Source organism: Cynocephalus volans, chromosome 5 (assembly GCF_027409185.1).
Source record: "Cynocephalus volans isolate mCynVol1 chromosome 5, mCynVol1.pri, whole genome shotgun sequence".
NCBI classification, from domain to species: Eukaryota; Metazoa; Chordata; class Mammalia; order Dermoptera; family Cynocephalidae; genus Cynocephalus; species Cynocephalus volans.
The window spans coordinates 157,164,985-157,309,163 of record NC_084464.1 but is presented as its reverse complement, the minus strand read 5'-3'; the positions used below and the strand labels follow the sequence as shown (position 1 = coordinate 157,309,163).

At 43.5% G+C, this 144,179-nt stretch overlaps 1 protein-coding gene and 1 pseudogene across 1 annotated transcript; both read right to left on the bottom strand.

Moving 5' to 3' along the window:
- Positions 1 to 40,031: 40,031 nt before the first annotated feature.
- On the bottom strand, positions 40,032 to 127,753 carry FNDC1 (fibronectin type III domain containing 1). The gene is made up of 23 exons (XM_063097452.1): positions 127,529 to 127,753; positions 105,592 to 105,786; positions 103,202 to 103,288; positions 102,706 to 102,774; positions 89,597 to 89,803; positions 84,648 to 84,746; positions 83,110 to 83,227; positions 81,161 to 81,348; positions 80,264 to 80,371; positions 77,285 to 77,473; positions 72,909 to 75,497; positions 70,568 to 70,668; positions 68,516 to 68,627; positions 67,173 to 67,649; positions 61,501 to 61,569; positions 60,339 to 60,482; positions 58,105 to 58,335; positions 53,749 to 53,857; positions 49,103 to 49,182; positions 45,191 to 45,220; positions 44,270 to 44,431; positions 42,821 to 42,943; positions 40,032 to 40,697 (listed from the first exon to the last, which is right to left on the bottom strand). The coding sequence occupies exons 1-23, from the start codon at positions 127,635 to 127,637 to the stop codon at positions 40,582 to 40,584; spliced, it is 5,712 nt and encodes a 1,903-aa protein (XP_062953522.1). The 5' UTR covers positions 127,638 to 127,753; the 3' UTR covers positions 40,032 to 40,581.
- LOC134379420 (U2 spliceosomal RNA) lies at positions 80,601 to 80,731 on the bottom strand (annotated as a pseudogene).
- Positions 127,754 to 144,179: the final 16,426 nt, after the last annotated feature.

Here is a 144,179-nt window from a genome sequence, read left to right as displayed (position 1 = left end):
TTAAATAATTTAGCTCACTTAATTGAACAAAGCTGTTGGATACCACTAGGTAGAACTATACTCTGAGATTGCTTATAACTAATCCTTCTCCCTAACTGAAAAACCAGTTTATAATTCTCATTGCTACCAACTTGGTACTCATTTCTTTGAATACTCCAAAGATGGCTTGAAGTGGTTGGCAGGATAAATCCATAAATCCGCATCCAGTAAAATGAGCCCTAGTGGAAATCTCACTAGAAAGTCATCTTTAGGGTGAAACAAAAACAAATTGAGATTTTGAGTGCTTTAAAAAATACTCTTGATAGCAAGAAGTACCCAATTTGGGATAAGTTCTCTATAGCGAGCAATGCTATAGAAAAGACCCTAAACATTCTAAAATTAGAACTAAAAAGAATAAGCAATTTGATTTAGAGACATGAAGTGAAAGCTTTACTGGTGCGGTTCACAGCTTTTCAACACAGAATACATTTCAGGAAATCACTACCTGCCCCCACCCTAATACCACGACATATTCTTAATAACCACTGAGTCAGAAACAGGGCAATGTCAAAGAGCAACATTTTGAATTAATTGATGTTTTATTCATCCAATAGCATCTACATTCATTTTGAAGATATTATATGGGGTATTTATTGCCTCTGTGGATTTATGGACTCCTGGCTCTGTACCCACTGAGGAGCCATTGCCCGGTGTTTGGGAACAACTTGTCTGCCATCTGCAATGTTAGTGATGCCACAGATCAAGTCTGGGAGGAAGGGACATCTTTGAGATGTCCCTATTGTTTCTGTAGTCATTGGCCAGCTCTCTTGGATCAGATCTCAAGAGAAAAGGACTCCTAGAAATACAGACTTTCATCTTTGTTGGATTATCTTGGTTGACATTGACCGATAGTCCTAAAAAATATCCTTATAAATCAAAGATAGCAAGGAATCATATTCTCCTAGGCTGTTAATAACTAACAACTAGGTTTCTAGACCAAATATAAATGGAAATTACATTTCTAGAAGAAATTCACTTATTCCAAATCTGAGCTGTTCCAAAGCATTGGTCTGCCATCAATATTTTTGCCTGTGAATTGCTCTTATGAAATGGGCTTTGTCAATTATTTAAATGTTCTTTAAAAGTTAAAACATTTGCTTTTCTTTTATCTCAGTGTCTCATATTTCAATATGAATATTTCACATCAAGCATCATTATTCAAATGCCTACACATACATATTTATGCAGAAGTAACAGCACACTTTTTGGTTGGTTTGTTTCATGTTACTTAATGAGCTGATTAAAAATGGCCAGCGTTTGCCATCAGCTGCCCTAGGCATAATGGACAGATGAGAGATTGGCAGCAGGAACCTTCCCAGAGTCCAGCGCCGGAGCCAGGATTACCTGTCTCCATCTGACAGTAAAGCCACGTGAACTGCTGGGCCACTTGTGGCCACCTCTCTGACATCAAGGAGGTCTCAAAGACGGCACTGGACCATTTCCCCAGTGTAGCCTTGTGACCATAGCAGGGTGAGACTGGCTCAGCCGCTGCATTGGGGAGGTGGGGCTCTCCGTGGGTGGTAAATGCCCCTTGTAGACGTGGTCTTTCCTTCAGGAATCGACCACATCAGGGCAGTTGGGAGCACAATGATGAAGGTCTCTTGGGGAGAAAAAATACGTTTGTCTCTTTTTATTCATAGTTTGAGAGGGTAGGGAAGAAGTTGTAGCTGGCTCAAGAGAGAGAGATCTAGAATGGAAGGAGCTCAGAGCTGAATCAAATAGGAGAGGACATTTGCCGCCCACCTGTGGCCACCAAGAGCAGCGCCACCTCTGACGGAAGAGGATGCATGGGACCTGTTGGGTGACAGTGCAGTTGAAAAAGGTCTGAGCACCCCTGAGTTCTGCTGGAGAGGGACGACAAGGTGGCACTGGAGTGTGCCCCAACACGGGGCAGAGCAGACGGGACAGGGCACCCGTGGTCAGGAGCCCCAGGGCCGCACGGAGCAGAGGAGTCCCCTCTGTCCGTGCAGCACACCCCTGCACGAGGTCGCTGTGCCTGATGGAGACGTGCCCAGAAGGCCGAATCAGCAGGTTGCTGCACTCAGTCTCTGGGACTCAAAGGCCGGGGAAGCTGGACACAGCTGGATTGTCCCTAAAGAGCTGCGAGCTGCCTCTCCCCACCCATTGCTGCAGCTGCTTTCAGAGGAGACTGAGTCCCATAGGGTTGGAAGGGAGCAAAAAGCCACTGTCTCTAGATTATTCCTGTGAGTGTGACCCTCTTCTACCAGGCCATGAAAACCTGGGATGCTCTGTGTGGCATCACAGATACATGCTTGTGCCCCGCTGGTGGTGTCACCTCCTCCGTCCCGTTTCTCCAGGGAGCATCAGGGCAGGAAGCAACTCAACTGGTAAGAGGGTAGAACTCTGCCACTGTCACTTCTGTGTTGAAATATTTTGTGGTGTGTCACGTTTCTTGTAGCTCTGGTCAGGGGCCCCAATGCTGTGGGGACGCCCCTCTGAGACAGGAGCTCCCTGACATCCTCACTAGCCCCCACCCCTCTGCAGCTCGGTGGCACTCACAGGGACAGGACTACAGAGCCTCATGCACACGCTGGGAAGCGCCCTGAGTTCAGCACAGCAGAGGGGGCTCCTGTGCTCAAGCCCACGGGGACAAGAGCGGGTGCAGGAAACCGGGCTGTGAACAGCAGTGCCTGAGGTTCGGGAAGTTTGGGGGAGCTGGGCCTTTGTGCTCATTCATTGACAGGGGAGCCGGGCCTTTGTGCTCATTCATTGATAGGGGAGCCGGGCCTTTGTGCTCATTCATTGACAGGGGAGCCGGGCCTTTGTGCTCATTCATTGATAGAGGAGCCGGGCCTTTGTGCTCATTCATTGATAGCTGCATTATCTGTCCATTCTTCTGCTCACTCCACAGCATTTCAGGGCATCAGGAAACCATGAAGCTGTCTAGTCAACCCCCTGATTTCACAGATTGGGAAATCGTGGCCTGGAGAGGTTGATCGATTTAGAGGGGGTCACACAACTATTTAGTGGCAAAGCTGGGATTAAAATCTGTGTCTCATGTGTAGCTGCAGGGATCTTCCCAGTCTATCCTGTGCTCTAAGCCACTATTCTTCTAAACTAGGTCAGTCTCCAGGGGACCAGCTTCCCATCGCCCCAACAACCACAAGAGGCTCACAGGGCAGAACGTGCACGTGCTTGCACGTGTGGGACTCACCTTTACCCCATTCACAGAATGTACAGAATTCAGCCTCTGTGCCCCCCACACCACCCACTCCCTGCTCCATCTCTGCTTGTTCCTCATCATTCCTCCAATTCTGGGACCACTTACCATGACCTAATGCTCAGCTGACTGTGTTCACAATGCAGGGAACATAGCCTCGCACAGCTCCACATAGACGCACATGCAGCACAAGTGTGCACACAGCTGACTCCAGGCAGGGACAGTCTCCGTTGGTGAACCTTGGATCTACTCCGCCCTTGCAGCCAAGGATTCGCCTGGCACATCAGTGACGAATGTCCTCGCTCCTCCTGCGCTCAGTGCCACCTTCCAGGCCCAGCCTCCCCAGCAGCTGCGGGGCCCTGGGGACCCAAGAAATCAATGAAAAGAGGGTCTGCAGACCGGGGCCCCAGCACATCTGTATACAGAATGAGGAAAATCTACCTCCAGTGGATGGATGACAAAAACATCATGTCTATGCGTATGGACGAGTGAGAAAATGGCTGCCCAGCAGCTCCATGCCAGGAATGAGGGCTGGCAGGTGTGGGTGGACGGCAGCCATGGGCGCCCCTTGCCCAGACACTCTAGTGCCAGGAACAGTCTGTTCAAGAGCCTGCAAACCCGCCAGTAACAAGTCCTCTCCTTCCTCCCCACAATGTGGGGCAAGAGAATACAAGCGAGATTAATCAGTAAAGGCAAAACTCAGTGAAAGCAAGAGGGATACCACGGGGGTGATTTAAAAGATAGCCCAATTTTTCCAAATCAGGGACATGGTTTCCAACACTTTTACGTAAGTTTTCCTTTAATCTCATGCTTACTATGCCAAAGCACCAGGAATCAGCACATCTCAGGCGCACCCCACCTGCTGACAGGAAAACAGGGGGCGATCAGTTTTCTCTTTTCAGAGATGACCCTAGGAATGTGGCTTTATAAATATTTTGAGGCTCCCTGCAGTCCCAGGGTTGCTGCTCTTTCCCACTGTAAAACCACTGGGTGAAGTCGTTTTCTTCTCTAGTCTCTGCCCGGGCAGGAGGTTGCTTCTGCTCACAAAACCATCTGTAATCTCTTCTGCAGAGGGGTCCCTTCTCTCTGATTTGGGGCCTTCTTTCCTTCAGTACTGTCCCCACCCTTCTGTTGTATCGCAGGCATCTTTGCCTTTCCTGGACCAATGTCCTCTGGTGCTTAAACTTCCCTGGCAGTCAGCCGAGTTGCAGCCTCCTGCATTTGGACACGAGCTCTGGGCTTTTTCCCCATCCATGTCACAGTCAGCCAGCAGCTAGCCAGACAGTCTAGCAAACAGGGCAGTGGAAATTCAGCTGACGAGTGGAGGGTTTCCAATGTAAATTTCCTTTTCTCACCACAATTTTATAGAACTTTGCAAAGATGCACATCAGCACTTTTGCAAGTCAGACTGTATTCTGAGAAGAATCAAGCCTGTCAAAGTTCTAAACTTTGATGTTGTTATTTTTAATGGTTTGATCAATGACCAAGCACATTATGTCCCTGTAACCCTATCTGATGCCATAAGAAGAGGGTTGGAATAGCAGGGTTTTAGAAAAGTCTGTTTGCCACATCAGCCAGAGTTTTATGTGACTCTTAGTACATTTTCTCTCGTGTTCTCAGATATTGACCTTTTTGACATATCCTGACATCTCATTACTTTTAGTATATTGGAACACATTTAAATTCTGGCTATATAAGCCAATATTTCCATAAACCCTCTTTCTGTGCCCTGTTAATAAGCGAATCTCCGACAGAGGACTGGTTTGCTTAGCTGGCTTCACTCCCACGCGATAGGACTGAAGTGAGAGAATGCTGTTAATGAAGTGATAGCCCTAGCTAAAAGTGCAAGAAGTTCTAGCAAATTCCAAAAATATTTTATAGGCTCTTGATCTCATTAGGCACTCTTTTGGAAAGGAAACTCACGGTGCAGTTTCTTATCTTCCTTGTACTTCTCAGACTAAAACTCAGAGCTGTCATGGGGGCAAATTGGTTTCGTGGCTTGACCTTAACCCTCCAAAGTGAATCAAACAACAGTGAATGTCTACAACACACTTCAGATTCAACATCTGGAATTCCCTTCAATTATAGCATTTTCTCAGTTACGTGCCAAAAGAAAACCTTGACAAGAGGAATTATTTTGATTCAGAGGTATGACTGGACTTAATAAATTTGAGTTTTTGGAGGGCAAAACTGATGTGTAATTATCTTTTTACCTGGACACCTCAAAAACTAGTTTTTGTCACTGAATAGAACCTAACACCAAGGACAAGCTCCCCAGGCCTGAGAGGCCACAGCAGTGCCTACCCCTGGCCTGGTCCTACCTGCACCTGCTAGGGGGACACTGCCTGCCCTGCCCCATCTGCCAGGACACCGCCTTCTCACCTTTCAAGACCCCCGTGTTAAGAGAAGTCCTCCCTGAGCCCCTTCTATCCCCAGCCCCTCCCCCACCACAGTAGCACTGACCATCCTTTCTATTGAATCCCCCGCATTTGTAAATCCTGATATTGTCACACGCTTTGTTGTACTTTATTATACTTACAGGTTTATGTGTGGATTCCACTTTCCCAACCAGAGTTTCCCAATGTCTGCACTCTTGACATTTGGGCCAGATAATTTTTGCTGTGGGGGTGCCACTAGGCCCCCTCCCCCAGTAGTGACGGCCCAAACTGTCGTTTGACATTGCCACACATCCCCTGGGAAGTAGCACTGCCCAGTTGAGAACCTAAGTGTGCTAGACTCAAAGGTCATGAGGGCTATGGCAGTATTTTATTTCTCTTTAAATTCTTAGCACCTACTAAGTAATTATTTGTTGAGTTTTGAGAACAAAGTAATTAATGCTAATATGGTATTAATACTCAAAAAATGTTAACTATAATAATGTAAACTTATTACTGCTTTCTGGAACTATTGCCCAATCTCAGCAGCAGGTAGTGATGATAACACTGACTTTAAAACTTTGTGGTGGGGATCAAACATGTAGCATAGGTGCCTAGCAGCTGTGGTGTACAGTATGTGTTGACTTTGAGCTTGGGCTGACCTTGGAGAGGGGTCACGATCTTTGAAACCCTGGCAAAAGCTCTGGACCCCTGCCCACAGGTCTGTCCCAAACCTGGTAACCATGGCTTCTGTACTCTTCTTAGGTACTGACTTTAGTTATTAGAGCTTGCTTTAGACTTCTGCCTGCAGGCCTGGCCTGGGTCTCAGTCTCTCCTACCTTTTACTCATCCTGACTCCTAGAAAGGATGGGCTCCTTACCTGTTGTAAACCTCAACCACTATCTGTTTCTTCTTGACTCAGTCACACCTGCTGAGTTAGTCCATGTCCCAGAGCAACTTCTCTGGGCCCTATAATTAGGTTATTTGCAAACTGTACGGAACCTATAAGATCTCATTCATTCACTTTGGCCTTGTGTATATCACACTAAAGCGAGCCAGTTGAAAGAAACCAGCTCTGTTCAACAATTGAGTTTGGGGCTGGGTACCATGTAAAATAACCAGCCTGACTGATATTTTTACTATCTGACTGCTTTGGCATTATGTGACCATTGCTCATGACAGAATTCAGTAAGTAATAAATAATCGCAAGTAGTGACTTTATTGACCATTGTTGTATTATAAAAGTGTTATCACTATGGGAACTCCTCAGTAACTGCAGTCTCCTTTGAGACCCAGGGTAATGTAAGAAAGACAACAAATCTGGCTCGCAGCTTGGGCAATGTCAGTCTTCTCATGGCTTATGTTGCCCCCGTTGAGCTGGAAGTGTGACAAAGCGATCCCTACTCAGAGCAGTAAACTTTGACAAAAGTTTATGTAGTTTATATCTTTCTCCACACAGCAAATTCCACTCTTAATTCTCTTTCTTTCTTCTGCCCAATCATCATAACAGCATACACCCCATAAGAAGGAATGTACACTGAGCAGAAATCAGAAAAGCTAATCTATAAATGGGACTTTCACCCCCATGCCATTTCCCAAGTGTGGCTGCTCATTTGTTCTTTTCCTTGACTTTTTAGTCATTCATTTTCCTCTCCACCCACCCATTCATCCATTTGTTCAACCAACAGATGTTTATTTAATTCTGTGATGTGCCAGGCACTTTGCTAAGACCTGACATTCGGTGGTGAGTGAGAATGTCACAGTCCCTGCTTTCGCAGAGTTTTGGTTAAGCTGGGAAGACAGATGATAACCAACAAATAACTGTGCAAATAAACGGACAATCGGCACTGCACCCAGTGCTCCAAAGTCAGGGAAGGCTTCCCCGAGGAAGCAGTGCTTAAGCTAAAGTCTGGAGGACAAGTAGGAGTCTACTAGGCAAGAGGTCGGAATAGCAGAGGCCACTTAAAAAACACACTCATCACTAGGAGTCCACTTCAGACATTCTAACTCAGAAGGTTTGAGGTGGGCCCAGGAAGGTGTGTTTCCCAAAAGCATGCATGAGAACTGCCTTCGACTGTATGAGCCTGGGAGGAGGGAAGGCCCACGGCCACTGCATGGCTCAGTCCTCTGAGAAGGTGAAACAAGGTTCTGGAGAGCTGCAAACGCATCACTGGGGAGGAAGCAGACGAAAATGCAAGTTGGAATGTGTCTCATATATCCTCCAGCTTCAAAACTCCTCTTCCTAGGCTGGGAATCCAACAACTCTGATTCTCTTTCACCTTTCCTCTTTTAAAGAAAATTCCCATTAAAAAACTAAATTAAAAAATTCTAAAGCTCATTGCCTGTAGTTCAGGTTAAAGTTGGTGATGCTGATTTCCAGTCCTGTTGGATGTTGGCCAAACTTATTTATCCTAATGGTCTTTTTGCCACTTACTAGTGCCTGGGTGAGACCCTGGATCCCATTGATCCAGTTTCTTCAGAACCCTTGAACTTGGAAAACTCATTGTGAAAATTTATCCCAGAAGGGATGTTCCAGAGTTTCATGCAGTTGTTTAGGAGTGAACAATCAGAAAGCAGATTGTATTCAACGATTTAATTTCCCCTTTTTCCTTTTGTGACTCCAACTTCAAATCCAGCAGGACTGAATCCATAAATGGTCTGAAGTTAGTAACCTTTGAGGGCCTGCAGCACTCCCCAGTCATGTCGAGGCCCACACAGCTCTAGATCCCAGAATGCAAGAACCAAACTGATGGGCACCTGTTCTGCTAGCATCTGAGCACAAAGATTCTGCTTCTCATTGATAAAAACTGTATCATCTTTACATACGCCAGACTTAAGTAAGTGTTGGCCAAGCAGTAAGTTTCAGAGGCCCTGACGCTGAACTCGATGACTTAATGAAGTGCAGGATCCAGTGAGTCCATTTCATGGCATTATAATCATCTCGGCTCTTAAAGTGTTTTTGAACTGGTGTCAAGAAGAAAATGTCAAAATACTAAAAACAGACTGCAGTTAAAAATCTGGCTTCCAAGTCCATTAGTGGTTTATTCATCCCTCTCATTTTATACACACAGTGGTGACTTCACAGTATCACATGGCAATGTGAGCAAAGTAATGTGAAGACAGTCAGGCGGGCTGCACAACGATGGCAAACACAGGACCCTGTGAGCAAGTGGGGGAGCGAGCAGCCCTAAATGGGCAAAGGACCGTCCGCTTCATCTGCTCGAACTTTCCCCCAACATTAATGGTTTCCAGAGTTTATTTGTATCAGTGCCCACACAGTGCACTGAAGCAGAACTGGCTGATTTACATTCATTAACATGTGTAGAGGAAAAGAAAACCCAAAGAATCTCGTTTAGGGGGTTTCCAGATTTGTGCCTCAAATTGCAGGTGTTCCAGGGGCTTCCATAACATTGGGGTAGCAGTGAGGGGAAGATTGATAGATATCAGGGGTCAGAGCCCAGACTCCAAGCCTCGACTTCAAGCGGAACCATTGCATTTTTATCCATTATTTATATGAGCATGCTGAATCCAGGTCATTTTGAAAAAAGAAAAATGCTTTAAAAATGTTATTTGCACTCTCCACCCCATCACGAAGCTCAAGTGTACAGAAGGGTTGAGAACTGCCCAAGATCACATAATTACTTAGTGTTGAAATACAGTGGGATCGTGTTCTTCTGAGTCTCAATACAGTCTGAAGATTTGTCGAAATTTCAGATTTCAAAACTCTCTGATTAATCTCTCAAATGCTTCTTTGCAGTAGTGTATAAACTCATGCTGTGAGGCCAATGGAAAACATTTGGTAAAGATTCATGCTGTTTTAATTCATGTCTCAACCCAAAAATCTTTGTCATTACCAAGCTACTTTATTTTCTTAAGCACAAAACCTACAGGCACAGACCCCAAAGAAATTCTATAATTTGGAGGGAAAAAAAAAAAAAAGAAAGAAAGAAAAGAAAAGAAATTCTACCATTTGAAATTCTTCTGAGCATTTTAGTAATTTGTTCTAGAGATGGATAACCAGCTTAGTTAGCATGCCAGTACTGAGCAATTGGTAGTGACTGAGAGAGATCCTGAGGCCACCACTGGCCACAGAGATAATGCAACAACGATTAGCAATGTCTGCCATGGGCTGGGAGGAGAATGTGGCATGCTTGTTTGACTTTGTCATCCCTGGCCTCTACTAAGAACTATGCTTTGGCTTACAGGTGATCTTGGAATTGGCCCGTTTTTCCGATTAGACTGTCGGTTTTCAAATTCAGGGACCATGACCAAAATGCCTAACAAATTGCTACATATAAATGTAGGTACTAATAAATATTAATAAAGGTAATGGAATTGAGCTGAGTTGAACTGAATCAAAAAGAATCAAATTGAATCGAACGGTTTTTCTCCAAAGGAACATCAAAGCAAATACTCCACAGAGAACGTACATCTACTTAGAGGCCAATAATGTTTTCAGTATACTTTAAAATAACAACATATTTTAGTTTTATTTGAGAATATTTCTCAGCTAATTAATTTAAATTGGCACACTGTTTCCAAAAACAAACAAACAAAGTTACTGGTAGGGTATCAAAGCATAGGGTCTTGGAACAAAATTAAATCTAAACAAAATTCAATGAATTTTGTGATGGTGCTGTCCTTGGCTGCTGCTATCCACAGTCATGAAAAGTGGGAATATAGTTAATAGGAAAATTGATTCTTGAACATTTCTAAACTAATGATTAGAATGAGGAATGAATCAGATTGCAGAAAGGAACCAGATCCACAGAGATTTGCAGGCATCGCAAGGACTGGATGTTCTGTCTCCACGAGGTTATTTTTGAGTAAACTTCCCATACAGCCTTGCTCTCAGCTCTCAGCCAACAGACATAATGAGCTTGCTGGCTTACTGTTATTTAAAGAAGTGCTATGTTTTTGCTTTGCTGTTCTCCAGCATAGGTTTCAAGAGCAGAATATCTCTAGAAAGAAATATTATTTGTACATAGTGGATATGAATCTCAGTCCCCTATGTAAACAAAAATATAATTTACTTTGATTTTAAGCCCCGCTGCCCCCTGTCCTCTAATGGACAGAATCTCAATTCGTTAGATTCCTGCTCCCCTGTCTCAGGGATGGCGGCTAAGTTCTATGGGTTGTAATTGTTCCAAGCCAACGTGATTGTGGGAGGGGGACAGGCGACACGTTAGCCTCAATGTGGTCTGTCCAGGCAGGCGTCTGCTGCGATCTCCATCTTCCCATCATGTCTGTGGCTGTCAATTCATGTAAGTCCCTGTCTACTTGACCCCTTTCAGGCCCAGGGGCTCAGTTATAATTTCTCTACCTCACCCTGGGCACAGAAATTATTGTGCTCAGAGGGTTTGGGAACCCTGGTGAGGCTTGTGCTGCCTGTATGGACTTACTGGTCCCTCCCCAGGGTCACCACGTAGATTCCCCCTGACCAGATTCTTCCAGTCTACTCCAGGCTCTGCTGCCTTGCCAGAGGCAGGGTGCAGGGCCACTCTAGCCAGGGGTAGGAGGAAGAAGAGGACCAGCCATACTCTTTGCAAAGATCCTGTCATCCTATGTTTTGTTGACGCCTAACCCTCTGATTCCCTCCTCTAGAGACTCTAGAAACACAAAACCAGAAGAGAATAGTAGGCTCCACTATGAACAGTGTGATCCTGGGAGCTGAGATCTGTGTCAGGCATGTAGCTGGGAGATAAATTATTACCTGCATAAAGGAATGGATATCTGCTTCTCACACCACCGTACCCCTCCAAACAGTGAGCACAGCAGCACTAGCCACTACAGTGAGGGGAGAGGGGGAGGAAGGAAATCTTGGGGTGGGGTGGGGTAAAGGGCATAGGTTGATGTTTCCAAAATATTATCCAACCACATGTACTTTGAGCAGAATTTATAAGAAATCCAAAGACAAATCTCCACCATTTCAGATCTACACTTGTAAAATAAATTAGGCCTTGCCTAGAAAACACTTCCCTGTTGGCTAGGATTTATAGCTAGTTGAAGTGGGCACTAGTCTTCCATGTATTAAATACTGGAAATTGGGTGAAAAGGCCTTTGCTCCTGACCAGCTGTGGGAGGCCCTGGACCTCAGATTCCTCTTTTGTAAATAAGAGGGCAGGACTCCTCCGTCTCCTTGGTCACTGGATGACCACTTCGAGCTCCAGGCACTGGGCTGGGCACGGAGATACTGGCTCTCGATCCAGTGAGGGCACCAGACATTAAAAACATCTAAGTCCAAAATGTGCTGAGCGTGATGAAGGCATTCAGAGGAATACGAAGGAGCCACGGTTCCTTCCAGCTCCTACGTTCTGTGACTTTGTAGTGGTTTCCATTGTTTCCCATCCTGGTGTCTCCACCTTCTGATGGGGGCTCTTTTTAGGGAGCAGTGGGCACTACTACAGGCAGGAAGGGAGGCCGGGGCCTGGAGTCCTGCCTGGATTCCACCAAAGGCACATCTCATGAGTCATCTTGTCCTGTCCTTTTCCTCGAAGCCTTACAAGGAAGATGCAAGTCTGTCGTATTTAAAACATTTTCTTGGGCAAGAATGCAGATTTCTTGGAAGTACTTTAGTCATTCAGTTCTTCCTCTGCTCTGATCTAAACCGTCCCAGCCGCATCAGAACTGTCTGCTGCTGCTGTTTCCTCTCGGGATGGAGAACACCTGGCCGGTGGCCTGTTAGCACCACGCCCCCTGAGGTTCTCGGCCTGTCCCTCTGCCCCCCCTCGGCCTTCTCTTCTGCAGAGAGAGAGATACACACATTTCTGTGAAAGCAGCTTCACAGGTGTTCTTACTTCTTCTGTTAGACAGACACTTTGTCCCCTGAATTTTTTCAAAGTCTCCTCCAAAGGGACCAGAACGGAGCTAGACCAACTCTGTTGGAAAGGGCCTCTCCAAAAAAAGGTATTAACTTTTAACTATCTTTTTTTTTTTTTTTTTCTAAAAGATGATCAGTAAGGGGATCTCAACCCTTGGCTTGGTGTTGTCAGCCCCACGCTCAGACAGTGAGCGAACTGGCCATCCCTATATAGGATCTGAACCCGTGGCCTTGGTGTTATCAGCACCACACTCTCCCGAGGGAGCCACGGGCCGGCCCCTTAACTATCTTTTTTGACCATTTTCTTTTCCAACTTTGGGCAACAAGTATTTCTTGATCTTATGAGATCTCAAATAACATTTATGCTGTTGGATTATCATGCATTTATTCATAAGGAGCCTCCTGAACATTAGCATTTCATATTCAGGACTTCAAAATAACAGGAAAAAGCAACAATAATCATAATACTATCAACCATTATGGTATTTTATTGGCTTGGGGAGCAAAAGTCTCTCTTGCCAGAGACTAATTACCTCTCTGAGGTAATTAGTGCATAAGTAAATCACCATTTGTTTCATTTGATTAGCAAACTAACCAAAATTTGGCCTCCAGAAATTTACCCAAATCAGCTAAGGCAACAAAAGCAAAAGGCCTTTGTTCAGCAAAGATTTCATTATGAAACACAACACTTAGGCTTTCTAGAAGGAGATTCTGGATAAAACAGTCTCTTTTTCGTAGTCTGTTTTTTAATAAGATTATATTTAAAGCTTGGACATTTCTGCAGTCTCACATTTGTGCTTTTCTAATACTATATAATTTTTCTAAGAATAGTTTTAAATTTTTTTAATTCTTATTTTTATTGTAATAGAGTTGATTGTACATATCTGTGGGGTACAGAGTTCAATATCAATACCTGTGTGCAATATGTGATGCTCAAATCAGGATAATTAATGTTTCAACAATATACAATGTCGTCATTTTTCGTGGCCTTTTAATAGTCCCTGCCTCCCCACCCACCCCCACCTCTGGTAACCTCAGTTCTCCTTTGAAAGTTCAATGTATTACTGTTATTGTTGTCTTTCATTCTTTCTCTTTTTATTTATATGTTTACTTTTTAGCTCCCACTTTCGAGTGAGGGCATACAGTATTTTTCTTTCTGTGCCTGGCTTATTTTACTTAACATGATTTTCTCTAAGTTCATACATGTTGCTGCAAATGGCAGAATTTCATTCTTTTTCATGGTGGCAGAGTAGTATTCCATTGTGTATATATACCACATTTTCCTTATCCAGTCACCTGCTGATGAGCACTTAGGTTGGTTCCAACTCTTGGCTCTTGTAAACACACCTGCGATAAACGTGGGAGTGCAGGTGTCCCTTCGACATGATGGTTTCCATTCCTTGGGATATACACCCAGCAGTGGGATTGCTGGATAGTAAGGCAATTCTATCTGTAGTTGTTTGAGGAATCCCCATACTGTTTTCCATCTAAGAATATTAATACTGGACAAATATAAAATTAGTAGAGATATTTGAAGATTTCTCAAGTCAACACAAAAGTTATAAACAGAGGAATTAAAATCGAGGAGAAAGGAATAGGTGGCCATACAAATGTCACTCTACAAACAGACAAACAAAATGTATAAATTTAGAGACCCATATGACTCAGAAACAGAGCAATATCAAATTCAAGGAGCTCAGTTTAAAAGCCAAATGTCATTAAAGAGAACATCCATCATCATCCGATATCTCCTGAAGGACATTAAAGAAGATATAAATACATGGTCTTAGACTCTGGAATCACTTACTAAAACCCTCTGCCCGCCCACCCCATCCCTCCCTCCGCCCTCAGCAGCCCTGACACCACTTCCTGAGCTCACTCAACAGGGCTCCTAACTTTTGATCCTCCATCCCCTCCCCCTGCTGCTCAGCACTTACTCTGCAAACCTACGTAACCTTTCTCTTACAGAATCCTCTGCAGGGGAATCAAGAGATGGGTAAGTCTATGAATTCTCCTATCATTCATGTTTTTCCTAAGTGCATTAGTCAGGATTCCTTCAGGTTCAAGTTTCAGAAACCCAGCTCCAACTGACTTCTGTACAAACACACAGCTGCTGACTTACTTACGTAACTGTGAGTCACAGAGTGCATTCTCTCAGGCGCAGCTGGTCCCAGGTATGCAAATCACATCTCCAGGAACCCTTTCTGTTCATATATTGGTTCTGTTTTCTTTTGTGTTCACTGGATATCTTCCAGCTGGTAGTGAGATGACCAGCAGGAGCGTTAGACTCAAGTCATATCAGCCTCGTAGCCCAGGTGGAGGGAGAGCAGCTCCGTACACAACGCTGCAGGAAGCATCCTGGGGTAGATGCTCAGAGCCCACCCAAACTGCACATACCCTGACCCTGAAAGGACAGTGTGGACCCTCGTTCCTCGGCTCTTCTCACATATCCATTCCTGGAGCTGGAGTCCGGGGCCAGTCTGCCCAAATCAGATGGACAGTGGGTGAGTCCTGATGGTTCTCTTTTGGGGAAAATGGAGGAACATTTATCTGAGCAGGGCAAAATGGAGGCTGCACAAGCCAAAATAAGAGATGGCAGTCAGGTGGGCTCATTTACTGTGGGACCAGAGAACCTCCAAAGCACAGGAGAAACACCACAGAGACTGAGCCCTGGCTCCTGCTACACATGCACTGTGAGTTGGTAGCTCTGCTTGCTGTGGTCACCAGAGCCCAAGGGGACCAAGGACACATCATAATCCTCACCCCACAATCCCCAAAGCAGGAAAAGGGAGTGCTGAGTGCCCCCTACTGGCAAAGAAGTGCTCCTGCCTGGAGATGGTGCACATCACTTCTGCTGGAAGGACAGGCAGTTAAAACCCTGCCATGTGCTTGGAAAGAAGAGAGCCGAGATATTCGGGAACAGTCCCAGTGGTAACCATTGTCCACTCATTAATACAGACAGTAATGTCCATCACAGGAAGAGCTCTGGCCACCATGGACACCTTTCTGCAAAAGTCCCATGGGCCAGTCACATCCTATTGACAGATTCAGGTCAACTTTTAGAGCTGTAGACCCAACTCAAAGGGAGTAAAAATATCTCAGTGGCCAAGACCTTCCTATTTCCCTTCTTTTCTTGTCTTTTTCTACTTGCAGCCTCCCATGTCTCTAAGAAGATTTTCAATGCTTTTTTATATCTGAATTTTCTCCTCACTCCAAAGAAGAAAAGATCCTTTGAATTAGATGAGGTTTAAGATTTTCTTTGCAATGCCCACATCTGGAAGGGTCCGTGTGCCACCTAGAGTTACAGCTGACTGAGCCTTGGCATCTGCTCAGCAGAGAAGACAAGAGCAGCCAGTGTTCTGAAACATTTGAGTAACTTGGTGTGTTGAAGCAGCAAAATACTTGGTAAAGATTAACAGATTTCCAGTCAAGATGGTGGAATAGACGGTCCCCAGAGTCACTCTGTCCCACATATCAACCAAATTACAACTATAAAAACGCAACAACAGCCAAGCTGGGGCCACTAGAGTTCAGGGGAAGAGGAGGAGAGACCTATGGAGTTCATGAAGGTGGGAGAAGCCACGATGAGTGAAAGAAAGAACTGCTCCAACTGTTTTGAGCCCTGGCTGCTTCCAGGCTGGAGCTGGTGAGCACACAGCAGGAGCTGGCAAAAGCCACTTCTGTGCTCTTTGGATGGAGTTGCTTGGAGATGGCAGGGGAGAAGAGGGCCTTGGTGGCCCCCAAGCCAGCAAGACTACTAACAGGGTTCCCTTGGAGCCACATAGGAACAAAAAGCCACAGCAACTGAAAAAAGGAGCCACTCAGAGGCCAGTGAGTTATTGCAAGGGACCAGAGCCTGGCCTGCCCCATGGGAAGTGTTTGGAGTATGGCTGGTGGGGGAGACAGGCCCAGTAGGGGAAAACGGGGGCACAGCAAAGACAGCTAATTTGCCCCCCAATCAGAGCAGGATCACTCAGAGGAGACTGGTCGGGAATGCAGAACTGCATAGGGTGCAGTTTGATGAAAAGACTCAGGCCCAGACCAGAGTTTCTACACAACCCAGGTGCACTGGATCTCACTAGACCTGGAAGTACTTATAAAGTCAAACATCAAAACCTGAGCTGCACAAAAAAGCCTTCGCCAGGGAATCAGCAGCAAAGGAATAATTTAGCTCATCCACAGAGCTCAAGTGCTGGTCCCCACTGGAAGTTCCCCCATTTTAGAAGTAAGCAAAGGACAACAAATTAGTTCCAGCACAGAGTTTAAGTGGAGGAACAGCAAATAACCCAGCACAGAACTGAAAGAAAAAACAAAGTACTCACAAGCAGAGACAAAGTTTGATTTAACTAGTGTGGTGGATTGAATTATGTCTCCCCCAAACTCCCTGATGCTTGAATTGTGTTCCCTCAAGTCTTATGTATTAGAAGCTTAGCCCCCACTGTGACTGTTAAGAGGGTGAGAAATCCTATTATGATAACTGAGAGGAGGAGCCTTGAAGAGGTGATTGGATTGTAGGACCATGTAGTAGTGAATGGATTAATAATGGTGGTCAGAGGTGTGGTTCTGAGGGCTTTAAAAGAAGAGTAGAGTCTGCCTTTAGCTCTCTCTCTGCTCTCTCTGCTTCCACCATCTTGCAATGTGAGACCCCTGAGTCACTGTCACCACCACCAGAGGGACTTTGAATTTCCCAGCCTCAGAAACTGTAAGCAGTAAATTTCATTTTTCTTTATAAATTACCCAGTTCCAAGTATTTTGTTATAAGCAATAAAAATGGACTAATACAACTAGTAAAGGTCTCATTCCACCAAAGAACACCTATAACACCTTGAAGGACCTGAAGTTCTCTGGGCTATCAAGCCATAAAGGGGGCAGGGCCAGGGTTTCAGCCATGCCCCCTGACACCCACAACCAGTTCCGAGGGTGGGGGCCAAGGGCCTCAGCCACACACCCCCAACAGGTGCAACCAGCCCAGTGACGACCACTGAGCTGCCACGGGAAGTGTCCCAGGCTCTCCTGAGCTGGGGTGGTAGGGGGCCAAGGGCTTTGGCCACACCCCCCAACACACACAACCAACCCTGTGACAACTACCCAGCCACAGCAAGAAGGGGCCTGGGTTCCTGAACTGGGTGGTGGGGGGTGAGGGCTTTTGCCACAGCCCCTTGACATCTGCACCCAGCCTGGCAATGGCCAAACCACTGCTGGAAGCCCCCCAGTCTCCCTGGTGGGAATGAGGGGGTGCCACAGGCCTCAATCCCACCTCTCCTTCTTCCTCCCCCTTTCATCCCATTTCCTTCCCCTTTCCCCTCTCCCCCTCCCTCCCAACTGCTCTGCAACATCATAGAACGTAAAAATAAAATAATAATGATAATAAAAAATTAAACCAAAAAAGGTTTAACAGTTCAATTATATTTCAATTTCAGCACCAGGTTTTGATTATTTCAAATGTGAGGAAATTAATATGAAGCAGAGACTCATTTCTCAAATATCCTTTTTTTAAATAGGTCTTTCCACATTCTTGCTTAGTGTGCTTCCTGTACAATGTTGCATGCATAATTGTAGCAGCTCAGTCCACATGTTCTTCTAACAGTTTTTACAAACATGCCTAAGCGGGCATCATTACATATCAGTGCCCAAAAAATTACCCAAGTGTTCAGGCCTCACTGTGTTTACAATGCTGAAAAAAGTTATATAAGCCGTATTCATTCAGGAAGGGTTTTCCTCCAAAAGACACTGTACAACTAACTTGATTTTCCTATAGAAACAGACATATATGGCTCTTCATAATCTCTATCTTATATGAATATGCAAGCTTTTTAATTCCATCAAGAGGCCAGAAATTTAGGAAATCATTTTATGACAGTCAAAAAATTCAGGTGGTTTTCTCGAAGGAGATTGTATCAGTAAGTTTTCATAAGAAATTTGGACAAGTTTTAGAGGATCTTGATGGCTTTTGGGGGGGCATTGAATCTAGAGGTGCTTGTTTTGCATTGGTTATCATAGCAGAAACCAGGAAAGATGAACTCTAAGTGTGAATCTTTCACAAGCTGAGGGCTGCTCATATTGGCCCAGATCAGAATCTACCAAAAATCAATGAGGTTAGAGTTTCAGACTAAATTAAGGTTTTTATTATTTCCCAGTTGCAAAAATGTAATTTGGGGCTTTTTTTTTTTTTTTTTTTTTTTTGCAAGGAAAAGAGTCTTCTTGGCTCCAGCTGAAGAGACTATTAGTCAATGATCTATAGATGGATCGTTGAGGTAGGAATCAAGTTTCCATTAATATGTGGGTGGCATTCAAAATTGAGGAAATGAGGCTGGACAAATGCATTTGGGGTTTTAATCAAACCCAAAGCATATGGGCAAAGGTTCTGTGTGATTAATGAGCCCATAACCATGTCAGGGTTTCAACCACAATGACGTGGGGAAATGATGTAGGAAACAACATGCATATGTCCATGTGTGGCTGGCTCTCAGGGACTAGAGAAGGAAGGGCAGGATGTTCATCAGATAAAAATTGTTGCAGTTTATTGAATGTTTAATACACGCAAGTCACCCTCCTAAGCACGTTCAGTGGATTATCTTGTCCAGCCCTCAAGATGGTCTTATGGGTAATTATCACAATTTCACTACTTCCTTCTGTATAACTTTGGGAAAGTTACTTAACCTCTTCTGCTTCAGTTCTTGTAAAGTGGGGATAATAACAGAACTGACTTCAGAAGATAGTGCATGCAAATGGCTAGAACCGAGTCTGGCATTCATCCATTCAACTATGTTCTAGGCACTCAGTGTCCCGTTGTCCCAGATTCCTGCCATCACAGAGTTCCCATTCCAAGAGGCAGAGACTGCCTACTGTTAACAATAACAATAAACAGAGTTAACAACAGACAGAGCAAGCCAAATGCATAATATGTTACAAGGTGGTTGGTGCTGTAGGAAAAAGAAAAAGTAGAACAGGGTAAGGGATATATAAAGTACCAGGGCGCGGTTAGAGGTGGAGATTGAAATTTTAAATGGAGTGATAAGATGAGGCCCCATTGAAAAAGGACATTTGAGTAAGCACTTGAAGGAACGGAGAGAGTAACTTTGCAGATATCTGAAAGAAGAATGGTCCAGAAAAAGGCAGCAGCCAGTGCGAGGCAGGACTGACCTGCCCAAGGACCCATGCTTTAAAGGCCCCCACATATCACAAACCCACATACCCAATAAATTCATTGACACACACATGGGCATATGGGCCACTGGGACTTTGGTGCTCAGAGCCGGCACAGCGCTCCCCATAGCCCTAAACATAGAACTGACACTGTTCAGGTCCCAGGGAAATGCCTCTCCATAGCTCTTCCCTGTGTGAAACACCCTCACCTGTCCAATGCCAAAGGATGGACACAGAGACAAGAGGTACAGCAAATCGAGACTTTAATAATGGCTTTGCAAGGTCCAGGTGTCCGTGAATGGGACAGGCATGCCTGAAACAGTGACATCGAGCAATTTATTCCCTAGTGTACAAGTCCCTCCCCACAGTTCCTCACTGACTGAGTACTATAGGAGGCGTAATCTTCCTGAACAATGACTAAGATTTATTACCCCCTTGCAAGGAATTCCTTTGTCTAGGGCTCAGAACAAGCTTGCAAAAAAGGCCCACTAAAGTCCTATGAAGGGAGAAACACCTGGGATTGAAGAAAACAAAAGGGGCTAGTAACTAATTACCATCTCAAGGAGAGCCTTATCTGTTCAGTGACCCTCCAGGAATGGGCTGAAACAGTCAGACAACTTTCAGGATGGGCCTTTTACATACCTCTCCATAAAACACCCTCGGATAAGTCATTTCTGAAAATGAAACTTAGATTATTTTCTTACATCCCCTATATCCTGGAAATGCGAGGCAACTGTGCTCCAGGGCCCAAAGGCTGGTGGTTGTGCTTTGGCCAATATCAGAGTGCAGAAGGGGTTGAGCATCAGGGCACTTAGTAAGAGAAAAGACAAATTGATTAACTTACTAAATGCTCCGCATGAATGCTGTAGACTCTTGCATAATGAACTTTTTCTTTCCTCCTGTGGTGTCAAATATCTTCCTTCTCTCCTTATACTTCTTGATCTGGAGGTTCACACAAACTAGTGCAGTATTTGCAATAGTTACATGTGGAAATTGAAGAACATTTTGCAATAGTCAGCAATTCACCTGACTCTTAATTGGCATATATATATAGGTGTAAATAAAACATACATGAAAAGCACTGTACCAGTTCTTTCCACTGGCAACTAAATAGACTTTGAATTTTAAGTTGTAAAATAGTTGAATTTTTATGAAAATATTTAATATGCTTGAACTAAAATCCCAAATGAAAATTTGTGGCTTTACTTAAATAATATTTATTTTAAATTATGATATTAATAATCATATTTTATATTTTGCCCTAGATTTTAATAAATAATTCTGAACAAAGGAAAAGTAACTCTTTTAAAAATGTTTTAAAAAACTTTCAATTTTCAATGATTTACATTTAATTTATATTTTGATGAACGTCCCTTCAAATTTTGTATACTTTGACTATAATTACGTTTTAATTTTTAATGTTTATATTAGTACTGTCAACAGAACACAAATTATATAAAAATTGTTATAACAATATTTTTGAAATGAGGACAAGAAAAATAAATATTATGGAATAAACGTAAAATAATTTGTGAGTGTGTTTACTCATCCAAACATCTCCATCAACAAAACACTAAGACGTCACAATAATTACAACATACAGTCATCTTTGATATTTTCCATTTGTCATATAAAAAACTATAGCTTTGTATGTATTTTTTATTTACACATGCCTATATTTACCTTTATCTGATTCACTTTCCCACATTGTTTTTAATTATGAGGGTCTGTCTGGCAAGGTAGAAGGAGAGAGGAGACTTTGTTTCAAGTTGGTTATCTTGATCTGTGACTTCCAGCTTGGCGTGCAGTGTCCCCTGGGTCCCACACGCGCTTGGGGAGGGCCCGACCACCAGCCATGCCAAGGCTGTCCCTGGCGGGCTTCGTGGGTGGCACCTGCCCACCGAGGTCACAGCACAGGGCGCAGGCCGCGCTCCATGCAGGTCTGTCCTTGCCGGTGCCACCACCTGATGCCTGTCCCCTCGATGGGGACCTCTCTGGCATCTCCTCATCAGGGACGAGGGCTCTGAAGACACTTTTCTGCACGGGGACTCAGCACATTTCCATGGCTACCTCTCTGCTTCCCCCCAGCCCCTGGCCCCATAGAATATCAGTAGCCTGTAGTGACAGGTCCCCCGGCATCGAGACGGTTCCCACGTCTGCGCTGATGCACCTGATCCCCGCGGGTGCCCTTGCACGGGGAAGATAGAGCAGAAGGCCAACGAGGCTGGCCAACGAGGCTGGACCACGTGTCCACTTCGGCCTGCGACCCTCGGGGACACCTGACATGGCCAGCTCAACCTTCATGAGGCCGTGAGGTCCTGCAACGCTGACAGGATCTCCATCTCTGCGTAAAGCGGGAAGCCACTGGGCAAGGAAGGGACAGCATGTGACTTCTGTCATGAAAGGATGGCTCTGGGTGTCTGACGAGAAGAGAATGCAGGGAACAGGAGTAGAAGCAGTGAATGGGTCAGGAGGTCCCACAGCATCCAGGGAGGTATGAGAGCGGCTTGGACTGGGGCACACGGAGGTGGCCAGATGGGATCAGCTTCTGGATGTATTTTGAAGATGGACCCAGGTGGATTGGCGTGTGAGAATCAGGAGTCAAGGGTGACTCCACCGCACGTAGTAACTTATCAATAAATGTCAGCTATTACTGTCAATGTCCTAATTTTATGGATGGAGGGAGGGAGGCTCAGAGACAGTTCACAGCGGACAAACAATGACGCCAAGTTTCCAGCCCAGTAAGTCGGATCTCACGGTCCACCTAGCAGAGGCACAGCTCCTCTGCTATTGTGCTGGTTCACAGATCATAAAATAATGTTTCATAAGTATTTCCAAATAATGCCTTGCAAATAAAACATTACAACATTTGGAGGTTCCACAACTGTCTTTATTTCTTCCAGACCTCTGCATGGAATTTCAGCACACACTAAAAGGTGCTGCAGCCTCAAGGTTTTTCATGCTGTAGATACTCATAGAACAACTTTCTATATGCCGGTATCTACATATCTCATGTTTCCAGGATTCATCCATTTATTCTGACGGTGTGGTTCTTACTTGCTGGCCCATTTAAATCAGTCCAGCCGAGAGTATAGACATCTTTCCTTGGGGCATGTTAACAAGTAAGGAAGTGATAAGAGAGGAGTTGCCTTGGCCATGCGTCAACTTAACAGCCAAATGACAAGTCGAAGTCCTGCTTAAAGGGTCAGATATCTAGTCTATTACCCTCAGAAGAAGTCAATAAAATCCATAGATTCCATATCAGGATAAATTAGGGCTCCAAATAAATCCTAATCCTCAGGACCCATAAATGCTGTCTTACATGGCAAAAAGGACTTCCCAGATATGATTAAGTTAAGGATCTTGAGGTGGAGTGATTTTCCTGGACTATCTGAGTGGGCCCAAAGAAGCCAAAATGATTTTTATGAGAAAAATGTGAGGGGAGTCAGAGTCAGAGGAAACGGCAGAAGATCGGGAGAGGATTGGAAGTGATTTGTTTGAAGATGGAGGAAGGGGCCACAAGCCGAGAATATATGTAGCATTAGAAGCTGAAGAAGGCAAGAAAAGATTTTTTCCAAAGACCCTCCAGAAGAAGCCTACCCTTCCAATTCCTTGACCTTAGCCCAGGGAAACTGATTTCAAACTTCCGACCTCCAGAACTGTAAGAGAACAAATTCATGTTGTTGTCAGTCATTAAGTCTGTGGAAATTTGTTACAGCATCCACAGGAAAACAATATGCATAGAATGAAACCATATTTCAAAAATCTTATATAACCTAAATATGTACATTTTCCAAGCACATATAAATTAGAGATTTTCAAACTATCTTTTTTGCCATTCTCTTCATTTGCTTTTATCTCACGCAGAAGAATAATGTTGATGAATTCTGTATTTTGGGCAGAACCATGTTCATAACTATAGGCAGTTGAGACCTATATTACTTAAGGTACAGCGTAAGTTGCTATACCCAAAAGACCTGAAAATATAACAGTTTAAACAAGGCAGATTTTTTTTCCCCTTTCTCATATAGCAGTCCAAAGGCAGCAACAAGAGCTGTTACGGCCCTTCTCCCAGCTCTACACTGGCTTCCACTGCAGAGTCCAAAGCCGCTTTGAATTCACCATCATGCCTGAATCCCAGCTAAAGGGAAGGTGAAAGTTCCAAGGAGAGTAAATGCCCCTTCTTTTTAAGGTCATGACTTTTTGCGGCACTCAACATTTCTGTTCCTATCCTTTTGGCCATTACTTAGTGACATGGCCAAAGGGAAGCATGTGTCTAGCTAAAACTTGGGAGTGTTGTCATTAGAGGAAGTAGGGAGGATAAATGCTGTGAGAGCCGCCTCCACCCCTGCCACGGATCCTGTGTGTGGCAAGGTAGTCAGAGGCCTGGGCTCTGAGGTCAGTCCTCCAGGGTTCCAATCCTCAAACTCTCCTTCACCACCTGTCATTCTGTAATTACTGGTTTCAAGTTTTTTAAACTAACGAGAGTGAGAACACCTACCCCAAGGTTGCTGTGAGGATTAAGTGAGGTAGCACTTAGAACAGCCCTAGGCACAAGGTGAATCCCGCAAATGCACTCACTGCTATTATTAAAATCACTCCTTATATTAAAATCCTTTTTTTTAACATTTTAATAAATCATGTATTATTGATTCCTTTATTAAAATCAGTTTCTGTATTAAAATTATTAAAACCAGGGGACACTCATGAGAGTGAAAGTGGGTGCTTTTAATGATTATGCTGGGATAACAAATATAAGCCAGGACTCTCCCAGGCAACCTAGGGACATATGGTCATCCTAATTACATTGCACTTAGATTAATAGAAAACTATCACCATTACGTCTACTTCCTGGGTACCAAAAGAATTAAGAGGAGGAGGGAAAGAGGCAATGATACTAAACTTATTTTTTTTTAATTGTGTTCCAAATACCAATTCTACCTCTTTAGAAATTCTTTACTAGCTGGTTTCTGGAGATATCTTCCACTATTAAGTTCTTATAATCAAATTGTTTCTCAGCGGTTTCACTTTCTAGAGATTAGAGACCATCTATAAGTTTGACTAATTTTTTTTTTCAGCGAAGTTGATATGACTCCCGTCAAAATAAACAAACAAAAAAGCAGACATCAATATAACTGCATTTTTTTAAGGAGCTCAGACATGACCATTACATTGAAAGATCCTAACTCATGGGACAGAATCACAACGTAACTCCTTTTTTAAAACCCCTTTCCCTTGACATTTATTTAATCGAGCTGGTTCTTTCTGTGTCCTTGGATTAAAAACTGCAACAGACTTCAGGACATCCCTGTTTACTCTTAGGTAACAGGAAAGCCTATGGTTACTCCTAGGAAAAGAAGCCTTAATTATTAATGATTTAGAGTTGAGGCCTTTCCCCTTACCCAAGTCAGATCTTCTGAAGCTTGCAGCCTAGAAATAGGATCGTCTTTTCTCTGTTTTACCTTACTTTTACTCCTACTCTCCCCAACCTCCTTGCTAACTTTATTAACTCTGATACCCTGCAAGGTTGAATCATAGGGACAAAGAAGGTTGGGAGGAGGAAGGGAGAATGCAAGAAAATCCTCACTTGGCTGCTGATAACACAGTGACCTAGGATCAGAGCTCTCTGGATCTGGCATTGTTTTTTAGATGACTCTTCTTGTGGACATTTCTTTGTATGTTGAGTAGTTTGGGATTGTATCCTGAACATTGTAATGATTATGTTGTGTACATGCTCATTCTTATGTCCTTTCATAATCTTCTGAAGAATGTTGATATTTGAAGAGTAAGTCAGTTAACCTAGTTAGGTTTAGACAGCAAGTTCTGTCTCTCCTTCTGCAGGCAATGGTTCTAATCTTATGCTAGTTTTCAAAGCCTTTGCTAGGTTACTCTGTGTCTGCTCATCTGTGCACCTCTCAGTTAGTCTCAGACTTGGATAGTGGTTAAATCTTAGCTCAGCTCTCAAAGCCTTTGCTACTCTGCTTTGGTTCTGTCTTGTGCATTTACAGCTTGGAGGTGAGCCTGGAGCTTGTACAGACTTATACAGAGAAATAAGGAATTTCCTTTTCCAGATCTCTCTTCTACAGGATTTCTCACACATTCTCCAGACTGTCAGGCCCATATAGTATACTATAATTACACTTCTAAAAGAAATTTTTGGAATTTAAACCAATTGCTTCTAAATAATCCATGAATCAAAGAGGAAATCAAAGGAAAATTTTTAAATACTGTAAATTAAATGAAAATGGAAACACAACATAGAAAAAATTTGTGAGACACAGCTAAAGCAGTGGTTAGAGGTAAATTTATAGCATTAAAATGTTTATATTAAAAAGAAAAAAATTCTCAAGTCAATGATTTAAGCTTTCACCTTAAGCTGTTAGAACAAGAAGAATAAATTAAATCTGAAGCAATAAGAAGAATAAAATAATAAAGATAACAGCAGAAATCAATGGAGTTGAAAACATAAAAACAATATAGAAAGTGAAAACAAAAGCTGGTGCTTTGAAGAGGTCAGCCAAATTGGAAAACATCTGGACAGATTAACCAAAATAAAGAAAAGGCAAATATTCAATATCATACTGGAAGTCCTGGCCAGACTGATAGGCAAGAAGATATAAAGCACATATGAAGTTGTCTCTATTCACAGATGCCATCATTGTCTATGTAGAAAGTCTCAAGATGTTAACAACAACAACAAAGAGTTGCCTAAAACTAAAAACTAAATTTAGCGAGGTTGAGGACACAAGGTAAACATACAAAATGAATTATAATTTTACATACTAGCAATAAACTGTTGGAAATCAAATAAATTTTAAAGTACCATTTACAGTAGCACCAAAAAAACATGAAATGCTTAGGCATAAGTCCAACAAAATATATGCAGAATTTGTATCCTGAAAACTAAAAATGATGAAAGAAATTGAACAAAACCTAAATAAATCAAAAGATATACCATACTCATGGATTGGAAGACTCTATTGTTAAGATATAAAATCTTCCCAAACCCATCTATAGATTCAATGCAATGCCAATAAAAATCCCACAAGAATTTTTTTTGTAGAAATTGACAAGCTGATTCTAGCATTTATATAAAAAGGCAAAGGAACTTGAATAGATAAAATAATTTCTGCAAAAGAAGAAAAAATCTAGATAACTTACATTCCCTGATTTCAAGACTTATTATAAAGAAAACCAACAAACAAAAAAGACAGTGTGGTATTGGCATAAAGGTAAACCAGTTGACAATGCAACAGAACAAAGAGTCCATAAATAGACCCACACTTAAATGGTCAATTGATTTTCAAAAAAGGCAGAAAACCAATTTAGTTGAGAAAGACTAGTGTTTTCAACACATAGTCCTAGAACAATTCTATACAAATATGCAGAAAAAAGTAACCTCAACTTATACCTCACATCTTACAAAAAATTAACTCAAAATGGATTATAGACCTAAGTGTAAGAGCCAAAATTATAGAACTTCTAGAAAAAAATAGGAGAAAATGTTTGTAATTTTAGAAATATTTCACCAAAATCACAATCCATAAAAGAAAAAAATTGATAAATTGGGCATTAGCAAAATTTAAAACTTCTGTTATACAAAGGTCACTGTTGAGAGAATTAAAAAGATAAGTCACCAACTAGGAGAAAACGTGTTCTAACAATATGCCTGACAAAAAACTTGTTTCCAGATCATATTAAACACTTTTACAACTCAAAAACAAGGAGACAAAAAGCCCAGGTAAAATAAATGGGCAAAACTTTTTAAAAGACACTTCATCAAAGTTGATATCCGGATAGCAAATAAGCACATGAAAAGGTGGTCGACATCATTAGTCATTTGGGGAATGCAATTAAATCCACAGTGAGATGTCATACGCGCCTGTTAGAATGGCTAAAATTTTAAAACAAACTGACAATTCAGATGCTGGCAAAGATGCAGAGAAATTGAAACTCTCAAAAGTTACTGCTAAGAATGAAAATTTTTTAAAAAAAAATTTAAAGAAGAATGAAAATTTTAGTATAGCCACTTTGAGAAACAGTTCAACAGTTTTTTACAAAGTTAAACATACATACACTTACCATATGAAATTCCAGTCCTGGGTACTTACCAAGAGAAATACAAACTTATGTTCACACAATATCTTGTATGTAAATGTTTATAGCAGCTTTATTCATAATTACCCCAAACTGGATAGTACCTTAATATCCTTCACCTGGTGAATGCATGATCAAACTATGGCGGTGGCGTATTTATATATAACGGAATAGTACTCAGGAATTAAAAGGAATAAACTGATGTATGCAACAACACGTAGGAATCTCAAATGCATTATTCTTCCTCAGAATGAAGGCAGACTAAAAAGTCTGTATAATTACTTTTGTATTATATTCTGCAAGAGCTGAAATTATAGAGACAGGAAATAGGTCAGTGGTTGACAGGGTTGGAGGTCAGGGAAGAGGGATGTTTTGGGGTGATGAAACTATTCTCTATTTTAATTTTAGTGGTGGTTACATAACTGTATGCATTTTCAAAATTCATATAAGTATGAACTAAAATGAGTTAATTCTACTGTACGTGAATTATCAAAAAGTAAATAAAAACAAATAAGAAAGGAATCGGCACTTAGAAGGTCCCTGACACTTAGTAAGTACTTATTAAAACTGGCTATTACTGATGGATGGATGGATGCACTAATAATATTTACCTTGTATTTGAACTGCAAACCAGGATACAGCTTCTTTTCCAACTCAATTATTACAAATTAACTCAGAAATATCCTGATTACAGATAAAGCCCTGAATTAGTCTAGACTGGTCAACAAATGTTGTACTTCTCAGACCACCATTTGTTTCTCATTAACTAGAGCATTCCCAATGGATAAACAGCATTTTCCGACTTAGCATCAAAAGAAAAATGAGCTATGGTCACCAAATAAATATTTCCTATAAAACAAAGCCACCCAAAAATGTCAATGGAATTTAGGAAGTCTCAAAGCAGCTGCGCTTCACATGGAAATAGAGCAATTGATGTAAACAAATAAATAAAAAGATCCAACATTTCGGTATAATTTTCCCAATCTTATAAAACAGACCAACTTTCCAAGTGCTGTTTTAGGGTAGACTGTAGACTGAGGTGGGCATGGACTGTATGTATTTATCATTCATTCAGACTCCCTGGCATGCGCTGCATGTTCAGTGTGTGTTGATTAAAGAAAGGATGGATAATGCTGAACAACAAAGAAAGCCTGTCATTGCTTCTTAAAGTTCTTTCACATTGAAAGCATAAGTTTGGCTCCATCCATTCTTCCAACATTACCCTAATTTTGACCTTGGAGCCCACAAGGACCTGCGCCCGAGTGAGCAGGCAGTGCTGCAGCAACGCACCCGGGGGAGCCCCACAACACACACCTTGACTCGCGGACGAACCTCACACTTTTATTACAGCAGGACTAGCTGCCATATAAAACTCTCAGCATCCATCTTTGAATTCCCCCACCAAATTCCCCTAATTTTTCATCCTAAAACAAATCCATAAATATCCAAACCTTCCAAGGAGGTGGTAGTGAGGTGGGGGTCATTAGGGTTTCGTTAGGGTGGTGGACCGAGTGCCAGCCACGCTTGTCCAGGGCCAGGCAGGGTGGCGTGGAGAGAGTGTGCGTGGCCTCCACACGAGCAGGGCAGGGGAGGCACGCAGGGCTCCTGCAAATCCAGGTCACAGGAGGCAGCTGTGGAGCCCACTGGGCAGGAGCAACCCCCAGTCAGCCTAGGCTGGGGAGGAGTGCATGGATGTCTTTTCCCCTTAATTTGATTAAACTTTTCAAGGGCAACAAACACACAGCTAGATGGATCTGAGTATATAACAGAGGCTGGACAAATCCATGATAATTTGAATTGAACTGAATGAGAACTTCGTTCTGAAGGAAACCAAAATTTGACGAATGAAACCAAAACCTGGACCCATTCATTCAAGAGATCATTTCTCCTCGATTTTGACCACATATCACGGGCCTTTGAAGGTAGGTTAGTTCCTGCCAGGAATCAGAGCTGACATTTGCAATGAGTAAGACAGCAGAGTGCGGAGATGGCAAATAGGTTTGAACTTGACTGCTGGCGCTATTTGACTGAGAGAACTGCCGAGAGGTCAGTGTTGAGGTGACGTTCTGGTCAAATGCGGATTCTGTGGGGAAAATGCCTTGGCTGATTAGTGGTGTCTGTCACAGGTCAGGGAAAGAGGAGCAGTGGCCCATGTGCTTTGTGTGTGCCATCCCTGCAGTGGGAAGAGCGGAACCTGAAGATGTCACCCCAGGACTACAGTTAGTTATGTGACTTCAGCAAAGTATTCCAGCTTCCTGGGCCTCAGTTTCCTTAACTATAAAGGATTGACTAAACAAAATGCCCTTTAAAAGGCTCTACCATCTCCAGGAAGAGAAGGGAGTTTGGAAGTCCCTTTCTTTTCAAATGATCTCTCTAAAAATTGTTCTTAACTCATTTTTGCTCATGGTATCATAACGCGCTGAAAGTGGGGGTGAAACAAAAGTGACCATGGAACCATCACTATCACTTCCCAGATGTGGTGGACACTTTCATCCTGTCCCTCCAGGTCTGCTCCATTCCTTTCTCTGCCCTGCTCCCTGCTGCAGGGGCTGACCTGTGTCAGCCTCTTCAACCAGCTCCCTTGTCTCCTGGCTTCTGGGTGGGTTTGGCCAGTGGGGACACTGGAAGGAAACAGGAGGAAAGGGGGAGAAGGGGAGAAGGGAGCAGCAAGGCAGGAGAGCGGGGAAGTCCAGCTTCCTTCCTGCAGGGCTGCCGCAGGCTGGCGCAGTCCCTCCAGTGAGATCTTCAGTTCTCTAGACCTGGCCTTCGCTCTAAGACATTCCTTCTAGATTCTGCCTAGATTCTCACTCCTTCCTCTGGCTTTTTAGCTCCAGGGTAGTAACAGCTCACTGATGCAGTACTCACAGGGTGCCCAGCCACACCTACATAAATAGGCCATTTATTAAATCTCCTTGAATTATGCTAATGTGAATGCAGCATCTGTTTATTGACGGGATGCTGCTGCACCATCACAGTGCCTTATACAAAGTTAGTAAATAATAAATGTTTGCTTAATTAGTGAGATTATTATACAAGGTCCGCATTTGTTTAGGTTGTTGTATCATCTTGCTGACATCTGACTAAAGCTGCGGAAAGTACAGGCAGAGAAGAATTGGGGAGCAGAAACCAAGGTTTCTGAATGACAGCCAACATCCCAGGGCCAAACAGAAGGATGTGGCTCTAGGGACCTGTTCAGCTCTTCCAGTGTCTCTCTTGCTCTCTAAACCTCTCTCGGTACCACTGGTGAAATCTTGGTGAACATTACTCAGTCTTGTTCTCTCTCGCTCGCTCTCTCAGTCTCTTTTCCTGTCCTCTGACTGGAATGACCCAAAGGTTCCATCTGGAGCGTCCCTACAGTCACAATGTAGTTCCAGCATCATTCTTGTCCCATGAGCCGTGTGCAGGGTAGCTCACTTTAACTGCTTCACAAAGTTGCTTTTCTTAGAAAGGAGCAGTAGATGGAAGTGTGACATTCAGGGGCTGTGAGGAGTCCTGGCCTGTCCGGGACAAGTGGACTGTGAAGACCTGCACCCCAGGCTAGGAGAGCCAGCAGGCAAGCGGTCAGCGTAGGGAACTGTCTAGGAGCCTTTTCCTGCCGCCCTTCCCTAGCCTGAGGCACAGCTTCCAGATCCTCACACTGCTCGTGTCCTGTGGCTTCTGGAAGACTAGGGGGAGAAGAAGACTTCTTGGGGTCACTATGGCTCAGAACCATTTACATGGTTTTTCCCCAACTGCTCGATTTTTCTCCCCAACTGCAAGTTCCCTTGCTTTCCGGCAGAAAGCATAATAGCCTTGAGTCACCAAACTCTTATATTCAGGTTCCACTTTACAGTGGCAAGTAACGTTCCTTGGGTATCTGGTCTCCAATTTCTAAATGGAAAAATCACAAAAAAGAAAAACATTGTCACAGAACTGTAAATAAAGTAACAGAAGACTACTGTCAGATGCTGGGGGACTTTCTCCATGCCAGTGGGACTTCCTTGAGAACATGACCTCTGTCCTCTGAAGCAGAGTGAACTGGACCAGCAGACTGAACAAAGTGGCACACCCAGAAGAAATGAGCCGGGGAAGGGAGCAGCAAGCGTGCATTCAGTGGTTCATGTATCATTCATTCTCTCATCCAAGAGTTGTTTATTGAGCACTTATTCTGGGCCAGCTCTCTGTTAGATGCTACAGATAGGACAGTAAACAAAGTGACAGACATGACCTCAGTCTTTATAATGCTTGTAATTCGATGGGCAGTAGATATCGGTATGGAAATGTTCTTAAAATGATGGACTTCAATTAATTTCTCTGTTTTCTAAAAGTTGCTAGCAGGTTCCAGTCATTGGATGGAAGATCTCAGCTCATCTTGAGGTAGATACCCTTAGTTCTGGGAAAATCAACATTTCAGTCATTTTAGTCTCAGAAACATAATATAAAATCCCAGTCACTGCTCGGGAGGAGAGCCTTGCTGTCCATCCCCTCTTCCCTACTGACGTCTGGAGTTTGAAGGTGGCTGACTAGTTGGGGGCATGAGCATGGATTGGAGTCACTCCTTGGGGGAGACAGGATCAAGACCCCCTCCTTTAAATTACCCAAGTTATTGCAACACAATGGAACAAGTGGGCTAGTCATACTGATTTCAAAGGTCAGGATATACCATTTCTTTTATTATTGTTTTTAAATTTATTTATTATTGCTTTTATTTATTTATTTATTTATTTATTTATTTATTTATTTATTTATTTATTTGTCTTTTTGTGACCGGCCGCACTGCGCTCAGCCAGTGAGCGCACCGGCCATCCTTACATAGGATCCAAACCCGCGGCGGGAGCACTGCTGCGCTCCCAGCGCCTCACTCTCCCGAGTGCGCCACGGAGTTGGCCCTTATTATTGCTTTTAAAAATCAAGTCTGAGATCCCACATGGAAACCTGTAACTCTCAGTCGTCCTTGGTGATCCTTCCCATGTCCTGCCTCTCTTCTCTCCAGCCACATGGCTGGTGTCCAAGGTCTCTCCAGGAACCAGCCTCAGAGGGAGCTCTTTGCATCTTCAGTGCCCACTTGGCCACGACACCACCGTCTGTTCTATCTGCTGGCTGGCTGTCAGCACCTGACATCTGCCACCCTCATTGTGTGTCTTCCGGCTGCTCCCACTCCAATGCAGTCTCCATGAGGGCAGGGAGCATGTGTGACCCCATCATCCTACTGCCACGGTAGCCCAAAGCAAGCCTGGCTCATGTTTGGGTTTCTGTAGATGTTCCTGAGTGGATTAGAGAAGGAGCAAATTGTCACCGACTCTTTGCTCACTGCCAGGCCTTCTTGGCCCCCTGCAGGCAGACACCCTCCTGGTGCCATACAGGGGGTGGGGGGAGTAGGAGGGAGGTCAGGGTGAGCGGGAGGCTCCCGTGTGCCCAGGTCCAGCTCATCAGCTCAACAGTCAGCTTCACCCTGCCCTGTCCCCGGAGAGACAGGAAGGAGGGGTCTGCAGGGCCCTGCTCCACACAGAGACCCAGACTCACGTCCACTCCACAGTCTTGGGGGAAATGTCCATCATCCATTGCTCTTTGCACATCTTTCCTCAACCCCACAAGAGCCCCTAAAGCACTTGCCTGCCACCCACCCCACCCTCGCGTAAACAAAGTAACGGACATGGCCCCTGCCTTCGTGATTCCTGCAGTTTAGTGGGCAGTGGAAACTGATCTGGAAAGGTTCCAAAAATGATGGACTCCAATTAGCTTTTCTGCTTTTTAAAAGTTGGTAGCAGGTCGCTGTCACTGGAGGGATCTCAACTGATCTTGAGGTAGATGCCTTTTGTCCTGTGAAAAATCATCCATGTGAGTCATTTCATTCTCACAAATATAGGGCAAAATCCCAGTCCATGTGTTTAGGATTTTGAAAGAAAAATCAGAAGGGAAAGATGTCTTCAGGTACCATCTGCTTTCACCCCAAAAACACCAGATCTCCTTAAACAAGGAATGAAAAGATCCAGCTACCATTGGGAGCTGGGAAGGAAAAATCCAGGCAAGAGAATGGTTCCAAGACAAGCTGGTGAACACTGTCGAGTGCTGCCAAAAGACTGAAACAGAAAAAGCCTGACCAGTCTCCACAGGATTTAGCCACCAGGAATGACTGGGACCTGGGGGAAGTGAGTGTGTGAGGGGACCTGGAGGCCACGGTGTCATGGGCTGAGACATTGACAGGATGTGGTAGAGGACAGGGAGGTAAATCAGGTGAGGATTTCAGGAACTCAGCTCATAGCAAAGGACAGTGTGGCAGGAGCAGCTGCAGGGGACATGGGTGACAGACAGACTCAAGAAGTCTGAGTGCTGGGAGGGCATCCGTAAAGAGGGAGATGCTGAAGGTGCAGGAGATCAAGGCGCCTGGGACTCAGGACCACGGAGCACTTGTCTTAGCCAAGGGGACCGCTCCCGTGAGAAGGTGCAGGAATGGGCACAGATGCAGCCACCTCCACAGGGGACCGACCGTTTGGTGGCTCTGTTTTGCTTTGTGAAGAGAGGTCGTCTCCTGAAGTTGAGAGGGGAATGAAACTTGGTCTTCTTAATTCGCTTCTGTCTGAGACATACATGCACCCATTTGGCAATATTTATTGTGGTCCAGGCTCTGGACCAGACAGGGGCAGGGTAGGGGGACATAGGGGGGCAGATGGTGGCCGGGCTGTCCACGTGAGTGTGGGTGTTGGAGGCTGTTCACCCCAAATAGATCATGCAGGGCCTGGGAGGCTGTGGGAAGGATTTAAGATTTTACCCTGAGGAAGCCGGGCACGTCAGAGATACCAGCAAAGTTTATCTCCGAGTTATTCCAAAACTCTCCACCTGCCCCACTGTGAGCTCTCAGGGCCCGCTGCAGGCCAGTGCTTTTAAGGATTTTCCACCCCTGGCTAATCTGTTGTATCCTCTTCAGGAAGGCTATTCTAATATTGATTATTCATTTCATAGTTGGTCTAACAGAAAGCTACAGAAAGACTTGGTGTATTTGATATTTGAATATCTTATTTCTGTTCAATTCAAAAATAAGAATTTTCCTTGGGAGCATGTCAGACAATAAAAGGAATGCACTCATTTTTTCTTTGAAAACATAGGTTTGATAGAGTCAATCTAGCACATAATTTTATCATAAAACAGGGAATGTTTCTCAATCTTCTTTTAGTTTAAGAATAAAAGCTACTCTAACAGTAGCTAGAAAGACTGGAGCATAGAAAACAGAGGCCTTTTAATGAAGAAGCACAAAGCTCTCAATGTATCCTAAGTGAAGTCATTTTTAAATAATCAGTCACCTAATTAGATAACTCATTTTTAAATCACTTCTTTTTCTCATTTGTTTGCATATTTGCCCCAAAGATGTCATGATCTCCAGGTGACACCCCCACATGGGAGCAGCCAGCTGGACCAAGGTGGAGGCACCTGACCCAAAGATGTTCAGTCAGAGTCTTGGGGTCTGGATCCTGGAGACTGGGACAGTAGGCTGGAAGAAGCTGAGCCACAAGGTCTTGCCAATAGAGCAGCTGCATATGGTTGGGGACACTGCACAGTTGTACACAGCAGCCCTGTGTCCAGACAAGGTCCACGCATGCCCAAAAATGCCAGTCAAGGGAGGAGAATGGAACAATGCATGGAGAAAAGGAGAGAGGGACATGGGGGGTCAGGCATGGGCAGCCTGAGACCCAGCAGCCCCTCTCACATGGCACTGCCTGTCCTGCGGTCACTTGTGCTGACCTTGCACGTGAACCCTTCCCTCAGCCACCATTCACAGCAGCTGTGCTCTGTGTGTTCATACAGTTTTACTGAGCTCAGCCTAATCTGAGAATTGAGGCATGGGAATAGCTGGGAAGATATTTTACTTTTTAAACTCGCTTCTTAACTGCAATTGCAAAATAGTTACATACTATGCAGATGATTTAAAGGCATCCACAACATGGCCATAGGCTGATTCTACCAGCTGGATCATTTGGTAACTATGCGTAATGACCAGGAACAGCTGTCCACACTGAGAGAGGCAAACCCGTTCTAACCTCTTTCCTCCTTATGTTCTCGAATTCCCCACCCTGCCGAGCTGACCAAGATTTGCAGCTCAAATAGGTCAAAGGAGAAAAAAATAACTCAAAACTCATCTGGTAAAAGCTGGAAATTATGTTTTAACCGAATGGTTATATTAAACGTGCATGAAGCCCTCTAAAGAGCATTATGCTTCCTGAGACCACAGAATGATCAAAGAGCCTGCCAAATGGGAAACTTGGCAACCCCGGACCCAACCACGAAATGCAGAGCTCAGGTTTTAGCCCTGGGAGATGATGGTCTGAAATAAATATAATTTAAGTAAAGGAAAAGGGAACACACATGTGTTAAGTAGTATGTGCTGGTTTTTAAATTATGACTTTGCTTTTGCTTAAACCTTTAAACCTCAAGAAACTCTAATCTATGGGTACACACAGTTTTTTAAAGGACCTGATAGTAAATATTTAAGGCCTTATGAACCACATGGTCCCTGTTGAGTATTTTTCCTGTTAATCTGTTTGTTTGCTTAGTTTACAACCCTTTAAATAGGTAGAAACGATCCGAGCTCACGGCCATAAAAACAGGCTGAGGGTCTCCAGCTACAAAGTTTAGACATTTCCAGTAATATTTAAAGTTTTTCAGGAATGGACATCTCACTATTTTCCAGAAGAGCTTATTCAATAGTTGTACTCTTTTAAAATTCTTCATCATATTGAACCAAATTTTCTTTTCCTGTAATTTCCACTTGTACCTACTTCTGACCCCTAAAGTTGGCAAACTCTCTTCTTCTCCACAGGTTTTTTATTTTTTATTTTTTTATATATTTTTTAATATTTTATTTTATTTTATTTTGTCAATATACAATGTGGTTGATTATTGTGGCCAATTACCGAAACCTCCCTCCCACCTCCCTCTCCCCGCTCCTTCCCAACAATGTCCTTTCTGTTTGCTTGTCGTATGGATTTCAAGGAATTGTAATTGTTATGTCTTCTCCTCCCCACCCCCAGTTTTTTTGTTTATTTATTTATTTATTTTTAGCTCCCACCAATAAGTGAGAGCATGTGGTATTTCTCTTTCTGTGCCTGACTCGTTTCACTTAATATAATTCTCTCAAGGTCCATGCATGTTGTTGCAAATGGCAGTATTTCATTCGTTTTTATAGCTGAGTAGTATTCCATTGTGTAGATATACCACATTTTCTGTATCCACTCATCTGATGATGGACATTTGGGCTGGTTCCAATTCTTAGCTATTGTAAAGAGTGCTGCGATAAACATTGGGGAACAGGTATACCTTCGACTTGATGATTTCCATTCCTCTGGGTATATTCCCAGCAGTGGGATAGCTGGGTCGTATGGTAGATCTATCTGCAATTGTTTGAGGAACCTCCATACCATTTTCCATAGAGGCTGCACCATTTTGCAGGCCCACCAACAATGTATGAGAGTTCCTTTTCCTCCGCAACCTCACCACATTTATTGTTCAGAGTCTTTTGGATATTAGCCATCCTAACTGGGGTGAGATGGTATCTCATTGTGGTTTTGATTTGCATTTCCCGAATGCTGAGTGATGTTGAGCATTTTTTCATATGTCTGTTGGCCATTTGTATATCTTCCTTAGAGAAATGCCTATTTATCTCTTTTGCCCATTTTTTAATTGGGTTGTTTGTTTTCTTCTTGTAAAGTTGTTTGAGTTCCTTGTATATTCTGGATATTAATCCTTTGTCAGATGTATATTTTGCAAATATTTTCTCCCACTCTGTTGGTTGTCTTTTAACTCTGTTAATTGTTTCTTTTGCTGTGCAGAAGCTCTTCAGTTTGATATAATCCCATTTGTTTATTTTTCCTTTGGTTGCCTGTGCTTTTGGGATCATATTTATGAAGTCTGTGTCCAGTCCTATTTCCTGAAGTGTTTCTCCTATGTTTTCTTTAAGAAGTTTTATTGTTTTAGGGTATATATTTAATTCTTTAAACCATTTCTAGTTGACTTTACTGTATGGTGAAAGGTATGGGTCTAGTTTCATTCTCCTGCATATTGATATCCAGTTCTCCCAGCACCATTTGCTGAAGAGTCAGTCTCTTCCCCAGTGTATAGGCTTGGTGCCTTTGTCAAAGATCAGATGGGTATAGGTGTGTGGGTTGATCTCTGGATTCTCTATTCTATTCCATTGATCATTGTATCTGTTTTTATGCCAGTACCATACTGTTTTGGTTATTATAGCTTTGTAGTATAGTTTAAAGTCAGGTAGTGTTATGCCTCCAGCTTTATTTATTTATTTTTTTTGCTCAGCATTTCTTTGGCTATGCATGGTCTTTTGTTATTCCATATAAATGTCTGGATAGTTCTTTCCATTTCTGAGAAAAATGTCATTGGAATTTCCACTTGTACCTACTTCTGACCCCTAGAGTTGGCAAACTCGCTTCTTCTCCATGGGTTTTTTAAATACGTGGTTTTCCCTTTTCAGGTAAACATTCCCATCAAGTCCATCCTAACATGATATGAAATGGTTTTCAGGCTCTTCACTACCTTGAATGCACCTTCCTGGCATCTCCCTTCCAATGGCCTTCCTAAAATGTAGCTTCCAGAATTTACAGTTCTATACATTTGACCATAGACTCATTTGAAATATTACATACCCTCATTTGGGCAAGATATTGATAATAATACTACCTATGCTTAGATTCAGTTGTTTATTTTTGTGTTAGCAGCACTATCACCTGGGGGTTGTGGTAACTTCCATCTGAAATTGCAAACATTTATTTTTAATAAATTCAGGTTTCTATAATCAAATACAGCCTAAAGACTTCAGGCAGGGCTCAAAAATCTTTGCATGAATGAATGCTGGTGAAGTCTTTATATTTCTGTGAAGTGAGCATGAAATCCTTTGAGGGGCAGGAAACACACCCTTTAGTATGAGTGTATGAAAAGTGTAAATTGCAAAGGAGAGGTTGCCTGGGTTTCTGCACTGAGCCCTAATACCTATCTCTTCCAAAGGTGGCCCCATAACCAGGACAGGCTTATAGGACAGACTATACAGCTCATGCCTTGTGTGCTCTGAGTTTTTACACCCAAGGAAGCATTTTCAGGAAATAAGGGCTCTGCTGGAGCTCTCCTCCATGGGGGCCTCGCTCCGGCATCCTTCTCTGCTCTCCACCAGCAGGCTAGTGCATGCTGAAGACCAGACAGAAATTTGGTGGGAGCAGAGACAAAGGAAGGAAGTCATGTGCTTATTAGAAAATTCCATTGTATTTAAAGATCTGACCTTTGGCTCAGCATTCTGAAGCACATTCGAATGTTGATCAGCGTGGAAAACAACATCTCCTTCTTGAATCCCCCTTTCATGTACAATTGACCCCAAAGCTACTTAAAGACTCCTACCCTATTGTGCAAACTAAAATGTGGGTGACACACGATCTGTCTCCCTAAGGAGTCCTAGTACTTTCTAGGCTGTCAGAAGACTTGCATTTTCTTTACTGTTGTTTACTGTAGAAAGGGGTTTGTGGAATTTGAGGAAAATATCAGACATTCCAGCTCCATCACACAGACCCTGCAAAGTTACTTGTTTCCTTGTAAGTTTTACCTTCAAACCTACCAGGTGCATTGGGTTTCACCCCAGCACAGTGCTGGCACTGAAAGGAATCACCTCCAGGAGGCTGGACTGTGTTCAGCAGCGACGTGGCTTACACAGGGTGCAGCCTGAGTGCTTGTCTCTAGCTCATTTCTACCCCTTCTCTTACACTGGCATCTTTATAAAGAGGATAAACTCATCACTCCACAGAGCTGCCTGAGGGACATGAAGGAGCCAAGGAGGTGGAAAGGACACCACATTTACAAATAATTAGAATGAAGTGTCTTTAAATAAACCCTCTCGCACTATAGTCAAGAGAGGCTTCTATTTCAAAGGGTAGATATTGAGATAGAAAGAAAAGAGGATTTTTTAAAAACAGAAATTTTAAGTCATTTGGGACCTAACATCTGAATTCATCTGGAAACATACTGGAGATGCCCCCCTAGAGGCAACAAATACATCGTCCACTTGGGTATGGAAAGGTTGTCTCCTTAGGTGGAAAGCACTCAGTTTGCAGTGATGAATGGTGTGGCAAGTTCACAGACAGCATCTCAGCCTCCCCATCTTTTCCAGAGTCCAGCAGCATCCAAAGGAAGGGTGCACACCTTGCCACTGTTGCTGTGTTATGCAGAGAACAGATCTCCTGATACTTCTAAAAGATACTAATACACAGCAATTTTGGCTAAAAAATCCCACACACATTTATCTAGTGAACAAGTACAAATTTAGCAATTTTAATCAATATTCTTTCAGACAAGTGTGGATATGTATATGCATATATACATATATATATATAATCAAAATTGGGAATTTACAAATAAGATTTGATACATTTAGTCTAGTAGTGAGTAAGTCCATGGAATAAATCTCAAGTAGAATATATTTCCTGTGGTGGTGTTTTTAGTAATTCAGTTCTATTGCATACAAAGAGATCTGAAGCTTAAATCAACTAGTTTTGGAGGAGTCGAGAATGAGAAAAATAGAAAGCATGTAGTATTTCATGAAGCAAGCACAGCATGCCTATGCTGTACCCCAGAGATACTGAAGTGTCCAAATTTTGTGCCTAAAAAATCTGGAAATCACACTGAGTCAGCTGTGCTTCCTGATGTCTCTGGGACACGGTATTACAAACAGAAAGTGCGGAGAAGTGAACAACAAGACTGAATCCTGCTCCTAGTCCAGGCCATGAAGTGGGGCTGAGTTCCAGACTGAAGATGACCAAGATGTCCAGTGTCCATCCCATGACCTTCCTGACACCCAGGGCACTGGGGCTCGGGCCACCATCCTTCTGCTCACAGGCCCCATTGTGGGTGAGTCAACGGGGCCACCAGGGTGCACTGGCAGCAGTAGCGTCCTGTGGTTACCACTTTCCTGGAATGGTGACCCCACACTCATACCAGCCCACGTAGTAGTAGGGGGTTCCAAAGCCAATGTGGCCAAAGCTGACGGGCTCCTGGCGGTACTGGCGATAGTAGCCTGGAGGGGCAGAAGGGAGGAGAAGGGAGAAGATGCATCAAAGGCCCCTCGACCAGCAGGAAAACATCCTCATCCTTACAAGCGCCTTTCAGAAGAAGGTGTCTGGGAACAAGTGTCACTTCCAAACTGAACAATTTGTGTGGGGTCATAACAGCCTATGAGGTTTAGCCCAAGCATGATCTATGCGGATAATCCAGTCCCCACAGGTGTGTGGCTCAGGTAGGGAAAAGCAACCATTAGTGCCCTCTCTCTTTCTCTCTGCAAAAGAAGACAATCTTAGCCCATTGCTAGTGTGCACTCACCACAGGGCAAGCCAAGACTCCCACCTGGTCCTCACAGGCCTCAGCACCTCCGACTTGCCAGGACCTCAACCCGCCAAGGTTGAATTCTTAGAATCTGTGGTAGACTTTCCGATCTTTCAAGGAAATCTCCCAAAGGAAAGAATCCTGTAGCATTTCTGACGATTTCTCCCTTGAGTAGAAGGGATGCTCCAACCTCCTCAAAATTTTTATGGAAACTCAACACCTACTCTCACACTTCTGGCCCTGTTTTCTCTTGCCAAATAAATGGTTACCTGCCCTCTACCAGAAAGTGAACTGATTAACCAGCACCTCTGTTCAGAGCCAACATCATGACCACAGCCACAGAAACACAGTGGAATACTGATAATACATGTGATGGTAACCCTGGAGCACTACAAGATCCTGAAAAACTAAGAAATGTGCTATATTTTGTATACATTTTGTGATGGTTAATTTTATGTGTCAACTGAGCTAACATAGATATTTGATCCAACATTACCCTAGATGTTTCTGTGAAAGAATTTTTCAGATGAGATTAACATTTAAATCACCAGACTGAGTAAAGCAGATGACCCTTCATAATGTGGTTCTCTTCCAATCAGTTGGAAGACCTGAACCGAAAAAGACAGACAACCCCTGAACAGGAGGGAATTCCGCCTCCAAATGGCCTTTGGACTTGAACTGCATCATCAGCTCTCCCCTGGGCCTCCAGCCTGACAGAGAACCCTGAAGATTTTGGACTGGCCAGTCTCCACAATCATGTGAGCCAATTCCATAAAATATATAAATCTCCAGATAGATAGGTAGACAGAAAGCTAGACCAACACACAGATAGATCCTATTGGTTCTGTTTCTCTGGATAAAAGAATCTTGACTAGTACAAGAGTACTTCAAAAAGTTCATAAAAAAAAAACAGAAATAAAAGATGTATGAATCTTTTCACAAACTTTTTGAAGTACTCTCACACACTTATTTCTTATTTTACTGTTTTCTGGTATTTTGATTTTTTAATTCTTTGAAAATAGATAATTCATTTACCAGCCTACAGTATTTTTTTTCCCAAGTTAAAAAATTTGGTAGATGAGAACAGTTCGTGTCCTGAAAATGCATGATCACTGAGAGTTGAGTGCATCACAAAAAAGGTGCTGGGCTTTCCTCAGTTGTTCTGTTTCTTTGTTTGGAGGGTGAGGGAGTCAGTAACACATTACGAGTTGTTCACCTTGGAGATTCGTGTACCTGTCCTCCTCTCACAATGCCATAGTCAGGTAGTTGACACACCATCTCCTGAGGGTTTACGTGTTTATCGTTGCCTTCTCTGTACTTTCATTCATGCCATTCACCACCTGGAAGGCCCTCCAGTCTTTGCAAGCTCAGCCCCTACTCTGCCTCTTCTGAAAGCCTTCCCCAGTGGCCTCAAGTGGACTGCCTCCTTTGAGTTCATAGTGACTATAATGTGCACTATAATCACTGACAAGAGGAGATTCATATGGCATGACTCTTGTCATTATCTGTACTTTAAGGTGTTCAGTGTTAGCTTTTCACATATGTATTTTCTCTTCCCAGTTATGGAGCATGTTCCTGAGGGCAGGGACAAGGACTATATTCCTTCACATCCCCACTTCCTCAAGGCTCACCCACAAGCCCAGCACATGGTAGGAGTATTCTTTTCGTTATTTGATTCCATATTTTTATGATCCAAAGTATTCCCAATATCTATCTTCAAATGGTAAATCAAAGGTGGAGCTACAGTAAATTTCCTCTTTTTATTAACCCTCCTCTCCCACCCCCCAGGGTAAAGTATCAGGCATTAGTTCATATTACCTTGAATGGTAGGGAGGGCTTCTACATAGGATTGAGGCCCTGTTTTTCCATCAAGGTGTGAATCCACAAATTGGCAATGGTCTTCACCTCTTCCCCAGCTGTCTCCAATGCTGTAGAATGTATCTTCACAAAGAAATATAATGGGTCAGTGAGTAGTCAAAGAATGCCACAGCTGGTCCAGGAGTTTGCACAAGCTTTGGACACCATTTGAATTGAGCACATTACTTAATCTGTGTGTGCCATACTTTCCACATCCGAAAAATGGTAATAACGGTTTCAACCTCATAAGCACTGTAACGATTCAGCAAGAACATGTATGCTAAATACTTAACAAATGTTCAGTAAGTGGGAACTACTAACATTATAGGCAGTTTCTGCTATAAATGATAGACCTTTTTATGTATTAGTTTTGAAAAGAGGGAATGAAGAAAATGATGATCACCAGAGAATATATCACGAAATAATTACGAAAGGCAGGGAGATCTGTATAAATAGAGGAACTATTTTCACACATAACTAGGAGGGTGCTTATCTGTGGACTAAGATACTGTCCATGGTCCTGAACCACATCTGCACAGTAGGACAAAATTGTGTCTCCCAATCCTGGGATTCTGGAGATGGCTGTGCAACCTCTCCTAGGAATTCTAAAGCAGGGGAGGGAAAGAGTGATGGTGAAAGAGAAAGGAAAGAGCAGAGAGAGATAAATAGACGGTGGTTGTTGGGTGAGGCATAGACACAGAAATTGCTGAGGGCAGGGAGGGGAGACTTTGTTTTGACACTGTCTTTAAACGATCAAGAAAAAAACAAAACAATAATAAATTTTGACCAGTGACAAAATATAGACCAGCTGAAAAAAGTTTTTTAAAAAGGATATACTAAAAAATTGAAAGTTGAGCAAGTTTTGAAATAAAAAACAGTGTAGCTGGGTAAGTTGAAGCCAGATGGATAGACAGGGCATTTTGAAGTGTTAGTAGTTTGAGGTACTCATGTTATTCTTTGTTTTTATCCCCTACCATGATAAAAATAATGTGATTTTTATACAAACACAGAACAAATAGTATTACTGATGTATGTCTCACAATCTACATTTTTTTCTCTGTAACGTTGTGATGGTGGAAAGGGCAGGAGGGGGAACTTTTCAATTCCTCCAGCTTGCACTCATACCTATTATTGAATTAATGGCAAAGAGAACAGGCCTTTAAATTTCTAACAGAATTTTGGAGTTCATTCCTAAAAAACAGTAGATCTTTAAAAATAAAGATTGGGTGTCGATATAAAAACTAGCAACCCCAAAGCAGAGCCTGTGAAACTGGTTTGTGTTTGCACCAGAGTGAGCCGTGACAGGGCCAGGCCTCGCATGCGTTCTGATGTACCTGCTGTGTCAAGTCAGTACCTGACAAAATGAAAATTGTTCATACCTTCCAAAGCCAACCATCCTCAAAGACTTACCTTTCAAGTTGTCACTGAGGTAGATCTTATACCTCAATGAATTACAAAGAACGACTCCCACAAACTTTTTATACCACGTCCGCTTCACATATTGCCGGCCATGGCAGTCCGTGTAGCCGGGGTCACGTTTGAAAGTAAACGGGATCCAGATGGGCTCACCGCCTTGACAGCACAGAATACACCCGATGAGTTACGGCGCCCCACAGTGTTTGTTTTTGCGCAAAGTGCCAGGAAACTGGACTTATTCACAGGCCTTTTCCTCCTCGCAGGGCTTTTCTGAGCGAAGTTTTCCTACCTCCCAAATGAGCATCTTCTTTTTCTTTCTCCTTCTATTTTAGTACTGAAGGATCAGGGGTTCCTTCTACATGGATGTATTTAAGGCACTTGCATTTCAATAAGAAATTCTCAGAGGTCACAAAAGTCTTTAAGCCTCAAGGAAAATCAGCTGTCATGGCAGAGTTGGTCTTTGGGGGCATTCCATCCTAGCCTTAAGTCCTTCAGCATAGGCTCCTACTCTTTGGGCCACTCATAAGAACTGTCTTGAACTTAAGCAACAGGGCTTCCTCAGTTTGTTTGAAAAACAAAGTAAAACTCTGTTGTACACTTAATGCATTTTGCTATCTTTTTAGCAATTTAAAATATTCAAAGTGGTTATGTCAATAAAGTATCTGTTTCATAGATATTGGCCGCCCTATAATGGTTTTTCATAGAAATTGACTGGTATGGACCTATGAAAAATATCTCAGGTCATCCTTTTCCGTAGTCAGGACTAAGGGTGCAAGGAAACCATAGAAGTTGCCAGAAAACTATGAAAATGCAAAAATGGTCCAGCATTTCTACTTATGAATAATCAAAGCAATCTCATGTTCAATATTCAACTTGATTACCATAATATCAAGATTAATAAGAAGAGAAACTTACCTGGTGGCCTCACAACAAGCAGAGGATTGTCTGTAGAATGAAAAAGAAATAATTGACTTTGTATCATAGTTCACAGTCATGCAGTTGTTGAAATGTTTATTGCAATCAAAAGAGCTAACCAAACTGAAATAAAGGAAAAAATAAGGTTTATTTGATAGATGCCATAGTTTTTCCTTAGTTTTTATTTTCTAAGCATTTCCTCTTGAAAAATACTCTTTTATAGTTATATTGCCTTATTGTTTACCTAGAAGCTGCGGGTCCCTGAAAATAATAAGGTTTTGATATTGGATGCTACAAAATAATTCAATACTAATTGTTTTTTTTTTTTTTAAAGTCTGTCTTTGGAAAACAGTCTGGTGGTTTCTTAAAAAGGTAAGCACACACCTACTGTATGATCCATCCATTCCACTCTTAGGTATTTATCCAAGAGAAATTAAAACATATGTCCATACAAACACTTGTACACAGATGTTTATAGCAGCTTTGTCTATAACAGCCAAAAAGTAGAAACAACCCAAAAGTTTATCAACAGATGACTGGCTTGGATTAACAAATTGTGGCATAGCCATACAATGAAATACTGCTCAGTAATAAAAGAGAATGAACTACTGATATATACAGTATGAATAAATCTCAGAATGATTATGCTCAGTGACAGAAGCCAGTCAAAGTAGTTCATACTGTATGATTCTATTTATGTAAACTTCTAGAAAGTGCAAACTAATCCATAGTGACAGAAAGCAGAGGAGCAGTTGCCTGTAAACAGGCGGGAGGAGGGTCACGTGGGGAGGTGGGCGGCTGGATTGCACAGCAGCAGGAGGAAACTGTTGGGGGTGATGATACAATCCTGACAGTGGCAATGGCCTCACGGGTATAAACATACTTCAAAGTTTATTAAGGTGTACACTTCAAGTATGTGCAGTTTGTTGTTTGCCACTTATACCTCAGCAAAGCTCTTTTTAAAACATGTCTACACTTCAGCCCCCAAAAATGTCATTGAAGAGAATACGGAACTAGCTTCTTAAGGAATTCTGCTTTAGAAAAAGTCCATTTCTATAAAATGCCATGGGCTAGGTAAACACGGATCATTCTTTTTTTAACTTTTGAAAACTTATCATATAGTAAATTGCTCTTTTAGGGTATACAGACGGTCCCAACTAACAGTGGTTTGACTTCAGATATTTCAACTTTATGATGAAAGTGAAAGTTACTCGCATTCAGAGGCAACGGTATTTTGGGAATCCGTACAACCACCATTCTGCTTTTCACTTTCATTACAGGACTCAATAAATTACACGAGACAGTCAACACTGTATTATAAAATAGGCTTTGTGTTAGATTATTTTGCCCAACTGTAGGTTAATGTGAGAGTTCTGAGCACATTCAAGGTAGGCTCAGATAAGCGGTGATGAGTGGTAGGTTACATGTATTACATGCATTTTCCACTTACGATATTTTCAACTTACAATGGGCTTAACAGAGAATAACCCCACTGTAAGTCAAGGAGCATCTGTACATCCTGTGAATTTTTCATAGATGCCCACCACAGTCGTCATGCAGAATAAGTCCATTCCCCCCAAATCTCCCTTGCACGGCCCTTTGTTCAGACAATTCATTTTAACATCATCCACTATCCACAAAATAGAGCGACACGCTGTCAGTTGTGGTGCAAAATGCTCGTTTTGCTCTCCTGCTCTTAACTTCCTAAGTTCCAATACTCTGCGGAAAACTCAAATGCCCTGGAGTGGGCTGGAGGGAAGAGCATGAGACGACGACAGCACAAACAACCTGAGCTTATGCAACAGCCTGTGTTATGCACACACTTCTACTTCACGGATTAATTTGTAGATTGTTCTGTTTGACAAACGTCATAATTCAATTAATTGATCATTCTCTTGTTGCTAACCTAACCACTTTCAGCAGGTAGCACAAAATGGAGAGACTTGAAATAAATGGATTGAATAAAGTGAAAATGACCAGAGCAAGTCATTGTCGAATTTCCGTGTGCACGTGTCTTCTGTGAGCTCACTGAAAATGCGTTTCCCAGGTCCCACCCAAGGGATTCTTATTCAGAGGCTGGGGCGGGGGGTGTCTTGGATCTCCATCATCACTCCTTGGAGGCCATAGAGGATAGACCAGGAGATTTTCTTTGGGGAGAGGGTAGAAGAGAGCGGTCTTTTCAAAAGTTTACATTGGAGTCCCAGAAATTACATGTATGAGGGTACTTCAAAAAGCTTGTGGAAAAATAGAATTGTAAGATAATACCAATCTTTCCATGAACTTTTTTGGGGGGGGCAGTCCATGAACTTTCTGAAGCTCCCCTGTATATCACTTTATACTCTCAGATAGATTTCAGAACTAAGTTTCTAGATAGCTTTTTGGATTTGAATTTTTTTTTCTGTAGACCTTTATCATGATAATTCTGATACATGCCAAAGGTCCACTTGTTTTTAGATTTCAAAATGCAGCCATAAACATAGACACATTCCTCACTTTAGCAAATCAACCACTGATAATGATTTTCTCGTGCTCTTTCTTACTTACTAATGAGAAACACATTTCTGAAATGATATATGTGAAACACTTGAAGTCCTTTGTCTACATTTCCAGTATAAAGCATATTCTGGATATGGAAAAGATATTCATATATGGAAAAGATTTTATTTTTTCCATATATTTTGACTTTGTAGATTTTAAATCATTGCACTTAAAAATATCTTCCTGAATGTGTTTACTTGTGAGGCCATGAACTTTGGGAGCCAGGAGTGAAATGCCTTGGATTAATCTGTGTCCTCCAAAGTCCACGTGTTAGAAACATAACCTCCTCTGTGATGGTGCTAAGAGGATGGGAAATCCTATTACGATAATTGAAAGGTGGGATCTTGAAGAGGTGATTAGATTGTGAGGAGTATGTCCAAGTAAATGGATTAATCCAACTGATGGGCATGGCTCTGAGGGCTTTACAAGGAGGAGGAGTACGAAGTTAGGTTAGCTCTCTCTCTGCTTTGCCATTCTGCCATGTGACACCCTGCATTGCAGTAGAGTCACCTCACCAAACATGTTGCCTGGACTGTGGACTTCCCAGCCTCCAAAACTATAAGCAATAAATATTGTTTTTCTTTACAAATTACCCAGTTTCAGGTATTTTATTATAAGCAATAGAAAAAGACTAAGACACTTCCAATGACAAATTTTCTGGGATCAGGCTACATGTAGGAAATAATCTAACCAAATGGAAGCTGGAGCCATCTGGGTGCAGAGCTGGCTTGGCTGGACTGGTGAACTCCAGCTCAGGTTCCTAAAGAGAAAAACGTAACCCAGGAACTGTCACAGTGGACCAGCTCTGTGTGTACTGCCTCCAATCATGGGCCACAAGAACACATTATTGAAGGTCCTGAGAGCTCTGTCCACCAGCATCCCGAAATGCAAGGACATGCTCCAAGTGATATTGCTTGTAAGAATGAATAATAGTTTAACCCAACTCTCCACCTCCTAGTAAAGGGGGCATCTTAGAGACTTGGCTAATTGGAGAAGCAACAGGTCATGTGACAGGGATGTTCTTCAGCTGTCTACAATAAAAAAAAATTTCAACTCTGCAACTAAACTTCTTACAGATAGATTCAAACTTATCTTTCCCATGTGGCTGAAAACTAGATATTTCCCTTTCATTGGAATCTGACCTATCTGCTCCTCAGGGAGCCAGTGAAGACTACTTTTAATTTTATTATCCAAATTTTAACCTAGCAGAAAGAAAATAATATTTATTTTTTTACAGATATTCAGTATGAACTCACTAAATAGAAAAGCAAAGGTTTTATTTCTTTAATTTTTACCTATAGTCATCATTATTCTAAATTATTTATTTTATTTTTAAGAAAAGTAACACAAACAAGAACATGAAGTGACTCATACCTGATTCTGTAACAAATGAGACGGAAGGGCTGATAGGTCCATAGCCATGAGGGTTTTTGGCCTGAACTTTAAAATAATACCTGAAATTGGAAGAAAACATCTTTTGAAAGATAAAGTTATTTGATTTTGTGCACTGAAACAGATCCCCAAACTGTCGAGCACCTACTCTTTGGCAGGCTTTGAGTCCTATTTTTTTTACAAATAAAAATTTTTGTATTTTTCTGAACTTTCTCATTTTTAAATAACTATTCAAAAATTAACATGGCACAGACGCATGGCTAACGGGAACAGAAGGGGTGCAGACAGGTTTCTCAGTGGCCCTCAGCACATCGGCATGGTCACCGCTCTGCAGGAGCCTACCAGCTCACTCCTGGTGAGATGCTCCCCTGATCCTGCTCTTGTTCCAGCTCGAGCTCCACAGCCTCAGAGGAAGAAGTTGGAGCAGCAAGAAACCAGAGTAGAATTCAAATTGTACCCTAATCCTTCTCCCTGGGGTCCATGAGAAAACCAGGATGTTCAATCCAGTAATGATGCAACTCTTGGTTGGCACAGAGAGGGAGGCCCAGCCCCAGGCTGGCCTCTTCAGTGGAACTGACATGGCAGCAACATCTCTGGTGAGCTCTGGAGCTGGGAATGGGCCTCCTTAAGAGTCACCGAGTTACGAGTGGTTGCGCCTCAAGGAGGGGAAAGTACAAAAGGCCTGGAAAGAAGCTTTGCTGTAGGGCTAAATTTTGTCATGGAACAGAGAATGTGCTAGAAAGGACACAGAGTCAGCCAGCTCTTCTAGAGGGAGATCGAGTCTCACAGCATCCTATTTTGCACCTTTGTGAGCTAAAAGACAAAAAGCGGTGGTTAGGAAAATCCTGCAAACCAGCAGCACAGTTGCAACCCGCTCTGTCTATTCTTAATCTCTGTGTTTTCCTCACCTCTGGGATTCCAGATAATCTGCGTGCTCTCAGCACTTAGCTACACACAGGTGAGGTGGGAGGGCGAGATATTAAAGCCATGTTAGAGAGTTCATAGAGAGCCTCCCCTTGGGCTTGTGGCTAGCAGGAGTGTCACATTTAAATGCTACAACATCCCTTATTTGATTAGTCAGTCACTCAGCTCGTGTGCACTAACTAAAATGAGCTCGGTTTTTCAAAGGTGGATTATTTACATTCAGAGAGCAAAGGGCTGTGTCTGCTACACGGCTGCCCAGGCACCTGCCGAGCTGCCGAGATCACCATGGCAGGTAGCCTCAGGACCAGGATATGTTACATTGGGTTTGGTTAAACAGGAAGTGAAGAAAAGCCACTGGGTAAAATATGTCTTCTTAAGTCATTCACCTTTTATTTAGGAGTGTTCTTTTTTTAATTTCAATGTAAAGAAGAAAGATATGCTTGATGGAGAACACACGCGTTTCCAAATCTCAATTCCCTCAGCAGTTGAGGTTTTCCCAATTATGCATACTTTTATTCAGTGGTCGTGGAGTTATTTAAGGCAAAACTCTGGAGGCAGTGGGTTTAGCATATATCAATGATCCTGGCCAAGCCTTACAGATACTTTTGTTTTTTTCTTATAAAAAGGAAAGTAAAACATAAGGAAGGACACGTATTCAAAGGCTACATGGATATTTCCGCTGAACAGTTTCTCAGGCAATGGCTGGAACCTTCCTAACACCTCTGCTCCCAGCCCCACAGGGGGTCTGTGCAACTGAGGAGGGGGCAAAGGGATGACTAAGAGGCTGGGAGACCACTCAGGTGGGTCCATTTGTGCCGATTTTGCTTTCCCACCGAAACCTAAGGAATTCCCCAAATCCACCTTGGCTGTTAACACAGTGATGTTAGTCCTCAAGAAACCCACACGTGCCAATTCCAAAGACACATTTCCATTTGAATTTCACCTAATGTGTCAAAGTAAATGTAAATATGCTGAGCTGAAAAACCACATGGAATTATGAAAAAAGTAAAACCCTTCTTTTCAAAAACCACATTAAACTTTTTCTATGGACTCAATGTTTTTCACACTCTGAACAGTCTCTGCTCATCTGAGTAACAAATACAATCCATGCCCCTCCCCCTTGAATAAGCTTTCGGCACCTTCTTTTGAACAGCCTCAATAGTGACACATCTTTGTATTTTAGGTATAGATTTAAAATATGCAGACTCCAAAGAGCAAACTGGAACTCAGTCTGATGAATAGGTAGACAATGCTCACTTAAAGTCAAAAACAAGATCCGGTTATAAACAACCACCACTGAGTTTCATGCTCTGGCTCCTCTTCTGAGTAGACAGACTGCTCATCTCTCCTACAATGACATTGAAGCCGGTTCCCAAGCCAGGCCCTCAGGACTGTGCTGAGCAATGGGCAGCTGCAGCCGCAGTGGGAAGAGTACTTAGACCACCGAAGCAAGGCCCCCAGAGTCGTTCTGCATTCGGGTAGCGCAGGACAAAAAGGAGTGTCCTTACAACACATTCCCACCTTCCTAGCTGTAACACTTGAGCAGCTGTTCAGGAGAGTTTGGGGAAATTTATGTAGGCGGGGCCACATGTGCCCCGTGCCCTGGCCAGTACTGTCCACAGAAGAGCCAATGACCGGGTGGCATCCTGGGAACAGCAGCTGTTGCTCCAATCTGGGGAGCTACCATGGGGAGCATAGAGCGAGGTGTCAGGAGCCCATAGGCCCCCTGCACTGATCTGCCCAGCTGTCTCATCCTTCATTCCTCGCTCCAAATTGGTCTCCTCTTCCTGCGAGAACACACTGTACTTAGGGGCATCCTCTCTGCCTGTGGCAACTTTGCCACAGCCCACCCCCGTCTTCTCCAGGTTAACTGCTTCTTTTTCAGAACTTACTTCTCCAGAGAAGCTTACTTGATGGTCTTCTCTACGCCCAAGCTCATAAAGAGAGATCCTCTTATTACATACTCTCAAAGCACAGTGTACTTCTCCCTCGTGCCACTGGCCAGTGAAGTTTATATTCATGTTGTTTAAAAAACAAGGTCTGTCTCCTCCACCAGACTATAAGCTCCCTGAGGACAGGGCGGCGAGTATTTTACCCCCAACTCTCCCCACCTCTGCTGTTCTGCCTCCAGTGCATAACGTGGTGCCTGGGGCTTAGTAAACTGTAAGAACTTACTGAATGAATCGTGGACACTCACTGATACCTGTTGAAAGAACGAATGATGAGTAAGCCAGGCCCTACATACCAGCTCCTGGCATTATTCAAAACTCAACAGCCGTCTGTCAGCAAAAGTTGCAGAAAGAGCAGTGATTGGGAGGGTCGGGGGACCGAGGTTCAAATCCTACTGCAAGTAGCTACGTGGCAAAACATCTCATAGGCCTCCTTCAGCCTTTCGACACTGTGGCTGTGCTTTAAAAGCACTGTCACTCTGTGCGCAACTAAAAAAACAAATGTTGACCTCACTTTCTCAAAGTCTGTTGTTTTTGTTTTCTCTAGTTAATAACTTTTTCATGATTACTAGGGGAAAATAAAGAAAAGTGCTTTCTCAGTGTCCTGTTTTACTACTTGTTTTTTATTTGCCAAATCCTGAAATTCATAATAGTTTATGAAAGCTCAGTTCAAGTGAGCCCAAATGGCATGTTAAGATGTCCAGAAGAGAATTTTCAGCTCATTTGGAAGGCTCTACATGCCCATGGCTATTGTCCAGAGTCTATCACCTTTGGCATACGCCTGTTTAATGAATGTATTTTGTTCCAGCCTTCCCTGGTTTCCTCTGCCTGTGTGGAAAATGAGACCCCAGGTCCAGCATCACAGCACTTTGCTGAGCAAACTTGGTGGCTCACCATAGCAGGGGTGCGCTGGAGCTTGTAAGAGCCAGTCATTAACTATTCAGGAATTCTGCAAGCCCATTGGTAGCTTGACACTGGCCATGGTGACAGTATTTACACCACAGAAATTGGAACACTATCAACAAGGGATTTATTTTTTCCAGGATGCTGGTTTACCAGCACACCATCTCTTGACCAGCATGGGCTTGGTGCTTTGCCCCTGTTGACCCATGAGGGAAGCTTCTGATGGATATCACTATCAAAACCAGACAGCATAAAAGAGGAATCAACAATCACTCTCTTTGCACACCCGGGAACCAGTTCTGCCTGTTCACACCGAGGGCTACAGACTCTGGCTTCCAGAATGGCACTCTGGCCAGCCAGCCACTGCCCATCTAAGGCAAACATGCTTGCAACCTTTATTAATGTGCAAACTGCATCTTTCACAAATGGTCTGAATGTATACATCATAGCCTTTGAGTATCAGTTAGCTTAAATGTTTAGCAATTGCTACTCCACTAATGTCCTGTATGAAGGTTGTGCTGCCTAATGCCACTACACTAGTGACTAAAAATGGATCAATTCTCTTTCAACACACAGAACCACCTTTCTTTCCCTAATGGTAGGTACCAGTTAGGAATATAAGGAACAAAATAAAACACAATAACCTAACAATTAGAATACCTGTTGCAATTTCTCCTTAGAAAATTATGTGACATCTGGTAAGCATTCACTGACAATCTATGATACCTAAACAGAGAATTCAAAGGAATCATAAAAACATGCTGGTTGATCTTTTCACTTTCAACCAGAAGGCATCTGCGGCCAGGCACACAGGTCTCGTTTTCTTGTCCTCAGCAGCTGACACAGCATTACCTTGTGTTTGGCTTCAGGTTCTCAATGGGCAAGTGAGTTACTGCTGAAGCCTGAGCCGACCACTTGTTCCTGATGAAGTCCTCATAGGATGCGCTGTAAACCAAGTAACCTGGAAGTGGAAACAGGGAAGAACCTAATGAGCATCAAGGTACCAAGTCACACAAGAGGTGTCACCAAAGAGAAGGACAGGGACAAGCAATGCCGTAGACACAGCTCTGCGGGAGGGCTTCACGAAGGGACAGGATGGGATAGAACATTGGTCCCTTCTAGGGAATCCAGGTGGGGACAACAAAATTAAGACACTTCCTGATGACTTGCTGGTTCCCTACTTCTCTTCCTTCTCTGGCCCCCTCATACCCGGCCCTCCCCGTCTCCTCAGTTCTCATCACCCCCAATCTTGACTGCAGAGAGGAACAAGAAGCAGAAGAAAAGAGCAGTGGCCCCCACACAAGTATTCAAGAACCTCCCAGTAGACACATGTACAGCTGTGTCCACCAGTTGTCCTTCACACGGGACAAAGCAGGTTGACGGTGAATGCTGTGCACGTGTGTGGCTGAAGGACCCCAGTGTCACAGCGGCCCCTTGCCCATTTGGGGAAGGCTCTCCTTTGATCTCCAGTTGTTGAATATCTGCGCCCGCCCTTGACATCTCTCTCTAATGACAGCAGTCAGGCAGCTCTTCTTTCTACCGTCTAACCTGCTCTGTCTTATTTGCTAATAACAGACCACAGCAGGTGGGACCTCAGCCCTGACACCTGCCCAGCCTTCAAGGCCACCCCAGGCAGCAAAGCCAAGTTCATATCACAGCTCAGTGCATCCTTTATACAGGGTCTCTTATATGTTCCAAAAAGAAGAAAACATTTGTCTGGCACTTCCTATGTGCCAAACACTATGCTGAGCACTTTGGATTAAGTTTTACTTTGGTTAATTCTCACAGTCTTAGTATGCAGGTATTGCTATTCCCATTTGACAGATAAGGAAACTGAGTTTCAGATGTTAAATGTCTTCCAAAGTTCACATTCGTTCATCCATTTAACAAATATTTATTGCACGTCTACTATTTGCCTACTAAGTGCTGGAGATAAAATGGGACCAAGACCTCAAGGAACCGCAGGGTGCACAGACAAATAGAACTTGACAGCTGTAACTAATGCTCTGAAGGAGAGGCCATGGTGTTTCGAGAGGGTGTGTAGGGAAAGGGAACCTACCGTGGAGGACGTGAAGAGCTTCCCTGGTAACAAAGACAGAGCTGGGATCTGAAGGCTGAGAAGCAGGTAAGGTGTGTGGTAGGTTGTGGGAAGGATTCCAGGTAGAGGGAATACCTGGGCCGAGGTGCTAAACAGGGAGGAGCCGGGAGAGGCGGTTTGGCTGGGAGCTGGAGCAGCAGGGATGGGAAGGGCAGGAGATGAAGCAGAGGCAGCACAGGATGGAAAAACTCTGAGTGTCCCTAGTCATGTTAGGCTTGTGCTTTTCACTCTAAAAAAACAGAGAGAAAGACATTAAATGGGTGAGAGTCGGGTTTGTGTCTTTGGAGAATGACCTGGGGGTGGGAGTGAGGAGGGGATGGGGATAGTCTAGCTGCACAGCTCTTGCACAGCCACGTGAGATGGCAATAGCTTAGATGAACATGGCAGTTAATAGAAATGGATGGGTGCAAGAGAAATCTAGAAGGTAAAAATTGACAGGACTTAGTGAGGAACTGAATATGGAGGTAGATGAAAGAAGGAGATCTGTCTGAAGATGACTCCAAAGCTCCAGGCTTGAACAAACGGGTGGAAATGGAGCTACTGTCTGAGAAAGGAAGCACAGACGCGGGCCAGGTTTGGGGAGCAGAAGGATCGTGAGTTTGGTTCTGTATAAGCTGAGTCTGAGATGCTTTGGAGACATCCCAGTGATGACGTCAACGGGCATCTGAATTTACCGTTTGAGCCTCAGAGGAGAGGAAGGACTGGCCTTGAGATATAAATCAGTGACTCATCTCCAAGATGAGTTAAAACCATGTGCCTGAATGAGACCCCATGGGGAGAGAAGATAGAGCAGAAAGAAAAGAGGACCTGGAACCAAGCCTTGAGAAATTCCACCATTTAATGCTGGGGTCCGAGGGGGTAAGCCTGAGAGGAGACTGAGGGCTTGACAGAACTGCATCACACAAGTCAAGAGGAGGGGAAGGTCCATAGCATCACATGCGTCTGAGAGGGAGACTTTATTCAGCAGCTGTGATCACTGATTAGCATCACACCGCCAACACACGGGCAAGCTGGGGCCAGACGCAAGCTGAACTGGGCTCTGAAGCCCTTTCCACACTGTTTCCTGGAGGAGATTCATTTTTCTGTTTGTTTTTCAACAAATATCTCATGAGAACCTGCGAAGTGTTGCTGCTCTCTCCCTAGAAGTCAAACACACATGCTTAGAGTGGTGTTGCCTACAACAATGGCCACCCACGGGCTGGAGGCTCACGCATGTGCCACAGAAGCCGAGCTTCGGTGGGGGTGGCCTCGCTCCTATTCTTTGAGCTCTGGCTTCCATCAGAACCCCACGCTTCCCATGCCAGTGCTTGGTTCACTGACTGATGAAGAACTCCCACTATTTTTCTCTTTTAGCCTTTTGGGGTCTGCTGCTTTTCCTCCATACATAGGGCCACCCTGCACTGAAATGTTCCACAGTAAACAACTTGACAGGAGTTGGCACAACTTCACATGCCCAAATCCCTATAAATGCCTCTTCCATATAGTTTATGCTATTGTCATGAGTACTCGTGATTAGGGGCTCAGGTTTCATTTGGGCGTAGGGTATGTGAGGGATGTGAGGACACTGAGGTCTCTCGGGGGCTTTGGACACTTGGAATGCATGACCGATGGCGAAGGCAGCAAGAGCTCGAGTGTTTCAGAAGCCCGACCTCTACAGGATGATACAGGAATAGCGTCTGAATTCAGTCTCAGACGTTTGTTGGGAGTTCCCTGAAGGCTTCTTCACTGCAAGGGCATTGGAGGCACATTTAATGTGGCCAATGCTCTCATCCTGAAGCCAGTGTTTCTTAGAAACCTCTTGGCTCAGGGTGCAGTGATATATTTAGGTCAAGTAATCTTTTATGCAAGAGATCAAAAACTAAATACCTAAAAATAAATTTTGCAATTATTTTTTCTGTATGCTTGCTTACTTGTTTTTTAAAATTGCCATTCATAAAGCCTATTCAGTTAACAGAATGATTTTCTGGCTGTTTTGATTACAAGCTTTCCTCCTTACATTGATTTATTTGCTTTGTATTAGAACATGCTAGATTTCACAGGAATTGGTCTCAGCCCATGAAACACACACCCTGGAGTGAGACACACAAAGACTAAAACTCCTTCTTCCTGCACCCGCCCTGCACCCCGGGCCTCCAGCCTCATTGGCAGCACTCCCAGGAGCATTTTTTCCAGTGTCCTTATCCTGGCTTTTGGGCCGCTGTGCAAACTCCACAAGAGAAGTTGCTCTTTGGATATTCTTGAACATTTTTTCTCATTTTAAGAGCTAATATTGGGAACATGGAGTAAAAGAGCTAGAAATTTAGAATTATATAAACTAACTAGCATAATAGTGACAGATAATGCCAAACTCCCACCTTTGATGCCACCCCCCAGCCCTGAGACATACACAGCCACATGTACATTCCTTCCTTTTATACAGCTTACAGGCCCAGGAGGAATCACCTGCAAAGAAAGGGACTATTCAAAGAAAACATCAATTCTTTTTCTGTAAAAACTTATTTCAACAGATTTATCCTCAAATATATCCTTGGCAGAAACACGTGAACTCATGAACATCTCATAGGCCAAGACCAAGCAGGCTCAAGATCCCTAGCTATTTTTCCATCACATCCAATTCCCACATAAGGAACTGGGAAGTACCCAGCAGGCATGGAAAGAGGGGAGAGGGCAGAGTCACGATCCCTGCACTGACTCTGACACAGGGTGGCCCAGAATAGGAGCCCCTTCATCACCCTTGCTGCATGATGTGAACCTACAAGTGTCTACCTGGACTCCCTGGCCATTTGCAGGATTACAGAATGTTAGAGATGCAATGATATTTTGCGTATGAGGAAACCAAGGCTCAGGGAGATAAAATAGCTAGCTCCAGGTCATGCAAACCAGTCTGGGGCTGAGATTCCAGACTTTTCACTTCCACCCAGTGCTCTTTACACTCTCCTGTGAGGCTTCTGTCATTGCCTGAATTCCATCCTGTGGAACCATCCATCCTCCATCCATCCATCCATCCATGCGTCCAACCACGCATCCATCCACTCATCCATCCATCTCTTACTGTCTGTACTTCCAACCTACAGATCAATGGGAGCTCTGTGCATCTGCCTAGGACACACCTGATACCACATCTCCAGGGGTGGCGTTGTCCCAGTCGACAATGACGAACGAGTGGCAGCCTTCCACTGCGACCACGGTGATGTTGCGGGGGGCATGCTGAGGAGGGAGGTCACTCTTCCTCAGGTCATTTGGAATGATTTCATCCAGGCTGTCCACTTGGAAGTGATCCAGAGCATCAGTCAGAGAGCATGGGGCTGATGGGTCTTTACTTAGATATGTCACATAAGGAGCTGGAAAGGAACAGAGATATACAATCACATTGCTGAAGGCTTTCTCTGCAGGCCGAAACAGGGTGTGCTCCACAGAGTCAGGACCACCATTCAGTCTCTCCCTGCCAGACAGAGGCTGCAGAGCCATCAGCCCTGTTGCCAAACTCAAAAGAGCATCTCTAGCTCTCCCTAATGGGTCCGTGTGTTTATCTTTCAATCTTACGGTTTCAAAAGATCCTACTGCCCTATCAACACCAATGACTACGTCCTCGAGGTGATTTTGAAAGATCATCAAACTATAATTTAATGAGCCTGCAGAATTCTGCCATTTCTATGCCCAACCATTTGGGAAAGTGTGAGTCAGGCCCACCCTACGCTTGACAACCCTTCTCTCAACACAGCTCATTCCCTCAACTATCCTGGGACCAGAAAAAATATATCTGATGAGGAAAACAGCCTCTAGCTTCAGCCCTGGGTGGTCTCCCCTAGAGTGTCACAGCCCCTACTACCACCTGGAATCCCTGTGCCAAAGGCCAGGCCTGAGCAACATTACTGCTCAGTCTAATACGAGGTACTTGTATTTAAGGACCGGCTGGAGCTTTTCCACACACTACTTCAGTAGATACAAGAGCACTCGGAGTAAGGAAGGACGTGGACTGATCTCCCCATGTTTCAGCCAAGCCTATCAATGCTGAGAGTGCGCCCCAGCAAGAAGGGCCAACAGGAGACACCCTCCCTCCTTCCCTCAGCTCTTTGTATTATGTCCCACTCTTTAAGAAGTTAGAATGTCAAGGAATGGAGGTTGGAGCTTCACACATGCAAGACTCTCAAGTGCTCTCAAGTAACCATGGCTTGTAATTTCCAAAGATTCCATAGCATCTTTTAATACTAGGCTCTCATGCTCAGTGGCTATTAGGACTGAATGCAATTTTTAGCTCCTCTATTTTCCAATAATTAGTATGAAACTAAGTCTTTAGGATTTGTCGTGGATCTTATCAGGAAGTTTTGGGAAGTAGGCTATTATGCTTTGAAGAGTTATAGGCATATGAACTAGCCAGACAATAGTAAGCCTTTCAGTCTTTAGAAGAGTTCCGTGGAACAGCTAATAATAGCGCTGAAAGCATTTCAATTTCTGTCATGGAACTGTAGAGAGAACAGTCAGAGCATCTGGCCATTCTACCAGGCTGCCACATGCATCAGTATTTGCCTTAGGAATGCTACCTCGAATTAATATTCTTGTTCTTTTAGTACGTGTGGTTCAGACACTCAATCACTACATCTTGGCTGGCAAGAGTTGTTCTCTGCTCATGGCAGAACATTTGTTTTGGAAACAGAAAAGTGCGATATTAGTTTAAGCTGTTGCTTGTTTCCACTTAGTAATATATTAATCCAACTGTCTCATTAGTGATGTTCATTAAGGGCATGGGGAAAAAAGACTTGTTAAGAGAATAAAACATGGTTTAGTCACATAGAATTTCCTATTGAAATTGTCTCAGTTAGTGAGAAAGAAGAGTAAAATGAATTTCTAGATCCCAAATCCTTGAGGCTAATAAGAATTACAGGAAATAACAGAACAACAGCTTTGGCTCTTGATATTGTGTCAGTGGCTCAATTCGGTAAACTGCTAAGCTTTTAGGAAGAATTTAACACTGCAGACAAAGCCTAGTGGTAAATCTCGTTTTAGAAAAGTTGGCTACAATAAAAATACTCATGTTCCCTGGTCCTGATGATTCTAAAAAGTGTTTCTTACTCTCAATCCACACAAGGTAGCCTCTCTAAACTCTCCTCTGTCTGATACCAAATGCTCTTCTGCATCCTCCCCTCTTCTGACTTTTGCAGAAAGCAAATTAATATACATCTAAGGAGGACTGACTCACTAAATTACCCCAAATGGAAACTTCACTCTGGAAAAACTTCTTCTCAAAATGCACCACCTTGTCCAGGCCAAGAGATTAGTTATGCTCTTCTTCAAAGAGCAATAGTTAAAAAACCCATGTTTCTCTGATTAAGAAAGTTATATTTACCAACAAATCGTTTCTTTCCAGCCAGATCAAATTCTTCTTCAGGAAAGGAGTTGATGGAGCCTTCTTCTGGGATGACCTTGGGTATGGCAGCAGTGGTCGAGGGCTTGGTAGTGGCCAGTGGCCTTGAGGTCTCCAATTCATAATCTGAAATGAAATGAAGGTTCTGGAATTGGGCACTGCCGGAAAAGGGGCACTATTTGCAGTTAAAAGGCACCTTCTTAAGATTCAACTGTAGATGCAAACACACAAACACACACACCCCAAAATAAATGCTATGCCTAAACATAATTTGTTTCTACTAAATACTATCTCCCCATTTCAGTCCTCTCAGAAAAGCAGCTGCAGATAAGAGAGAGGAAGGGATAAAAGACATACATATGACCAGAAAAATCAGTTTTAGAATGTGAGTTGGAGACAACTTAGACTCACTCCATTTTAGTGTGCTCATGTCTCTGGTCCAAGGTCATTCTCTACCTGCATAATCTTCCCTTTTAGAGTCATAAATGATCACGTCAGAAATTTTTTTTTTTAAATTTGTCTTCTATTATGGGTTTTTCTTCTGGGAAGGGGGATGGGATTAATCCTGTTAAGAGGACAAATCTTTTAATGTTTAAAAAAGATAATAAAACTCCATTCCCCTTTCAACTGTTCAAAGATAAAAAAGATGTTTAGTGTTTTCAAAGGTGCTAAGAAATCTTCCTTTGCTTGCTAACATCTGCTGCTTTTCTTTTAAGTCAGTTTCTGTTTGAAAATCTTGGGATTAAGACAGCACATCAAACTTTATTATGAATAAATAAAGCATCAAAGATGACATCATTTGCACAGTTGTGACTTAAGACAACTGCAGCTGTGGACAGTAGCGGGCAAGCTGGAGCACAGGAGAATCCCGAGCCCCGTGTCAAAGGCCAGCACTGGATGGGGACTAGATTCCTACGTGAACTTCTTCATCTGCAGAGGCAACTTATAAAATACACAAAATGTGCATTTGGGGGTGACTTGGAAGGGTGGAGTACACCCACCTTCCCTGGGCTGGACCTTGGCATCACCATCGGCCCAGAGTTCTGAAGGAAACTGCAATCAAGATCACCCACTTAGCAATGAAAATAAAATCCTCTGATCAGAAAAGAAAGCGTCCTAATAACGCTTTAAAATCCATTTGTACCTTCATCGTATACAACGTAGGCCTCTTCCGTGGGTGCTGCTGTGTCAGTCTCCAAGCCGGAGAACTCGTCTGTGAAGGGAGAGAGAGGGACAGGGGGTCAGAGGCCCCGGGTCTCTTCACAGCTGCACTCTCACACTTGGGCTCCCGGCAATTCCTGCAGCAGGAGCGGGTCATGCAGACGAGTTGCCAGGGCCAGGCTCTCTTCTGCTTTTCAGAAGGGAGAGCATCAGAGCACTGCAACGGGACCACACGTGCTCTTCTCTGGGCTCAGAAAAGGGCAACCCAAATGCCCTCAGGGATCCGGAGCAAGCACCCCGCCCTGCATTCCGGCCCTGCCAGCACCATGAGCTGTCCCTGGCCTCCTGCCTGCCACCCTGGGCCTGTCACCCCACTGCCCAGCTCTGAACATGGAGGGGAGGGCCGGGGTCTCAGCCACAGGCCGCAAACAGGCGTTCTCAGAAAGCCACCAGCAGAGGGAGAGCAGAGTGGGTGGCTGGCGCTCAGGCCGGTGACAGACATCCCTTCACGGGTGGACTCTTCTGTTCATGGATTGTCATCCTCCTCCCATCTTGCCTCTGGGATATCCTAAAAGTAGGGTGACCTCCTGCCTCTCCTACATTCCAGTGTGGCACACCGCACCAAGGCGAGCCTCCCGCGCTTTTCCACCCCCTTGTGGCCTCCCACCCTCTCTCACTGACTCCAGGACACATCTGTACTAGTGAGATTTCTTAACTTGCATGGGAAGTTTGGAAATAACATGCCAATCACTGATGACAAGTTTCTCTTTTTACACGGACTGGGCTTTACCAAACTCTAGATCTGTTATGACTACAGAATTAGACTTCACATGCAATTTATAGAATTTCAGGTGTGATTTTTTGAAGTCTTCCAGGAAACCCCAGTTAGAAGACCTAGTATTAACATTCCTGTAATGACAGGAATTGAAGAAAAGTGAGTGATTTAAGCATAAAAAGACAGTTTTGCCTCCTTTTGGGGGGTTAAGCAGAAGTCTTTTCAAGCAGTTGTGATGAAATCAATTATCTTATTTCTCTACTTGGAGATATAAACACAACTGTAAATAAGGAGAACATCTCACTCGGTTGATAAAATCTTGGGGCAAAAGATTTTATAACAAAAAATTCAGAGGAATTCCTTCCCTCTTTGTGACCTGAAGCCCACAGCAATAATATAGAACCCTCTAAACTCAATGCACTCTTAACAGGGGATGAGACGGGGGCGACGGAAAGAGGTAAGTATGATTTACTGCACGTCTTCTGCACACCGGGCCCATAATTACATAAATACTGCTTGAGTTAATCCTTACAACAAACCCTCCAGATCCATCGGACTTATCATACCCACTTCAAAGGCAAGGACACCAAGGCTCTGAGAGGATTAGCAATGCACCTGGAGACACAGCTGGTAAATGACAGCAGAAACAGAAGGTGAACTTCAAGCCTTCTGGCTCCAAAGACTGTACTTTATACTTCATGAAACTGCCTCCGCTTTTTAAAAGTTGACCTAACCAGTCAAATTCGCTGTAAACCTAAGGTGCTCTATTAGAATCATCATCCCACACTTGTAACAAAGGGGAAAGGAGAAAGTATATAAACTCCATTGCAATTATTCTACCAGTTTTTCTTGAACCTACTTTGAATAGCACTATGAATGTTAATGTTATGTTGCCAAAATAAACGCCACCAGAGAAGGATAGTGGCAACCTTGAGCTGTCTGTCCAGCCCTTCTGTGGAACACAGCAAGACGGAGCACAGCCACCGTTCAGAGGCCAGGAGACGCTCCTGCACCTGCTCCACCCTTGAAGCCATCGATGACCCTGGGTGAATCTCAATGAATGTTATCAGAAAGAAGGTGCAGATTACCCACCCATTGGGGCAGGATGGTCATTTCATGGAAAACTATTAAATGCAATTTTTCCTTAGGTCATTCAGTGTCAATATGCCTGGATTTAAGACAAATTACTTCTGGGCTGGTTCAAATTAGAGAATTTCAGGTCACACCCCTTAAAGTTTGGGTTTATCTTGCCATGGTTCCTGGCCTACCATTTCCCTCCCTGGTCAATTTTTTAGGAACATAGTCTTGCTTTTCCGCATTATTTGTTCAGCTTCGTTTCTTTTCATTATTATTTTTAGCCAGGTCAAAAATGTCAATCTCAAAAGCTTCAACCTCTTCATATAAAAGTAGCTACCAGGTATCCACCAGGGTGGTGTAGTTTACTTTCTTCAGGAGTTTATCCAAATGTCAGGAAAAATAGGTGCAAAATGTCACCAGAGAAGTAGGACCTCAGTTCCAGAGATATTAAAAAAATATGAAAAAAGTTAGTAGAATTTTAGAGAAGGTAAACGAAACTCAGGGTATTTGCACACTGTATGGCTGATCCAACTCAAGTCAATTTTCAGTCATCTTCTCTGTATTTTCTGTCTCGAGAGTGAGCTGTGGCAGGGTAGAACAGTTTTCCATCATGACTGATGTTTTTCTGCAACATGCAACAAGGTCATGTTACTAATTCTTGAAGATGTTCAGCTGGCTTGTAACATTTCCAAACATACACGAAATCATCAGATCTACCTTGGAAGCAGAACCTGAAAAACAAAGATCACTGACTTTTACTTCTCAGTTAGAAAATGGAGAATGCCTGTACCTTAAAGAATTGTTACGTACTGCAAGATGCATAATTATAAACCACAAGCAGTTAGAGATGAAGGAGAAGACATTGTCTTGACCGCGAGAAGTTTGCTATCGAATGGAGGAGTCAGATCAAGCAAAAAAAAGCGTGTGTGTGTGTGTAAAGAGAGAGGGATAAATGCAACAACACACAGAAACAAGCGCTGACATGCTTCTACGCCTACAGAAGTATACGCAGAAGCAGGCCATCCACAGCAAAGGAGGAAGCACACATAAATAACACCAAGCGCTGGTGAGAAGCAGAGAAGCTGGGACCTCACGCGTCACAGGTAAGAGGGCGAGTATGTAAAAGGGAGCAGCTATGGTGGAAAACAGTTGGCAGTTCCTCAAAAAATTAAACGCAGAGTTACCATTCGATACAGCAATGACACTCCCAGCTGTTTACCCAAGAGAACTGAAAACAGGTATTCAAAAAAAGCCTTGTACACAAATGCTATAGGAGCATCATTCGTAATAACCAAAAGGTGGAAATAACCCAAATGACATTGACTGATGAGTGGATAAAATCTGGTCTATCCACACAATGGAATAAAAAGAATGGTATATTCTACAATGTGGATGAACCGTGAAAACAATTACGCTAAGTGAAAGAAGCCAGACACAAAAAGCCACATATCGTACAATTGCATGTATATAAAATGTCCCGAATAGGTAAATCCATAGAGAAAGTAGATTAGTAGTTTCCAGGGGTTGGGAGGAGGGAGGAATGGACAGTGACTACTAATGGGTATGGAGTTTCTTCTGCGGTGATAAAAATGTTCTGGAATTTGATAGTGATGTTGATTGCACAACTCTTCAAATACACTAAAAACCATTAACATTAAAAGGACAAACTTTGTGGTATGTGAATTATATCTCAATAATGCTATTATTTAAAATTTTTTTAATTTAATATTTGCCACAAAAAACAATAATAAATTACCACTTTTGTGATAAGAAAGACAAATAATACTAAGAACAAAGGGATGGGAGAAAACTTTGGGAGGTGATGGATATATCTGTGGCTTTGATGGTGTGAAAGTTTAACGGTATGTACTTATCTCAAACTCAACGAGTTGTAAAGATTAAATATGTGCAGCTCTTTATATGTCAATCACACCTCAATAAAGTGGCTTAAAAATTAAAAGATAAAAATAATTATGATTAGAATTGATACAAGGTAGAAAATGTTTACTAAAGTTTTTAGTAGGACAGCAGAAACAAAAAGGGAGATAGGCCATAGAGAAGTATTTTTAAAATAATCAATTATAGTACATTAAAATATTGTAAGATGGGCTGGCTGGTTAGCTCAGTTGGTTAGGGTGTGGTGCTGAGAACACCGAGGCAAAGGGTTCAGATCCCCGAACCTGCTAGCTGCCCCCAAAAAACTGTATGAGAATGATATGTTGCTGTCCCCAAATTTTATTTTTTCCCAAGATTTTGTATTAATGTGTACTTATTTTTAAAATGCTGTCTAGAAGCAAATTATTCTTTGGCTTGGACTAGGAAATCACAAGAATGGACATGAGTGAACTAAAAAGTATTCATACATCATGATTTGCAAAGAAAAGAAGAAGCAAAAATGCCAAGAAAAATATTAACTTTCATGCCAAATAAAAGTCCAAAAGTATAAAATAAATGAAAAGAACATGCTAGATGGCCTAGATAAAAACTCACAAAATAAGATGCAAAATAACCGTCATTAAAACCAAATACACAAGCCACTCTTCTGTTTACAAGAAATGATTCATTATCTGTTTTAATTACACTTCAGTTTATACAATTAAACTCATTAATGTATGGGGAAGTAAGAAGTCAAGAAAAGTACCATAATATTTTAATACCAGAAATCCAAAAGTAAATTCAAGTTTGTACTCACTGGGAAAACTAGGATAATTTTCTTCCCAGTCGTCCTCTTCCTCTGTATGTTTTCCTTGTTCTCTGGTGTAAATTTTTAGATGTGTCAAGTTTTCTTGTTCATTTGAAACTTTTCCACAGAAAGACTGACTTTAAACAGAATTCTCATTTTGGATACAGCAGTCAGGTTCGGGTTGATTGGGATTATTATAGTGGTCAATAACGCTGTGTAAGAATTCCAGGCACGCAAATATTCTTGAAATGAAGGGGCTTCACTCTGCATTAGCTTAAAAAGACATATAAGCTTTGCAGCTGATGTTGCGATTCATTTCAACGCAAGAGAAAGAGGGTGGACTCATCTCCTCTGAGCCTGAGGCACGTGTAGGATGACCTCTTCCAAAGCAGTCTGAACAGGGCACTAAGCAAAAGGGACGAGGACGTGTTGGCTCCACCACCCTTCTCAATAGGAAGACAGACAGATGTCAGGGGAACAGGACAGTCCAGATCAGGCATCACAAAGCAGGGAAACGGTGCATTCTTACCCAGTGGAGAGCCACTTTCCCACGAGAAGTCCAGCCACATGAGGATCAGAACTTTCCAAAGGGAGGGCTGATCCAAAAAGTGTTTGGCTGCCAAACGCACCTGGGAAACACTACTTTTCTTGAAGATTCAAAATGAGACTATTCAATGATCTAAACCATCCACAAGTAAGAAATTGATTGAACCTTGTTTAAATCACATAGTTAACCACAGAACCTTCTTCTTTTATAAATATAATAACTACTAATCTACTAACACACTTTGGGAAACACTAATCCAAATTGATAATGTCATGAGTTTCAGCTAATTTTTTGACTCGGGTTGTACAAGACTCGCCAGATAAAACACAGGATATTCAGTTAAATCTGAATGTTAGATAAACAGCAAGTAACTTTTTCGTATAAGTTTGTCCCATGCAATAATTTTTTTTGCTAAGTCTGATAACCCTCGTTGTGACACGGTGCTGTCAAACAAACCCACTGGGATTAAACCTGCCTCTACTTGCCATTTTGCCGTACACAGTACTTACTCAACCCTCCCCTGCAGGTCTGCCACCCCACTCTGAAATGCAGCCTACTAGTTGAGCAGGTTACCTTCTTCAGGGGAGCACTCTGGGGTTCCATTTGAGCCCATTATCAGGTTGCCGCCATTGTCATGCCGTTCCTGGGTCCCAGGGGGACAGGTGGGGACGGAGGTGGTAGGTTCAGTGGTGGTGGTGGTTGTCTGTGTAGTGGTTTGGATTGTGGTCGTTGGGCGCATGGTGGTGGTCGTGCGGCGGGTGGTGGTCGTGTGGCGGGTGGTGGTCATGCGGCGGGTCGTGGTCATGCGGCGGGTGGTAGCTGTTGTGGGCCGCGGAGTTGTGGTGGTAGGCAGAGGGGTCATAGCAGTGGTAGGCTTTGCGGTTGTCGTGGGGGACTGGGTGGTTGTTTTGATGACCTCCAAGCCCACCAGGGGCTTCCCTCCAAGACTCAAAATGGGTTTATCCTGGGCACTGGCCAGGGGTTTACCATGTCGCCCCTGCCCAAAGAGGGGGAGGCCGTCTGGACTCACCACGGGGGTCCCTCCCAGATCTGAAACAAATTAACCAAGAGCTATGCAACAAGGTGAAAACAATCCAGAGGAAATAAAAAGCAAGTAGTGTCTCCTCAAAGCTTAGGTATTATTCTGTTTTAATCAATGAAGGGCAAAGGAATAATTAAAAGAATATCAGCTGGATATCTGTTGCTATCCAGAAATTTCTGGGCTTATTATATTGTCCATTACTCTGTATTACCTTATAGAATCATATAAATATTTCATGAGTGTTTCTCCCTGATAATAGGGTATGCTAATGTGCCCTATTAAAGCTTAGGGTACCTAAGTGCACCAACGTATCCTATTAAAGCTTAGGGTACCTAAGCTTTGAGGAGACACCGCTTGGTCTTTGTTGCAGCAATAAACAGTACATAAACAGGACATAACAAATAAGTTGGACAATATGTAAATAAATGATTCTGTGTTTCAATAAAACTTTGTGTATAGACACTGAAATGTGAATTTCATATAATTATCACATGCCACAAAATATTTTTTTTGTTGTTATTGCAGTTATTTAAAACTGTAAAAATTATTCTAAGCTCACAGGCCTTACAAAAACAGGCAGTGGACAGGGTTTGGCCAGTTGGCCTAAGCTTGCAGAGCCCTGCTCTAAACCGCCCAATTTCAAGAACAAAGTAGAAGGCCACATTTTCTAGAGGGTGGAGTCTGCAGGAAGAGCATAACTAAAAGCGCATAAGGAAAATGCTAAACTCTGACTCTTTTGAAGCTCTTCTTTCCACGTGGCTAAAAGTAATGGCCCAAGGGCAACCATTACCAATGAGGGGGAGGAAGAAGAGAGAAGTTGTTTTTGTAGAGCTAACCAAATACACTAAGCTCCTTAAAAACCACTCTCACTTACCCACAACGGTTCGACCATCACCTCCTAGTTTAACCCGGAGAGGATTTCCATGTGAATCTTGGAGATGTCTTCCTTCTGCATTCAATACTAACCCACGGTCAAGATCCACGACCTAAATCCATGACACAGATTAAAGAATACATTGGACATTTTGAAATGTTCACATTGGTCCAACTACACGTACATATGAATGACACTTCCACAGAAGGACACAGTAATGTAAGGAAAAGACATTCTTTTTGTCATATCATTTGCAAGGTTTTTAAAAAAGCACAAAACAGTCATATTTCTTATTATAACTACTTACCCATATAATATGTAAATTATTTTAAGGTTCTCAAATATTCAAACTACGTTCAACATATTTCTACCACTAAGTACATTATATCTAACGGTGGAAAGGAGGAAACAGCCTAAGTGTCCATCAATTGCGGGAAGAGATTAAATAAAGTATGGCCCATCCATGCTGTGGCATACTATGCAGCCAATAAAAAGGACATGGGAATTCTACATATATTGACCTTTGCTGATGCCTACTCAGATTACAGGACTGATTATTTTGCAAAAATAAAAAAATATATATTTGTGTATATAAGCTTAAAACTGCAGGGAAAAAATTCTGAAGGATACACCCCCAACTGTCAACAGTGGTTGCCTTTAAGAAGTGGTTTGGAGTGGAGGATGCTTACTTTCTTTTTCATATATTTCTGAATTATTTTAACTTCTTGCAATGAACATGTACTTCTAGTGTATTAAAAACATAAAATGTTTTCATTTTGCTGTTAATGTTAAAAATCAAAGCTATTATAACAAAAACAATTCAATTTGTAACTTTCCTAATATAGTATGCAGGCAAAAATGTCATATTCTAAGAAACTGTGGGAAAAGAGCTATTATTATCTCTATCAAGGAACAAGCTGATGCCCTTCGCTGGTGGTTCTCAAAACATAGCCTTGGACTAGCAGCCTCAGAGCATCACTTGGGAACTTGTCAGATACACAAATCACCTGGTTCTACCCCAGACCTGCATGTGACGACCTCTCCAGTGACCCTGAGCTGGCTAACATTCAAGAATCACTGCTCTGAACAATCAGGCCACTGGAGGAAGCCCTACAAGCAGGTCACTTTGTTGGGTGGTGTTTCAGTAATTAAAATTTATTCATATAAAACCGACGTTTGAAATCCACTCCATACTGTTTCAATTCAAAATTGTTTGTAATGACATTTTGCTTCAATTTGCATTCTTCCTATTATGAATTTCTGTTCCTTTGAGAAACGGTAAAATGCATCTTTAGATCACTTGTGACTGAAAATTTCACAAAGTCCTTTAATGTTTTCCTAAACCTTATTGTTACAAATGGGAACTTTTGACTGGGAATTCCACTATCAATAATTTTTTTGATTCTTCGAAAAAATATTTCCAATCTCTGAACATTATAAAGTGTTCTGTCTGTTACCCTTAACCCACCAAAAACCCCTAAACATGTACCTTAACCCCAAGCAGTTAAACTTATTTCGTTTAGATATACATAAAGTGTTAATACATAATTTTAGCCAAACAACAATTGTTGAAAGATTTAAAAGGTGATCGGATAAAAATTGCCTATACGACTCAAGGATTTTTTGTTTGTTTTTACCTTGTTTCCTTGTAGAAAGGATTTGAGAAACCAAAAATATGTGTAACATTTTATCAAACAAAAAATAAAAATAAAATAAAGCTATCAGGACAGGGAAAATACAAGTTCATTTGAGAGGCCATTCATCAGGTTCTATGGAATTGCTGAGGTTGGGCTGGACCTTTCTAACCAGCCACGGCAAATGGAAAACAAAGGCCCATGACTTATCTCAGCCATGAGAGGAAAGCAAACTAGTTACTCAGGAGAATCAAAGATTTTTCTGAGCATTGGAAGAAACTACATACAAGTATCTTCGCATGGAAGTGGTTAAAACTAGAGAAGAAGAGAAAAAGACGACTTCACTGTTACACAATGTCCACCATGCTTCTCTTGCCATTAGCATAACAACTGGTATGTGTAAAGAAGTTTTCCCTACCCACTTTGTTCCTTGAGGGCCACTGATAATTCTTTGTCCATTCGGTTTGCCATTACTACCAGGAGGTACTTTCCCTTCTACATTTGATCTGCCATTGTAACCTACACAGTACAAAAATAAAAACAACAGAACCTGGTAAATTCAACATTCTTAGAAAGCTGGCTTCACACCAAACATCATTTCAAATCGAAACTCTAAACAGAATTTTAAACCAATAGCTCATACGTGTTAGGTAATGGTAGTCTTCAACTGTGACTTCTACATGGCCAACATGAATGTCTATTAAGAGTACAGTAAAGTCACTGTGTGGTTAATTTTAGGTGTCAACTTGACTAGGTTAAGGAATACATAGAAACCTGGTAAAGCATTAGTGTTGGGTTTCCAGAGATTAGCATGACAGCCTAAGTGGACTGGGTGGGAAAGACCCATTTTCAATATGGGCAGGCACCATCCAATCTGCTGGGGGCCCAAGGAACAAAAGCAGAGGAAAAGTCGAATCTCTCGCTCTACCCTCTGGAGCTGGGATACACTCTTCTCTCCTGTCCCTGGACATCCCAACTCAAGACTCTTCAGACTTTGGGTTCCAGGGCTTACATCAGTGGCACCCCCGGCTGTCAGGCCTTTGGCCTTGGACTCACATCATCAGCTTCCCTGGTTCTGAGGTTTCTGGACTTGGACTGAGCCATGCTACCACCTGTCATGGGACTCCTTAGCTTTCATAATCACGTGAGCCAATTTCCCTAATAAATCCCCTCTCATATGTCCATGTACATCTCCTATTGGTTCTATCTCTGGAGAACTCTGACTAATACAGTCAGTTTTCTGACAATACTGGGGGAAAGATAGTGTGTGACATAAGTAAATTTTCCATACAAAGCTCAAGACCTCAGTAGCTGTAGTTTTTTTAGCCAATTGTAAGTTGGAGGGAGGAAGGGTTAGAAGGACAGAAAAAATTATCTCTAAAATGTATTAGACACTGTCCTGCTTTTCTCAGCATGTTATACTAAACGTGACAACTATTTCTAGCTGACTCAGGCCCTACCCATCAGTCGCCAAATATAATGAACAGTGCTGTCTCTGGGCTTGCTGAACTCCATGGGCTCCTGAGCATCTGCTTAGAGAATGAGCAGGAGGAGCAGCTGCCCTTTCAGTTCTTTCTGTCTGTCCCCACCTCAGGCCCTTTCTCATCGGCTACACCATGTGAGGCCTCAGCGGGGAGTGCCCTGTGGTCCAGCCTCACCCACTGGATAAAGTACTTGGGCTTTTGACAACTATGTGCAGGTCAGAGACTTTATTTCTCTCACTCATTCACTTATTCATTAAATATTTATTGAGTTCTTGCTATGCTCAAGAGAATGTTGAGTTTCACAGCTATTATCAGGATCTTAGGTTTGCTTAAAACAGTCAATCTCAGGGGAAAACTGAACTCCACGTGGGGCATTGCTCTATGTCTTTACATTGAGTTAAAATAACTATGTATTGTATAAATTAACAAATATTGATGCATTCATTCAAGAATGTTCTACGAAGCCCCAAATTACCTGCCAGGAGAGTTCAAGGCACTACTCGACTGAATGCAAATTTATGGGAAATACCTCAGACCCTGCCCTGGGGTCAACATAAGACTCCAGTTCATAGCAGTTCACATTCCATCCTCTGTTATGGAAATACAAGGCACACATTTGCCTGTGCCTCCTCTGTGTGACAATCACCTTTAACATGCATTTTCTGGAGGTTTCAGGCAACATTCACTGATTGCAATGTCTGAGCAATTCATACCCAAGACATCTGAGTTTGTTCCATGGTAGGTTTCGCTGAGAGTTTTGCATGCAAAAGACAGCAACAAAATAAGAACAAAAACTAACCTATATAAATGTCTAATTCATTGCTGCAAATTCCTTAAATATACACTGGCACATGAACAACTAAAAAGAACCTAGAATACAGGAACCTGAGTTTGGCATCATGGTTGTGACATTTTCACAGATTAAGAGCATATGTCAAGGAATTCAATGAGGCAATATGGGATAGCTGAATAGGAGAGGGCTGTGGCATTTAAGCATTGGGGATTGGAATCGTAGCTCGGCCACTTCGCAGCTGAAGTGCAAGCCACTCAGATCCCCGAGACCTCGCTTGCCCATCTGAAAACAGGAAACATTGCAAACCCGACCAGGTGGTGAAGAGAATGACGTGACATGTGCAAAGCTCTTAACACGGTGCTTGGACATGGTGGCTGCTCAATAATACAATAAGATAAAATAAAACCTCTCAGGAATTGCCATGAACACTCCTGGGCACCTCAGCAAAAGAGGCTAAGCGACTGTTTTTAAAAACCAATTACCTTGTCTGTAAGGGGGTCTCACCGGCGGGCGCGAGAGCGGATTCCGGAATCTCGACTGCATCATGCGCTGGCGCAGGGACAGCATAGGGGTGGTGGAGGCGTAGCTGGGAGGGGCGCGGGACGTGTCCTGCGGCCAGGACGGGGGACCGACGCTGGGACCTGGGGTGGCAGGGCTGCGAGTGGGGTGTCGGGGAGGGAGGCGTGAGGCTCTTGCGGCGCTGCCCGGAGGTCGGGGGACAGGCGGCTTCCCGGGCGCGGCGCTCTCTTCGCCAGGAGCGGGCCCGGCGACAGGCCGCTTCCTGTCCTTGGAGAGGCCCCCGTCAGCGTCTTTGCCGCCCCCGGGGACGGAGGACGACAGAGGGTCTTCCTTTCCTGCTTTTGAAAAGCCCGCGTGCTCCTCCACCTCCTGCTCGGCCGAGGCCCAGGCCCGGGCTTTGGCCGGCGGGGGCCTCCGGGGCGCGGGCTGCGTCCTTCCCGGGGCGGCCCGGGCCGCGCCGTCCTTCCGCCCCGCCGGGGGCCCCGTCCTGCCGGGGACGCGGGCGCGGAGGGCCGGGTGGGGGTCGCCGGGCCGGCCGGGCCTCGGGGAGGCGCCCGCGTGTCCGCGCTCGGGCCCGTCGTCCGCCTTCCCCGCCCGAGGCTCCGCCGGCCGCTGCGTGGACCGGGCCGGGGCGGCGGGCGCGGCGGCGGGGACGTCGCCGTCGTTCTGAGAGTCCCCGCCCTGGGTCTGCGGGGCCGTGTGGAGCAGCCCTCGGGAGCTCGCCGTGTAGGCGTCCGAGGAGCGGTGGCCGCCCTGCGACGCGGCCCGGGGACGCCCGGCCTGAGCGCGCCCGAGGTCGGGCTGAGGAAGCAGCCGCCCCGCGTCCTTGCTCTGAGGCCCCGGGGGCTGGCGCTGGGACGCGGTGGCGGGCGGAGGGGCCTGCTTTGCTGGGGCCCGGCCGGGGGTCATCCCTCTGGGCACACTGGCCCCTGGGTGGGACGGGGACCCTGCTGCGGGACCTGGAGCAGGGGACAGCTGGCGGCCCGTGGACACCGGCTGTGTTTGGGGGGAACGACCCTCCACGGCCACGTCTGTGCTCTGCTGAACGTCCCCGGCCTTAGAGGACAGGCGTGAGGGTTTGCCCCGAGGATGCGCGTCTGTCCCGGGGGATTTGGGGTCCTCTGGGACGGGCTCCTTCCGGAGCAGGCCGGCCCCTCTCTGGGGGACCCTTCTTAGGGGGTCCCAGCTCCGAGAGCCGGGCTGCCTGGAGGAGGAAGGCCCGTGGTCATCGACCACGGTGGCAGGGAGTGGCTTCTCATCGTCCCCGTCTCCATGGATACCAGAGCCAAGCCTGGGGTGGGAGGCAGGGGGAGAACGGAGCCGGGGCTGCACTCGGGGGGATGCGGTGGACTGCGGGGAGCCCGAGGGCTGCAGCGGCAGGCCCCGAACGCTGCCCACCCTGCCTGGAGACCTGCCATTGGCGGCAGAGGGCTTGCTTCTGAGCAGGCCCGAGTGTCCAGGGGCCGGGGCCTCCGCCTGCCGCCTGCTATCGTCTGTATCCCTGTCACTGTCATCCCCACCGTCAGCAGGGTCTGCTCCCTCAGAGACCTGGGTCCTCGAGGAGAGATGAGAGGAGCCCAAAGAAGACGTGGTAGACCGCGATGGTGCACTGGCGGCTGGGGCGTCGTGACCATCCCTCCAGTTCCCGGAGAGCGAAGGACCTGTGTGTGGGTGGGTGGGCAGCAGCTGAGATGACCCCCTATGGAGTGAAGAAAGTCTGGAGGTGGAGGCTGGAGCGCCTGAATCTTCCTCCACGGCGCCAGGATGGGGTGCCCTCCACGCAGGCGAGGCTGGGTTCGTGCCATGGAGCACGGAGCTTCTGTGCTGCAGGACGCTGGAGGCCGGCTGGTGGCTGGGGGACAGGGCTGGCTGGGTCTGGGCGGGGGTCTTGGGGGGCAGCTGCTCAGAGGAGGTGTCCTTGGGGTGAAGGGAGCCTGCAGCTCGCTCATCCTCATCTTGGTCCACCAAGTCATTGTCAGCAGAGCTGGCAGCCAGGTTGGCACGGGGCCCCTCTGAAGGGTGGTGAGAGGTGCCCTGGGTGGCCACCCGGTGTGCAGGAGAGGCTGACCCTGCGAGGGCCACCCCTGCACGAGGGTAAGTGGCTCGTGAGGAGCCGCGCTGATCCACACCTTCTTTGCGGGGCAGCACAGGGCTTCGGGCCCACCACGGAGTCCTGCCAGGAGCAGTGGCCGAGGGGCCAGATCTACTTGGTGGCCTCAGGGTTTGCTTCTGGTCCAGGGTCTCTGCAGGTGACGTCGGTGGATGTCCCAGAGAATGCAGCTCCTCCTGGTCAGTAACTTCCATCGACTGAAGATCCAACTCTTCAGTCTTCTCTGGGTGAAGCTGGGGTTTTCTGGACACCCCACCATTAGCCAATATTTTGTTTTTCAAGTCAAGAAGAGGATCCTTGACATTTCTCCCATGAGGAGAAACAGGCACATGAGTGTGTTTTGAGGAAGCTGGAACTCTGGGAGAAGGTGAGGAAGGCTTGGGTTTTTCAGGTTTCCAGTTATCCTCGGTATTCTGCTGAGCATTCGACTCACTGCTGCTGGCTGTAACAGAGGTTAAAGAATTGACCATCAGAGAAGAAATTCAAAAGCTGTGCAACAAAATGAGTATTTAACGTGGCAGTACAGAGGAGTTGCAAACCGGTCATCATAATTGACAACTTCTCATTCCCTAGAACACTAGAAGTGTATTTTCCTAATTACAGCATTTTTTAAAAACTTATCTTTTGCTTTAAGTAACAGATGTAGTCTTAAAGAATATGAGTTGAATCAGGTTGTCAGAGCTTATTATTTGAAGGAATTCTGAAATGAGTACTTTGAAGTCCAGTGGACCCTTGAACAACACGGATTTGAAGTGCTGGGGTCCACCTATACAGCAGTTCCACACTTGAAGATTTTAACCAACTGTGGATGGAAAATACAGTATTTGTGGGGTGCAGAACCCGCGCATACATGGAGGGCCCACTTTTCTCATAACCTGTTCCACAGGGCCAACTGTAGGACCTGAGTTTACATGGATTTTGATATATACAGGGGGTCCTGGAACCAAACCCCTACATATATGGGAGGCTAACTGTAATTCCCCGATTTTGTAAATGCATAATCTTATGTAGGACTTCCTTGATATAACTGTCAGTATATCACAAATGCATTATAGCTCTTCTTAATAGGCAAGAAATATGTGTAAGCCTGATACAAAACATTGATCTATGATCAAAACTATATGGGACTCTGTCACATGTGACTTACAAGTGACCAGGGTGAGCAACAAATTTGTAATTTTTTTTTTTTTTTCCCCTTTTTCGTGACCGGCACTCAGCCAGTGAGTGCACCGGCCATTCCTATATAGGATCCGAACCCCCGGCCGCTGGGAGCGTCGCCGCGCTCCCAGCGCTGCACCCTCCCGAGTGCGCCACAGGCTCGGCCCAAATTTGTAATTTTTGAGGCATGCCAAAGAGTTCCCTTTTCCCCAACGTGTCCTTACTTGCTCGCTTCTTCTTGCTTAAAATTCTTTTCATAATGGATACATTTGTAGTTCCAAAGTAAGGCTTAAAACAAAAAGACTCCTGGGATAGGCAAAAACATTGTATAAAATGTACCCTACAAGTCACTTTGTCTTGAGAGCAGGATTGAGAAGGAAGGGATGCTGTGAGAGAGGGGAATCTATATAGCAGTGGGGGACCCAGAGGGAGCAAACTGCATCTACTTCACAGTTTTTTCCGGGACAAAACTGTTTACTAGCGTGGTGCACTGCGGGTCCTCACAGCACAACGAAGGTGCAAGCTGCCAGTGTCTGGCATAAATGTGGGGAAGCGGAAAAGAAAACACAGTCCCAAAACACTCCACTCCACTCTTGGATCTTTAGTAACTAGTTTGGTTTTGATACTGATCAGATAAACTAGGCAACTGAACTTCATCTGAGTCTGCACTCCAAAATAATGGAATATGAACTAAAAATTTTAAAAGCTATGTAGAAGTTGAAGAGAGCCAACAAACAATTAGAAATGTCACATTACACTTGTAAAAATCTTCTTTCCCTGCCACCATAAGCCCCCAATTAGGCAATGATATAAGATTAATCATATAATCAAAACATTAATAAAATTGTAATAATAATTAATGTTATCAGTAAAAGATAGCATTTTAGTCTTTGGGGAGACTAATTTCTAAAGGGACCACAAAGATATTTTAGAAATCAATATGCAAACTTAGCCCCCAAAACCATTAACTGAGCAGTTCTGCACCCAAGAGCATGATTCAAAGAAACACAAAACAAATGGCAGGGATGAAGAGAGAGAGAGGAAACAGAGCCACAAACACATGATGCTTACTTGTTGGCATAGCGACAATGAAGGCTTTGGAGTGAGGCCCCAGGCCTCTCCTGTTTGCGGCCCGGATTTTGAAAAGATAGCGTTCCCCAGGCTGCAGACCATCCACCAGGGCAGACGTGGTGTCTCCAGGATAGGTGAGGGACTTTGCTCCAAATGGTTTGAGAGCCGGGGCATATGAAAGAATGTATTCTGAAATGATTTGGCAGATGGTTGGAAGGAGGAAACTGAAAACAGTCCTGTGTCCAGCAGACAGACTGTATGGGCAGGATGAATTAGAACGTGCATTACTAAAATTAATACACTAGCAATGCACGCCAAGTCAACAGCTGGAGCATAAAGACACGGCAGAAGGTGAACTCACGTTTGTTTAGGCCACCAGGCCGGGCTGTTTATTAATTAGCTGGCTGTGTGCTATTTTAAGCAAATTAAACGTGGAACCCAGAAGGCCAGTCTTCATACAATTCCCGAAACTATTTACACTGTGTGTGTGATTTTATTGTATGTATTTATTAACTTGCAATGATGGAATTAATATATCCTGAATAGAAGAAACCAAGGAAAACAAAGAGACAACTGCTAGAAACTGATTGTGAATAGTTGCTGACGTCTTCTAGAGGTTCAGTTTATTAAGCTAGATTATTTACTGGTACATTAAGCCAGAAAACTTTCATATTTGCAATATAATTTCACTTTTGTAGGAATTATAAAAGTTCTTACTCAATATATGCTGACAATGATGTTTCACAGTATTTAAAACAGTGAAGAAAAGCTGCCAAGTAGATGTATGTGATATCTATGCTTCCACATTTAATTGGCTCTATCTGTAAGCACATAATATCTTTGAAGTTTGAAAACAATAGCAAATTCAGTTTGAGGAACTAAAATATCTCTGTGCTTACATAGAAATATTGTAACACAAGGCAGTCACATTTAGAAGCATAACTTTCACCTTCAACTAAAAATTGCCCTGACTATTTCTTCTTGATGAACTCAAGATCTACAAAAGTTATCAAATTTATATGAGTAGGATCCAACTAAGAAAATAATTCGAATCACAGAAAAATCAAGCAGTTATGAGGAGCTTGGGATATCTTTTCTTTTTCCTAAATTCTAATCTTGAAAAGGCACATTAATTAAAAAATCTTTCAACCACAAATGCTTTTGCAGCATTTGTCGGAGAAAAACAAAGCATTCTTCCTCATCAAAAATGAGCAAACTAGTTATTTATGATGGTCAAAAAAACAACTTACTGTCTATAAAATTTTGTAACTCAGATTTTTTTTAATGGATTCAATTCATCTGTAAACAAATCTAACCATGTTAAAGCATATTCTTCTAATATGTTTTATATTTCTCATACATAGAAAATGCCCAGGGTAATTCTGAATTCCAATTCCATCACTATTCTCTTATGAAAACTAAGCCATGTTAAGACACATGAGTTCTTTTGGACATAAAAAAAAATCAGTGGCTATTATTATTTCTGTCAATATTTAATTGACTGCCAGGAAGTTTCTTTCACCAAAGAGCTATAAATATAAACTAAGATGTGGGAGAAGGAAATAACAAATAAGTAGCATAGTAATAAAGTCACGAGAGGAGCAATAATTGAGTTTTCTAAAATTAAAAAAAGGAATCAGCCAAAAAATGTCTTTATTCAATTTTCAGAGGACTTTTCAGCATTGCATCAATATTAATACAGAGGGAGGGGCCGGCCCCGTGGCGCACTCGGGAGAGTGCAGCGGTGCTCCCGCCTCGGGTTCGGATCCTATATAGGGATGGCTGGTGTGCTCACTGGCTGAGTGCGGTGCGGGCGATGCCAAGCCACAGGTTGCAATCCCCTTACCAGTCACAAAAAAAAAAAAAAAAAAAAAATACAGAGGGAGCCAATGTTCAAATTGTCATAAAAAAAGAATAATTTTAAAGAGCCAACTAAATATTTATCCTCTTCATTTGTTTCTGATTTATTCCAGTGGGGGGGAAAAATGAGCAAGAAGAGTACTACAATCTATTCTTTAAAAATTGGGAAATGAGAAAGCATTAAGTATAGAAAATATCATTCCATATCTACCTTTCTTAACTTCTGTTGTTCCATGAAAAGATATCCTACATGTCAGCAAAGATAACTTATTATTGAATACAAAAAAGAACCATTCAATTTTTCAATTAAGAAATTCTCAGAGGAGATTGATGGTAATTTTCTGGATTTCTTTAAGCTCACACAAACTTTTCATAGTTCCTGGATATATTAGACTTAAAGTTGTCTCCCCAAATAGAATAACAATAAAAATATTCTATTCTTGAATAAAAACTCCATTCTTTCCTGGTACATTTGAATAGGTGATGCCAGAAAAAACTTCAATATGGCTCTTTAAAATGTCTCTAAACAGACTTCTGAAAGGTTCTTAAATGCTTTTACATTAAAAATAAAAGATTCGTGTGTTTTTTTAGTATTCCCATCAGAGAATTTTTAAATTTAAGTAGTTGTGAATATTTTACTGTATTTTTATTCTTTTAAATCTCCAATTTTTTTTCTATTTTAACATTATGTTTTCCTAGACATAAATAAATAAACGCCGACAATTAGGGAGTAAGTCCATGTCCCAGCAATTACTTGAATTTTTCAAACCCATTAAAAATATTTACAGTCCCATTAAAGATATTTATGATCCTAAGGGGTTCTTGCTAACGCCTAATTTCATGATCTTACTGGCACAATAAAAATACCCATAGCATGAAAGCAAGAGTCATTGCATGAAATTGAAAACATCCCTTCTGACAGCAACACAAAAACAGAAATGTGAAAACTACCTGGATCTTAGACAATGAAAACTCTGCGTGAAATATTCTTGTCCTGGGGGTTAGCACCTCTTATACATATGTTGCTTCCCTGTTTCCTTCTTCAATCACCAAAGCTGTGAGTAGAGGCCATGGTATCAGAGTCAGTGCATCTCATAGGATTAGGAATGAGTGTCCTACCTTTCACTTTTCCCTCAGTCTCAGGTAGTGCATCCCAAGACACAGTGACAACTGTAGGTTTGCCATTGACTGGCCACACATTTAAGTTTTCAGGAGCTGTGGTAGGAGCTACAAAACAACAAGGAATCAAACATTTTTAAATGCCCTAATGGATATCCTAAAAGTAAATGGCATATAGTCCCTGTATACACATTTTTAATTAAAAAGAAACTGCTTATTTTGATTACACATTACAGAAAATTCTACCCTTGCTCTTTGTGTAATATAGTGACTTATGTCACTCCTACCAACTCATATAGTGTGTTTAAACATATCTAGGAAAATGCTTTTAGGAATTCAGCATTTCCCTCATTGCTAAATAATCCTGAAATATACAAAGAAGATTAAAGTCCAATTCCAATTTATTTTTAATAAAACATTTAAAGTCATAGTTTACACTTGATCTTAGCCAAAAGGCCGAGAAGCGATAAAGTCATAGTTTAAAAGAAAAGAATTATAGTCTTGGATACAGAGCAAAATTCTCCTCCAGAATCAAACACAACCTCAGCCTCAGGAAAGAAGAGTCTCTCCTACATACAAGAGCCATGCATTACCCAGGGGCATCCCCACACACAATGGTGATTGATATATACTACACACTGGGATTTAATGTGCTCCACATGTCAGCACAACATGCTTGTGGAAAAGTCCAGCAAAGGATAAAACATGAACCCAAAGAAATAGCTCCTTAACTTCTTTGCATTTACACGTAGAAACACTACCAAGATTGAGGGTTAATGTGACGTGACAAACGCCCTTGCTGGTCTTGGTCAGTATTGGCTTCTTAAACTGTCTTTAAATCCTATTTTATGAGTATTTCCCAAATTGAAAATCCAAAGGCCATTTTCAAATACAGACCAGATTCTGGTGTTCTTTGGAAGACTGACGTACTCCATTTGCCATCTCTTTCACCCTGTGAAATACGGACTGCAAATTCATACACGGTGTCTGGAATCAGGTTCTCGATCAACACGCGCCTGTTAGTGATCTGCTTGTAATCCCACCTGGCGGATTCCCCCTTTTCTCGATAGCGCACAGTGTACTGTCTGTAAGAAAATGCAATACAACAATGCATCCAAATTCTCTACAACTAAACCCTAGATTCCTTGCTGTTGTTCCTTGCCTATACGTGATGACTTCTGGAGGTAAGTAGGGAAATCAAAGAAGAGAAAAATCTAAACTTTTGACTATGTTATTGGCTCCAAGAATCTGCTTAAGTTCCAGGCAAAGGTGTCTAAAGTAGGCCAGGAAAAATGAAGCTAGATGTCTTTTAAAAACCAAAAAGTCTTACTACTCAAAAGATCAAACAGAGATTACAAAAGGAAGGGAGGGACGGGAGATGGATTTTATGAGGCAAAACTTATCAGGGATGTGTGTGTGCATGGAATGTTTGTGGCTTTGTATAGTGTAGAAAGAGACGCTATTAAAGACCAAAACCGGCCCAAAGTATCTAAGTTCTTCAGAAAAGAAAAACAAAAAAGGCTTTTTTCATGCCAAATAGGAATGTTTTCTATAGGTTCAGGAGGAAAGGGAACATGTGGTTTTTTGAGTAGACTTGTTACCATGAAAAGGAGCAGAGAGTGTAGCAAATAGAACGGGACAGAGGAGCCTATCGGAGAAACTCTGGTGTGTGATTATGATTATCAGGGAGAGGAACAGTGTAACCAAACATGGTAAGGTTCAACAACCCAGACAACAGAATCTTCAACACTGCAAACACCATTTACTGCATTCTTCTTAAGGGAAATGTTCGTTGTGTCCTCTTTGCAGTAGAAAGCATTTGGTGCATTAAAAACGTGCTATTCAGTATATTTAATAAGTCAGGAGAAGACTTCAGTTGAAGTCTTGGCATACCAATTAACACAACAGTTCTGTTAAGAAAACCCAAGCTTTCTTTGGTCCTCAGCAAGATGTTGGAAATCAAAATCCTATGGTGATCAGGAATACTTTATGTTGGGGAAGGCCACATGGCTAGGGAGAGAATCGCTATGAATCGTCTGTGGTCTTTCAAAAGCAGCAGATGTCTTTTTTTAGTAGCAGACAGTAAAGGAAACTATATATCTAATATGAATAACAGTCTGTCTGTATGTATGTATGCATGTATGTATATGTATAATCTCAGCACTATATTCCCTTCATTTTAAAGTACACTCCCCTTTTCTGATGGCAAATAATTTCAAAAATTAATAGATAATGACTAGAGCACCAAATCTTTTTTCATATAAAAACCAGAATAATATAATATCATGGTCTAAGAGAAAATAAGGTGCATTTTGTTATGCACAAACAAGCTGGACATGAAGCGATTCAGTATTCAACAAATATCTCATGAGTAACTACTAACTGTAGCACATTAGACAAATGTCTACCACTCTACAAAAAAATCTGTCCTACTGTGTGTGACTCTTCCTGGATAACAGGAGGAACAGGAAGACTCTTCCTAAAATAGATCCTGTGCGTGAACAGAATATTAATGAGACAAAGCAAAATACCAATGGGGCAAAGAAAGAAACGGAATCTAGGAAATTCCCAGACATGAGATAAAACTCTGAGCAAGAGAGATGTGAGGTCCTGCTGTGTGTACTACACACAAGGGCCTGCTAGCATCTGATTTGTGTGAAATATGTGACCACACTCAGGATTAACTAGATTGCCACAGAAAATGCTATCATTCAGCTACAAGAGAGGCCAGCATTCATATAATTCAGAAAATAAAATCATTAAAATAAATACATATCTTTTCGGGTCCAGAAAAAACACCTCTCCCATACACTGTACATAAAATAAAGACAAATAAGCAAAAGTACCTTGATGCAACAACTTTCTTCTGTTTTTCCACAACAGGATCCACCCAGGCCACAAGCACAGACTGGGACGACATAACCCGGACATTGATGTCATTAGGGACATCCAGTTCATCCGCTTCTGAAATGACACGAGGGTGTATAGAAAGGCTGTCTTTATCAATAGGCTCTGCCCTGAGCCCCTCTGGCTTTCAGAGTTTATTATTCACCCTATATAATTTTCAACTGCTTATGGCTGATATAGATAAAATGAAATGAATGGAAAGTCAAACAATTATTTGGTCAGTGGAGAAAAACAAAAATCTCCACTCTTGCTCATCTTAAACACAGCCTAAGAAATGGGCAGTTTGCTTTAAAAGCTGCCCAACACAACCAACATAGAACTATACACAGGGGATGCTTTGCCTTGGTCGAAGGTACTCCAAATAACTGTCTTCTCCATGCACAATGTAAGTTTCTGGGAAATATAAAATTTTTATGGGAAGCAAAAGTCTAGGCGTGATCATGGCATGAAATGAAAATTCTGGTTCAAATTGTAAGAATCACATTGGGTTCAATGTCCTCACATTTTAGAATATGTGATTCCAAGGCAGATTAAAATTTATATTCTGATGTTAAATAGAATTCAGTTTGCCAATTTCTTACAGAGATTTACCTTTTCGTCAGAATACATATAGTCACAAAGCTTGTAGTCTTAGCTCAACCTTTAGCAAATTAAGTCTCACAAGATGTCTTTGATCTTTTTCTTTAGTCTCTTGTATTTTTGTTTTGTTTTTTCTTTTCACTTCTCAAGTACCATGTTTCAAAAGGATATGGATTTTGCCACAAGCAGGAGAAGTGATTCAGGGACTTTTCCTATGGCAGCAATTAATGAATAATAAAATGGAAACTGCATAAATGTGGAACTTCTTTACACAATGTAAAAATACAATATAATAAATTTCATGAAATAATTATTTTAAATTAAGGCTCACAGTCCAGAAAAGGTATATGTAATTTGTTAATATATGAGTAATATAAAAAATATCTGGGAACGAATATGGGGAAAAGTATCCCTTAGAAAGTGGATAGTGATCAGGCTATAAGCAAATCACTGTTACATTTTTTCTCACTCTTCTCAATGACAGTTTTATGCAAATTGAGCTGAAATGACATCTGTGCACATATCTTGCACACCACCCTCCACAGCTACTCTCCTTTCTCTCACTTTATTCAGAGTATCACCAAGGGCAATTTGTGCATGGATCAGACTATGCCTTTCCGTGGAATAAATGCTTAGCTGCTCTTATCGTGGCAAATGTACTGCACAATGAAGACACTCAAAATATACAGTGCAATATATTTTATCAGTTTTACCACAAGAACACTCCAGCCTCTGAGTATGAAACACCCTTGTACCCAAAATATGACCAAGTCTGCCCTGTTGTTTCCTTTATCCTCAATAAAATTCATGTAATCTCTTGCCCAGCCAACATCATTTGGAAACAACACAGCATTCATACTAGACCATGGTTTGATCAAATGCTTCCTGAGAAACATACCTGAAATCTTCCGTTTCGTTAGGGCAGCCCTGTAGACTGGCTGACTCTGCCCCTGAGAATTCATAGACTGCAGGGAGACCACGTACACTGACTCCGATGCTGCAGACCAAGAAGCAAGAAGGGGTGAGACTGGCTTGGATTTCTCAGGGACACGCATCCCTGGTTGTCTGCATTCCCCCTTCCCTTCCTTTCCATTTCATCTTTCTGGGGACAACTAAAGATGAGCCCAAGAACTGTAGGGACTAAACTCAGAGGGAACACCCCCATTATGTTAAAGAATGGGGAACTTATTTTTACGTATAATTTTTGAAAAATGGGTATTTATCTCATTGGCCTCAAAAAGAGATGAACATGCTTCAAAAAAGAAAAGAATAGCATATTTACCCACACAATTCTCGCAATTTATTTTTGCTTCCAACATAGAGAAGTGGCAGTTACTCTGTTTTTATCTGTCATCAAAATGAAGGGAGAAATGAAAAGAACAGACAGTCGACCAGGCCAGCAGCCAGAACGTTTTTCTTTTCCCATAGGGTGCTGTGCCCTTGGAAACTAGAATCCTCAGAATGGAATCTTAAGATTTTACTAAGAACAAATGGAAAAGTATTTCTATTTCTGGATTATTCTTTCAGTTAGTCTCCCTTTCCCCAGTTGTTACATAGGTTCCACTAGTATCCAACTTAATCCAAACTTGGAAATTTTATTTGGAAAAAAAATCACAGTGATGAAATTTAAACTTACACTCTTAAGTACTGTAGAATAATAGAGTCTAAGATCCAGATGAAATCTTGGTTATCTTCCAATTTGACCTTCTTATTTTACAAATAAGGACATAAAGTCATAAAAATTGAGTGACTTGCCCAAGGTCACGCACTTAAGTAGAATGCAAACTCTTCCTTGAATCCAAAATTGCTTATGACCAAGTCCAGGCTCTACTGACCAAGCTTCCTGTTGCAGCTTTAATCAATACAAGAATAAATATAAGGCAACCTGACTAGTGCAGATAGTATTATCATCAGGTAATAATACCTAGGTAAATTAACAGAGATGACACTAAGATCTTAAAGAGGATTTCGAACACAGGACTCCAGGCATTGCAAACTCTCAGAAAGAAGTGGGAAAATAAGCCTTTCGCCTTACAAACATGTTGAGTTAAACAAAAAGGAGACCTGCATTCAAAAACCTCACAGAGAGCGATTTATTTTTGTAAAGCGAACTGCTGTAGACTAATCAGAGATTTCAGGGGAAGGGGATCACATTCGACAGCTCATGCTCTGAGAGCTGTGATATTTGTAAATTATTTACATGAGGCAGTCACATATTTTTCTACCATGGAATTTTGAAATATCTGTTTTATATATAAAAGGGAAAGATCAAGTTTGTAACACTTGAATTCACAGAACATCAAATTGAGCTTCTATACAGAGGCCACACTTCAGATCTGTTGGTTCCTTGGTGCTGTTGACAATGGAAGCATGCCAAAAATAAGCCAAGAAAAAAAATCTGCCAATCAGCCTCAAAATCCAGGAACATGTGTAAGTGACTAAACGTGAAAAGCGGTGTCCCATCATTTATCAAGAACCACCAAGAAACGAATAATTTCCCACAACTGAAATTTGTATATGTTTTCAATATACTTCTTAAAGTTCTTAGTTTTTTTAATACTGATATTGATACTGATACTGATTTGCTGAGCTCTTGAAACTAAACTTGGTCCAAGATTATCATTAAGGGAGAGTTTCGTACTGCAGTAAACTACAGTAACAGCTCACGTGTTCGGGCTCAAGGCTCCCCACTGTGCTCAACATTTCATGTGCAATTCTTCATTTCGTCCTAATAAAAGCCCACGATGAAGCCGCTATCGCTGTCTCCTTTCGCAGATGAGGGAACAGGCTCACAGAGGTGAGATGACCACCGAGGTCACAGAGGAAGAGGCAGGGCTGGGCCTCACACTAGTCTACCTGGCTCCCAAGAGCTGCAGACAAGGGGGCAGCATGCCCAGGGCTAAATGGGCATCAGCTCCAGGCAGCAACCTGTCTCTTTTCATAGAGATCTAATGAGGAACTGCAGGGGTATAAAAACCCACTTCTTTTCATAGAGATCTAATGAGGAACTGCAGGGGTATAAAAACCCACTTCTTTCTGTTTGCTGATCATCGAATAAACAGAGGAAACAAAATTTACAAAACGACCCCGTCATCCCCCATCAGCACCAACGCATCTGCTCACTTCCTGCTGCGGATTGACTGTCCCCCCAAAACTCACAGAAACTTGACTCCCATTGTAACAGTGTTAAGACGGTGGAAAATCCAGTCATGGTAGTTGAAAGGGGGGCCCTTTGGGAGGTGATTGGATCATGAAGACTGTGCCCTCGTGAATGGATTCATCTATTTATGAAGTCATGAGTTATCATGCGCCTGCTTCTGAGGGCTTTATAAGGAGGGCAGTGAGATGGTCAGCTCACTCTTGCTCTGGCCATTGTCGCCATGAGACACCCTGCATTGCTGTAGAGAGTCACCACCAAGAAGAAGGTCCTCACCAGATGTGCCTGCCCCCTGGACCTCGGACTTCCCAACTTCAAAGCTGTAAGAAATGAATTTCATTCCTTTGTAAGTTCCCCAGTTTCAGGTATTCTGTTATAAGCAACAGAGATGGACTAAGACACTTCCAGATCTCAAGCATGTGATGTGGCAGAAACACCGTGTCTCAACTTGTAAAAGTCTGTCATAACTTTCTGAAGGTCTCCAGACGTGCTCCGTCTTTACTGCTATCCGCTTCCACTCGGGTCCTGGTCCTGCTGTCTCCTCTGCCCTCGTTATTCCCATGGCCTCTCCACCTGCAGGCCTTTGCTCAGACGTCATCGTCCTTGTGGGGCCTCCTTTGATATTGATTCTACACTGGTGCCTCCCCCAGGATCACACCCGACACAGAAGATGCCCAATAAGACACGTTCAATGAACAGCTCAGAGATGGGGGCTCTGCTGATGGGACCTCAGGCCTCTCTCCTCCAACCAAGTCTCCTTAACATGTGACCACCCTCTGCAGTCCCACACATTCAGTGGCATCTCTGTTATAAGCAGAATTAAAGTCCCGTGCAGGATAAAATAAGGAGATGGTCCTCCCGTCACAGCATGTCCACTCCGACAGCCCTGGGGAGTTCACTTCTCCCTGTTCCTCCCCACACCCTGTGATGGGGCCAGCTCCGCCTCCACACAGTAACCTCTTAGATCATTCATGATGGCAAATCCAGCTCCTTGTGCAGCAAAAATGCAAAAGCTAACACACTGTACTGGAAGCCCAACGCTCGCCTTGTCCATTCAGGCTGGGACAGGAGCCCACTTCTGACCTCAGGTCCAATATTTGCTCAAGATCAGGCAACAAAAAAGTCCTGCTATCCTCAGGTGAGCCAGCAGTTCATACCGAAGACATGAAAAAATAACAGACCCAGTCAGATGAAAAACTGTCAACACTAAACGACACTTTAATGTGTGGTATCTGTAAAAGGCTCAGATCCATGACAACTTTCCATTTAAAAAAATGCTCTCAGCAGTATCAGAAATGCAAAAATAGCGACTCTGCTCTTCTGCTGATATTCTGGGTAGAACTGGGTCGGCATCACCAAAACAGAGCCATTTAACCAGCACAGTCAAACTATTCGGGCATAGGGGTAGGCTCAGGAATGAATGATTGACGAGTCTCCAAATTTTTCTGTGGCTTCAGGTGATGGAGTCTCTAATTCTAGGTCTTGCTGCTAACAGCAAAGTCACGCCTCGCAAACCATGTACAGCTTGGATTTCTCCTTTGGTTCCTGGGATCCCTCGCCATTTCACGCAGCATTGGAGCAGAGAGGTGCTAGTCTCTTTTCTGCTGGAAAGAGTCTGGAGCCTGCACTGAGATGGCTGCAGTGCTGTGCCTGGCACTCAGCTGCCTGTGCCAACATGTGCAGACCAGGTTAAGACACAGAACACCATATACCAACCTGTGCCAGGAACACCCAGCAGACAGCAGAGCTCTTTCAAGAGAGTCCTCAGCAGGTGGCTGACCACAGCAGCAAACAGAACAGGGACTTCCGATACTGTTTCTGGGAGGGGAGTCTGGCTGACTGTCCACCCAGTGTCTGCAGCAGGTCAAATCGGTACTGATTAGTGGCTGCTGCATGGCCCAGGGAGCAGGGCTGGGAGTCCTGAGGAACACAGAGCTTCTCATCCAGGCCCCACAATGTTAGGTGGCAGTGCCTTTAGCCAAGAGGAAGTGTTCTCAGAGCACCCAAGGAGCGCAGGCCTGCCAGGCCCTCTTCCCACCACAGTGGCCACTTCCCACCTTGGGCTGTTTGCTGGGCCCAAACCACTGCCCACGGCCACTGCCAACCGATAGCTCCTGGGCGGCACTGCTTTCTCTCCCTTCTACCACTCCCTGACTCATCTCACCAGTCTCAGTTCTCCCCTTCTGCCCGTCCCTCACCTTGTCTGAGAGATTTTACCTCTTTTGATTCAGGAGGTGCCAGGCGGTGGGTGACATGCTGCCCTCTCAGCAGTGACTCCCCTCACTGTGCACAGACCTGGGCTCTCCGCCCTTCCCTACTACTTGCTGGAGCATCTCTCCCTCCCTCTCTTCCAGCATCCACACCATTGCACAGACCTCCAGATCTTTCTGGAGTCTTCCAGGAGGGCCCAATAAACCACACCCTCTTCCTTGCCTGTGTCCTGAACCAATTAGGAAATGATGTAAGAATTAGCAGTGGGGGCTGAAATACTTATCACTGGTCAAAAGCAAGTGGGAGAAAATGATGGATGCCAGGATGGGGCAGAACAGAGTGTAATTTCGCATAATTGTCATACCTGGAAAACGAACATTACAACTAAAATAGAATGCTTGATCATGAATGAACTTCAAAATATTGAAATGATTGCAAAGATCGTGAAAACACGGAATACCAATTAATATCCAACTCACCTAGCTTTTTAATTTCGTGCGTCCGCTCATCTCTGGTCAGTGGAACATAGTTCATCTTCCGGCCACTCTCCCCGTAGCCCAGGAGGAAACCCCGCGACCTGCGTGGACTCTTGGCTCCGGACAGGCGCGGTGCCTTCCACGCAATGGACAGCCTGTCGTCTGAGGACCGGACGCGCACACGCAAGGGCTTGTTGGGCACTTCCTTTTCTTAAAAAGGACATGACACGGAAACCATTACTCGCTATACCACTTAGAGTTCACCGTCACAAATATGAAGCCCCTCCAAACACTGAGCCTCGGCATTTAGCTACTGGGCTTGAAACACCCAATTTTGGTAAGCAAGTCTAGTAAGAGCCTTTTTTCCCAACACTCTATCTACATGTTCCTCCCACGTTTCATACAGAGATGTCTCAAGAACTTAAAATGAAAACACACCGTGTTGTGAGACTGCCAGCCGGAAATCTTGTTATGTTTTTTAGTGTCTTTTTCATCTATTTCCCTTTGTCGCCTCATTCTCGGCGAGAGTTAACGGTCAGCATAAAAATACAGCAGACACACTTTATGTGCTGTTTAGAGCTACCCTCCAGAAAGCTTTTTCACTGTAATGTTGAAAAGACCGGCTTTCCTTGCCTTTACAATGACCCATTGAAAGCTAAATACTAACTGATTTCCATTTGGGGTCTTAATTTTTCTTCCATGTCTGAGTCTTGTGCCTCCAGACAAACCCTGGTCATGCCACGCCATCACTGGTATCCCCCGTGTCTGTTGTTTTCTTCTCGCTAACTTAATCAACTTCTAGAAGTCCTCCTGCTAAACTGATTAATCTCAAGAAATGTTCTCATTGTTAACTTTCTTGAAATAATGCATTCTGGTGGCCAATACTTAGTGTTACAGTTTTGCTTTTACATCAAGTAAGAGCTGATATGCCTGGGCACAAGGGTATGGATCATTGACTAGGACGTTGCCATTTCTAACAGTGGGTCACAGTCCAGCCCTCATTTGAGGGTCTGGCTAGGCTGATGAGCTTCTCTCTAATCGTGTAAGCCTGTTACTTCCCAAGCATTCTTCCTCCTCTACATACACTAACCCCATCATCAATCTGACTCCCCTTATTAGACTGGAAAATTCCCAACTAAGCTAACATTTCAACACTAAGACACAAAAACAAAAACTAACATCCTGAGTTAATGTGATCTTCAATAACACATAAATAAATGGCCACTAAAGATGGTTATTCTGAAATGCCAGACACCTGCTTCCAATGTCCTGAATCTAACCAAAAAGAATATCCATTTGTAGACTAGGTGCAGTTACCAAATCAGTCATTGGGCAGCCCATTCCTAAAGGCTACTAAGAGAATATCATGTAGTGTCCAACAAATATCTTCCCCAATATACAAAGTAGTAATTATTTAAAAGTTTTTGTTTTTAATCCAATAGTATAGTCCAGTAAAATGAGCAAATCTGCTGAAAACACACACACAGGTATTATCTGAGTCAGCTAACAACAAATTATCGAGCAGAGATTGCATTCTCTGTCCTGAGTTCCAGCCCTAGGACCTTTCCAGCCATGCATCTGGAAATGGAAACAGTGTCCCTGAGACCACACTGGCACCTCTGGGCGTCAGGGAGAGCTGCAGGTCTCTGCTCCAGGACGGACAAATTCTGACTCTGCAACCCTAACACTCAACAGTAAAATACTGGAAAAACAGTAATAAGAAATAAGACTTGGAATTTCCTAAAGTGATGGGGTCCCTGAGGGGGAAGGAGTGGAGTTCCAAGGACAAGAAGCTTGGTCACAGTTGCCTGAGGAGCCCAGCCGTCAGCTCTGCCCTGACCCAGCCCAGGCCCACAGCACGCTCAGCCCCATGGCAGGGTCAACAGTTGCCCACTCGGACTGTACAGCTCCCACCTCCAGGCTCTGGCCTTGCTGTATAACCACTCCACACTGGGGTCCAGGAAGGAAGCCAGGCCCCCGGACAGTGGCGGGGAACCATCACACTGCCTATTTCCTATAGAATTTCCCAGTGTGCAACGAGCTCTCACGTCACTCATCTTAGCTGTCCTTACAACAGCCCCGAGGTAAATAGGATAGTGGTCATCGTTCTCATGAGAAAGCGGGACTCCCAGATCTGAAGTGGCAGAGCCAAAGTCACACAGCTGTTTAGAGCAGAGCAGGGACCTGAATTCAACCACTCACATTCCAGGTTCTGTCCCCTTTTAACGATGCCACTTGTGTTTCAGCTCTCCCTTCACCTCTGTGCCACCTCACCAACCACCCAACTCTTCTGCTAATGGATGTGAAACATGTGCTTTGAGCTGGACAGGCTCCCTTCAGATGTGAACAGATTGCTTTGCCCTGTAGACATTAAGTATAATGACCCAGACAGTGTTCTCAGCAGGTAGCAAATGGACAAGAGGAGGACTGTCGGCAAAGGTGGCCCCAGAGTACTACCCCTGCCACCACATGGAGCTCACTGTCTCGGTGAAAGCCACAGAGAGAAGTGAGAATGTCACGCTCTAAACACGTTGTAAATGTTTGGGTTTAGAAAAGCCAGTCACATTCTTCCAAGCATTTTGAAATTTTCCTCTCCTTAATACTCTCGGTTATAGATACCATCAAACGTCTTTTATAAATCATCTGCTAATCCTCTTTAAGATGATGTAAGTATCAAGAAAACGATCCATATGGTTCGAATTCATTGCAATTAAGTTATTTAAGTGTTTTCTCTAAGCTGTATGTGACAGCCTCACCAAAGCCTTCTGAAATTTTCTAATAAACCTCTGTAAGTCTTTTATCTTGAAAAGAGGAAGTCACAACTGCCGAGAGTGATCGATCTCACACCCACCGGCGTGGAGTGTGTTTCAAACTTGGCAAAACATATTCTCTCTATTGCTCATGTACAACATAATCAGGAAAATCGTACTCAGAACTGGTCAGTAACAGAAGACTCGCAGCAATTAATTCCGCACCTTCCACTTGGCAGATCAGCTGGGTGAAATGATTACCGTCTAGATCATAGTAGACATCGGAAAGCCAGACAGAGTTAGAATGCTTCTCCTAATTGGTATTACCAGCTTCACAAACTGGCAAATACTCTGAAATGGTGCAGAATCAAAATCTGTTCTTTTCACAAAGAAAAAAAAAATCCCAAATTCAACATGATGCTTCGCTCATTTATAATTTTATGCTAGCTAAATACGGTAGCTTCTGAATAGGCCTTACACAGGCTTTAACTAGTCAGAGTTTGGATCGATTCTGTTACTTGCTGGCTCTGTGACTTTTAGAAGTCTCCCTGAACCTCTGTTTCCTCTTTGGTAAAATAGTGCATAGCATATGGGGTTTTGTAAAACCATCCACATAAAGCATTCAGCACTATACCGGGCATGTATTAAGCACACTAGTTGTGGTTGAGGCCGTGACAGAAATGAAATCCTTCATTTATTACATTCACTAGCTGAGTGGGCAGCCCCCTCTGGAACATGAACTATGAGTGTAAAACAGAGCTTACCATGATTCCCTGCACAGAGGGACACTTAAAAAATGTGTTTCAAAGATCCAGACATAAGCAAAAGAGAGGACTTATTGCCAAAGACTGTTTGCATTGAAAATCTTTTCAAACATGAGGTTGTATATATCTAGATGACTCTTTTTGTGCCATGAGTTGAAAGCATTATTCATCGTCTTTGTCAACATCTAACCATTATGAATTACCCTAAGTCCCTGCCCTTCACTGGCATAAAAGGATGCATGACTGCTACTGCCTGGTAACCACCTTCTCGTGGCCCAGGTCTTGGCTCTACACTGGAATTGGAACTCCTATCTGTCAGATCTGTAGCCCTTATTCTCTCCACTTCAGCTCCTGCTGGGAAGCTCATGGTGGTTGCAGAACTGGTGTTGCCAGTAACCATGCTGTGGCATAAGCATGGTGCCTACTCCAGGAGAAGGTCCCCTTGGTGCCCACAGCACCTCTGGTGAAGAATCTGGTGTGCAGCACCAGGAATCCGTGTCTCAGACACTCACATACACCCCCTTACGGAAAATGTCAGCCACATTCTCAAGGACCAGGTGGCTCTGCAGGGGAAGTTAGTGCCATATATGCCATTGGGGTCTGCTCATTACACTGTCCCCCTTAAATATGTAAGTTTACCTACTGTCCCAAGGAAAAACCCTCTGACAAAGAGCCAAGTCCCTAATCATCCTCACCAGTGGCGTGGCTGCCTGGCTTGTCCTGGGAAGCAGGCAGGACACGAAGAGTGGATGAGTGCAGCATGCTCCTGCTTTCCGAGGGGCGCTGGAAGATTACCCTCCGCCAGAGCCTGCACTCAGTAAATCCTGGCTGCATTTTCAGGAGTTGGGAAAAGAAAGAAGCTCTTAGAAAAAAAAAAAAAGGATGAAAAAGGGAAAAAAATAAAAACCACCTTGATCTCCTCCAAGCTAATCAATGCTAATTACTAATAATGTGACAGCTTGTAGAAGCCCAAGGAGCCTTTACAAAATCTTTTAAAACTAACTTTTAAAACAAACCAACCAACATAAGTGCTTTCAGTGCAAGATGGCTGCTGTTCACTGGAGCTGTCCAGTATTTCAGAGACCCTGCTTTCCTGCCTTCTGGGATCATGCAGTGACATGCACGGGGTCATCAAATGAGGAAGTCACAGGAAATCCTACTCAAATGGGATAGAGAAAGGGACCTTGTAGTCAGAGGTCGACCTCACAGGCTGGCGCAAGGCTGCCAGCATTTGTGCCCCAAAATGTGGACTCGAAGTCCACTAAGACTATCTCAGAAACAAAGCAGGTACTTCAGGCCATCCTGGGACTGCTCCGTTTCAGCCAGTTCGCTTTGTCCATTTGTTTGTTTCACAAAAGAAGTGCTGATCCCTCTGTCGCCCCGCAAAGCTTTCCTCAAACTTTTCACTGAAGTTTACCTAACAGCAAACAAAATGAACTTGGTCCCCAGAAGCTCGGAACATGGCACTTTATTCAAAATCTCAGTTTTATCTTAAAATTGCATTTGAGTTTTGTAGACTACTCTACAATATTTTAGCATTTGTTTTTCAATTAAAAGTAACATTTTAAATGCCTGACTGTCAAGAAGGCACTTCCTGTTAGATGTGGCCAGTTTACCTTAGGCCTTCATGGAATCTTGGTAGTGTCACGTCCTCCCAAGTTCTGAGGAACCTGGTTTGACCAGTACGTCAGTGTCTTTAGGATGTCATTCAAAATGTCTATCAGTAGCTGGCTTTGTTATTAACCCTGGTAGAGTGCTATGAACATCAATAAAAACTACTTCATGCATCAATATCCCTGTACAGGACTGAGGCTGCGCTGGACTTGGAGAAAGCCCAGTGGCCCTGTGACAGTGGCCACCTGCTGCATTAATGACATGGGAGAACTCTGCACAGACTGGTGATGAAGTCTTCGCTATTACTGCAGCATTAAGAGGTTCTCCACCTGCTACACATGGAGATATGTCTCAAGTTCTACAGCTCATAAGCCTTTTGAGGGTTGTCTCTGTTATTCCACCACAGTGGAGGCAGGGCTGGAGTTTCTCTGACCTATCTGTGGCAGCGGCTTATCTACAAGTCTGGAACACCAAAACCAGTTGCTGTCCTCAGCCATTCATAGATGTGATGTCAACGTCGCTGTGCCACCTGCAACAGCAGTGGGGAATTCTCTTCCCTGAGCCCAGCTCACTGGCTCCCCGGCCCTGGCCCACGCCCCACCCACCCAGTGTGGAAGCATCAGGCAGCTTCTCCAGGTGACCAGCCTTGAAGGCTCCATCAGTGACGTGAGTGCAAAGTTGCCAGAAGTATTGACTCTCGATCCATCTGGTGGTGCTTTAGTTTCCAGTCACACTTCCTGAGGATTCACGAGGGCCACAGAAAGTCAGGGAAGCAGGAATCTTTTTCTGACCTCTCAACAGCAGAAATGCAGACATATGATATTTCTGGACCCCTCAGTATAGCACAGAGACAGCCTCATGGACATGTGTGCTAGGAGGAAGGAGTGTTGAATATTCTGAGGAAAATTATGTCTCCATTCAAAGAATTTTTTGTTCTGTTTTGTTTTCTTTTGTTTCGTTGGGGTTGTTTGTTTTAGTCTACAGTTCCTCTGCATTGTTTCATTTGGGAGTAGAATGGTAAACAATGCAGTTGTTTTCTGGCGATAAAAGACCTCGTTAAACAGCTATTGGTTGCTTCCATTTTTTACTGATTTCCAATACACCATGTGCACATGAAAGATCCGATTACAATACGTGAGTAGGTTGATAACTTCAAGAAGAACATGCTCTTTCGGGACTGACATCCGAATGTGCAGGGACCTGACGTCAGGAGCTTCATCCCGCTCAGACACCAGAAGAAAAGCCCACGGTGGATGCGCACTCAGAGAGTGGCATCTGGCCCCCGGGACGCCGACCTCGTCACAAGTATTTGCTTTTGTTAAACTACGGGAGGTTCTTCCAGGACACGAAGGCAAGCCAGCCAACTCATTAGCCTCCAAAATCAGCACCATGGCCTCAGAAGAAAGGGTCCGCCACCCAGTGCTTGAGAACTAAAAGGAAATGCCTGCGATGAAATCCACGAGGCGCTGGGTCCAGCCCTGGGGTAGGAGAAGCTGCTCACAGCTGTGGCCCTCCCCGTCAGCTGATGGTCCCTGACTCCCTTCCACGGCACTTCTGGGGGGTATGTCCCAAGGACATCTGGCTAAATGAACCCAAACAGCTCCACACACAAACCTCTGTCATCTACTTTTTATTAGTAAAGAATGGGCTCTGTGGCTGGTGAAGTCTAACTATATTCCAGCATGAGAGGTGGCTTTGAAGAAAGCACTCAGATAGAGAGATCCGGGCCCCAGCAAAGGGGTGGCCGTGACAGGGCAGCGTGTCCTTAGGAAGGAGCGGCGGGCCATCTGGGTCAACGGCTCATCTTCCCACAGCAACCAGCCTGAGGAATCGCGATCTACAAATGCACACAACGTCATTCTTCACCCAGCCCTCAAAGGAGCAGACAGCAAGAAATGGGATCTCCGATTAATAGTAGCAACACCCTGTGGCTGGCAAACTGGCCTGCCCAGACCCCCCACCCCCGAATCAGCAGCTGAACTAGACAGAGGGAACGCGACCTCCTCACGGGCACCTCTGCACCATCCAGTACTCACTCCTCTGCCACAACACAGACATGGAGCATACACACCTCCAAATGCATTTCCACTGAGCAAACATTTTTTGAGCACCTACTATGTGCTTGTCCCTGGCTCTAGAGATTGGACAAAGAGTCAAAGTGCCCTGCCCTTGCAGAGCTCACCATGGAGGCCATGAACCGGAAACATGCCCTGCTATCTGCACATTTAATAAAACTCGTACTTGCATGAGGAAGCTCCTGAGAAAATAATGCCCCAGATGTTATTAATTCCCCATTGGCCAGAGACTTTGATTGAAATTAGTATGGAAAAGAGGACAGCCTTTGATTCATAATTAATTTAATAATTTTGAGTTGGGGTATGCCTTAAGCATAGAGCAGCCCCACAAGCTGGCTGCAGGATCATCTGGGAAAGCCCCTGAAACTGCACTACTGAACGTGATTTGCCTATTGGCTTACTGTGCTGGCACCTTTTCCCAGAGTGACAATGACACACATTGACATGGCAAACTCCCCTGGCCTGTTGGCAGAGTTCCTGCCACTGCAAATAGACAAGGCGAGGACAGCACAGACAACGGCACCCTAGGGAGTGGGACTTCTGAACGTGCCACTGGAGACAGGTCTTTATGCTGTGCTCCTTCTGGGTGTTCAGCTACAAACCCAGCACACAGAAACCACGATTCAGTGCTCCTTCCTTCGCCAATATGATTTTGGGGTGCACTAATCTAAAACATTCAAAGGAGGGTAGAGAAATAGGAAAATAGCCATTTTTCAGTATTACAAATAGTTCTCAACTGCTCACAAAGCTTAGTAACATTCGTTAAAAGTAGTGAAATTGGTCTACTTAGTGTCTTAGATTCACAAAATTTCAGAGCTGAAAGGAATCTTAGAACCTTAGAAAGAAACTCAGAACCTAAGAAATTTCTTAGAAAGGAACCTAGCACTTTCCTGTTGAATCCCATCATTTTACTGCTGAGAATTCTGAGGCACTGAGAGGACAGTGCTTGCTGACAGCTGCTCGTCAGGGCCTGAGCCTGGAGCCCAAGCCAGGTATTCAGAGGTGAACAGTACAAAGATTAGGGTTGGGCGGATTAATCATGCTCTTAAATCGATAGACTAGGTAAAGAGCCATCTCAAAAACTCTAGCTTTAGAGTTTTCAACTTCTACATCAGTCATATTTAAATAAAGAAACTGGCAAGAAAATCTACCTGCAAATTGGTGTTCATTTTGATGAAATATTAATAGAAAAGGCCTAATGCATGCTTGGGGTACACATAGTTCATAAGTCCATAGATATTTTCTATGAAAGGAATACTAGGTAAGAAAGTAAAGATGTCAAACTTTGGTTTTTTATGATTTTGTAGTTGCGTTGTTTCGGTGGCAACTTCTGGAGCCAGGCGCTGCGGGGGTGGGTGGAAGGAGGCCATGAAGACACAGCCGACCCCAGTCCTGCCCTCGGGCCTAACCATACTTATGTATATGAAGTCACCTTAAAGAGAACTGGTGACAACAGCCTTTCCTCAGAGCCAGGAGGAGGGAAGGGAGAGATGGAAGCTCAGAAGTCAGGAGCAGGTAGACAGTGGGTCAGCTGATGACTTCTAGTCCCCCAGGGAAGTGGGAAGCAAGGTCATCTGCTAGAAGTGAGGGGAACACAGGCCAAGAAAGAAGCTGGAGCAGAGTGGCAACGTTTTGGACTAGCCACTGTGGAAGAGAGAGAGGAAACCGAGCAGGGGCACATAGAGCGATTGCCAAGCAGCACAGAGCACCCGGAGGAAGTAAGAAACCAGCTGTGCTCAGTGACAACAGCACAGATCTGCTCAGCTCTTTATTTCTCCCACAGACTCAGCCGTTGGCACCCAGAGAGGAAAAGCAGCCAGATGGAGCGGTCCCAGCAGGACAACCAGCAAGCCAGGGAGGCAGTCGAAGGACAGGGCAACTGACAAGCATGAGTGTGGCCACAACGACAGGACACTTACGAAGAGGAAGGAGCAGGGGTGGCTCTGGGCTCTGCAGATGGGAAGGATCTACAGACCCAGAGCTCATGACAATGAGGGCGTCGAGGAAGTGAGATGACTTCGTCAGATAGGGGAGTTTCATAATTCTAGATTTTGGAAGGGAGCAAGCCTATCTCTAACCCTAACTCTACGAGAGGAGGCGGCAGTTAGAAACCATGAGGTGGGCACACCTGGTGGGCCATCATCATGGAGGTGTGTCGTCCATGAAGCCTGGTGTGGAGGCACACAAGTGAGCCAAGTGCATAGAGGCCATCAGATTTAGGGAGTGACCTGGAGGTCGGTGGGTGGCCGTAATAAGGAAGGGAACGGCTGGACCACAGGTGAACAACCTGCCAGTGTTGGCTGGAAATGGCCAAGGAGTCATTGTGAACTCTGTGCTAAACTTCAGTCCATGCTACTATTTAACTGTCAAAAATGAGCAAGCTTCATGAACTAAAATAGAATGTAAAGAAAATAAGAGGCACAAATCAGACTTTTAATTCAGTATTATGTCTAGTTTAGTCGCCACAGCTAAAAGATGTGAGGAAAGCACAGAGGACAAGATTTTTAGAAAACCATAAAAATTACTAAAAATAGACATGATCATGTTCAGAGCTAAAATTAATCAGATCCTGATACTGTTGCCCGGATAAAGAGCTTGGCGAAAGCAGACTAGCTGGCCTAGCACAGTTCCTGCGCTGGCCGGTAGCAGAGTTGGGATGTGCCCCTGTCCTGACCCCCAGGGCCCGTCTCCACACAGCCAGGTTTCCCCAGACCCAGTCACAGAAAACAGCTAAAACAACTCGCAGAAAAGAAGTGTGCAGAAAAGCTAAACAGCAGTATTCCAGTAAGTGAATGGACTTGTGACCTCTCTTCCCTGGGACAGAGCAGGAGGATACAGGTTTACACCCCAACTCAGAGGGATTCTACATTAAATACAAGGAAAACTTTCAGACTGAGGGGTGTGAGATGGGCTGCCTAAGAGGAAGCCCAAACTTCTGCCCTGGAGCTGCATCTCTGCTTAGTCCTTTCGTTCTCTGAGTCCTGGGAGTTTTCATATTTGGTCAAGTGACCAGCCTGAGAGTCAATTAAGTCCTTCTCAACCTCCGGGACTCGCAGGCACGTTCTTCCTCCTCCTCCCGTAGCTTCTCCCTGACAGTCTCTGTATGGTCCCAGCTTGATGCCACCATGTTCTCGGGGCCTCCCAGGCTCCCAACCCCTGTGCCCTCCTCTGTTTATACTATATTACAGTGTCGTTTATTTTTCAAATAATTGTGATTACATTATGGGCTGAATTGTGCCCCCCCCAATTCAGTACCTAACTCCAGTACATCAGAATGTCACTGTATTTGGTGATGGGGTCTTTAAAGAGGTAATTAAGTTAAAATGATGCCATTAGGATGGGCCCTTCTACAATCTGACTGGTGTCCTTATAAAAAGAGAAAACTTGCACACACAAAGAGACACCAGGGATGGGTGTTCACAGAGCAAAGGCCGTAGGAGGACACAGCAGGAAGGTGGCCGTCTGCAAGCCAATGAATGAGGCCTCACGAGAGACTAACTCTGCTGGAACCTCAGTCTTGGACTTCTAGACTCTAGGACCATGAGAAATAAATTTTGGTTGTTTAAGCCCCCCAGTCTGTGGTGTTTTGTTATGGCAGCCCTAGACAACCAATAGATTATATTTATTATTTCTCACTTGCTTGTTTATTGCCTTTCTTTCCCATTAGAATATAAGTTTCACTAAGAAAAGCCCTTGCTTAAATTATTCACCATTGTATCTCTAGCATCTAGACCTGTGCCTGGAATGAGTAGGTTAAATCATTAAAGTCCTATTCGTAGATAAAGACAATTTGGTGGAGAGAGGTCTAAGCCAGCAAAAGGAGGCCTTCTAGAATTTGAACTGAAACCATTGTTTTCAGCAGAATAAAAGAATGGATTTTCCTCTGGATTCACATAAAACACTGGAAGAACATGAGATGCTATCAGTGAAAGCACTAAAGCAAGCCCCTTGGGCCTTATACCAGGAGCCAATGTAATGTTGCATTTTTAAGGACAAATCCCTTTCTTTGAATGAAGACATGTGGAATCCTGGATACTTCTTTTGTTTGACAGAATTATCATGTATTTAACCATTTCTCAGAACAATAGCATAGCATATTTTCCATGTCCCTTAAAAAGGTATAGATGTCTATTGATCACTTATTGACAATTTCTCATAAATTATTATTATTTTTATTAATAGTGAAATGTAATTGTTGTCCTAGAGTTCATTAACCAAGTCTAAGCATTTTGAATATTCATGGGTTTCTTTTTTAAGTTCTGCTTTATACCATATGCTGCAAGTGGTTTCTAGTGTCTTTTCTATCACAATGTATGACAAATAGATGTATGATAGAAGAGCACTTTGGCAACCAGGCCTACAAAGGCTCCTGCAGAGGCAGGATAATAATCTCACAGTATTATAAAACCAATAGTGAGTTGGAGGATGATTTATCTCCAAACTCCGATCCCCAGGATTTCTATAATACTTGCTTATTCAGAAAGTTCTCTCTCACACACATTTCTATTAAAGAAGGCATAAGAATTTAATTATTTACCAAAAAAAAAAAGAAGAAGAAGAAGAAGAAGAAAGAAAATTCCTTGTTCTAAAATTACTGTCATTCAGAAAACTTTATCAGGAAGATTATACAGATAAAATGGTCATTCAAAATACAAAATATAAGATTCAAATACATGGCACAGATATCCATCTGAAAAAAGTGTACACGTAACTATTTACATGGGTGTCTTCAGCAGTAAACAACCTCTGAAATAAGTATCCTCTCCTATTTTCCACACTTCCTAGGTGTAGTAACTTCTTGACTTCCTATCACTGCTTTCCAGGGATTGATCTTGGCTCCAGCTGTTCTGTCTCCCATTCCTCAACCACTCGTGCTCTCTCTCTACTTCAACTCTCCCTCTAGAGCATGACTCTGAGATCCGTGTCTAGCCCTTACTTCCCTTTTCCAACTTTCATTACATTATATCCAACCACCTACAAGAAATTTTCATTGCAATGCCCCATGATCACCTCAAGTCCAACATATCTGGACAAGAACATATCACCTCTCCCCACAAGCCAGTTTCCTTTGGGGTTGTTTTGTTCTCCCACTCCTTTTCACCCAAAAGGGACTTTGAAAACTGCCTATACCCATCAAATCTGATCTGAGAGCCAGATTATGGTCACTGGTTAAAACATACTCACCTTCCACTCAACAACACCACATTGACGTATTTAAACACATGGTACATGAAAATAAAACATAGTTCTCCTCGCCATATCTCCTTTGGGATATTATCCAACCACACTCTGAGATAACCGCATTCATTTTGTATTATTTTTTCACCATTAATTAAATAGATTCAAGAAACACACAAGAAATGTTAACACTTCTCTCAGTAACCAAAACAATATGACCAGACAACGTCAACATCCAAATGATAAAACACACACAGATACAAATATGGAGCAGAGATGGAAGGCAGGTTATCTAATATGTCACAAAGTATCCCAACGTTGTAAGAAAAGAGACCAAGACTTGATGCACCATATTAGCCAATCAAAGCCACTGTTTTGTGAGTCCCATTCATTTCTGCCATTCACAGGTAAAAGAGCTGTAAATATCCTAATCGGGCCAGTACTGCCATCTCAACCACCATATTTGCCTGTTAACAGGGCGACAGTATCCCCAGATGCAGACATAGACACTTCCCCACACAAGAACATGAAGGAACAGTGAACAATGAGCAACACTGGCCACAGTCTCGTCCATCAGGTGCAGAAAAGACTGACCAAGACCGTGTGGCATGTGTGTTAGTTTAGCGATGGGAACTAAATGAAGGTTTGTGAGCACATGTGTGTGACAGAAGCACAACTCTCTTGCGAGATGTTGCTTCAGTGAAGACACAAACCAAATGAGCAGGAAGTACCTGTGACGGTTTCATTAAATGGTCCTGGACCCTTGATGGGAAAACCATCAATCTTGATCCATTCACCTCCTAAATTAGGGAAATGCAACTTGATAGTTAGAAGGGACTATTGGATTTTCCACATCTCAGTCCATCCCTAACGTATATTAAACGATCTTTTCAACAGTCTTCAAAATGATTTGCTCAGGCCATATTAGTGACTCAGCAGCTAAGCTTTACAGACAATTCATATTTTTGGTCTTTTGCATATGGTTTACTCTAATGAGTATTCAAAAAGTTCAGAAAAAATACTAACAACTGACATTAAAACTACTTTAAAAGAAGTGACAAGTCTCTCCTCCTTTTCAATCTTTCAGCTTGCTATACGAGTCTAAAAAGTTCTTATTAAGGAATTCCTTAAAAATTCTAAATTTATATTGACTTGAAAAAGCAAAGAGGGATGTCTCTCCCAATCTAAGTAACAAAACTACAGCCTCCAATTCTAGATAAGACTTACCAGGCAGGCTCTCAGCTCTGTAAACTGGACGGCTCACTCCACTGTGATTTTCTGCAGTAACCAGCACAAAGTACACTACCCCCGGCTCTGAAATATATGGTTTGTATCAAGCCACCATTTCAAATCTCCAAGAATGACACAGTCTGATTCACTTACTGTCTTCCTTATACAAGTTATAACCAAAAATAAAAATCTGAATTAAGTGACAAGTCTAACAATAGCTTTCTCTTTTCCTTTATTAAAATCCCTAACATTCATCTCATGCAACTGAAACATACCCGACCCAAAAAACACAAACTTTATTTAGCACAAAGTACATGGCATGTGTAACAAACATGGATTCATAAGCAGCCAACAAAAAGAGCTTCTAAGGTTTTTAATCTGAAATCAATATAGGAAATAGGAACATACTATCTGCTAAATAGACGTTTGTATATACAGTGTCAGTAACTAAAAATAATATTTCCTCATAGAAGCTCCAAATGGAAATCTCCAGAAAATAAGAAATGTTAATGTAACAAAATTTAGCACATGGGAAGATCTTCATCGCAATACATAAAGCTTCATAAAATTTTCTCCTTTTCACAAAAAAATGTTCCTCTTACTATGTCTGTAGGTTATTATTGACCATTTCAACAAAAAGCTAGAAAAAGTACTTCCTGGGATCTTGGAAATGCTAATCTGGAAATATTCAGGCTTCATTTTTTAAGTTTTGTCTAGGGGTCAAGGTCAAATGGCAGAGGTCTCATTGGCTGAGCTCCTGAAGTCGCTGGGATGCAAAAGGAAACCAACACACCATGTTACAAAGGGCACGCACTCTAAACTGGTAGCTAAGAAAGTGGAACCCCAGTCATGCTGGTTTTCCTCATAGTGAATTATTATCTCATGACAGGTAAGTGGAGGGGCCAACTCCTTGAAGACATAAAAGTTTGTGGGCATTTCAGGGGACAAAGCGTTGGAGAAGTGTAAGAGTTAGTTCTGTCAAAGGTAATAATGGTAATTACATTTCTCAAAGAGAGGAGCGGTCCTTTAACAAAACTTCACTCAGTTCTCAAGCCAGAGGCCCAGGAACAGCCATCTGGGATGCCTGCTGTGCTCAAGATGGGGGTGACATCTGTCTGACTATGGGAGAGCCTGGTGGCATTTAGGGTTTGGCACGACCTGCCGGACTAACTGGGAAATGCTGGAGGTTCTGATAGAATGCAGAATCAGGCTTTGCCAGGCACGGTCTCTCTTCATTCTGAGCTTATTTGTACTTCAAAGAAATGTAATCCACATGTCTCTGAATCCCCTACAGCTAACTCATCAAAAAGTTACTTGAGAGACACTATTTCCTTTTTAGTAAGTTCTACAGCTGTCTTTTCACATGTTTTTCTTCTCTGCAGCAATCCTAACAACCCAAGGTTTGAGCAAGCAATACAATCCTGCTCATGCCTTCAGTCTGATGGAATCTCTCACAGTCAGACTTTGGGGGGCCATCGTGATGTGGAAGAGATTTGGGGAAATGTGCATTTAGCTGAAGCCACGAGGAAGGGAATCTGACCTTTATCTCCCTTTTATACACTTTCTGCTCCATTGCCCTGAAAGCGTAATGTTACAATACAGGAGGTGGAGAAGGAGCAAGTGTGTAGGCTATGGCCAGGGGACCAACACTGAGGAGCATGATGCTGACATGGCATGGGGGAGACCTAGTTTTCTATATGCTGACTTGTTCCTTCCTTATGATCCATCTTAAAGTTGGACCTCGACCTGATGGTCAAATCGATGGCATTTCAAGCTACTAGAATCAAAAAGTAGAAGACAGATCCAGAGGAGGCAGCTCAAAGCCTTAGCCCCAAACCACCTACATCTGCACTTATGAGTCAATACATATGGAAGCAAGATTTGAAACATTCCAAACTTCCAGAATCAAATTAAAATCACATTTAAATGGGGAGAAATGTTACATCTTCAGCTAGATGTGGCTTAGCGTGACATATTACACACAGTTCTACAGGAACATATTACTTGAGTAATCCCAAATGATAAAGTGGTTTATAAATTAGAAGTCTCTAGATTAAGCTACTAAATTGTGTAGTAGTCAAGTTTCTATGAGACATAAAAGGATCAATATATTTTCCAAATGCACATTCAGAAGCTAAAAATTGTTTGCAACATCTATTTGGAGAAAGGAATACTTGAGTTCAGAGGCAGCGGGTGGGGAAGCCCAGGGGCAAGATGCAGCAGCTTCGGGACTAGAGCCTCAGAACTCGGCCACCCGTTCCCAAAGAACCGCGACGTACTTTGAGCCCAGCCATATTTTGTCTCACAAATAGTCATTCTGAGAACGTAACTGGGAATGCTCATGCACAGTTAACGCTGACTGGGAACAAGGTCATAGTGCCACTTACCCACATCCTCAATAAGGAAGGAGTATGTCTCCGCATTCACCTTGACGTACTTAAGACTTTTCAGTGACTTCCCATAGGCAATGTTGTAATGCTCCACGGGTCTACTGGTAGCATCTTTGGGTGGGTCCCATGTGACTTTCAGGCCCATTTTAGTGGACAGCAGTTTCACGTGCCTGGGCTTCAGTGGGTGGTCAACTATGCAAACAGCGCAACTATCAACGTGTGGTAATGGCAGATTGGGAAAATGATTTTTTTAATGTTCTCTGATACTGTTAGCAGAAAAGTAAATGACATTTCATCTGTCTGATCCTAAAGACTTTTGTACAGTCATGTTTGCCATCGTTACAGTGTGACAGCAAAACAAATACACCAAACCCACAAGCTTTTGTGTGCTTTGGATAACTATGGGTGGTGAATTTAAACCAAAAGCGAAACAAATCAAAATAAACTCTAGGCATTTTCTAGACTGATTACATTGCCTTGCTAGTGCAAGTAAAACAAATTAGTAATTTGACATATGCTCCAGAGGCATTCATATATCAAATAAGTTCTTATTTTGTATGATACAGTTGGAGAATCTTTAAAACACTTCCAAGAAGCATAACACAAAACGATCATGATTAGGAAGAACATCCATTATATTCAAAGTGAGATAAAAGACACATTCATTTCCACAAAGAAAACAAACCAAGACCGTCAACAGCTTCAAAGGGAGGTAAAACTCTAGTTTTAGCAGCATATGCCTAACTTAAATGTTTCCATATTTTGTTCCAGAAGAAAAACAAGTTATTAAGAATACCAATTACATTTTTAACTTAAATTATGAGGTTCCAAAAAGATTTTTGATTTTCAAAATTACCAAAATAAAACATAACATTTTGTCAGACAAAACCTCTCAGCTCACTATATCTGATATTGTAACGCAACACAATGTAAATATATGCTACATATTCCAACAGTCAAATAAATTGTGGGCAAACTTGGATCTAAAACCTACTATTTGATGATGCAAGGCACTCTCAGGAAAGAAAAAAGTAACCTTAAAAAAACTTTACACTTAGTAATATTAAGAAAAATGCATTTGGAATCTCATGGTAGAAGAAAGGGAAAGAAGAGTGTTTCATGATGACACATACATTGGTTAGTATTTGATTTTAATATGCAATGAAAATTCTGAATGGAATAAATACAGATGATAGTGACATACACCATTCATCCTCCCCAAAATGTCCCACTGCCTCTGGAGGAAAATGTTTAGAAAAGGAGAAAACTCCTTCAAGAAATTCAAGAGAAAAAAAAAAAAGTATGAATTTGAGGATTTTCAAAGCATTAAAGAAAGAATGTCCATTTTGGAGACAAAAGCACGATGTTAGGCTATGGGCACCAACCCAAATCCACAAAGTATTCCCTCCCAACTCCAGATGTGAGGTTCCTGGAAACTCATGACTGGGAAATCACAGGTAAGGAACCTTATGCTCTCTGGGAAAATCTGAGTTTGGGAAACTCTAAAGACAGCACACCAATCACCTTCTGGGCATTTGAAAAGCAATAGTGGCTACTCTTCTATAATTTTCATTTACCCTTCCTTGCTTGCAAGGGGCTCCAAAGAGAGGAAAAAGTAAAGAAGGTCAAGGGGAAATGCTCTTGGTTGCCAAAATCTAATGAATGTCATTTCATCCATGTAACCATCAGAGTTGTGAGGTCTCCATAGCATGTTTGCCATTTCCACCACCCTCTACCTACCTTCCCCCACCGTTTTCCTCCCTGGGGGGCACTCCTGCCCCTTCCTACCTACAGTCACTTCATCTGCTGCTGGACATACTCCTTCTCTCTCTGGAAGGAAGGAATGAAATAAGGGAATGATGTGCTCTCTCAGGGACATTCGCCTTCTTACGACAAAACTTTAAACCAGAGGAGTGACTTTCTACTAATGGCATTTTAGACCTTAGAGAATTACTTAATGAGGATCATTCTTTGCCATAAAGGCCTTTTGGGGACTTTGTAATCATACCTTAGAGGCAACATTACAGTTCACCTCATTATACGATCAGTCCTGAATTTAAGTTTCTCAGTCCACCACCCCCACCTCCTCCTACCCACCTCCCAACATACACACACTGGGCCAGTTAAACAGAATACTTGACTTGATTTAGAAGATACTTTCATTTCCAGGATTCCCATCCACTTTGATATTTAAAATCAATGTCATTATTGGTTGCTTCATGCCTTACTCATCCATGCCTACCTCAGAGAGAAGTGGACAAAAAGAACAGGGCGGGGGGGGGGCTGGAGGAAAAGCCACCTTTATTGTTGGTCATTCCAGCTCCACTCCTTGCCCTGATGCCTCATCTCTGAGTGAAGTCACCAAACCAGCATCCAACTAAGGAACGATCATTCAGGCAGCAGCAAAGCTATGAGCATGATCTTAGATTACTTGTCAGAAAACCAGAAACCTAACAATGTGTTCTAGGCTGATCATCATTTGAAGGTCTCACGAGTGCAATCCTTAAATGTGAAACAAAGTCATAAGGGTGTCAACATGGTTTCAGGGAGTGTAGACTGCATTCTGGGAGTGTAGACTGCATTCTGTGAGTGTAGACTGCGTTCTGGTAGCATAAAGATGAAATATGATAAAGTGGTCCTCATTCATTTTTAAGTATTCCTAGAAACTTAGAACAGACCATCCTCTCTGCCAAAGCACATAACCTTTTGTAATAGTTTTCAGTATTTTCATCTAATGAAGGTGATACTGTCTACATTCTTTAATGCTATATATCCCATGCACAGCATTTCTAAAGACAAACCAAAACACCAGCACAACAGGAATTATATAGCCTAATAGAGGGAACACGGGGAGGTAACTTCACCAAGTTACATGTCAGATAGGGCCACAGCAAGCCTTTTTTCCATCTCCATGAGATGCAAATTGAGAAACTGAGCTTAAGCTTCAGCCTAAGGGATTTGGGGTTAAATAAGAAGAATTTCCTGTCTGTGTCCTTCCCCAGCTCCCCCATTTAAGGCTGTCTTTGAATGGAGACAGATGGTGAACTGCTCTAGATGGAAGAGGAAAGCCAGCAGGAGGCTGCTACAACTCAAACCATTTTATCTCACAGCAAAGTCATTTCCACAGTTCCTACCAGTAAACTATCCAGATTCAAAAATATTTTGCCAGGTATCAAGTGTCAAAATGATATTTTGGTGAGCTCTCAGATACCCAGCAATTACCAGGCTAGATGTTTCAGTGCCATGGCTCCCATGAGACATCTATTGGTGTGTTTGGAAATGGAAAATAAGGGCACAGTCAGCACCTAGAATCCATACTTTGGTCTAGCTCCAGACTCCAGGTTTTGATTTTTTTTTTTCGTAATAGACTATTTTTATAGCAATCTTTGCAGCAAAATTGAGTAGAAAGTAGACAGTTCACATACCTGACCTCCCCCCAACAGTTTTTCCTATGATTAACATCTTACATTAGTGTGTTACATTTGTTATAATTATGAACCAATATTGATACATTATTAACTAAATTTTACATTAGGGTTTCCTCTTTCCGTTGCACAGTTCTATGGGTTTTGCCAAACACATAGTGTCATATATTCACCATTACAGTAGCACACAAAACAGTTTCATGCCTAAAAATCCTCTGTGCTCCAACTACCCATCCATCTGTCTGTCCCTCCATCCTCAGATACCCACAGCTATTGGTGACACCAGTCACAACTGATGAAGCTGCTCAGACACCATACTACTGCATCTACATGGAACCAGAATCACCACACTCTTCCAACCAGCACATTTAGACCCATCTAGAGGAGAAAGACTGTCTGTGAAAACTACTCTATAAGCTTTGGAAGAGGCAGTTGTTCCACCAGTTGCACAGACATCAACACAGGGACACAAAAAGCGTGAAAAAGCAAGGAAATATGACATCACCAAAGGTACACAATAGCACTCCACTGAAAGGCCCCAAAGAAAAGGAAATCTACAAAATGCTGGAAAAGGAATTCAAATTAATGCTCTTAAGAAAATTCAGTGAGATACAAAAGAACACAAATAGACAATTCAACAAAATCATTAAAACAATTCATGACATAAAGGAGAAATCTAACAGAGATAGATATCATAAAGAAAAAGAACCAAACTCCAGGTCTTATCCAGGAGGGCCCTAGGACCACAGTTTGATTCAAGGGTCAAAGCATGGATTCACAACTACTCAAGGATGAATTCCAAGATTCCAACAGCTCAGCATGTCTGTTATTGGAGGGTATTTAGCATCCACAGACAGGGAAGATGAATGTCCTCTGGAAGTCTGAGTCTAGAGCTAAGTCCTCAGGGCCAGCCTGAGCAACATCCGCAGGGTTCATTCATAACAGTGACCTGCCCCTTCCTCACCTTCCCTATCTGACATCTCTCTTGACACCCAGTGCTGACCACACACTTGGTGCTCATTAAATGGCTGATTGGTTGCAGAAAAAGATGTCAGACTAATGAGGTCAACCCAGGGGTCTCCAAATCAAATGCTCACTAGAACCAGGAAGATCAAGCAAATGAGGACATGTTATGGAGAGTGTATATTCCATCTAAAGGTACAATTTAGTTTCAGGTACTTGTTGACAAAAAGAAATTTCAGGCCCTAAATTGTCAGATGTTTTGGTTTTTTTCTGAAAAGCTAGGAATCCTGATTTGGGGGTAAAAATCTCCCAATATTATATTAATTGATTAATTCCACTTTTAAAAAACACTGTGCGAAGAAACACACACACACACATCAGCTGGTCAGATTTGGTCCATTGGCAGCCAGTCAGTCACCTCCACCTTGACCCTCCCCAAAAACCAAAATCCTTTTAGAGCTGCTGATCCAGACAACCTTCCACTGTCCAGTTCCAATTCCAAGACTCCTTTGTGAATCTGGGTCCATGAGGAGTCTATGAATCAAGATAAATGCTAAAGTCTGGAGAAGCCCTGAGGGCATTAGATACAAATATGTCCAAGGAATCATATCCCACCTCCAGACCTCCCTCCTTCCCCTAAGAGACCCAAAGACTCTGAAAACACTGGTCTGGGATCCAAAAGTAAGGAGGACCCATGCCAGGATGGCTTCAGAGAGGGGAGTAGGGGATGCTACACAGGCTCTAAGTACTAGCAAAAATGCTGACTTCCACGTTTGTCTCTGCCTAACCATTCCAGCCTAATGTTCACTACTGCTCGCATACTAGTCCAAAGTGAGTCTCAAAGTGAACATGTTTCAAATGAAGTTCAATATCTAACTGCTCAAAATCTTGGTTCAGACATCACCACCCATCCAAGCACCCAAACGAGAGGCTCAGAGTTATTTTTAACTGTACAGGCACATCCACCATGAATGAACGAAAACAAATGCTTCCTCTAAAGAGAACTCTGTCCAGAGCTATTTCTCAGAATAAAAAGAAGGAAAGCTCAGAATCAGTTAACAGGTTGAGCCAATGGTAAAAGTAATGACACAATTCATGGAGAAATCATGCTTAGAAGACTGTGATTCAAAATAGTAACCGAATATTTCTAGATTCAAAGTGTTGCTTTTGTTTCTTTGTTTTGTTTCCATTTTTTTAAATGGCATAGAATTACTTCATTCAGTTCTCCAGGTACGTAAAAAGAGAAAGGAAGACAGATGGATGGGAGAAGTGAGAGGGAAAGGTTTCTGAGCACCACTAACCCAAGGAGAAACAAAGAAAGAACTGCCTTCCACTTGAATCTTTGAATCTGCTCTGTTACAGCTTTGAAGCTTACTTAGCCAGATATGCACATCACTGAAAGTGCTGACACACAGCATAGGCAGCATTTATTAAATAATAAATAAATAGTGAATACTTCAAGTTTGATTTACAGTCAATCTAACCATCTAGAAACAAAAGAGCAGCTGATAAACATGTTTGCATTTTTAATTTCTGTGATTGCACTGAAAGAGCTACCTCTCGCATACTCATTATAAAGAAGCTAAAGCTCAAAGGTGATGTAGGAAAATCCACTAACAAAATGTTGAGCAGGTAGAAGGAAATATTTTCTGAGGCAATTGCTGATGTAATAGTTGTAAGAAAACTGCTATTTCTTCTTCGATTTTTCTGTCAAGTATGTACTGAAAAAAATTACTCAAGTAACTAAAAATCAGTGTGATTTGAACTGAAAATCAAGTCTGAAAAAGCAGATTTGAGTGACTCTTTGGATCTCAAAACTCCTGGTCATACTCTCAGAAATCAAAATATCAGGTTCATTCCTGATGAAGCTGGATTAGAGGATACGGCTCTAATGTGCGAGCCCCACTGGGCTTCATGCTTTGTCTACCCTCTCCAGCCCTGGGTCACAGAGTGTCGGGACACTGTGCCTTCAGAGCAGACCATCCCACATGGCAGTCTCCTGGGTGGTGATAGAGAGGAACAGGCCTGGCCTCAACCTGGAGAGCTCACACATGGAAACCCGAGAGCAGCAAGCAAGGACCATCACAGGAAGGCAGACCCCAAGAGGACACACACGTGCCGGTTGCTTCTAACCCATCAATGCCACTGGGCAGAGACAGCAGGCCCACGGAGGCTGGACATTCCCCACTACCCCTAAGACACAGCTTGCCCCGTGGGCAGGAGAGAGGCCAGAAGAGTCACTCTCACGATGGCTCCTTGGTAAAACATGAGGAGAGGAAAATGGAAGTCTCTGTAACATCCCTTAACATCCCCTGCTGGTTGTCGCTGGCCCCAATGGGCATGACAATCAACCTGTGGTCAAGCTATGGCTGCCCCTCAGGGTGGGGATCAGGACGACACTGGCCACCTTCGGGAGACTCCCCATGCATTCATTAGTGTCCTATCTTGTATCTTCCTGGGGTTTTAGGTGGGGATACCCCCCAACCCCAGAAGGCTCTGAAATGAGCAAGGCTCATTCTTTAGCCAACTCCAAAGCCAGGTTGACCTCTAGGCTGCAAATCCATTCCCAGCCTGCCCTATTCCAATCCCAAATTTGCCAAGTTTATATGGTCCAAAAGAGCCCATCAGAGTTTAAGCAGTGAGGTGACATAACAGCATAAAAATATTCTCATAATACAATACCACGATATAAAAATGCCCCAAATGTAATATAATCCCTTCCATCACAAGATTCCCAGACAGAATTTAAAGTCCAAAAATGAAGCATTCTTTGTCTTATAGCTTGAATTGAAAGAAATTAAAGTCCAAATATCTCTCCTCTCTGGCTTCTTATTTTGTTTAGTCTCAACCAGAGGAGATTCATTCAAATGCCCAGATGGGGTCAGGGTTCCCTCAGCAACTGTATCCTCTGCCATCTTTCACTGAAATTGGTGCAGATTCTTCAGGACTCCCTGAGGTAAGAATAATTGAATCCAATGTCTCCCACTTGCCTAAATTCTTAGAGTCCCAAGACCCTAAAATCTCTATAAGGCAGCGGGTGACCACGTGACCCCAAACTGCCTGGAAGATTCCACTAGGACTATTCTAACTGGAGCGGACCAGCGATGCTGCCTCTGCTTTCTGGTCATGAGGCTGTAAAGGGAGAATGCTGGAACTGCTGGTGACCAGCGCTTGATGTCACAAGGAGAAGAGACGAGAGATGAAGAGTGAGTCTGAGTGATGTTTACAGCCCTGGTTCTAGGCATCCCAAAGGCCAGCTCAACCCTGCCCTCCCACGGTACACTCTGAGAGCCAGTGAATTCTGGAATTTCAATTAGTTCAAGTTGAGTTTTTGGCATTTGCAGTCAGACCCTGATGGACTAGGACATTATTAATCAAGATCTTCTATGAAAGTCAAAAATAACTTTTTGAAGCTACCCCGGCAGCCGCTGCGTTTGGTCACAAAAGCCTGCCAGTGTAGACACACCCAAAGAATCTAAGGCAAATGCCAACTGGTATGGCTGCCATTCCCAGCTGAGCACTCCAAGCAGCCCACCCAGCCCAGCACTGGAGGTTAAGGAGCCAAGAGGACAACCCCGATTATAAGGAAACCCTCCAAAAGAATGGGAAGGGCTTTTGAAATAGACTGGCCCCTTAAACCTCCTGCAATACTAAAATTGTTTCTTAAGTATACCAGAGATTGCTCTTTAATGCAACAAAACCTTCATGTTTATGTAAGTCTCCCTGCTTCATCTTAGTTTGAAATTCAAGTTTCACTTTCCACTGGAAACTGCCAAATACTTCCCAGACTCTGAAATGAAGAAAACACAAATCTCAGCATAACCACAAGTCTTTGACCAAAAATCCAATAGGTAAGCCAGAAAAGGTTAGGATGTACTAAAATTGCAGTATAGCTTGGGAGTAGGAATCAATGTGATAAATACAACTTTGAGATTAGGATTCAGAAAAATTTAGCTCTTATCCATATGATACCAGACAGCACAGGAACATTCAGAAACATCCAGATGGTTGACAACATGTGGGCAAAACACTGAAATGACTGACCGAATTTTAAATAATTTTTCAAGTGGATGTTGGGATTATATTTGCCAAATAATTATGAACTCCCCTTCTCCAGCCCCCTCCAAAGGAAAAACCTGAAAGTATAGGTTGTGCCATAAAACTGATAATAATAAAATTTACAGATGGTTGACTGAATTTTCCCCTGGGAGGCTGGTGCTGGGTAGACACAGTCTGGATGTTCAAATAATAGCCTGGCTCCTCTTCTGACATTTCTCAATATGCACAGGGCACATTAAAAGTGTTTCTCTACAGCTGACATTGGTTCTTTGAGGATAATTGTGTAAAAAAATAAAATCAAACTCTAGGTCTTCAGAATCTCAATTTATAAAACACTCCAGGGAGCGGAAAGAGCTTAATATACAAAACCTCTGACCCCACCATGGGGAAGCCATACAGTGCTGTGGTCAGGTTGGAGAGAAGCATCCACGCAGATGTACCAGGTCCCACAGGAGACCAAGTACAGCCCACGGAAACAGCCCCTGGCTCTGCAGGCGGAATCCCTGGTTCACATTCCTCAGAACCCAATCGGTTCACCCATATAACACTGACTCACCCCTGGGTGCCACCCCCAGGCCCACCAGTGCCCATTGTACCTACCCGAGAGCTGGAGACTCAGAACCCCAGGCTGCTCTGGATGGTGGCGCCGCCGCCCTGGGACTGGTGACCTGAGCAGCCAGCAGGGCCACCCAGCTCACCTTGCCATCGCCTCAGCTAACCCTCAATTCCCCAGCTGTCCCTGGCCCCTCTGGCAGTTTCCAGCATTTTGATAACAACGAAGCATCATTTTATTGGGACTAAAAGGCCGAATTCACTCACACGCACACATACATGCCAGCGTGCTTACAAGGTCACTTGATGAATGCAATTTTGAACCTCATATTTTCTTTGCCAGCTCAAAGCAGCCAAATGGCGGAACCATCCACATCCCCAAATGGGAGCCACTTGTTGATCTTTAAAAAGAGTATGTCAGAGTCCTCTTCCTCTCTCCAGACTGTCAGCATCGCCCGTGTCTGTGCAAGTATCTTCCTCCTTTGTCAAGCATTGAATGGCCACGGGTCAAGCAAAGAGGCAATGCTCACTCTTGGGCTTCAGTAAACTGCATCCAGACCCCTGCATCACCTAGTGTGACACACAAGCTGGTCACACACGAGGCCACAGGCACTGTGCCACACTGCGTGGCACCTCTTTCTCATCCTCCTCCCCTCTCCGAAGGAGGTGGCCCCCAACCTCCGCTCGAAGCCACCTGCCTTCCCCAGTGACGCTGGCAAACAAAGCTTTTTCTGCAGATACACTCTCAAGGGTTAATGGCTCTTTATGGGCAAAGTTTGCCTAGAAAGTTCTAGATTCTGGGTTGTTTATGTGTTTTGGGGGGAAATTGGAGTGAAGAGAAAGAATACCCATTAATATAGTTGACCTCACCTTATTCCCTTTCATTATCTTTCTAGTTACTCCTTCCCTCCCTCCCCATACCTCTATAACTTATATCTACAAAGCAGAAAAACACAAAAATGAAACAATTAAATGAAGCATCATGGAATTGTTTCAAAATAAACAGCAAGGGGCAAAACTAAAATCAAATTCTCCAGCCAAAAGGGACTGGCTGTAGTTTGCCCAGATGATATTCAAAATAAATCTGCCTTCTCCCTCAGGATGTTTTCTGAGCCATTTTAAGCTGAATTTTTATTAGTTCCATTCAAGTCAAGTTTCTCAACTAATTTATAACAGTTTAGCAGCCTGCATCAAATTCAGAGACCACCATGGTAGACACTGTGGATTGGTTACCCAAAACCCATTCCCAACTCCTTCTCTCCCCCTTGCCAGCAGGGGCTGGAATACTAAACATTCACACAGTCACAACTCTTCAGCTTCCCTTGCAGCTAGGACAGCCACATGATCAATTCCAACCAATGACATGTACAAGGAAGTTACTGCTGCCAGTTCCAAAAGCATTTTAAAGGGCTCAGGCTCAGCTGTTACGTGCTTTAGGCTTTCTGTATCTTCCTCCTTTCCCCGCCCCACCCCCACCCCCACCCTGGGATGTCAACATGACATCTGGAGATGCAGCAGCCCTCTTAAAATATGAAGTGACAAGCCTGAGAATGATGACATGGCCAGGGATGACAGAGTAGAAAATGGAGTGATCCTGGGTCCCTGGTATCCTTGTTAACCCCCTGGGCCAATCCTGATCTCTCTGCTCCCATGTTTATTGGTGATTGAGATAATTCCCTTACTCATTCAGCCACTGTTAATCAGATATTGTGTTATCAGCAGCTCAGTCCATTATTACCTAACATTGTCACTTCTGGAACCATAAAATCAAGTAATTTTCCCTCTGGGTTTCTAGATGAGAGCTGCTTTAACTTCAATTTCTTTCTGTTTGTTGTTTTTAAGAGATCCACTCTGGGAATTTAATTTTGACAATGTCAATGCTTTATTGTCAGCATGCACTGACTTGAGTAAGTACATCTGTCCAGAAAATGATGTAGCCAGAAATGAGAGTGAACTTAACCAAAAGACCTGGCAGAATTTGATCATTAGGATTTGAGGCTTAAGCTCTTGGCCATTTTATTCAAGAACCAATATAAGCAAAAGCTACTGTTCCAGAGAAAAAACAAGATTTTTCTCATGTAAACCACAGCTTTCCAGAATGGCTTAGGAAAACGGAATTGGAGGGACTCCATAAATATATTATTTATAACAACAATGGGAAAACAAGGATCCTAAGAAGCAAATGTCTATGGTTGAAAAGAACATACAGGACTCACGCCTACTGTTGACAGACATCAGAGACCCAACCAGAGACCAGTACTTTCCAGGCTTTTGTGGGATCTTTTGCACATTCTTCAAATTCAATTCATAACCAAGAAATAGTTTCTTAGAGAATTACCATTGTTTGCTGGTCCAGCTTAAACTCAGCCTACTATAAACTGTTTGACATGCCAACCAAAAAAAAAAAAAAAACTCCCTGAAAGTTCATTCCTTTTTCCAAAATGTGAAAGTCATTGTCTAACTATGTTAAACACTTGAGCATTACTGCCCCCAAAATCATCTTACTCAGAAAGCTGCCTGAAAAATGCCCTTAGAAGAGAGGCCAAGAAAATGCTGTAGAGAAGTAGGTATGAAACAGAGTGAATGAGACAGACAAGACCAGAAGCCAACTGCCACGTGGGCCCAATGGCAACCCAGGATGCTAATGAACCATTTTTTAAAATATTTCAAATACTTACTTAATGGTTATGAATAGGCATAGGCAAATAATCTATCACACCTAATGAGCAAGGAGTAGGTTTTGCAGTGTGTCCATTCATGATTTAAAATAATACACACACACACAGAGTAAGACAGAGAAAGAAATAAAGGATAAGAAAGGAAATGAACATCTGTTGAATACCTACTTAGTGCTAGCCATTTCATCCATTTATCCAACAGATATTTGTTGAGTACCTACTATGTGTCAGATTCTAAGCTAGCCACTGGGGAGATAAGAAGTGACTGAAAAGAGCTTTACATTATCATAACTACTCATTTGTTAAACCCTGTGCACAACACTTTGGTATCCCCATTTTTAAAAATGAGTAAACTAAGTTTTAGAGTGATTTGCCAAGGGCACACAGCTAGGAAGTGACAGTGGGCAAACCTAGACCTACGTGACACCATAGACCATGCTCTTCCTGCTATGCTTTGTTGCCTCTCAGCTGTAATTATAACCAAAAGCAATAAATGTAGGCTTGGAGAGAAGATCAGAACCAAAGATATAAAATTGAAAGCCATCCGTGGCAGCTGAATTCATGGAGATTCATGAGCTCATTGCACTGAACGAGATCTCGTGAATGCCAAGAAGACTCCATGTTGCCAAGTCCTTGACTCTTGGTCCTCAACTCCCTCTGCCTCCAGCAACAGCTAAGAGCTCCTTGTCCTGGAAGCATCTTGCCTCCTGTCTTCAAGGGAAGCCTCAGCACACAGTCTCCTGGCTTCCAGGACACAACACCCCCTGGTTTCTCCTCCGCATCACTAGCCACTCCCTCTTGGTGTCCCTTGCCAGAACTCTAAATGTTGGAGTGCTTCAAAGCCCAGCCTCTGGCCCTCTCCCTGGCTTCTGCCTTTTTTTTTCTAAGTTAGCACAACTGGTCCTACGACAGTAAATACCACCCATATGCTACTGGTTCCTGAATTCACAGCCCAGGCCCTGGCTTCTCCCTGGAGCTCCAGTGTGTCCAGGGGTCTGCTCGGCATCTCCAGTGGAACCCAAAGAACAGACGTCTGAGGCTTGACTGGAGGAGAAGGAGACATTTAAAGTCTGAAACAGTGTGGTACAGAGGAGAACCAGGAAACAAGTTGCATCATGGAAGACAGGAGAGGAGAGATTTTTCAGGCCAAAGGAAATGTCCATCAGTGTCAGTCATCTAAAGGCTGAGAACAGCTCATTTTCCTTGTCTTGTGATTAGATCGTCCACTCCCATTTGAGGCCGCCAAACAAACCAAATATGCCACTGAAGTTTCTCTCTGCAAATATCAAATTTAATTTTTATACAAATGGAGCTAACAGCTGCCCTACCTACCTCATAGGATTGACGCAAGAACAAAATATGAAAGAAAATCATAAAACACTCAACAAATGTGAGATATTTAATTAGTTCCTTTTCTACAAATGGAGCTAACAACTACCCGACCTACCTCACAGGATTGATGCAAGAAGAAAATGTGAAAGAAAATCATAAAGCACTCAACAAATGCGAGATAACATCAGTACTAGGAGGAAGAGCCACAGAACAGCTGACATCACCAAAAACCCCCAGAAAATGACCCGGCATGACTCCCAGTATCTTGGCTCTCAGCCTGCTCTCCCTCCTCACCCAGCACGGGTGGGTTTGTGCCCTCATTTTCCTCAGTCTTTGGAAATATACTTTGAATTAGAATTTTAAATTCTTGAGAATTGAAAGGAAACAATCTAGTTCAATTTCCCCTCTTCAATCTGCCTGTCAATTATGTATTCAAAATGGTCTTCAATACTTCCCTTGACTAGGTGGTGAGACTCAGTCAAATCCCAACATGTTTTGCCCACCTCCAGAGGTAAACATCTATGAACGTGCTATTCAATTCATCATAGAGTTCCTAAGCAAGGCACTGCCCTGGGAAGCCAAGTGAGTCAATTCAAAGATGTACAAGGTAATGGTCTTCCATCTACTGAGGAGAGCTCTGTACTGGCACATGGTAAGGGGTGTCAGACATAGTATGAACTGAGTGCTACTGACAATAAACACTATTGGGATCAAAAAGGGTGGAAAAAGGAAGTCTTCCCAGAGCTGGGATAATTGGAGGACAAAGCATGGCACTGGTGGCATTCAAGGAGGACCTTCACTAGAGATCGTCCCCATATGTGGGAGCCCTTGGCTTGAATTCCAAGAAGACTTTTAGTCAAGCCTTCACTGGGACTGTAACGAGCCTATCCTTTACCCTTCAGAATGCTCTGAATTGTTTCCTGTTATGAAAACTCATTACAATTGCAGAGCACCCATGGACCCCCAAGTCAAAACTCTCATGCTCTGCAGAAGGGATGAGCAATATGCCCAGACAAGGAGCTTTTGCCAAAAGCAGACCCTTGTCCTGGTTACCTGAAATGCAGCTCACAGTAAGTCTGCCTCCCCTGCCCAGCTGGGATGGCTTCTCCTGAGCTCCTCGGACACCATACCTGACCACTCCAGCCCTGTCCACACCGGCCACACCCTGTCCAGCCCTGGAAGTTCTGGCTTCAGTGAGACTTCATCTCCAGACAAACATGGTATCATCACAAATTAGGAGCTGTCACTGCACACCCTCCTCAGACTGTTTATTAAATGCTAACGAGCTCCATCCACAGCACTGGGGTGTAAGGGACCCACCTCCACACGTCTCCACTCTGTGTTCGCAGACTGTGTAAAAGTCAAAACAAATCATAACCATTGACTTCCTCTTTAATCCAAGTTACTTACCACCGCCCCCAACCCCACCAAACTCCTAAAATTCCTCACAAAGGCTTTTCTCTAGGAAATTGCACTGAATTCTGCCCACAGACCCAGCCCTGGCCCCGAAGCCAATGTACTCAACTGTTCAGGGCTCTTAATCTGAACTATAAATTCTACCAGACTGCCCACATGGGAATGCATGAGACTCACAGTACCCCGGAACCCTCTCCAAAGTTGCATTATGCACATATCAGTCATTTCACAAAACATGGAACAAAGACGATTCTTCAAATGAGACATGACTGAAGGGAAAGACAATAGCTACTAGCAGACTTTTGGTCTATCTTGTAATGAAGAAGTCTCCAAAGCCCAAAATAAGTAAGCAAATATAAAAGATGCCCCAAACACAAAGAACAGAAGCATCAACTGTCCCTTCTGGCCTAAGCCCAGCTCAGTCCCCACTTGGTTGCCCATAGACTTCCCACTGATCCAGTGACCTGTCGTGCTGCGGACACTCCTTCAACGGCCACCAACGCTTTGGACTAAGGTCAAATTCCAGGACCTCCCTGATCTGGCTGCTGCCCACCCTTCCAACCGCAAATGCCACCATTCCCCCATAGCGTCACCTTGCATGAGCCACCACCCAGAACACTCATGGCTCCTCAAACCTGTCACATGTGCCCCATGCCTTCACACACGCAGCATGGTCTGTTCCTCCACCCGAGATGTCCTTCCTTGCCTTCTTTCTCTAACTAATGCCTATGACTTCTTCAAAACCCAGCTCAAATATAGCTGTCCTTGACCTTGCAGGTGATTGACCCCCAAGGCACCTGTGCTACCTGTCCCAACACATATCACCTCTCTGTATCCCCCCCAACCCCTGCCCTGTCTGTGCATTCTCTGATATCAGGGACACATTATCTGACTTCTAGCCCTGTGTCTGACACATATGAACCCTTGCTGACTGACTGACTGACTGACTGACTGACTGGACATCCTGCAAGTAGAGACTCCCACAAAGTCAGAGCTGGAGGGGCCTCTAACAATATCTATGTCTGTCCCCTCATTTTGCAAATGAGAAAACTGCCCAAGGTCACATGGCACAAATTAGTGTCCGGATCAGAACTTAATAAACGAGATGAAGAGATGTGACAATAAAAAGCAAAGCCCAGCATTTAAATGACCCATTTCTTCTGGGAACTTCAAACACTGTTAGGATTAGTCTCACCGCCTCCATGAGAGGTAGGGATTTGTCAGCCCTGTAGATAGCTACTAACGTTTCTCAGCATCGTTCCATGACTTAAATGGTCTTGAATGTCTTAGAACAAGGTGCGACTTCTGGGAGCCTTCTGGTTAAAATACAGTCCTGATGGGTTCAAAGCTGTGATTTCCATAGGATGGAGCATTCACAGAGAGCCACTGCATTAAATCAGCAGTGAAGGGTTTAGGCACCAAGTTAGACACAGGGCACTGGCCTTGCAGAGCTGAAGGGCAAGTTTTAACAGGAGCCACCGAGTAGAGGCGGCTTCCCACAGTGGGGACCTTGCTTATATCCACATGCCAGAGCTGCTTAGTGACAGGAATAGGTTCACTGCAACTTCGTCTTGTTAAGCCCTACCCGTGCTCAACACATTTCTGTGTGTGACAGAATCATTTCTCAACTGCCAACAGCAATGCTATAACAGCAGACTCAGAAAGGCAACTGAGCAAATCAGGAATGTCCCTGCTGGCACTCACGCCCAGCCTGGAGAAGCAAGAGGCACACAGTGAACCCAGGCTCACTCAACACAGATGGCAGTCTGCAGGGACGGCGTAGGGGCTGGGTCCAGAAGATGGGGTGCAAACCCCAGAACTACCACGTACTTGATTACGGACTGTGGGAAAACCAGTTAAGCTCTCTGAACTCAGTTCCCACAGCAGTAAGATGTGATCAGCTTCACAAGGTAACTGATAACATTAAATGAAATAACATGCGGGGAAATGGTTAATGCCACCGCACTGCGAACTGCCAGTTACTATCAAAAGGAAATAAACACGTACACCTAAGAACTCCTCATAAAGATGGAAATAGAATTACATAGATTGCACTTGTATAGATTATGAAGATGCCGTAATTGAATAATTTCCTCCACATATAGGAGACCTCATTAGAAAAATGTGAGTATTGTCTTTAATCAACATCAACAGTCCTCAAATTATTTGGCTACTTTCAAGTGTAACACCGTTATAATTATAATAATTAGAATATATATTATATATTACATATAGTTATTATAGTTAGACTAATTTGCATTATTGTCCCTAATGCAGAAATAAACCTTGAGGACGAGACGTCACCCAGGCTCAGGAGGCGCCACCGCCCGCTGTCCCGCATTCCCGCCCCACTTGCGGCCGCGGTGGCTTGGCCAGGGCCTGCAGAGGCACCGGGGACACCCACAGCTCACGGGCTGCTGACCCCCGCTTTAGGTTAGGGTCACATTCCTTTCTCATCAATACTTAATTGAAAATTGCTACCGTGCAGCCACTTCGTCTCTTAAAGAGTGACTTGTCCTTCCCAGCTGAATATCTGAAGGAAGACGCATGAGCAGCACAATTGCAAAAAGGCAAACACTAAAGGAAAAACAAAGCAGACGACTGAACGTTTGCGCTGCCGTTCTTATCGCGACAAAGCCACAGCCAGAGCCACTTCCCCGCAGCTCACGCTGCAAGGCAGGGCCCCGGGAAGGCCGGGAGCGCCCCCTAAGGGCCACAGAGCGCAAGCGCGGCCGCCCGCCAAGGAGGACGCAGGTCTTTCAAAGAGTAACTTGCAAGAGGAAGGAAAAAAGGATGCTCGCTCACATGAATAACCAACACTTCTCTGACTCCAAATGCTCTAATGTGCGTCCACTAAAGTTGGCCAAAGATATGGATGAAACAATATCCATCACCGTCCCACAGCTACCCAGTTCTCCCCAAAGTCACCAAAGTTTTCAGTTTCTTATCACCACAACAGCAATATTCTACGCATTTACAAGTGAATATATACATATACATATTCTTTTCTCTCCATTACTTTCATACCTTTAAATATTCATCTCTATACTTTCTAACTGAAATAAAAGCTTTTGATGACAGAGGTTTAATTATAACCAAAGAATTCCCTAAGTTTCACAGGAAACAATGAAAAGAGGCCTGTTCCTTAATCAGCCAGGGGGGATGGGGCCTCTTCTGAAATGTGTGCTTCTAGGCTCCCCACCCCACCCTCACCCCTCGAAGTAGGCAGAATAATGATTCCCCAGAGATATCCTCGTCCCCAGAACCAAGGGATGCGGCACCCGTAGAAGCTGGAAAAGGCAGGGAAACAGATTCTCCCTCAGAGGCTCCAGAAGGAATGCAGCCCTTAATTTTAGCCCAGTAAGACCCATTTTGGACTTTGGATCTCTAGATCTATAAGATAATAAACTTGTATTGTTTTAAGCCACCAACTTGGTGGTAATTTGTTATAACAGCAATAGAAAACAAATACACCCTTCCACACTTTCCCCCCTCCCTCTCCTGTTTACAGGGACTGGGCCTCTATGACTTAAATACAGATATGCATGGTCTTGGTAGGACATATTGACAATGCTCTGGAACTGTCTGTTGATAACTTTCCAGGGACAGGAACTGTCCCTCTGCAATCCTATTACAAGCTCTAATTCCATCGTAATGAATTTCATGCTCAGCTAATGAATAAAACACATCTTCCTTCTGGTAGTCTCCAATGCACAAGATAGAAGGAAAGGGAGTGCTTACCACCTCCTCTCAAGGAGGACAGGAGTAGGAGGGAATCCCTACAGAGGTGGAGGCAGGCTGGGCCACAGGAAAGGTCCTAAGGGCTTTTAGAGATGGAAGGACTGTCCATTCACTTGGTCTATACCAGAGTGGAGACTGACCAGCCCAAGGCCACCAGTGGGTGAGGGACAGCACTGAGACTCAAACCCAGGCATCCTGAGTTTTAATCCACCTCCTTTTTATAGACCAGTAGCTCTCAAACTTTTTGTTTTGGTCTTCGGATTTCTTTCTACTCAAATTTGTGAGGATCTCACAGAGGTTATGTTTATGTGGGTTTTAACTATCCTTATCTACTGTACTAGAAACTAAAACTAAGGAGAATTTAAAAGACCTATTTATTAATTTATTAAATATTTATTGATTTATTAGAATAACAATAATAAACCATTATTCATAGACATAAAAACATTTTATGAAAAAATAATTAAGCTTTCCAAAACAAAAAGAAACCATGAGCAGAGCGGCGTTGTTTTTACATTTTCGCAAACCTCTTTAATGGAAGACAGCTGGATCTCTGATCTGCTTATGCATTCAATTTACTACAACATGTTTTGGTTGAAGAAAACCCATCTTCACCCAGATATGTAGCTGGAAAGTATTTTAATAGCCTTTTCAGATAATTTTGGAAAATCTTTGATACTACACCAAAACTCATCAAGTAGCAATTTCTTAAAGGTTAGTTGCAGTGTAAATCTGAAACCATATAAAGAATTTTCCACATTTTATTACGTTAAAATACCTTGGTCATTTGGTTTTATTGGTTCACTTGGTTTTGCAGATCATCTATATGTTGACATGTCTTATAACACAACATTTAAACACCAAATTCATATATATCACCATCAATCACATAATAAAAGTTTTTAAGTGCTGGGAAGCTTTCAAGCTTATGGTGGTGGGGACAACTTGCCACAATTTTATTTTTCACTTGAAAGATCAAATATTATCACTGGCAAGAAATACCAGCAATTATTTTACTAAAAGGAACAGGCTCTCTTTGTTCATTTTCAAGAAAATTTCTGCCAAATACCCAAGTCAGAATAACCATAGTTTGTCTATAGCCATTCTTTTTGGTAAATAAGGTGTCCCATGAAAAAGCAGCTAGTTCAACTCACAACTCAAACTATCACACAAGTGCTTTTCCTTGGGGTTACCATTGAACTTGGTTAGTCAGCAGAAGTCCTTCATGTGTCCTTCCTGTTTCTTTACACAAAATATTAAAAAGACATGCATTCAAGCATAGAGATTTGGTAAAATTAATAATTTTACCATGGCATCAAGGGCATTCTTCATTGAAACTGGTGTATCTTTTTTGGCATATCTCATTAGTTTAAGTTTCTAGTACAGTAGATAAGGGTAGATAAACACCTGAAAATATCAATGACTACTAGTGTATTATGGTGTCTCTACCTCGATTCATGGTCAGGCGCCAGCAGTTTTACCCAAAAAGCTTTTGCACCTTCAATGCAAATGTCAACATAGTGAAAAAGGTAAATAGCATCTTAGTATTACTTTGAAAATTGTTTTGACCTCAAGGATTCTCTGAAAGACTGTTTAAACTTATAAAAATAAAAATAAAAATCACCCCAACCAACTTAAGATAGCCACTGGACATGTGTGCATGCGTGCACATGCACGTATCAATATGTTTCAAGAAAAATGTATCATGTCAGACCGGCAAGTGCCAGCATAATTTTAATGTTTGCATCGTAGCCTATTGTAGGGATGCATGGGGGTGGGAGGAGCCACTGCTTGATTATCCTGATTCGTGTTTTAATTGACCCTAAGGTGAAGGGTTTATTTAGATATTCAATATGCCCTGCAAATCAGCTCTGCTTTAAGGAAAGTCCCTCTGGTGCTATAGCGGTCTGCCACTATTAATGCGGCTGAGTCATTTCCTTACAGATATTCCCGCCCCAGAGGTGTGGGGGAGGGAAGAGGATTTGCCCCAAGCAGCTTGCTTGGTCCAAGCATTAATTCAACCAAAGAGGGAGCAGGCTGCCCACAGCCTTGCCGTCGGACCCAGGACACAAGTCCAGAGCAGTGACTACAGGATGTCCATAACTTCTTCCACAGCGCGGGAGCAGGTTTCTGTGTCTCTTTCTCTCCTTCTATTGTTTAATATAAATGTAGCAGATATTCGTTTTGAAATGTGCTTGTTCTCCTTTGCCCATTTCTAGTCTGGTCATCATTTTACTGCAAATCCCACGTCAACACAGTAGAAAGAAATGCCAGCAAACGTTCAGGCTCCAACATTCCACAGCTCAGTGATTTACAGAGAAGGGAAAAGGCGGGGGGGGACATCGCGGGACATCTCAGGATTCCGGGAGCTCTTGCAAACACCCCTGACTTCAGACACTCAAATGTAAGCCATCGGGCAGGTGGCAGCGGAATTCAAAAGGAATAAAGCTGTAATCACCACAAAGCCAGTTTAGCACTGGTTCCAGTTTCAGATCGTTTTCTGAAACAAAAACCCTTTCAACACTCGGAAAAACAAAAGCCATGGACTGTAGGTGGAGAAGTTGGAAGACTTCTAAATAGTTTTATTCCTGTCAAGTACTGTACAAAATATTCGGTGCATGCTTTCCTAGAGATCACTAACACGGGTGAAAAGACCCTAGGGCTGGTACTGCCTTTTATGAAAAAGTACGAGAGTACTTGGCATAAACTAGAACCAGGCATTATTCATGCTACGTCTACCAAAAAGTCACAAAGCAACGTGACCCCCGACTTTTCTCCCCTTACCCTTATAAAGAGAGGAATATAAGCACTAAATAGTATCAAAAGGCAAGTAGCCTTCCGTGGAATATATGTATTTTTTAAAAACCAGCTGGGATTGAACAGTATGCACAAAAATGTCTACTTCTTGGATGACACAGATAGAAGCCACACCGTTTCAAGTGTGAAAATTCCTCCACGGGAAGGGGCAACAAGAGCCAGCCAATGCTTAGGGATGAGAAGCCCACCGCACACTGCGGGAAACGCGCAAAACACCAAGAGCGCGCCAGCCTTTTCGGAAAAGCATTGCTCCAAAGAAAGCAGCCGTGCGCCCGGCTTCAGCCTCAGCCCGCGGGGAAGGGTGAGCGTGTCCGGAACCGACTTTCCGACTTCCCTCTCCCTCCTCTCAAGACAAACAGAGTTGTCTTCTCCCAGCTCGGAAGTTCCCACCCGGGGCGCGCGGGGCTCGGAGAGAGCGCGGCTCCCCCCGGAGCGCAGCGCCCCCGACGGCCCGCGCAGCCCCAGCTTCCCCGCGCCCTTCTCCAGCAGTCCGCGCGTCCGCCTCCCTCTGGTCCTCCGAGTGCGCCCTCCGACAGCCACCCTGCCTCCAGGACAGCAGGATGCACCCCCACGCCCCGGGAAACTCTGGGCAAAGCAAGGATTATCCCCCGCAACGCCAAGAGTAGCTTTTGTCTTTTCCCCCCGTTTTCCTCTTTGCCTGAGTCCCCCCGAGGCAGCTGGAGTCCCCCGACCCCAGGCCTTCGGACCGCACAGTTAGAAGCCAGCGCGCTGCAGTCCCCGGGCGCCGACGGTGTCCCCGCGCCCGCGGGGTGGCCAAGGTCCCAGACCCCGAGAACCCAGACCCCGAGCGATGAGGACGCACAGGTTAGTGACACGACACGCAGCCTGCACAGAGCGGGGCGGCCGTCCCCGGAGCGACAGGCGGGGTGCACAGAGAGGCGGCGAGGAGGACGCCTCGAGCCGCGCCGCCGGGCCGGGCGCCGCGCGTACCTGGGGCCCCGGCCGAGGAGGCGACCGGGAGCAGCGCGGCCAGGAGCAGCAGCGCCGCCCAGGACAGCGGGCGCGGCGCGCGCGGGGGAGCCCCGGCCTCGGGGGCCATCGGGAGTGCGGGGAGCGCGGAGGCGCCGCGTCGGGTCCCCGCCGCCGTCCGTCTGGTCTGCGCGCTCTGCGCGGTGCTCGCCGCGCCCCGGCCCCGTGGCGATCGCTCCCGGCCGCGCGCCGCCGTCGCGCTCCGCCACTGAGGCCGCCCGCAGCCCGCCGCGCCTTTTAGCCGCTTCCGGGCGCCCCCTGCTGGCGATCGGGCGGCGGGGGCGGCGGGGACCGGGGGCCGCGACGCCAGGCGGGCGGGGCGCCTGTCTGAGGGAGCCCGACGCGCCCCGGAACCCGACTCTGTGGTTCTGAAAAGGCAGTGGTCGCTGTGCCAGGCGAAGTAGCCCGGGAAGTTCCTCTCCTTGTGTAACCTCTCCCACCTTCTGGCTAGGGAAATGGCCATCGCGTCCAGTCGCTGCCACGCCCAGGAATGCACCTTGTCCCCTCCAATAAGTACCTCTGGGTTCAACGTCGGGGTCCAGGGACCCTTCACCTGCGTCTGCACCTTGCAGCGGTCGCTGCGGCTCGCCACGTGCTCCACACGCACCCAGCGCCCGGGGGAGGTGTTTAAACGTCCGCTGACGCGGTGGCTCCGGCTGTCGTCTGTGGCGCGCACGGTGCTAGCTGGAACCGAAGCGGTCTCCAAGCAGGCCTCACGGGCCAGGGCAAGGACGCGGCCGACCCTGCTTCCTCCCACTGCTGTGACTTGGACACTGCCTTAGGGTCTCCCTGTTCTACGTTCCAGCCTGGTTTCGGTCAGCTCCCGACCCCGGGGGACCCGCTGCCCTGCACGCCGGCTGGGAGCGCCCCAGAGACGACAGTGCCGCGTGCGCTGGGGAGGCCTGTGTTCCGGGCGCCGCGTGCCGCTGTCCGGGACCCGTTTCCTCACAGATCTGATCTGGCGAAGTTCACAGCCCGAAGTTGAAGCAGCTCCCCATCGTGACAACCCAAAACAAACCAGATTTGTGCCATATGCTGGGGGCGGGCGGGGGTGTTAAATGAAGTGTAGATGGTGACAAATAGAAATACAGTATCTCTTTCCTGAAATGACACAACAAAAACAACACATCCGTGCGTTAAGCCCTGAATGGAGCCTCTTGCGTTACAGGAGCATCTGGGAAAGACATAAACCTGTTGCCTTCATTTTGGGAAAACTTTCTACTGGTTCCCAGTGAGGGTTCGATCATCATTCATCTTGCAAGCTCTGTGAGCTCCCAGAGCTCTTGCCGTTTGCAAACATTTTAATGTTTAAATATACACTTTCTTACATTACTCCCTAATGTTGCAATGTCTCCCCACATGCCATTTAATGGAGCTGTGGCTTTTGTTCACCCAGCAGCCTCCCAACCTGCCCTTCTTTTGAGAAGAGTAGCCCCCTCCCCCACTCCAGCCAAGTGACAGGCCCCCTCCCCACCCCCACTCCTTCCCAAGGCCTTCCCTGCCCTCCGCTGGTCCAGGGAGCTCCAGTGGCCCCAGCAGGGTCAGAGTCAGGACTTTTCTAGCTGCAGCTGGTGAAAGCCTTCTCTTCTTTCTCCAGTCACTCATGGATGTTGAAGAGCGGTAGCCACAGTAGACTACAACCTGACCTCCCAAAAGATGCTCATGTCCTAATCTCTGGAACCTGCATGTTACTTTGCATGGGGAAAAAAATATGATTAAATTAAGCATTCAGAGAAGGAGAGATTATCCTGGGTTATCCGGGTAGGCCCTAAATGCAATCTTGTATATACACATAAGAAGGGAGAGGGAGAGATTTGATACCCACTGAAGACAAGACTACATGATGATGGAGACAGACATGGGAGTGACGTGGCCACAAGCCAGGGGACACTGGCAGCTACTAGAAGCTGGAAGAGGCAGGGAACGATTCTCTCCTAGCGCCTGTGGGAGTGCACAGCCCTGCCAACACCTTGATATTCAGTCCAGTGGAACTAATTTCAGACTTCTAGCCTCCAAAACTGTGAGACAACAAATTTCTATTGTTTAAGTCGGCCGGTTTGTGGCAATTTGTTATAGCAGCCCCAGGAAACCAATGCAGTAGCCAAGGTGGGGCTGTGGCTCTGACTCCAGCCTCAAAGGACACCAGCCAGAGAGAACAAAGCCATACAGGGAAGGCAACCAAACAGGGAGAAGAAGAGTCATGCCGGTGTGGAAGTCCAGGGCTGCAGCTCCACCCCAGAGCTTCCCCAAGATCAGTTCTGGGAGACGGCCGTTCCCTTTTGCTAAGTGGGAGTGGGATTCCCATACCACGGAACTAGTGAGTCTTGGCTAGTACATTCCCTTGTCCTTCAAAAGATAGGAACCCAGATAAGACAGGATGATTCTCTGACTAATTGGATGTGGGGAGAAAGAACTGTCAATATACAATGTCACACTATTCTGACCCTGGTCATTCACTCTCCATTAGGACTTTTGTAATTCCAGGATTTCCACTGAGTTTCAATAAAATTGCCACATGGCATAACCTGTGGAAGCACGTATGCAAGCTCGTCAGTAGGTAGCTTCCTTCCTTCACTCACGAGATGCACATGCATTTATCTCCTGCCCCGGAACGTTACTTATTAGAGCAACTTTCTTCCATGGACATTTCAGAGCGAAGAACAAATGCAAAATGACTTCTAAGTTTAGACCTTGATGACCGCATCAGAACAATCACCCGTGGGCTGTTAGATAATGAGTGAAATCACTAACATTTATGAATCCTGATTCTGATTGGATCACAAATTTGAGAGTACCTGCTTCATTAAGAAAAAAAAAAAGTCCTAAAAGAGATTTCTAAGGCATCTCTACTTTTAGGTTTAAAATACCTCAAAAAAACTGACCTAAGAGTCACAGTCACCTGTCCTGAATGTGATCATCTCAAAAACATAAGCACACTGCAATTTTCTTCCTCCTAGTCAATTAATAGTTCACTCTGTCATTACTATTGTCCTGATAGATTTTATTATCTTTTCACATAATTTTTTAATCTCCCAGTTGTTGCTTCTATTTTGTTCATTAGAACAAAACAGAGTGGAGGTCACTCTGGGGCCAGATAGGTCACCAGCTATTAAAATATGATCCTAGGGCTGGCTGGTTAGCTCAGTTGTTTAGAGTGTGGTGCTAATAACACCAAGGTCCAGAGTTCAATCCCTGTACTGGTCAGCTGCCAAAAAAAAAAGACAAAAAACCAAGATAAAATGTGATCCTTTACTAGCCTGCCTCCAACTTAGTTCTATGGCTTATTTCTAGCTTTATGAAGCAGTCTGTATCCCCATACACTATCTCTGGTTCTAGTTATTTTTTAAATAACCATACATGAAAGCGTTCAACACTCTCCATTCACATTGTCATGACATTCCTATGTGGTAGGGTAGATTAAAATGCTATTCTCGTGTTTCACACAGACAAACAGGAACCAACTTCAAATGGCCATCCAGTAAAAGTGCAAGTGGAGTCTTGAAAGTGCATGTCTCTTACTATTCATCTGACTTCAAATCTTGTTCAGTCTTCAATTTGGCTCACATGGCTCTATAATTGCTTTTTAAGCACATATTGGAATATACACTGTATCTATGTATTGTGGCAGCAGGACATTAGGCAATACTCATCACACAATAGTGATGTGCATGCAACTTTTCAAAGACTCTACATAGAAGTAGAGCAAAAAAGAGGATTAGCTATAGTGCCTGGAGTGAGTGGGGGAGCTGGAGGAAAACGTTGGTTTCTAGGATTCCATAGACAGAGGGAAAGGGGGAAAGGAAATAGAGGGGGGCAAGTAGACTCTACCATCTCAATTTCACCTTGATGTGGAAGGAGAAGATGGAAATTGCTTCTAATGAACAAAAAAATAAAACAATGCTTTATAAAACTTTCCTTAAGCAGTATCCACTTTGTTCTGATTCTCACAGCAAACTTATAGGCACTATTCTGACTTTGCAGAGAGAAAACCAAGGCTCCGAGAGGTGAAAACCAAGGTTCTGTGCTGTGTCGTCGGTCCTTAACTAGTGAGCATGAGGGTCCAGCCCACATCTCTGACTCCAAATGCACGTCTCTCTCCGCTGCACGAAGACACCCCAGAATGTCCCCTCTCTATCCAATTTTCAATAAAAGCACCAGGATCAAGGCAGAGATTACAAATAAAAGTCTGTATAACATGCCCCATGTCCAACAGAGATTTATCAGAGACACTTTCTTATCATGCACACGATGAACAATCCTTCTTAGCAAACAATGACACAAGACCTCAATAGTACATCACTTACCTTCTCAGGGTTTGGAAGGTGCAGGAAAGAAATGGGGGTCCTTAAAAACACTGCTGTGCATCCATCACTGCCTTGGAACACGCTTCCTCTGCACAGAAGTTCTAACATGTTTCCACTGCAGGGCAGCGCCAAGGCAATTGTCCTCTTTTGTACAAATATACTGGGAATTAATGAAACATAAAGGATGAAGACGTCAGATACCCAGCCTAGCACATGCATTGGTGAGGGTTGTAACAGGGAATGTTCCTACTGGCATGATGGAAAAATTCGCAGACTTGTGTTCTAAGTTGCTGTCCAGTGGCCGGGTCAGTAAGGCAGGCATACCACAATCAGAAACAAATGTTCCACTTCTGTCAACTACCACTTGTCGATGGCATGTGGCTTGGCCTATATCAAGAGAAAACATTTATTCATCTATTCCTGAACACCTGTTTTTCCCCAGGTAATGTGATACAAATGTAAGAGACAGATAGCCCCTGCCTCAAAGAGGTCACAATCAAATATAATACATAAACAACGACAACAAAAATAATCATTTACAATCCAGGGTGATGAGTGCTGTAATATTCAGACCATGAAGCTTAAAGAAACGTTTATAAATGCTGCCTATCTCTTCTCTTTATTTATTTTTCCCGAGGAGGTTTTTAACCCTACGTGTACTTCCCATAGGCAGACAAAGGGTACATTCACCCAAATCTTGCAGAAGTAAGAAGAGTGCAGTCTGGGGAGGAAGCATCAGTAAATCTGGGAGGAACAAGAACTCACAATGTTCAATCTTGAAGTCGCAGTTGCAGTGTGTAAAATTGGCTCCCGCGTTGTGCTAGGAAAACATATGTCTGGCTGCCTTCCCAGAATGCATTTTCCTGACTCCCGGCCTCTTGTCAAGAGCAGAAAACAACTGCTAGCCAATCAGTGCTGCAGAGCTGCCCACTAGGAGCCAGGCTGCCATGCACAGGGCGTGCCATGCAAGCTCGAACAGCAGAAAGTTACACAAGCACTCCCTCTCAAAATGGGGAAACTGGTTATTGGTTCAGTAGTCCTGAAATGAGCCCCAACGATGTGCTTGGCCCATGGATGGGGCACAAGCCTGTGGCCGCCTACAAAATGGCATCTGGACCAGCTGACAGCTGACAGGGTCTTTGCCACCAGCAGCCCAGCAGGTTGTCCCCTGATATGCCACAGAAAGGCCCAGCAAGATCCCAGTGCCTCAGCAGGATCCTCTGTCTCAAAGAACACCCAGCCCTGGCTGGTGGCGGCGTGCTGCCCAGTGTGACCAGTCCTGGAGAAGGGGACAAAGTGGACAGTTTGCTCTGTTGACCCAGCCCCTTTCCTCCTGGTGGTCTCCCCCTCTCATCCACTTACCCAGGCACCATATCCTTTGCACTCCCACCCAGCAAGGTGATTCTTCAAAGATCTGATCACCTCCTTCCAACGGAGCTGTGAATAAGTCAGTGATAAGCTTTCGTGGTCTCTTTTCTATATATATGCATGTGGTGCTGTGCCATTCACAGTGCATGATCTTATTCATCCTCATGAACCATCAAGGAGGGAGTCACATTATTGTGCCCATTTTACAGAGGTAGAAACTGAAGTTGTGCGCCCAGCCCATGTTTAAACAGTGTGTAAATAGCACAGCCAGGAGGCAAACCCTGATACTCCATCTGCAAATCCGGCGCTCTCCACACTACCGGCCAGTCAAAAAATAATCCTCTGATATGGAATTAGCAGTAAGAAAATATTGGCAGGGGCATTGAGAACAAGGGCCTGTTTTATTTACACTTAGATTCTTAGGACTTTAGAAGAGGTGCCATTTTCTGTATCAGCATTATAACCGACTCTCTCAGGCCACACTTGAGAAGCACAGTCTGTTCTCTTTACATCCTGTAGAATCTGCACAAAATCTTTTATCCAGGAGGAAACATTCTGCGACCTTGTAGCATCCGAATCAACCTGTTTCTCTAACACAGTTCACGGGTTATACTTAGTCATTACTTATATGATGCTCTCAACAAGAAAGGGAGCTGTTCTCTAGGTCACCTCCTCTCGGAAGGGATCTTTGTCTGCTGCGGCCTCAGCCATAACTTCCCTATCCCTCAGCAGCATTCATCCCCCAGGGCCTCTTCCTCGTTCTGGAAGCATCTTTCCCTGGCTCTGACACCTGATCCTGTCCTGGCTGCTTTTCCGCTTCTCCCGCCTCTCCTTCCTGTCGCTTGGGCAGCGCAGAGCCCTTGCTGGTCTTTCTTTCCTCTCTCTGCAGAAGATCCCACCCGTGAACTGGCTGCTATAGCCAATGGCACTGTCAGTCTTGGGCGCACCTTGCTGCCATTGCACAGGGCTTTTCTGCTTGCTTACCCTGCCCCAGTTCCTTTCTGCCTTCCTGCCTACCCTTCAAATCTCAGCTTTTATCAAAGTCTCCCCGACCTCTCTGACCAGGTAAAATGCCCCCTTCCTACCCACTGCAAGCACCATGTACCTTCCCTTTGTCACCCTTCTTGTGGCTGCACTTTCACACGTCTCTGGTTATTTGCTGTCCGTCATCCCAGCTTGATGGTAAGCTCCACGAGGGTGGGGCCACATCTGTTTTTGCTCCCCTTAAATCCCCAGAACCTGGCACAGGGCCCGGCCCACAGCAGGGCACAGTTTGTGAGTCCACGTACTCATCACAGGCTGATGAAGGACATTCTCGATTCAGTACCAGCTTTGCAGAACTGGCCTCTGCAAGAAGTCGGCGTAAGCTTGGGCCCCTTCCCCACACCATTCCACTCCCATCTGGACCCTGGCTGTGTGGAACACCCTCCATGCATAAGCAGCCATTCGGGGGACCAGTGGAAAGATGTCCTCAGGCCGGAAGGTACACCAGCAAACACAGTTTAGAAATATTAAATCTTCCTTCTGGGCCACTAGTACAGCGAGTCTAGTAATTCACAAGAGGATAATTATCTATTGTTTCCAAGTGGGGGAGGATGAGTTGCAGGCAATTTGTAGAAAATTTTATTTTTTTGTTAATTGGTGACATTCACCCTGTTTGTTGTTTTATTCATTCAGCAATGAGGTATTGAGTGCCTTGGGATGTGCAGACACTGTCCCTTCTCTAAGCAGATTGTGCAGCTGGTTTGGTAAATGCTGCCAGGAAGGAATCCATGCACTCGTATGTCAGTGATCACCTTGACCAGCACTGTCCTATTAGAAAGGCACAGGTTGAGGGACACTCCCAGATGACCTCCATCACTTCTTGTCCATGAATGAACAATAACCCAAGTGTATGACAGGTTTTGCTTGTTCATTTTGAGAAAGTTTGTGTTCAGTTGCTACAATGCTTGGTGTCTTAAAGCAATAATCCTACATTATCTTTCACAGTCCTTCCTGTGGGTCAGGAATTTGGAAGCTTGGTTGGGCAAGTCTGGCTTGGAGGCCCCCGATGAGTCACAGTCATTATGTCATCTGAAGGTTTGACTGGGGCTAGAGGATCCACTTCCAAGGTAACTCACTCATGGCTGGCAAGTGTATGCTGGCTGCTACCTGGGGCCTCAGCTCCTCTCCATTTGGGCCTCTCCACAAAGCTGCTTGAGTATCTTCAGAGCATGGCAGTTGGCTTTCCCTGGAGTAGGCAAAGCAAGAATTCAAGACAAAAGTGTCAGTGCCTTCTGTGACCTCCCTCAGAAGTCACCCACTGTCACTACCATCATATTCTACTGGTAACACAGACCAACCTTGATTCAACACAGAAGGGGACAATACAAAGCCATGAATACCAGGTAGTGCAGTGTCCTTGCTTTCTTGCAAACCTCCAGACTCACTGAACCGGTGAGTCTGTTCTCTTTGACTTTACTTTAATCTCACTCGCCTTCGTTCCAGCAGAGGCCTTGCTGCTGGGGAAGGCACTTGCCCGCACAGACCCCCTAACATCTGCTCCACAAGGGTTACAGGACATGAGGTCCTGCTCCTCCAGGCCTTTTGCCTCTAATTCATGCTTTTGCCTCTGGCGACCCTCTGCCAGTGTGGCCCATTAACCTCTGTTCCTGAGGGTATTTTAAAACTAGATTATAACCTTCTGATTTGCTTTTATGGTGAGTATCCTTCTTGTCAAATATAACATATATTGCAGCTGATAAAATTCTATGCAGTGGCCCATCCAGGACAGACTCCATTTGCAACCTCATTGCATTTATCAGGCTCCCTATGCAGCATCTTGCAGAGGGAGAGGATGCAGGGTTTCCCTCTTTACTGCTCTGACAGATCACGCCTCCTGTGGTTCTCTCACACCTTTCTTAGCCTAGAAGGCCCCCACCTATTTTGCCTTCACCTAATCAGTTCTCTCTGATAAATTTTTTTGCAACATTTATTCAACTCTTATGCCATCTCCTCTTAGAAGCCTTCCCTGACTAGATCCTCAAAGAATTTTCTCTCCAAATTCCTTTAGCACTTATGTTCTACATAATTTATAATCATGTGTTCTTGTTCCTGATTTGATTGCAAACTCCCATGCCTCTTTGATATCCCATAGAACTACTAAGAATATAGAGAACACACTGGGCTTTAAAAAATCATTTTTAAATAACTTCATTGAATTTTTCAACAAACATTCATGGAATACCGACTATGGGTCAAGGCTTTGATAAATACTGAAGGCATGGACATGAGGAAGACACAATGTCTAGAATTATTTTTCAGACAAATGATATTTTGGTATCAACAAAGCACAGGGTCCTGTTATGCATCATTCACTTCAGAGTTTGACTTGTCTGCATGAATGAATAGAGTTCATATCAAATAGAGGTGGAGTTGTACAATGTGGTCACTTTGCATGTTGCAGTAGTTAGAAATCTCCTAAACAAAGCTAAGTAATCAAGCTGGAAACCCTTTAATGCAGTTGTTAGCTTGGTTTGTGGAGCCTAACATGAAAATGTCATTGGAATGTATTTTGAAAAGCAAGATGTCTTGTTATAACTGTTGGTAAGAAAGAAAATATACAAAGTATCAAAAATCACAAGGAAAATTGGAATTGCTGACCCACCAAATCATGTGACTGTTACAGGTTCTCTAAGGAAAGAGACTCACCAGGAATTCTCCAACCAGGGAGGAGCATCTCCAGGGTAAGCACGGTCCTCCTCCAGAGGAAGTGAGGACTGTCCTCCCCCACTGCCACCCCCACTTTGTTCTGATGCCCTCTAACTTGGACACCACCACAAGCCCCAGGCTCCCTGCCATTCACTCAAGATTGTGTCTCTGGTTTGTTTGGGTATGTTTTTCTCTTTTCCATGTGAAACACAGATCAGTGGAAAGCCTTTTTAGTTTTTTGGCTCTTCAGAATTAAGTCTCCTGAAATTGTCTACTGAGTATTCCCACTTTCAGGCCAACCCTCCATCTGGAAGCCTCCTGGGAGACCCTAGGTGGAATGACAGGGTTCTGATGCCTGCAGTCTTCTCAGGTACATCTCCACTCTGCTCCCTTCAAAATACTTAGGAGTCTGTAAATGCATTCCATCTTTATGCTGAAAAATTATTAAAGTTAGGGTTGGAAGGAACAAAACAGAGGACAGAAAGCAGAGATGAAACAGAACCTGACTTCAAAAAGCAGCTTCTGCATCATAGAAAGGAGAAAGGAAAGAAGAAAAGGAATTCTAAGATAAAGCACTTAAATAAGGATAGGTGTGTATATGCCTGTATGTGCGTGTGTGTGAGTGTATGTATATATATACACATACGTATACATACACACACACACACTGCTCAATGCACAGAAGAGGCACAGCATGTTTGGCTGAGGAGGCCAATGAAAGGTGTGTTAGAAGAGTCAGTATTTGAGCCAGGCTTTGAAGGAAAGGTAATGTCAGGGGAAAAGTGATGACATTCTCACCAGGGGGACCAATGTGAGGAAGGAAAAGGAGAGATTTGAGAAGTGCAAGTCAGCTGGACTGTAGGATGCATGAAAGATAAGCAGGTGATAAGGTTTTAAAGATAGAATAGAGGTAATAAAAGAAGAACTTAATAGCAGGACTGGGGAGTTTGGATTTACTTCGAAGAAGAGAGGGAGCCACTGAGCAGAAAAGCAATCAACTGCTTCTCACAAAGGATCCATGAGGCAAAAGAGAGACAACCTAGTGGCAGTATTTTCAAATAGGTATCAAGCTGCACAAACCTAAAGGATTCACACTATAAAAGTCAGACTTGTTCTCTAGAAAGATTAACTAGCCTGGATACAGAGTTGATTGAAGGGGGAAATATCAAGGCAGAGAGGCAGTGAGGAAGCCATTAAAATAATCCCAGTGACAGGTCATGTGTGCCTGAATGAGGCCTTCAGCAGAGAAACTCATTCTTAGACGAGGTACAGTGGAGGTAGAATTAACATAACACAGTTTATATGTGATGGGGCTCTAAGGGGTCCCATGATTAATCATCAGCATCTCCATAAGGCAGAGACTGAATCTGTGTGTCCCTGACCCCCACATCAATTGGGACTCCTGAGTGTCTAAATTAGACATATCTTCCGTCCCTAGCAGAAGCAAACACAAAATCTCCCTGGAAGAAAGCATCCCCAATTTAGGACCTCAGGATTTCCACAGTTTAAGATCAATCAAATATGAGTACAGAAACCCTCAAAGAAACAAACACCATGAAAGAGTCATCAGAAGCAAGATAGGTATCCCAAGTGCTTCAGATAATATGACTATTAGATTTAAAATATAAATAATAATACATGACACATTTAGAGAAATAAAAATATAAAAAATAAATAATGGTTTGAACAATAGCCAAATATAACTTACATATGAAAAATATTACCACAGATAATAAAAGTTCAGTAGATAGCTAAATAGTAGATTAAACATGACAGAAGAGAAAACTAGGGAACTGGAAGAAGAATCAGAAGAAATTACAAAGATTGCAGCACAAAGATACAAGGAGATGGAAAATATAAAGAAGTAAAAAGATGTGAAAAATAGAATTAAAAGGTCTAGCATATGTCCCATCAAAGTCTCAGAAGAAAAGAACTGACAGAATAGAGAAGAGACAATATTCAAAGAAATAATGACTGAGAACTGATGAAAGATATAAATCCACTGATACAAGAAGCACAACAAATACCAAGCCAGATAATACAACAAAATCCACACCCAAGTACATTGCAGTGATATTAAGAACACAGAATGTAAATAGATGACTAAAAGTAGCCAAAAAGCAATGAGAGAACATCTACAAAGGATTAGCATTAAACAACAGACTTCTCAACAACAGAAGGCTGAAGATGCAAAATAGCTGTGAACCTAGGATTGTGTATGAAGCAAAATTACCTTTCAAAGATTAGATTAAAAAAGGGCATTTTCAGATAAAATTTGAGGGCACTTACTACCTACAGATCTTTACTAAAAGAACTTCTAAAATACTTCAAGAAGAAAAGACTGACCTCAGAACAAAGGTCTGGGAAGCAAGGAGGAATGGTGAGCAAAAAAATTTGGAAATGTGTATGTAAATCTAAAAAAACACTAATTGTATAATATTCATAACTCCTAATCATGGGGCTAAAAAGAAGACAACTAAAATACTGGATCACAAAAGGTAAAATCCAATTTGGGTAAGCATTGTTGAGAGTGTTCGAGTGAACTTTTACTATTCAGGAGGAAAGTTGGAAAATTAACTTTAGAGTTTTTTGTTAAGTATGGTAAAATTTTAACTGCAAAAACTAAAAAATATAGAGTGCATAACTTCTAAACCAAGAGAAGGAGAGGATTTCAACATCCCTTCCTCAGTTATGGGTAGATAAGCCAGATAGAATAGTAAAGCTGTAGAAAATTTGAAACACACAGTTATGAAACTTGATTTAATGGTCATATATAGAATGCACATTATTCTCAAGCACACATGGAACATTTATAAAAAATTAGCCATTAATTAGGTCATATACCAACCATATCAAATTTCAAAAAATTGGTATCATACAGAATATGTTTTCTTACTAAAGTGCAATGAAGTCAGAAATCAAAATCAAAATTTTAAATATATTTTTGGAAATTAAACAGATAAAATTATAGTAGAAATGTTTAAATGTTCAGAACTGGACAATAATAAATATTGTACATATCATAACTTGTAGGATGTTGCAAAAGTGGGAAATATAAAGCCTTTATTTTAATATATGAGTGGAATATATAGCCTTAAATAGTTGTGTTTAAAAATATAAGTTTAAAAATAAGCTACATGTCCAATTAAGAAGTTAGGAGAAGAACAAAAGAATAAACTCTTTTAAGGAAAAAGGAGATAATAAATATCAGCAGACATTAATGACAAGGAACACAAAGGTACAGTACAAAGGGTCTGATGCAAAAAAAAAAAATGGTTCTTAGAAAATACTGGTATAACAGCCAAAAATTTAATGAGATTTATCAAGAAAAAAGGGTGCAGGCACAAAGAGTGATAGGATTTAAATAGACAACAGAGCTACACATTCAGCAGATTTTTAAAAGAGAAGAGAATTATGAATTATCATAATTATTTTATCTACTTTTCATAATTACTTCATCTGTGCATCAAATGTTAATTTGAAAATGTATGTGACATAAACAAATTTCTGGAAATTCATAACTTACTAAATTTGACTCAAGAAGAAAGGGAATGCCTGTATTGTCCTACCATCATTACAGAAATGTAGTCAGTAGTTAAAAATCTTTCCATAAAGAAAATAGCAGACCCAGCCAAATTTGTGGACAAATTCTAAAAACTTTGCAAAGAAAAATTGTCCCAATCTTCTAGAACATAGAAAAATTAAGTATTCCCCTAGTCGCATTCTATGAGGTTAATGCAGCCAAAACTAGACAGTGATACCGTGAGGGAAAATCACAGACAATTAATGGGTAAACATTGATACAAAAATCCTAAACATTAACAACCAATCCAGCCAAGTACTAAAAAAGAAAATATATCTTGTCCAAATTTTGCTCTATACCAGGAATTCAGGGGAGGTTTAACATTAGATAAATGTAATTTACCATATTTAATACATTAAAGGAGAAAAACCATATGGTCTTCTCATTCGACTCAGAAAAAGTATTTGATAAAAGTCAACATCTCTTCATGGTAAAAAAAAATTCTCAAGAAACTCAAAACACAGGAGAAATTCCTTAAGCTGATGAACAGTAACGACAAAGAACCTATAGCAAACACCATTCTTAATTGTGAAATATGAGAAGTATGGGACACCCACCGTCATCAGATCTATTTAACACGGCACTGGAGGCCTTGGCGAGGAGACTTCATCTATTCAGGCACTTGGCAATTTCTCCAGCTGTCAGTCACATTGCTTGGCACATGAAGGACAATTTTTTCCACATATCTTAGTTACAAAACAACACAATTTTATTTACTTAAGTAATCTTCCTTTCTGAGATTCTATACAGCACAGGGTGGTTACTGGTTTAATTTTCCTTTATATATTTATTTACATTATCATACTGGCTGTCAAATATTTTGAATAACACCCCTGCTCTCAAGTAAAACCTTGCAAAGCCCCCGTTCCAGCATTATAAATCTCTCTCCTCTGAACATTTTCCATCCTTTTTTTAAATCTCATCAAAAATAGGTGCAGTGAGGAGAGGAGATTAAAGTCGAATGTGTACATTTTTCCCCTATTGATTTTGTAGGAAATGTTTCAAGAAGCTGGCTGTGTGCGTGATTTCATTTCTCTCTCCCCAGTACACACAATTCTTGGTGGTGGAGGGCTCACGGTAATTTATCTTTACTTAGGGTTCACATTTTCCATAAATCACCTGAACATTTTTCTTCCCACAGGGCAAGGAGCCTCCTATAGCATGTAGGGCATCAGGTTAGCGATGTTATGTGCCCCGTTGGAGAATCTGAATTCTTTTCCGTATGCCTTCAATTCAAATCATAAATCGTTCTACTTCTACAGCTGGTTTTTCTAATATATATTGAAAGTAAGAATAAAGTAATTGGCAAACATGATGTTAATTAAGGGATTTTTGTATCATGCTTGGCTGTTCTTTTTGCTGGTATTTGATGATTATGTCACTATTTACAGTTGCTAAGGTGATCATGTAAGAATGCTCAGTTTTGGAACAGGTGGTGTCCAAGTTTGTGGCTCATATCCTTGTGAATCACTCCACTTATAAATGGAATTAATTTGACAATAGATTATTTCATCAGTTATATCTCCGGCATGTTAATACAAACCAGCTGTGTGCTGGCAATAATAAATGAGTTATCTGTCAGCCAACCCACCGCAGTAAACAACATTTCATTCACTTAGAAATAAACATCGCTCCATCAGGAAATCAAAGTGGCATTGTATTAGGAAAACTGAATAAAAGGAGACTCTATTCATAACAGCACAGAACTCTTTACAGCAAATCAAAATAAAATGAAGTCCAGACTCTTCCAACTGTTGGTAGAAGTATAAATTGCTACCTCAGATAGGAGGCAATTAGAGGGATTTTTCAAAATATTAAATGAACTTTTTTTATATCATTGGCAAACAATAGAGACACACTCTGGCTGAATCAAGTTAAGACAAAAACAAAAAAACAAAATCCACAGTGTTAGAAGAATAAGGAGTCGCTCACTGGATTGAAGAAAAGGCCGAATAACAAGGTCTCAGGGAAAGTAAGACTCAGGAGAGCTCTAGGGCGGAGACATTTGGCCAGCTTCTCGAAGGCACCTCTTTCTGGACAAATCATCTTCCATCGTTTTCCATTTTTCTGTCTCTCTGTTCAGATTCAATTTCCCAGAGGGAACATCTGATTGGCTTAGTGTGGGCGACATGACCTCCTTTCTCCACAAGAGGGCGGCATGCAAAGTTCCCTTCCAGAGAGGTGGAAAGCACCCCTCACATGGTATTTGTTTTCAAATAAAAATAGAAGGAACAATTAGAGATTTTTTTCCCCCCACATCTCCATTTCCCCCAAAGGAAAATGGAGGTGCTATTATCAGAAAGAGGGAGACTGGAAGACACGCAGATCAAAACCACACGTGTTCAACCTGCCCTTGGCATGGGCAGTTCCACGAAAGCGCCCAGGGAATCCATTCATCTGTGTCACACAGGTGATGAGGAATGTTTTTGCAATATTATTTTTAACCGTAAAACATAAAATTATATAGATGTTCGTCAATAAATTAGCAGTTAAATAAAGTATGGTATATCCATACAATAGAATTCTAGGCAGTCATTAAAGTCAACGGAGTAAAGCTCTCCTGACATGGGGAGGCCACCAATGCATACTAGTAAGTGACTAGAGGAAGTTTCAGAAGAGCTCGTATCATAATGTTTATTAGTATTATATAAAAGTATAGTAATGTTTATGTAAAATTTTTAAAGATGTAAGTTGAACAGGAAAAACTCCTAAGATCCAATAAGAGAACGTCTTCATTTTTGCCTTTCTTTAAAATACATACAGGGGAAAAGCTCCTCTCCTGCCTCAGGGAGAAAACTCGGGCAGTGTCATGGCTCTTATGAACCCACAAGTAATAAAGTCCTAGGGTGGTTGTAGGTCATTAACACAGTGTCATTTCAGTCATTAGAAATGTCTAATCCTACATAATAATAAAAATTCCAAACGATTTAAAGTTGTATTTTCTCCCAACCCCCAACTGGAGCCTGCTGCATCTCGAAACCTGCAGACTCTTGAGGCTTTTCCTCGCTTCCCTCCTTAGATTTTTCCAGCCTGATGGTTTTTTTTTTTTTTTTTTTTAAGATGACCGGTAGGGGGATCTTAACCCTTGACTTGGTGCTGTCAGCACCGCGCTCTCCCACATGAGCCACGGGCCAGCCCTAGCCTGATGGTTTCTAGCCCTTCCAGGGTCAACATAAGGGAAGGAGTGAGAAGAGGAACAGGGAGGTGCTTGCCCAACTGGAATGTTATAGGCTTGTCTCACTCTCTCTCATGGGTAAGCACCCATGTGGGTTTTTTAGAGGCCTCCTTGGGAAATATTCAACAGCACTTTACATGATGTTGCCTAATGTTTTTCTCCATGGCTAATGCCCTCCCTGCTGTTTCTTCAGGAGTCCAGTCCACTTGGACTTTCTTGAGGTTGGCATCCTTATTAGAATTTAGCCCCATTAGAACCATTTTGAACTTCTGACATCCAGAACTGTAATAGAATACATTTGTGTTGTTTTAAGCCTCTACGATTGTAGCAACGTGTTGACAGCAGCAATAGGAAACTCATACATACACCTAGATTTGGGTAATCGCCTGTATTTCTCAGACCCCTTGTGTTTAGTTAAGTGGGGCAAAGTGACTGAGCTCCGGCCAGTAAAGTGGAGATGAAAGTGACATGCATTACTTAGAGTCTTGGCCC

Coding starts and splice junctions, on each gene's coding strand:
- FNDC1 (XM_063097452.1), bottom strand. CDS start 127,637: ATGGCCCCCGAGGCCGGGGCTCCCCCGCGCGCGCCGCGCCCGCTGTCC. Junction 60,483..61,500: donor CTACGTTGTATACGATGAAG/GTACAAATGGAT, acceptor ATTTCATTTCAG/ATTATGAATTGGAGACCTCA. Junction 44,432..45,190: donor GCTTGTTGTGAGGCCACCAG/GTAAGTTTCTCT, acceptor TGTGCTGTCAAG/GCGGTGAGCCCATCTGGATC.